Source organism: Aptenodytes patagonicus, chromosome 5, assembly GCF_965638725.1.
Source record: "Aptenodytes patagonicus chromosome 5, bAptPat1.pri.cur, whole genome shotgun sequence".
Classification (NCBI taxonomy): Eukaryota; Metazoa; Chordata; class Aves; order Sphenisciformes; family Spheniscidae; genus Aptenodytes; species Aptenodytes patagonicus.
In genome coordinates this window covers 66,728,700-66,864,531 of record NC_134953.1, presented here as the reverse complement: position 1 = coordinate 66,864,531, position 135,832 = coordinate 66,728,700, and the positions used below count along the sequence as shown (strand labels likewise).

The 135,832-nt window shown below is 48.0% G+C and overlaps 5 protein-coding genes across 9 annotated transcripts; 2 read left to right on the top strand and 3 right to left on the bottom strand.

Moving 5' to 3' along the window:
• The first annotated feature begins 8,426 nt into the window (after positions 1–8,426).
• LOC143161337 (cytochrome P450 4B1-like) lies at positions 8,427–16,839 on the top strand. The gene is made up of 12 exons (XM_076340258.1): positions 8,427–8,729; positions 9,620–9,761; positions 10,472–10,516; positions 11,195–11,322; positions 11,756–11,880; positions 11,975–12,126; positions 12,330–12,436; positions 13,258–13,448; positions 13,708–13,841; positions 14,321–14,385; positions 15,111–15,193; positions 15,912–16,839. Exons 1-12 carry the CDS (start codon positions 8,544–8,546, stop codon positions 16,078–16,080), a joined length of 1,527 nt encoding a protein of 508 aa, XP_076196373.1. The 5' UTR covers positions 8,427–8,543; the 3' UTR covers positions 16,081–16,839.
• Positions 16,840–23,626: 6,787 nt separating this feature from the next.
• Positions 23,627–30,941, bottom strand: PDZK1IP1 (PDZK1 interacting protein 1). The gene is made up of 4 exons (XM_076338230.1): positions 30,752–30,941; positions 26,824–26,932; positions 24,753–24,851; positions 23,627–24,211 (listed from the first exon to the last, which is right to left on the bottom strand). Exons 1-4 carry the CDS (start codon positions 30,822–30,824, stop codon positions 24,139–24,141), a joined length of 354 nt encoding a protein of 117 aa, XP_076194345.1. The 5' UTR covers positions 30,825–30,941; the 3' UTR covers positions 23,627–24,138.
• Positions 30,942–49,280: 18,339 nt separating this feature from the next.
• On the bottom strand, positions 49,281–59,676 carry TAL1 (TAL bHLH transcription factor 1, erythroid differentiation factor). 5 transcript variants are annotated; one of them, XM_076340253.1, is made up of 6 exons: positions 59,581–59,676; positions 58,023–58,172; positions 57,449–57,876; positions 56,262–56,690; positions 55,303–55,394; positions 49,281–50,302 (listed from the first exon to the last, which is right to left on the bottom strand). In XM_076340253.1, the coding sequence occupies exons 2-6, from the start codon at positions 58,029–58,031 to the stop codon at positions 49,884–49,886; spliced, it is 1,377 nt and encodes a 458-aa protein (XP_076196368.1). In that variant the 5' UTR covers positions 58,032–58,172; positions 59,581–59,676; the 3' UTR covers positions 49,281–49,883. The 5 variants fall into 5 exon arrangements, with proteins under 5 accessions (XP_076196368.1, XP_076196369.1, XP_076196372.1 ...); XM_076340254.1 differs by having other exon boundaries at positions 57,449–57,872; XM_076340257.1 differs by lacking the exon at positions 57,449–57,876.
• A 4,411-nt stretch (positions 59,677–64,087) lies between these two features.
• STIL (STIL centriolar assembly protein) lies at positions 64,088–86,167 on the bottom strand. Its single transcript, XM_076338047.1, has 17 exons — positions 86,069–86,167; positions 85,199–85,362; positions 83,988–84,095; positions 82,183–82,298; positions 81,886–82,073; positions 80,476–80,723; positions 79,573–79,656; positions 79,365–79,451; positions 77,565–77,712; positions 76,259–76,368; positions 75,317–75,431; positions 72,629–73,687; positions 71,101–71,266; positions 70,090–70,315; positions 67,953–68,145; positions 67,106–67,359; positions 64,088–65,201 (listed from the first exon to the last, which is right to left on the bottom strand). The coding sequence occupies exons 1-17, from the start codon at positions 86,165–86,167 to the stop codon at positions 64,373–64,375; spliced, it is 4,194 nt and encodes a 1,397-aa protein (XP_076194162.1). The 3' UTR covers positions 64,088–64,372.
• A 231-nt stretch (positions 86,168–86,398) lies between these two features.
• CMPK1 (cytidine/uridine monophosphate kinase 1) lies at positions 86,399–101,041 on the top strand. The gene is made up of 6 exons (XM_076340251.1): positions 86,399–86,621; positions 95,210–95,356; positions 96,246–96,398; positions 97,939–98,015; positions 98,096–98,192; positions 98,650–101,041. The coding sequence occupies exons 1-6, from the start codon at positions 86,547–86,549 to the stop codon at positions 98,689–98,691; spliced, it is 591 nt and encodes a 196-aa protein (XP_076196366.1). The 5' UTR covers positions 86,399–86,546; the 3' UTR covers positions 98,692–101,041.
• The last annotated feature ends 34,791 nt before the right edge of the window (positions 101,042–135,832 follow it).

The window sequence follows — 135,832 nt, the reverse complement described above, 5'->3', positions numbered from 1 at the left end:
CAAAATTATCTTGATAAATTGAAAAAGTGCTCAAGTGAATAGGATGCGAGTCCGTAAGCACAGGCACAAAGCACAAGAGCCAATGGCACAGCCATGGCACAAAACCAAGAGGGGAAATGAGTGATAGGCAGCAATCTCTCCAAAAGGTATTTTATAGATATAGATGCTCACAAAGGTAATGCGAATCAATAATATCCTGCTGTTGTAATCAAAGCAAACATCATACTTGGATACATAACGACAAATATTTCTCAAAAATTTTTCACTTGCATCTCCTTTCACTAGATGAAATGAGACAGTGTCCTTCAACCCTGTTTGGAGATTTAATTATAAAGGCAACTGCATTTACTCCAAAATGTACCTTGCCTACATATTCTAAAGTGTAAAATGAGAAAATTTTTAATCAAAATAGCTGAAGTCACTAGAAGTAAATGACATGCATCTCTGTATTGGATTCAATTTTCTTTTAAAGATAAGATTTGAAAAAAGTACCATCTAAAAAGGAGTGGATGAACCTTGGCATGCAAATGAGAAAGATTAAAGCAAGAACATCTGATGAGCAAGAGCACAAGGCTGAAATCATGATGTCCCCACTGAAAAGGAGCAGGTAAAAGGGGATCAAACTAGGGGAACTTGGCATAACAGTCCTCATGTAAATAAATGGCAGCTGCTAAATTGCGTTTAGGTAGATAGAGATTACATAGCATAAAGTACTCTCTAAGGTTTCTTAAGCCCTGACGTAGGTTGCCTGGGGAATCTGCATTTTCAGAGGTTTTAAGAGCAGATCACCATTTTTTCTGCATAATCCAAAAGCCCAAAGAAGGCAATGAATGTGGTGTAAGGCTACAGCAGGGTACCTCTGCTCTGGTTTTTGGGAGCGGACTGAATCAGGGGTGGAGGAAAGGCTGCACTGCTGCTTTCCCAGCTGGATCGTCAAACATGTGAATGTTCCTGGCCCTGGGATGGAAAAGCCAGGCTGCTCCTGCCTTCACCCTGCTCAGTCATTGTCCCCCCCGTGACTTTTAGGATTCACTAAAAATCTGACTTTTCATATCTGAAGGGGAAAAGGAAAGGTGCTCTGCAGCATTCCCATCCTCCTCTCTGTTTTTCTGCTTGTGGCTTCTTGGCACGGGAAGGGAGCGGAGCCCGGTTCCCCCTGCAGTCGCATACCCAAACCCAAAATCAGATCTGCGCACAAAGCTCTCCTTGGTGCTAACACCCTCCAAGGCCAGGAGCTAGTGTCACACTCTTCTAAATAACGCCACGCATGGCAGCCCAGCTCCCAATCTCCCCAAGCCACATGGGCCAGCACTGCATGCCAGGCCAGCCAGCCTGCATCCTGCATCCCGCATCCTGCATCCCACATCCTGCAGCCCGCATCCCATATCCTGCATCCTGCATCCCACATCCCGCATCCTGCATCATCCCACATCCTGCATCCCACATCTTCCATGGCTGCTCTGCTTTTGAACTGGAGAGCTGGGCTGAGGCTGCAACAGGGCTTCTGGGGCAACTGTGTCCCAGTGCCAGAGTGAGCCAGATCTTTCCAGAACGTAATTTCTGAGATTGCCTCCCCCCAATTACCTTTCCCCTCCTAGGTATTAGAGACATGGTAGTCACAAAAAGACCTAGTCACATGGGATGTATAACTGAGAGCAATAAAGACAGTGAAGGATGCAGAGAGGTTACCTCATTCTTTAATCCTTCCTTACTTTCTGCAGAAAGGATAATTGCAAAGATGATGAGCTGACAGTGGACCGCCTGATTCAGACCTTCAGATAACTAATTTAACAAGAATTCGTGAGAGGGGCTATGTAGGGTGCAACAGGGTAAGTCTTTGTTTTGGTTAAAAAGATCTCAGATTTTTCTCATTGCTACAGCTTGGTCTTTCAATAACAGCAGAGCAAACACACCATCTACTCACGCTGTTATTCCTTTCCCCACAGAGATTGCTGTAATAGCTGTACAGCCACATCCCAGTCACACGAAGGGTAGCCGTCCATCGCAGTCTGGTGGTGGTACTTGCTCGCACACTGCCAAGCACGACCGGAGCAGCAGAACCAGGGGCGAGAGCAGCTTGCTCACACCGCCAGGGGTGGCAGTCCCTGCACAGGACCCATGCCGCTCTCTGGGCAAACCCATTATCAGATGATACCAGCAATTTCCATCTAAACCCCACGGGGATTTTACACTGGAAGAAGCCTGTAAATTAAATAAGTATTGCAACATATTTGTAAGACATCTGTATTAAATGCTTCCAGATATAAATTCATCCTCGAGACATGTGTGATCAGATGGGATCCAGGCAGCTCACATTACTCCGCAACACTTGCTGGGCTCTTGCCGTGATTTCTTCATATATCACGTGTTTGGAGGCCTGAAACATTTTTGGGGGTTTTTTTTTTGGCATTAGAGCTACATTTCATCTGTCAGCACTAAGCACTGCAGGAACACACAGGGACAGATGGGCCTGGACTCTTCTTCCTATCCGAATAAACACAGGCACACTCAGGAAAGCAGCTGCTGCAAGGTCACGGTCTGGGGCAAAGTATCGATTTGCCACCTAAATTTCACCTGCTCAGTAAACCAGTCCTTCTGCAATGAATGTCAACAGTATGAGTTAAATCAGTGAGGAAGATCCTCTCCTTCTTCTGTTTAGGTGTCTAAATTAAGTGTAGAAATTCTCAAGACCCTGAAAGCAACTTCCACAGCCTGATGTGTCCATGGTTGTGGTACGGGATGGGAATTCTTCGGTGTAACATTTGGCTTTTTTACGTTTATGGCATGACCTGTCATGGCATACACTGCCATCATGTGGACATCCACAGCATCGAGCCAACTGTGCAGAGGCTCTTTGCAAATATTTCATGACCTTCCAAGTGTCGTTTAACACCCCACTGTAGTTTTGCCAGCCTTAGATATCCAGAAGGTCAAGCCAAGGGTCTGTTTACCCTGCCAACCTCCCCAGACCACTCTGGCTATCAGGAGACTCTTGTAGATGCTTCTTCATGCTGAGATCTTCTTTTGGAGGCTCCTTACTTCAGTCAGGATGCCTGGGAGCACAGGCCTGTAGGTTCTCCTGGTGCTAAGCAGACTGTTTCTGGCCTTGTCCCAATCCCTTACGATGATGAGACCACTGCTGTCCCCTTTCACTTTTCTCCACCTGCGGCTCTGCAGGCACTTCACTTTCTCTTTTGAACTTCCATGTTTTTTTCCCCTGCAAAAAACCCCCTGAGTTATCACCCCCAGGCTGTGCTAGAGTGTCAGACCAAATGTTCACAGCCCCTCTTGCTGTGAAATCTCTGAAATATGTGAGGAAGGCATTTCTCTCCCCTCCACCAGTGAAACAGAAAATGCAGAGGCTGGAGGCTGGATTAGGCACCCAGTTTTGCTATCACCCAAGCTCAGATTCTTGTTCCAAATCCCCATAAATGTGGGTTTAGCCACTCTGTCCCCTATGTCCCCTCCCTATAAGCTCAACACTTGACATCTCACTTGACCTTCAAGACAATCCCATATCCCCTTGGCTCCATGCTCAACAGTTGTTACTGGTTATTAAATAACTATCAGGGAGCCAGATGGGTAAAAATCCACCCTGCTCAGTAACCCATGGTCAAACCCATTGTCCAGGGACTTTGTCACCAGTGAGAATTTCTGTGTTGTTATAAAAGTTTCATCTGATGCCGTGCCAGTGATTTCACCAGCCCGGCCCCTCCACCTGTGGGTCTTGGGGGATTTCTGAGTTATTTTGTAGGTGATTGCTGAAAGGTGCCAGCTGGATCCAGATCAGATGGTCTGGTAATTGGGTAGGTGCCACAGGACACCCCAAAACAGCTCCATTGGTGTTAACCAAAGGCTCGACCCCCAGCTCTCCCTGTGTTCCTTACATGGGCCTTGTAAAGCACCCAACTATACGACAGTGCTGGATTTATGAGCATGCTGCAGGTCTTCACAGTAGGGACCCACAGTAGCAATCCCACCTTCCAATGTCCTCAGCTCCATGGAGCTCCCCTTCTCCTCCCTCCCATCCACAGTCACAGGCAAGGCCAGATGAGAGGCTAGTTGTTCATGGACTGTTTCCTAGAGGGGGGGGGGTCTCTGAAAGAGCCTAAAGACCATTTTAGAGCTGTTTGAGAGGAAAAAAAGCCTGGAGGAGGGACAGCTTTGGGGCAGAGCCCATGATGCATTGCAGGTGGGGCGTGGGGTCTCCTGTAGCATACACCACTGGAACGTAACTTCAAGGTTAATCCCAAGCATCACGGCAGACCTGTCCAAGCCCTCTCTGTGACCTCAACTGATAACAAGAGAAAGTGCACAGTAACATCACTGTCCTCACACCCTTCTCCTGCCCAATCTATTTAGGTCAACCCCACATTTTCAAGGCAGCCTGCAAAGCTCAGGCAGCCCAAAAGTGGTTCCTTGTGCTGTGCGTTCATCCTTCTCCAACTCCTCAGGTAGGCAAGAAGCCTCAGCAGGAGCCTCCTGAACAACTGCAATCCACGTGCTTCCCAGCCACCTGGCCAACCAGCCAATTGGCCAGCTGGCCAACCAGCCTGCACTGCCTCCTCTCCTGATGGGAAGCCTATTAATCATGGTACTGCAGGACAGGTGGAAGATCATAGGAAGAGCTAGATACTAGATGTGTCTCCTACACCTTCCATGGCCATGAAGTCCCTGGAGTCAGGTGCTTCTGCTCAGGAGTGTGAAGCTGTCATGGCAGATCGGGTCCCTCTTGCTCTGGCTACAGTCAAAGCCTTCCCTAAGATATGCCTCACCTGACAGACTGCAGCCTTCTGCCCCCTAAAGAACAACCTTTAACTTTCCTCTGAACTTTCGCACAGATCCAGCTGGCTTGGCATAATGAGATACACTTAGTTTCATGAAGATGGCCAAGTGTGTGAATAGTTAACGCTGTTCAGTGCCTGCCAGGGATGTTCTCCAAGGCAACACAAGGAAAGTCAGTGTGTTCTTTAAATTTTAAAATTGTTGATGGATGTGGCTCTAATGACTTACCAGGCTCTGGCCCAAAGGATGCAGCACGTCAGCAATGGTGATGGGGAGAAAGCAGGATGACAAATGCCAACCAGAGGATATAACTCCTCCTTCCTCTTCTTCCCAGTCTGAAGAACAAGAGGCACCATCTTAAACTAGGTTACAGGGGTCCAGTTCAGGGGACAGTCACGCTGGGGAGCTGAAGAAATGTGCTAGGACAGGGCTCATGCAGCCAAAGCACCTGAGTCTGAGGAGATACAAGAGATTTTCAGCTGTTGTCATTGGCTCTTTGCCATACATCTTCCTGCCATGCTAATAAAAGCCCAGTGCCATGCGGACAGCTGTAGTGTTGACTGGGTCACCTTATCCCAGCTGAGGAACTTACACAATCATTATTTCTAGGGAAATGCTGAAGAAACTTAGTGTTATAGACAACGTTGGCAGATTAGCAAAAGGGTATTTTCAGCCCAGGAACAGACTAAGAGTAGATCATAGAGTTGATGTCTTTCAAGAGAAAAGTGTGTTTCTAGAGCAGTCTTCTACTACCAGCATGAAAAAGTAGTGAACAGACCCCCTCTTCAGCCCAAACTTTAGCAGGCATCTGGACACGCATGGTAGGAGCTGGCTGTTAGCCAGCTGATGTGCCCAGTGCCTTTTGTGCTCTGAGTACCTACGATGGCAGGTGTTTCAATGTCAGCGTTCTCGTCCCATCTTAAGTGGAAATGTCCAGGCTGCCAACCTCAGGGTGCAAACCCAGAAGTGTGTGAGGAGCTCCTGAAACATCATCACTGCTGAAGCTGAAGGCCACTGTTAGAAACTGCCACTTCCAACACATCATGCCTGAGCATTTGCAAAATATCTTATCACCACCTGAGAACTAGGTGATGATGCACATGACAGAGACCATGTACCACTCTAACTAACGTCAGCGGAGGGATCGATGTTCACCCAGAAAATCCACAGCTGAACTTCCAAGAGGAGACAGAAGCAGTGGGATGCACAGTCAAACATCCCGCCAAGGGACATGCAGGTGGAGCCACCTGAACCCTCCAGGTCCCTCTGTGAACCATTCAGCTGCGAGGTCGAGTCTTTGTACAGCACTCAGCATCCTCTAGCTGTGTGGCAGGGAGTACAAATCCTCTATGTTGCAAGGACCCACAGGTAATATTGCAGTGCCTGTGTTGGAAAGAGGGTCAGGCTGAGTCTTCCTGCTCTGTGCACTAGTGTACCCGCCCATGAAGAGAAAAAAAAGCCATGCTGAATTTGGTTGTGCATTTCAGCAAGGGAACCTGCACGGATCCAAAGTAAAACCGTCCCAAATGCCCGCAGATATGGGGCTTTATACTGTGAGCTCCCAAGAAGGGTTGAGAGCTCAGAGAAGTTGCATGCGAAGATTTCAAGTGGAAAGGGAGTGGCTTTAGCAACACTTCTTGGACATGAGGAAAAATTTCTTTACTGAAAGAGTGGTTAAACATTGGAACAGGCTGCCCAGGGAGGTGGTTGAGTCACCATCCTTGGAAGTATTTAAAAGACGTGTAGATGAGGCACTTAGGGACATGGTTTAGTGGGCATGGTGGTGTTGGATTGACGGTTGGACTTGATGATCTTAGAGGTCTTTTCCAACCTTAATGATTCTATGATTCTTCTTGAGGAGTGCCATGCACCACACCTAAGCATTTCTGCAGTCTGTTGATCTTTTTCTCAAAGCGCAGGATGAGTCCAGCTTTCGCAGCTGGGCACCTTCCCGTGCTACACTCAAACTGGCACACACTGACCTTCAGCCTGTTTGCAATGAGCAACATATCACAATGGATGAGCAATATATCTACAGTCCTTCACATGAGTTTGTAGAGCCAGACAATTTAAGTCTCCCTGAGACTGAAATATAAATGGTACTGTCTGTACCTAGGGCTTTGTCTTTGTGATCATTAATTAATGAATAGGCCACAAGCCAGCTGAAGGAAAAGTTACTCACTTCACTAACTTTCAGACATTTTTGTGGAGTCAGGTAATTTCCAGACAGTGGGTCTTGTAAGATCTTTTCATATATTCTTTCTGTCTAAAAAGTTTAAATATTTTCATTGGGGCTATGCAGATTCACTTCAGCCAGCGATTTCCATGTCTCTGTTGTTATAAAAAGGATACATCTGGGCAATGAATACCAGATAAACAGTAGTTGTTTCAGTAAAATGACTCTACTAGCAGAAAACATGGGTTTCAATGGGCCATGGCATAATTTAGACTAAAAACTAAAGGAAAGTGCCCAAACATCAGCAGACCCTCGTCTCAGAGACCTGTTAAGTCGAAGAGAAATACCCACAAAATTCAGCAGCCCCTATGTAGTAGCATGTCAGACTACCAGGTTCAGCAGCTGATGACTCATTTGATCCTCATAATACCCCAACACCCAAATGGGAAATGATTTCAGCCCATCTGGGGATCCTCCTCTTTGCAATATGCCTGGAAGTCACCCACATGTAGCAGGCTTACAGCCCAAGTCCTCCACCAACCCCTCAATTCCCTCCAAGCCATTCCAGGCTTCTGCGCCTATGGGATGCGAGCCCAGGTAACCAGCAGGTCCTGCTCAGGGATTGCTAGAAGGGGTCCTACCTGGGGCTCAAACAAGCACTGCATTGGAGAGGTAAATGCAGGGATGTGGAGCCTTTTTTGGAGGATGGTGAGATGCCATGTAGACAGGGGAAGGAGGACTCACCAGGATTGTACAGGTAACATGACCTTACCATCACATCTCCCTGTCGGGTTAGACTGCCCTCAATCTTGCTGCAGCTCATTTTACTGCTCTGCTGCTCTCCCTCTCCTTGTCATATCTATTGACCATGGTAATTCTTCTGGGCAGCAGTTTTGTCTCCTGGCTTGTCTATGGTAGGAGCTCTTGGAGAACAGGGCCACAGTCCCTTGTGTGCTGGTTGGGTTATGTCCGTTCTCTTGATTTTAGTCTGGCGGTGCTGTGTGATGTTGCAGTCACTCAGAGCACTGTTTTTACAGCTGGAGGCAGCTGGATCCGTCCAGCCTGTGTGTTTGGTGGAGGTGGCCAATTTGTTCCTCACTTCATGCAGGCGGATGAACGGCTTCCGGACCTGAATTTGGCTGAGGACAGCATGGAGCTGAGCTAGAGCCTGAGCCTGGCTACCTCTTACATCCTCCCTCCTATGGCTTCATCCTCCTGGGCATGGATGACTGCGAGTGTTTCCCCTCGCTGCTGGGGTGTATGGGACTTCAAAGAAAGTAGCAAATATGTACAGGTCATTTGTTAACAAGCTGCCTCCATCCACAGGTTGCTGGAAGCAGGTCAAAGGACAAGTAGGAGAAGCAGGCAATCGGGCTGTCAGCCAAGCTGACGCATTGCTTACCATGATGTTCCTGCTGCTATAAATTGCTGCCAGCAGTGCTTTACCAGGCTCAGCTCCAGCAGAGCAGGAGGGAGAGGATTTTTACCTGCACCTAGCTCCCCATCAGGTTCAGGCGCGGGAGGAGCAGAAGAGGAGCAGGCAGGAGAAGGCAGTGTCAGGCATCCCGGATGCAGGGCCAGCATGGCATCTCTGCTAGACAACATCGTCAGAAGTTCTGCTGTCATTCTGCAGCTATCTGTGGTGCTTGGTGTCATCTTCATGCTGCTGAAGGTGGCCCAGTTCTACCAGGAGAGGAAGAAACTCATCAAAGCTTTGGAGGCATTCCCTGGTCCCCCGAAACACTGGCTCTATGGCCACAATCATCTGGTAAGGAGGGAGCTGGACTCAGTCAGGGTGGGTTTGTCCCAACAACTGTGGAAGATATCAGTCAGGATGAGAGGGTGCACTGGGTGGGGTGTGCATGTCCCCTGCTCATGTCCCTTCCTACAGGAGAGGACCTCTGCACAGGGAGTGCCAAGACTTTTGCAGGGCAGGCAGAAAGGGTGCCTGGGTATGAGATAGGCATCATTTTGGTAAAAAACAGAGCCACATTGTTTTCGTTCATGTGCTTAAACATGGAGTTAGGTGATTTCTGGGACTTTCATGAAGTTATTTAAATATGAGCAACCATAAAATGTCTCTCTTCTGCATTAAACCTTGTACCAATAAGAATCTTGCCCCCTGCAGCCACTTAAGAAGACATGGCCACAAAAGCAGGACATTTTATTGCAGCCATTTTCATCATTCTATAGTGAAGATATTTTTGCTTTCATGTTGCATGCCCACCTTGCACTGCTGAATTTAGAGAACAGGGGTGTAACAGCCTTGGTTCCCCTGGCCTGTTCACCGGGCATCCTGGCATTGCCCATCTGCTCCCAAGTGCGACACCAAGCTGCTCCGAGCCCAGGCCATCCTAACGCGGCTCAACTGCAGCCGGGCCCCAGCTAGGGACTCTCCATGGAGCTGCCTTGTGCTGCAGGGACATGGCAGCTCAGGCAGCTTTGCCACCTGTGCATGGTCCCTTTGCCATGCCCAGCATCTCCTCTACCTGCAGCATGGAAAGTCCCCCTGTGGCAAGTCCGCCCACTATCTCCTCATTTCCCAGGAGAGGATGTCTTGCATGTGCTTTCCACGAGAGGGCAAGTTTAGCCCCTGCTCTCCCAGGCACGTCTCTCTTTTTCTGCCTGCATTCAGTCCCTGGTTAACTGTCATTGCAGATAACTACAGATAAAATATTATATCAGATGGTGTCATGGGGAGAAGAATACCCCTATGCCTTTCCCAGATGGCTTGGACCAGTCCTGCCTTCTCTAGTAATCCACCATCCTGAATATGCCAAAAGCATACTTGGCCAAACTGGTAAGTCTCTATATCTGGTTTTGGGAAGTCATGTCCTTGACACTTCCCTACTGAGAAAATCATGGGAACCTTGCCTGGAGTCAGAGTCATCCTCTCTGCCGGCTTCCTTCACAGCTATTGCAATTCCTCCTTTGCTCCCCTTCGCAAACTCCCAGCCCACCTCAGGTTTCATGGAGCAGTTTGTATTCTCATGCAAAACAGTGACCACGTGCCTGTTCCTCCCAGTCCACGCTCTCCATTATTGTTGGTCTTACTGTCTTCTATAGCATCTACCACCACAATATCTGTGCTTCCCAGTAAACCCAGTAATATGGGTGAGCTGGCACAGCAATGGCTCTCAGAAGACATCTCAAGTCTCCTCCTCTGCTCCTCTGTGGAGCATGATGCCTGTGAGTGGTACTTACATGGGCATGTCCAGTAACTCCCATCCATTGTTCTCAACTTTGAGATTTGCCATGGCCATTTCTTTTCCACACATATTTTTTGTTATACCTTCTTTGGTTTTCTCAAGTCCACTGAGGTCATATTTGTAGAAGACCACTTTTAAACTCTACCTCTAGTGTTAGAGTATTTTACATATTGAAATGAGACTAATTCTACATTGTGATTTAGAGGACAAACTCTAATGTCAATTTATCTTGAATTTTCTTTTTTATTATGTTGAATTCATTAGCCATTCATACTGTTCTGGTATTTATTTTGTTTTACAGACCGCAAGTCCAATGTACCCTACAAATTCTTAGTTCCCTGGATTGGTAAGTAATTTTCTTCCATTATCCCTTTCTGCCGTGTCGCACATTTCATCGGCTTCCCTCTTCTCTTCCTTTATTTTGCTTTCTTCCGTTCTAAAACCAGAGTTTGCATATGGGAGGGTTCATTTAGGTGTGAGCATTAGAACTGGTGGTGCCCACCTAGTCGTGGAGCACATCAGATGGCTTTGCCTTGGATCACACACCCTGGCCTTCACGAAGCAACCTTCAGTTTGCTCAGGGACTGAATGCTACCATGGGTAACTGGGGTGAGACACACCAAGGACAGGGAGGTTCATGGCTTGCACACAGCTTTGAGGTAGCCCTCCAGGGTCCTGCTAACAACTGTCAGTGTGTGCTGCAAAAGGCACCCAAGTATTTAATTTAGGGCAGAAAAACCCATCTGAGAGAGCAGTGCCTCTGCCATCAAGGCTTTGGTTTCAGGGTAGATTAGGTGTGCACAGCCGGCTGCAGTGAAGGACATGCGGGCATGCTTCTCCTCCATCCAAAGAGCGCCACTGTGAACGGCCTCAGAGAGACTGGAGAAAAGGCTCCACCGCTAACTCTTCCTCCCCCCAGACCATGCACATTAGCCTGCGCTTGGCCAAAAGCAGTAGTGAGGCTGTCAGAGCCATGATCCGTGTCTGGAGGAGCTGATTGCGCCTTTGCTGATTGTGTCTCCAGGGCGGGGGCTGTTGATCTTGCATGGAACCAAATGGTTCCAGCATCGGAAGATGCTCACCCCAGCCTTTCATTACGATGTGCTGAAATCTTATGTGGCCCTGATGTCAGACTCGGTCAAAGTGATGCTGGTAAGAATCACCACTCCTGCTACTTCTACCTTTCAGCTGTGCACCAGCGAAAATAATCAGGTCTGGGAATGACTGAGGGAAAGAGACTGGATTTGGATGGTTCCTAGAGTTTCATTGAACTTTTTGGGTAGTTTTGAAGTTCTGAAATGGCTGCCCTCACCTTCCTCTGGCCATTCCACTTATTCTCTCTTTCATCTGCTTTTCAACAAAACCAACCACTGCTAGAATATCCTTTCCTAGCCCAGTAATGGTAAACCTGGAAAAAGAAATGCACAGTAAGAGTTTGATTAGATTCACAGAATATATAGTGAACTAGGGCCTCTGCTTGCAGAAAAAAAAGTAATTAGCAGTGTGGATCTGGGAAGAGGGACAGGAAAATATGACCTGATCGTAGATGGTAGTCTGTCCTTCCTTACCCCTGTCTCACCACTAGGATAAATGGGAAAAGAAGAACACAGAGAGGAAGTCAGTGGAGCTCTTTCAAGACGTCAGCTTGATGACACTAGACAGCATCATGAAATGTGCCTTCAGTTATAATACCAACTGTCAGACTCAGAGGTCGGTGCCTGAACTTTCAAATTCTGGGAAAGCAAGTGCTCCTGTTTCCGCACTCATGTTGCTAACACCAGCTTTAACCTTGGTCGCCTTACAGCAACTCAAACTATTATATCAGAGCTGTTTATGACCTGAGCTACCTCGTGAGCGATAGAATCCAGACTTTTTCTTACAAGGATGTCTTCTATGACTTGACTCGCAAAGGCCGTGACTTTCGGGATGCCTGCAAGCTGGCCCATACCCACACAGGTATTTCTCCCCCTTTCTCCCCAGCCCTGTCTCCCAGCTGAACCTCTTCCCGACTTGTATCTGGAGCAGCTTGGAGGCGGGTTGCAGCATGCACTGGCCAGAGGGTTACACATTAAACAGAGTCCAAGCTGCTGACCGAGCAGACAAGTACAAGAGGTCTCTGGAGGGGCAGGACGCATCTAACTGATCATTCTTCTATGCAGATAAGGTAGTAAAAGAAAGAAAGATGTTGCTGTCCAGTGAGAAGGAACTTGACAAGATCCTGAAGAAGAGACACCTGGATTTTCTGGACATTCTTCTTTGTACCAAGGTGAATGTTTGAAATAATTGTATCAAATATCGAAGAACATACCTGCGTGGCACCAAGGATGCATCAGCAGGGAGCTCAGCACCCCTTGCTGGAGTTTGCTGGCAACAGCTTTCACACTCCAGATTTCCTAGCCTGGGGAAAGGTGAATTGAAAGGGAACGAAAAACAAATATGTGGGATGCAGTGATTGAACATAAATAGCTCAGACAGACTTTCATCTTCCTTGTTCATTTTCATTGAGCTCATTAATAATTTAAAATAAGTGAGCTGTCAGAAACCAGAGAAGAATGAGATCTTTGGAAAGGTTACAAGGAGGCCACCTTGGCTATAGTCTTCTTAAGAGGTTTTATTTCTTACCTTCTGTAGTTTTACCTTCACAGACACCTTCAGATTCTCTGGACAGAAGCTGCCACTTGGTGTTCAGGAAGGAGATACACTCTATGCTCACTCTGTCTTTCTGGAGCCATTGCCTTCTTTTGTGTCTCAACCTGAAACAGAAGTTGTCCAAACCAAACTACTGAAAAATGTAACAGGGACCCTTGGTAGGGGATCAAATAGGGTGTCCTTCTGAAGGGCTGGGATCTGGTATCCCACCAAAGCCCAACTCTGTAGCTCTGTTGGCTGCAGAGTCAGCAATCAGTGGGTCTGGCTGTTCTCACATGTATTGGATATATTTTCTACTGGCTTACTTCCTGATGTACAGGGAGATACAAGAGACACCAAATCGGGCCCTTCTTCATGAGCATCTGGGGTTATTTTTAACCCAAAGGAGCAAGTCCAATTAATGTGCGCTTGAGAATGATATACTCTCCTCTTTGTTAGGATGCAAATGGAGTTGGGCTATCCGATGAGGACCTGCGTGCCGAGGTGGACACGTTCATGTTTGAAGGCCACGATACCACAGCCAGTGGGATCTCCTGGCTCTTGTACTGCCTGTCATTATATCCAGAGTACCAGCGACAGTGCAGGGAGGAGATCCAGGGGATCTTGGGAGACCGAGATACCATTGAGTGGTGAGCTAGGACTTCTTTTTCCTTTATTTTGAACTCTTTTCACTCATCCTGAGAAGGAAACTTCATCTACCTTATACTGCATCTGCACTGGGGCATTCTGCTTTTCACGTAGCAATGCTGGCAGCAAAGGGAGGACTAGGAGAAGGAGAAACCCCAACAGGAGACGGAAGACATGGTGGTCCAGCCCACCCAGTCCCCATCGCTGGTGTCCTCATTGCTGCCACTCAAACACAGCCTGACCCCCCCGATTTGCTTTCAGGGAGGACCTTGGGAAGATGACTTACACCACAATGTGCATCAAAGAGAGCTTGCGCCTGTTCCCACCGGTTCCTTCTGTGTCCCGATACCTCTCTAAATCTGTCACATTTTCCGATGGACGCAGCTTGCCAGCAGGTCTGTTGAGTTTGTTCATCCTTCATGCTGCTGTCCGTTACAAGTGGGGCACCCTCACTAGAGCTGCTGTGCGGAGGGGCTGGTGGGGCTTCCAGCCTCTTTTCTCTCTCCAAAGGGCTGTACAGGGCCACCACAGCTTACCATCACAGCTCTCCTGGAAGGGTGGCTGGAGAGAGTCCAAGGACATGCTCCAGGGCACTAGGGTGTTCACAGATCTCAAAGGGGACTTGCAGAGAGTTGATCCTGGCCAAGACTAAAAGTTCATCCACTGATACCAAAATGGGGCCCAGCTCTGAGGCCACTGTTTCTTCTATGTGAGGGTTTCAGGAGGTGATCTGCCTGGACAGGCTGGGCATCGTCCCTGCCAGATCTCCTGCAACAGCCCCTGCAGAGCCCAGGGAGGGAGAGCATCCCACAAACGCCTCTCCTGGGTCTTCACTCTGAGGTGTCACCAGCTTTTTCTCACTTTTCTTTTCCAGGCTGCCAGGTTGGACTGAACATATTTGCTATTCACAGGAATCGGGATGTGTGGGAAGACCCCGAGGTATTTTACCTTTATAACAAGAAGGGGAAGATGATCTCTGAGCCCAGACATCCACTCCCCTTGAACAAGGCAGCCTGTGCCTCACTGCCATGTCGGGGGTTTTTCCCCCTCTTATTCCAACAGTCCATATCTAAATGCAAAGTTAAATGAAGTTACCAAACACTCCAAAGGCTTTGAACATGACAAAGTGCTGGGAAAGGGTGTTGAATAGTCTATCTTCTTGTATGGTGACACAGAGATACTCAGACTGCTTTCAGCTGCCCTGGATAGACTTAGATCCCAGTGTGGTATGAGAAGTCCCAAGCTCTCCAAGCACTGTGTGATTTGAAGCTGATGTCTTAGAGGCTTCAAGGAAAGAAATAGCCAGGAAACCTGAAGGAGGATCTGCAGCTGCCTCTCTCCAGTGGCTCTCTGGAGAGGCAAGATCAGGCACCTCTGGACAGGAGGGAGTCTGACTTGATCATTGCTGCCACAGATGAGAAAATGCCTGCAGGCATCTTGGGCACTGTAGTGTGTGATCTGGATATCTCCAAGCGGAAGATCTGCATGGCCATCAGTGCCCTCTTCTCATCTACCTGGCTGGCTTTGCAGAGGGATGAATGTCAGCTGCAGCTCCTCTGGGGCAGCAGAGGCCGCATCCAGCCCTACCTTGGGGACTAGGGAAGAAGCTGGTGCTGCTCATGTCAGAACCAACACTGACTAAATGGCCTTTGTTGCTCCCACAGGTGTATAATCCCCTGAGGTTTTCTCCGGAGAACTCAGCACAGAGACACTCCCATGCTTTCCTGCCTTTCTCTGCTGGATCCAGGTGGGAGATCCTTCATCCCTCTCCTTCCCCGTAGGCTGCCTTGCATGGGACACCTAGCTCAGAGCCAAGCTTCTGAAGCACCCATGAGCCAAGTTGGCTTAGCCAACTCAAGCAGGCTTTCCCTAACAGGATCTCCACCATGCTCCATCAGCTCCAGAGTGTTTCCCACACCCCAAGCTCTGTGGTCACTATGAAGTTTCACACACTTTTCTCGTGGATTTGTGGAGATATTTAAATTTTCTGTTGCCTGCATTGAGAACAGGAGCTCCCTTGTTTAGGGGTAAATACCAGTGCACCTCAAAGCCAAGCTGGGCCCAAGTCTCTGCAGTTCCCATGCTGTATCAATAGACAGATGCAGGATACTGAGGTTTCAGTAACTTGCAAGAGGAGGTATTCCACACAGAGTCAAAAATAACATTTCTGAGGTGTCTGAGTTTTGAGCTGGATCCATATAGCACTCTCCAGTGAAGAAATCCTTAATTTCATATTTTTTTTCAATGCTTATTAACAAACAACAATACCCCACCGCAGAGCTGGGTGCACTTTGGTGTGGCATGAGGGGATTCCTAGATAAGCTGTGGCATCATCCTTGCAACAGCTGGAGGTCCCCCAGCACCCCAAAGGTGCTGCTTCAAGAAGCTCATGCATGGGCTGAGCCCAGCTCTGGGGCAGTCGGGGATGAAGGCTGCAGTAGGAGAATTTATCATCCTCTCCTCAGGAACTGCATCGGGCAGCAGTTTGCCATGAATGAGATGAAGGTGGCTCTGGCCCTGACCCTGCTCCGCTTCGAGCTCTGCCCCGATCCATCCAAGCCTCCCACACTGATATCGCAGATCATCCTCAGGTCCAGCAATGGGATCCACCTGCATTTGAAGAAGATTCACTGACCCTGGGGGGTACCACAGTGGGGGGCAAGCGCTTTCCCAAGGACCACCCTCCACCCAGAAGTTTAAGAGGGGGACACCAAACAGACCCACCCTGGCCACCTCGGACCTCTCCCACATTGACTGCTGCCATCCAGGGGGGCCTGCTGAGCCCCCTCGCACACACACTAAACCCAGCAGGTCCAGGTCCCATCCTTGCATGGGGAACAGCACTACTAAGGGGGTTTTGCAGCACAGCTGTGGCTCAGCCTTCACCTCCGTGGGCATCCTCCATGTCCTATGCATCTCCTCACCTCTAATCTGCCCTTGCACGCTGCCTGGCGGGACTTCTGTCACCTGCCTGTATATTTGCAGCATTACCAGTTCCCTGCTCAGGCATGGCAGTGACCAACGCCAGTGTGGTTTGCATGGGTCTAAAGCCTGGACACTGCCCGAGCATGACATCCCTCCCCTGCCTCCAGCCTGGGTGTACCAGGCAGGAGAGCTCCTCCCTGCAGCCGCACTGCATCCTCATGCACCACACTCCAAATTATTCCCCCTAATCCACCCTGCGGCTGGCGCTGTGCCCGCCATTAGGGAGACAAAGGCCAGCGGGTTTTTCTGCCCTAGCGCTGAACTTCCTTGAGCTGAGGGTGCTCAAGAGCCAGCGCAGAGACGTGTCACCAGCTAATCTGGAGAAAGCACTTATCATGCTGAAAACGTGTGATCAGCCTTGTCCTCCTCTCTGAAATGAGAATAAAGCCTTGTGGAGATGCTCCCCAAGCGTGGCTTTGGCTTCCTTCACATTTGGGGGGCCAGGGGGATACAGGATGAGTCCCAGAGGCAAGGCTGTGCCCAAGGGTGCAGGCCTGCAAGTGTTTTCTTAAGCCACAAGGGCTATTTCAGCGGGTTTGTCCCCCGTTGAGCCTGAGGAGCCTGTTTCCACCCCTCCCACACTGTGGGTCACCAAGCCCTCACCTCTGCCTCCAGGAGTTTCTGTGGTGAGAAAACGACTGAAACAATCTTGGGTCAAACAAAGCAAAACAGAATTCACCACCCCCCCCAGCAAGAACAAAATCAGCTTGCAAAAAAAAGTGCGTCCCGAGAGGGGGCACGAGTCTGTCTCAAGCCCTTTTCTGCAGAGGCTGAGAACTGACCACTCAGTACATGAGTGAGCTGCCCAAGGGGTGCAGGTGGGCACTGGCCCTGGGGCTGGGCTTGTTTTGGGGATGCAGGAACCCACTGCAGGCCCCCGCCCCAGCACCCGCCATAGTTGGGCTCCCAGGCCAAGGGGGACCTGCTGGGTGAGCTGCAGGTCCGGGGTGGGAAATGGATCACTAGGTGGCAGTGGGAGACTCAGAAAAACCCAAAGTCCTCCCTGGTCCCTGGCAAAACCCCCTGGGCTTGGCAGGGAGCATGGCCAGGCCCAGCAGGACAGCGGATGGGCCCCACCCCTGGGGGCATCCCCGTCCCATCCCCACCCTCAGCCCTGTGGGGCAGCAGAGCAGGCACCATTCTGTTGTGGTCCCCAGCACGATGGTGGTATTACCCACAGCAGAGGGAAAGCTTGCCACTGCAAGTGCCCGGGCACTCAGCAGGCATCAGGGGAAACTGAGGCATGGAGGGCTGCACACGTGCCATACCATGGTGAGAGACAAGGCTGTTTGTCCAGCTTTCACCCATGGCAATAGCATCACCAACATCGCTGCAGGCACTAACATAGCCAAACCGTGTCTGTCTGTCTGGGCAGCTCACCTCTGCTGATGGTCAGACCAGGACAGCCAAATATGAGCATCTCCACATCTGAATAAACCCTCACAGCACCCTGCTCCCCATCTCCACCGCTTGCTGCATCCTCAGTTTGAGAAACAAAATTCGTCAAGAGCTGGATCCGGACCTTCTTTTTGGCTGTTTCTGTACCTAATGGGATAGGGATGCTGTGAATAACCAACAAGGTGCAGCTTGTATTTATTTTGCAAGGCAGCTGGAGACCGAGTTCCTCTTCTCCCGACCCTCCCTTCTCACCCCCAGGAAGAGACTGGGTGCAGGTTGTGTAGATGCCAATGCCACCACCCTTGCACTGCTGGTGGATTCAGGCTGGTCTCAAAGGTCAGACTCCAGCTCTCCTCCTCCCCAGCTCCAGCACAGCGAGGCCATTGGAGGGCAGCAGTTTGATATAGCTTTACATTACTGGCCCTATTTGTCAGACATTTCAGACACCCATCGGGAACAAGCAAGCCACGTTGCAGCTCTGCTCATCCACTCTCTGGTTTGTGGTCCAAGCAACGAGCTTGGGGAGCGCTTGGCCACAAAGACCTGGCCCAGTCTTCTTGGGCATGAGTTGCAAAGGAAACCAGGTGGCACTTGAAGATGTCCCTACAGCATCTTCTGGTTTGGGCATGGGGGAATGAGACCAGGGCAGAAAAAGTTAGATCTGATGAGGACCCGCAGCTGCTGCCCATCCCTGTGTCTGTACGGTACCCTGCTTGGCCTCCTAGCCCTGTGTTTTGAGGCCATCGCCTTATTCACTGCCATGACCAAGGCTGCTCGTTTGGTTTCCAGAAGTCTTCCTGACTGTTACGAATGGCCAAACCCCAACCACTTCCAGCGGAGACCTTCCCCGGGGAAACCACTCTGGGAAATCTGCTCAGGAAAGAGAGGAGAAACTACTGCCATTTTTGATGCAAAAAATGGATCGTTATTCCAGGCAGTTCTGACAATAATCGAGGTAACCTGAGTCAAACACTTTGAAGTCCCTCCCCATTAAGAATCATGCTTAACCCTGGTTTGCAGCTTGAAGGACCAAAGCTTTTGGGGGAAGATCTTGCAGCACCTATGCATTGTGGAGTCGTAATGCAGTAGCAACCAGGAGAAAATTATTCTGCTTTTCAGCTTACCGGGTCAAACCGGGCAACCCAAACATCCCCTCACCTTCAAACACTGGCAGTTTCTGGACAGCAGCATGTTCAAGATAACCTCCTCTGCCAAGCCACCGCTAAACGGCTTTGAGAGCAGCTAAAAGCAACGCAAGGAGCCAGGCAGCACCTGGTGACACAGATCTAATCGCCTGAGCACTTGCCCCAAATGTCTCCCTGCCAGGCAGTGACATTGCTGCGATGTCTCGGCTCTCTCCCTCCATCACCATGGCTACAGCAGCCGCCAATCCATGGGCGAGTGCTTCCAGGGTACCACCAAACCCTCTCGGAGATGCTATGAGAGCCAGCCCCTTTGGCAGGGAGACACTTCAGGGACCCCGGGACAGCCCGTAGCACCAAAAATTCCCCTTTTTCTTCTTTCCCTCCTCCTTTTTATTTTCTCTTTTTTTTTTTTTTTCTTCTTTTTTTTGAAGCACAAACAATGGAGCTAAAAGGTTGGGTATCAGGCCGATAATCATGAATGACGTGTCGTTATTACACACCACACATTCATTATCTCCCACTCCAGCCATGTCACAGGCGGCTGGAGGAGGGCAGATAACGGGGTGCCTTCATGCAGATGGCTTATTATCAGGATGTTCCAGGAGGGGCTTTAAGACAGTTAGTGATGCTGTTTGCCAGTTAAAGATTAGAGACCCCAGAGAATAATTAACAATCCCAAAACCCAGTTTTTCTGCTGGATTCTTCTGCTTTCTCCCCCCTCCCCCGTCCTCTTTAATCTATTCACTCTAGCAGGTGTAATAAAGTGATAAGGACAGGCTCCAGGGATGTTTGTTTGGCTACTATGGGTGTATAAACCAACAATGGATGGTATTTTACTTCTGGCTTTCAGTGGCTTGAATCAAGACCAAAAACTTTGCAGCCCCCTTGCCCACACACAGCCACCCCTACACGCCGCGCTCACAGCTCCCACCTGGGTGGCTGGGCTCCTTCCCCGGCCCGAAGGACCGTGACGGTGGGATGGGCTCCCTTTTTGCTTCTGGAGGTCCAAATCACACCGCTTGGATGTCAAGGCGCCAAATGCCAGCACATAAACCCCAGGCTACGTTGCTTGGGGCCAGAGCTGGAGCTGGTGGTCCTTCCAGCGGCGGTTTACCTGCATACAGCAAGTCTTTAATTAAACCACCTTGGAATAACTCACATGGTAGATGTCCACCTGCCCAAGCTGCTCCAGGGTTGTGGTCACAGCTGGAACAGAAACATCTTAAACCTCCACAGCTAAAGAGCCTCAGGAGAGATTGGGGAAGCATCTGAGTAAAGGTGGCTTTCAACAAGATGCCCTGTTATCTGGGGGTCCAAGACATGAGTTGCACCCTCCTAGGCCACAAAGGAAAGCTGTGATACATCTTGTAACAAGGTGGTAATGCAAAAAGAGCACCCTGAATATCTTCTGCCCAAAAGGAGACTATCCTGTCCACAGCAGGTCCTAACCCTGAACATCTTCCTGAAGCCCAAGCTTCAGAGATACTAGCATTACGGAGTGAGGGGTAGGATGGGGTACACACGGGTGTCCTTCCCCGTCATCGGTGGGTGTGGGGTGACTTTTGGAGGACACAGTCACCCCCCATGCTGCATGGAGAGAGGTGCTGGGGAGGATTTGGCCCCCAGGCAAGTTGGCCTTTGGAGAGGTCACTGAGGCTGTTGGAGGTGCCCATCACCTGGGGGCTATCAGGTACAGCCCCGGCTCTGGAGGGCATCCCCCAGCTCACAGGGTCAACGCAGAGGGCACAAGCGCCGAAGTTGCCTTCCCGATCACGCTCATCCTGCTGCGGAGGGATGAGGCAGCATTGTGCTTTAAAGAGCATTCCCCGACCCTATCAGCAAGAGATGAGATATCCTAATTATGGCAGTACAGGCGAGAATCCAGGCCGTATCAGCCAGAACAGAAAGGTAAACAAGAAATATAACAATGGACCCTTAACACTCATTAGCTGTGTCAGATAATACCTCACTTTTCTCCCTTTGGGGCTTAAAATCTAATTAAGATTTTCCAACAATAAATTTCATTTATGCTTGCTCCTTTTTGTTCTTTTTAGGATCACACCGAGAAGCAGCCATGAGCCGGCTGCACAGCTCGCAGGAAGGTAGCCGGCTTCGCGCAGCCAGCCTCGGGTCGTGCTTGATGGATAGGTGAAACTGAGGCAGGACGGCATCACGGACTGTGTGGAGGTGAGATCCCACAGGGGAGGTAACAATGTCTCTTGCAAAAGATGTTTTCCCAAGGAAAGTGAACTCTGAAGGGGCACTGGCTGGGATGAGACCAAGCATTGAGGTTCCTGGGCTAGCCCAAAACACGCAGCAGTAAAGCCTTATCTACAACCACGGGAGGGATCCACAGGGAAAGGGACCCACCGAGCCCCCAGCCCACCTCCACTCCGAACCCACATCCAGGCACTGCTGGGGGAACAGCTTGGGCATTCATCACATATTCAGGGCGTGCACAGGGCAGGGAATAAATTCCCACTGTTACTCATTATAAGGATGCCGTTTCTAACTCCTTTTGCAACCGAGAGGTAAAAATTAATGGGTTCTCCTCCTCTCGCCACACCCCCAGCCCCCAGCCCAAGTGCTGACATGGCGGGAACGCGCAATGACTAATCCTCCTTAAACCCTGCTGAGCGAAGCATTACCGCTGAACTCCAGAGAGCTTGTTTTTTCCAAACCCACGTGACATTTGGCACCTACGAGAGAAAAGTCTGGGGAGTAGGATCGATTAGGGGCACAAGTGGGGAGGCCCAGGACCTACCCTGGGGCTGGCTCAGCCTCCAGCTGCCCAAGGGAAGGTGGTAGAAGGGAACAGCTCTATCGTGACTCTGGGGATGGCAGCCATCATGCCTCTGCACCCGAGAGCTTGACCCCTCCAACCCTTCTGCCTGCTTTCTTCTACCCCCATGCAATTTCTCAACTGGAGCTGTGATTTCTCAACGTTGAGTCTTGAGGGCATTTTTGAAATGCTTGCCTATGTGAGGCTCTTCGGGCAGATGCCTTTCAGGGTGGGTCTATTACTGGAAGGCTCCTGCTTTACTCCCAAGCCTGAATTTTTGTGTCACCACCCACTAGGGACATTGACAGCTTCACCTGCGGGAAGCATGACAGCAGCTTGCAGCAGCACGAGGGTCCAGCTCCAGCCCCCGGCTCCATCCTGGAGGGCTCCCGGCAGTGGGAAGTGGCCTGTTTTGGGCTGAGCTTCCCATCAGGACTGTTGCAGCTTCACTTTGGAGAATATCCAGCAGGTTTTGGTGGTTTAGGAAAACAGGGTGTTATGCAAGCCCCTGCCTGGGAAAAATCCTGGGCAGCACCTCCTCCAGGAAAAGCTCAGGGCTTTTAAGGTCACTGGTGAGCACAGAGGAGCAGGGGACAGCTCTTGCAGCAGGAAAGCCCATTCAGGGTTGGAACATGCAAAGCAGGACCTCTGCTAGTGAGAGGCAATGCAGTACCTCCAGCCCCAACACCCCATCTGCCTGTTTCTGGCATCACTGCCTGCAAATGGGCCTCCAAAGCACCTCCTGAGCAGAGGCCAGGGCTCCCCCCAGACCCAAACCTACTACAGCTGCTGTTTCACAGCGGGTCTAACATTTCCCCTTGCCCCAATGCTCAGCAGAAAGCAAGAGCAAGCGGTGGTTCAGGCATCCGATGTCCTCCTGCCACCTCTTCCCCCTTGCGTTTGCACAGCCCCAAGCACAGCAGAGCCCCAAAATCATCCTGCTTCCCCCAAACACAGGGGCTGCCAAAAATGCCCCTCTTATAAACCCCATCCCATCCTACCCCATCCCATCCCTCCCAGTTCTACTCCACCTGCAGCCCCGGGCTGCCCTTGATTGCAGGGCCCCTTAACCCTTTCCTCGCTGGTCAGGGGGAGGACCCTGCAAGCTGCTTGGGCAACCGATGTCCCAGGGAAGGCCAAGGCGTTACAGGTCTCTCGTTTCAATCTGCAGACGCCACGGCTTGGGAGCACTTGTTGCTCCCACAGTGGCCTGTGCACTTCCCCAGTACTGTCCTCACCACAGCAAAAGATGGACCCTGGTTAATGAACAGCCCGGCAGGAGCGGGATGCACCACAGCCAACTGCCCCAGGGAGAGCCAGCACCACCCAGAGCAGTCCCCGAGCCACATGGCAGCAATGCCAGTAAGTGATTGCCATTCCCAGCTTCCAGCCCTGGGAATGGTCCCCAGTTGGCTGTGGGTCTGCACCCTGTGGCTGGTGGGAGTCAGGGAGTGCTGCCTTTCACCCGTCAAGCAGTGCTGGGAAGTGCTGGGTTGGTGCCATGCCTCAGTTTCCCCATCTGGTAAATGGAGGGCAATGATGCTCACCTCCCCATACGGCCCTTCGTGGCCGTGGGGAGGGTCCAAACACCAAGCAAAAAAAAAATCCTCCTCCTTTTTCTCTCCACCATTGACACATAGACACATGCAAAAGTGCTCTTGGCTTCATCCAAGCAAGGAAATAAGAGATGGATCCTACCCAGGAGGGATCACAGAGGAGATAGGGGTGCTGACCCCCATCTAAACACCCTTCCCACCCCCATGCCACCTTCCCTGGTGTCCTTCCCTTCCCAACCGCCCGAAGGCTGGGAGCGCTGCAAGATGCCAGAAAGTCCTTTGGGTGATTAGCAAAAGGACCCTCTTTGCTGTCGTATGGACAACAATTCTCTTTATTGCTCACAGGGAAGATATATACAGGGGAGAATGTTTGTTCTGACATTAAAATGTGTGGTGTCGTAAAAAGGAGGGTGAAACATGGAGAAGAGAGCGGGATTTCCATCAGCAGCTTCCCAGAGGACGGCTGGGGGTGTGGGGAAGTCCCAGGCGCCTAGCGGGGACCCCTCCATGTCTGGAGCAGGTCAGCACCCCTCTGGGACTGGGGACATCAACCTCACCGACCAGGTGGGGTGACCGCTGGGCAGGAGAGGTGGCACCTCCGGGCCTCTCCTGCGGACCGATGCCCGCATGGACACCAGCCCCTGGGGCAGAAGAGCACGTCCCACACGTGGGAAGGGGAAAGATCAGGAGATGGTGGTGCCGTGGAGAGGTAGGGGAGCTGCTGCGCATGGGAGATGCTGGTGCAGAGGGTCCCTGCAAAAATGCCCATCGCGACAGTGGGAAGCAAAGTGAGAGAAGGAAGGAGGGCAGCCGGCCAGGGTGCCTGTTACATGGCGGTGGTGATCACCCTCTCCTCTGGCTCCAGGGTGTTCTCGTAGGCGTGCTGGCTCTCTTTGGACCTGTGTTGGGAGGGAGAAGCACAGCGCTGAGCTCAGCCCCAGCAAGACCAGCCTCCCTGAAGCCAGCACTGGGGCCTTGACCTTGCTGGTGCCGGCCGTGCATTGAGCGAGGGGTGAGGTGGGGAGGGCGGGAGGGGTCCCCCTGCCAGGAGGAGAGCCAAGCACAGGGTGGGAATTGCTCTAATTTCTAGCAAGGACTGTTTTGACAGTCAACATCTGCGTGGTGACCTATGGCCACTTTCTGTGGTTTCGTCTGTTTGAAACGTGATATAGCGTAAGAAAAATGTGGTGTAGCAGGTTGCAAGGTAGTGGATGGACCATGGGGCTCAGCTGCAGAGATGGGGAGAGACCAGGGAGGACAGGATACTCCCTCACCGCCTTCTCCTTAGCCCCTGGAGAGGATAAAAGCCCCAAAACCAGGTGCATGGGACATGTGAGACCCTGAGTGGGAGAGACTGCAGGTCTGCATATCTGAGCTGTCCCCAGAGGGATGGAGCAGAGCCTCGGAGCCATGGGTAGGAGGTCTGAGCAAGTCCTTCACCTGAAGTCAGCTGCAGCAGTTAGGTATCTCCCTTCGTGGCCATTGGACGTGACAGCCTCCTGCTTGTCCTCGACACGCACCACCGTCTCGACATTTTCCCTGGAGGGGGAGAAGAGAGGAGCTGAGAGAGAGCAACAGTGGGGCTGTGCCAGGCAGCAGCTCGTGACGGTGACAGTGCGGAGGAAGGGACTGCTCCAACACCATGGAGATGATAAGAGACCTGGACATGTGATCCTGGCCTCAGACACCCAGCTCAGCCCCCTTCCCAGCAGGACATGGGTGAGGAGAGACACCCTCACAAGCAGGTTTGCAGGGGCCGTGCCAAGTGCCAAGCCCTGGCTCTGGAGCTGGTACTCCCGGTGCTGGGCTGGCAGTCAGCAAGACTCATTTGTCAATATGTGGGATTGTTTTCTCCTGCTAACTGGTTTTTCCAGTCTTCTTCTATGTAATCTGTTGCAAAATAGTCCCCTACAGTCCCAGCTGACACTGAGAGAAACACCGAAGCTCTGCTGGCGCTGCAGCCCTGGAACAGGAGGGGTTCAGGTGTGAACATCTGTGTGTGCAAAACCAAGTGGCTTCCTCTCGGATGCGAGTCTGGATCGCTCGCAGAAGGAACCGTGGGGCAGGGACTGGGTGTTTGACCTCAGCTGGAGCCTAAAAGCTCAGTTCTGGAGCAATCCCATGGACCAAACAGTGCCGGGGGGGTGTTTAGCTGCGGAGGGTGGGTGCAGGTCCAACCTGTGTGCACATCCCTGCCTCCTCCAGTGCTTACCCAAGGGCAATTTCAGAGGCTTTTCCAAGGAACAGACTGGCATAAACAGGCAGTGGCTTGAGCTGATAGCTGCTGTCACAGTGACAGCGCAGAGCTGGCACCACGCCAGGCTGCCGAGCCTCGCTGATGGATCTTCTGAAGAGAGGCCAGATTAATTAAAACAAGTCGCCATCCTCCCTCAAGCCCTCCTCAGCATCCTCTGCCTCCGGGTTGGGAAGAGGCAGCCGGGCACGGGCAGAAGTGCGAAACACCATCCCTACCTCCCGCTCCGTGGGCTGGGGGCTCCTCCAGTTTGAGGACAAAGGTTCCTCTTTGGGAAACAAAGACTGCAGTTGCAAATCAGACCATATAAATATATATATACATATTGCATTATGCATTGGCCTTGAATGCATCCCAAAGGGCCCCCTTTAAGTGCATCTGGGGCAGAAGCTGACCTGCTGACCATCGGGGTACACGCCAAGTCCCCACCTCCTCGGCCTGGAGAGGCTGCAGGGATGCAGATACAAGAAGACTTCAGCATCTTTGGGTGCAAAGCCCAAAGCGCCCGTGCCGGCACAGAGGAACTGGGAACCAGGCTATAGGGCACTTTTGATCTTCATCCCCTGTTGACTTTGGGCTCAGACTCAAGATCAAGTTACTGCAACTTAGCTGGTTAGCCTGGGTCAGCTGAGCAGGAGCAGCAGTGTGTGGCTTTGTTCGGCCAGCAGCAGGCAAGAGGTAACCAGCCCCGCAGAGCCTTTTTCTGATGAATAAGGCCACCTCGTCTGCCTGTGCCATGGGCTCCGGGTGGAGAGCACTGCCACAGCTTGGTTACCTCCCTCTTCTCCCAGCTCCTCTCAGTGCCTTCTGCCAACTTGGCCCAGTCTGCTTTGCAAATGAAGCTGTTTTGGGCTTGTTTTCCCACGGATAAGGCACCTGGGAACTGCGCCCCCAAATCCATAGGAAACCAGGCTCAGGCCAGGCCCCCGAGATGCATGCCCATGTAAACCAGCCACGATGCTGCAGCTCTCCCGTCTTCCTTGCAGTAGCATCTGAGTGCTCTGTTTGGGGGTGCCCCTGCACAGGGAGCAGCAGGGACGGATGGTATATGCTTGCTCCTGGCAATAAATAACAGGGAGTGGAGACCAGGACAGCCAGAAGAGGACAGGGAGACAAGGACAGGGAGTCTTTGCTCTTCCCGCCTGGCAGCGATCACGGTGTTCACAGCCCTGGCACGGGGATGGAGGCAGCTGGAAGTGACCCGTGCAGAGGCAGCTAAGCCCAACCCAAAGCAACCCCTGGGACTCCCACACTTACACTTTCTCCTTACACCAGAACCTGTTGACCACAAAAGCAATGGCCACCAGGACCAGAAACACAACCACTGCGATGACACCCTGCGACCACGGCTGGAGGCTGCCCCGGGCTGCAGAAAAAAAGGAGGATACATGTTAGACATACATCCTTGGGCTTTATCTGCTTGGCCGAGCTTCTCCCATCCAGCTTTACCAATGTCCAGCCAACAGCTTAGTCCTGCAAAGCCGAGCAGAGTGTGTAGCTGTTAATCCAGGCAGGCTTACCTGGGTGATAGCAATGAAATAAAGTGCAATTAACAGCAGTTTCGCTGGTGTTTGCATGTGGAGCGCAGTGCCTTGCAGCTTTGGGGCCCCATATATACATACATATACATACGCAGTGGGGCACAGATGACTCTGGGATGGGGGGACAAAGGGCTGGGGGACATGGAGGGAGGATGTTTGCCCAAAGTGGCAGGGGAAGGAAGGCGGAGGGGTTTCAGCAAACTGTTTATTCTCCATCCCCAGATGCCACAGTCATCGTTCCCGGGTTATTTTCCAAATACTGCCCAGTAAAATAAGGACCCTGCGACAGGGACAGTGTAAAATTTGGTTGTCATTCTCACAGCAAACGGTTGCCGGTGTGGATTTCGGTAAAATGCACTATTCAACAAGTTTCCAGAGCAGCAAACTGATTTATGATGGGAAATTGAAGGCTGAAGCATTCAGAGCAACAGCTTCCAGCACAAAGGCCCGGCAGGGCTGGCGGGGGGCCAGGCAGCAGCAAGGGGCGACAGCGGGTGGCCAGGAGCCGGCCGTAGCATCCCCAGCCCCCCCAGGGTAGAACAGACTCACAGGTTCATTTTTCTCTAGCCAGACTTAAGCAGTGATCCAGCCACAGGTGGGAAGGCTGCGAGATGTATTCCTGGATGCAGAAGGAACTCAAGGGCAGGGCAATGAGAAGAGGAAACCTTGTCCCAGTCCTTGCTGGAACGGCTGCTCCTTGCCTCCCACCAGCTTTTGGGCAACAGAGCACTCAGACGTAGTCAAACCCATCCTTAAATGTTGTCGCATCAGCACCAAAAGGAGACCTTGCCCATGCAGACACATCCCCTTGGGATCTAATTACTATTTATTCAGGCACGGCTTTTCCTCTTTGCTGATTGAAACTCCAACCCTTGCACATAAATGAGGTCCCTCTGGGCGGGCAGATGGGACAGGTGGAGGATGCTCCCCACCAGCCTCAGACCACTTGTACCCAGCCCCTGCCACCAGCACCCGCGAGACCGAGCTGCCCCAGGACGAGTGTATTGGTATTTCAATCTGATTCAGGAGCTTTACGCTAGCTGAATACTTCATCTGTCTCACGGGAGACAAATCTCTGCTATAAACAGCAAATAATCTTTACTCGCAGCAATAAAGGTGGGCTGTGTGCTCCACATGTGCAAACCCCTCATCCGCAGCCAGCTCCACGCCAGCTCTGCTGCTGACAGCCCTCATCTCCTTCATCTGGTTTTGGGGAGGGGGACTGTCCTTTGTTAAGACCTCCAGCTCCTTGAATCCTTACTGCAAGAGGCTTTTATTTAGAAAAAAAAAAATGAAAACACAAAGCTCTTTTTTCCTCTTGGAAGTGAAATCAGCCTGGCCAGCTGATTGACGACCTGTGCCACTCCGGAAAGCAGTGGCAGCCCCGGGCAAGCGGCTGGGCGAGCAACCCCGGAACAACGGCCTTCAGCCCCCCCGCCTCCCTGCAAAGACACTTGCCATGTTTACTGCAAGGTCCCGGGGCCAAAACTCAAGTGGGAGGAATTCAGGCGGAAATCCCCTGTTGTATCAGCGTGTTTCGGCTGAAATCCCATCATATCAGCAGGCTGCTGGTGGGGGTGCTGGGGGGGGCGGTGGCAGTGAGGAAGAGCAGAGCTTGGTCCCCTCCTGCCCTACCTGATGGGCAGGAGGTCCTCTGGCCCCTGCTGCCCACCACCCCCGTAGGTGCAGCCCCGAGCACACCTATTGCCTCCAGGCTGAGCTTTGGCCTACTTTGCTTCCTCCCTCACTCTGTCCTTGGCTGTTATCTCAGCCACATTTATTTATTAGTTGTGGTTTATTTTTCCTGCCGGGGCCAGCGTTTCCAGCCTAAGCCTAGGAGGGGATGGTCAGGTCCAGCCCTCGGTGAGGTTTCTGCTGGGGTTAAGGGAGTTCAAGGTCAACCAGGGAATGAAGCCAGCAATGACTGAAATCGCCAAATTTGCATCTTGTGATCTTCAAGCAAAGGAGGCGAGAAGATAAGTGGTAGGAAACCTCCTCCGAGCAGCGGTGCTCAGGAAGTACTGTATGTTTTTGCAAGCGAAACCTCACTCAGATGTCTGTTTCCACCAGATTTCAGAGCATCCAAAGCCAAAAGGAAAAATACCAAACCAAAATCAAGCAGTTCTGGCTTTGAGAGACCATGTAGAGCCTGGCTGCAAGGGGAGATGAGGATGGTAGGGGGAACAGCAAATGCCCCCTCATCAGGCTGAAATACCCCCATGGGTGCAGGGAACTTGCGTGGGCATAAGAAAGGAGGAATGGGTACCAGGTGGAGGCAAGAGCTTGATAGCATCTTCTCGGGGAGTGAGTATGCAGATGCCAGCCCTGGGGGCCACCGCCTGGCTGGAGCCCCACCGGAGCACACCTTGCTGCCCTGCCAGGAGGGATGGCTGAAAGGATGAGTCTCGCCTGTGGAAACAGGACTGTGTTCCTGGAAAAATGCTTTACCAGGGGTGCCCCTCCTGGGACAACCTGTCCCTCGGGCTCTGCCACCTCCTCTCTGTTTCACCCCACAGCAATGATGGGTTTTTCCCTCCAGAACAAGGTCTTCTAAGTCAAACTAAGCAATGTGGAATCTGCATCCCCGGCAGACGTGTGTCCATGCATCTGCAGCTACAAATGAGACCAAGGGAAGTGCCAATGCCAATATAAGCCCTTGCACGTGTTGTAACTCTGTTTTCATACTCAACGACTGGTTTGAAGACACAGATCTGCTTTTTGATACATCTTCCCTGAATGCTTGGAAAGCATCGGCTGGCGCCTGTCTTTTCCCCTCTCTGAGGAAGCTGTGCCAGGCTCTGAATCCTCATTAAAGGCTTTTTTTTTTTCTTTCCAGGCAACAGCAAAATTTTCAATCCTGCTGACAGTGGAGACCCCAGACTGTTAAATCCTCAGCAAGTTGGTAAACAAATACAGGAAGACCGGTCAGGGCTGGGGCATCAGCAGGAGAAAGGGGGAGGGAATTTTCCAGGACTTTGGCAGCATCAGATGAGTTTTAATTACTCCTTATTATTTCTAGCGTTAGACAAGTCCTTCCATAAATTTCCTAAAAATAATGCCCTAGCCATAGGAAGTTTCTCTATTAAGCCTTTGGGAAGGGAACGGCAGGGCAATTTGCAGAGGAAAATATTTGCTCCCTCACCTCAGCAGTGATCAAAATTACAGATTAACAGGAAAACCTGCGAGCTCGGGGAGCTACCCAGCACAACGCTTGCCCGGGGATGAGAGCAAGAAGAAAGAAAAAAAAAAAAAAGCCTTAAGAAAACAGATTACTCATCTCGGTGCACAGTCCTTCCAGAGGTAAATCAGAGCTGCTTTATCTCCGTGTAAGCAGGAGAAATAAACCTTGGACGGCAGTTTCAGCCTTCAGCAAAACAGGCAGAAAGTCTCCGTGTCCCGGCTCCAGCAAGACCTCCCAGCCCACCGGACACCCACCCGCCCCCATCGCCCGCTGGTGTGAAGCCAGAGCTGAAGCTTGGGCAGGAGCTGGGTTGTTTTTTCTCTTCCTAAGAGGCCCTTTCGCAGATCTCTTGTCCCCAAAGCCACCCCACCGAGCAGCTCCTGCCTGCCTGGGGCTCGGCGCACCTTCCTGCCTCCCCCTTGCCTCAGTTTCCCCAGGAGGCCAGGCAGCTGCCTGCACTTACCTTCCTGGCAGCAGGCAGGCTCCAGCGCCAGGAGCAGCCCCAGGAGGAGGAGGAGGAGGCAGCGGGCAGGCATGGCGGCAGGGAGGGCCGTGGGCTCTCGGGGTGCAGAGGAGCAGCCGAGCACAGCTCCTCCTCACAGGGCGCTCGCTGCACTTGGGCACGCCGCCCTCCCACAGCAATGAGCGCTTGGTCAATTATCAAACACATTAACGAGGGAGGCTGATGCTCACACCTGGTTATTCAAATCCTGCTGCAGGAAGGGGTGGAAGGAGGTGCCTCTTTCTTTCTCCCGCAGAGACTGGTGGGGAATTTGGGGCACGGTGACTTGAACCTGACAGTCCCCTTAGGGCGTGGAAGGGGACTCAGGCATAAAATATTTGCATGGGCCCAGGAGGAAGAAATGACACCCAGATGGGTAAATCTCTCCCCCAGCACGGCTACAGCTCTTGGGGAACGTGGCTGAACAGGACCTGGGTGTCCCCCAAGTCCCCCTCCCCACAGCAGGAGAGCCGGGGGATCCAGCAATGTCCCAGCTCTGACATCCCTTCCCACCCCGTGGGACCTCGGGTCCTGGGGATGCGGGGAGCTGCCCACCACGGGCCCCACTCGCTTCCTTGCTTTTTTCTTTTCAGCAAATGTCATTAACAACCCAGCAAAACACATTTGTGGCTTAAAAACATCCGTTTAATAAACCAGACTCAACGCCGAGTACTGCCTCCCACCTCCAATGCCTCGTTTAATGGAGAGATTGTTAAACAGAGCAAACACAGCATTCATTTTATTGAGCCTTCAGGGCTGTTTCCAAAATTTCTTTGACACCAGAAGAGGTAGAAACCCCCAAAGACCTGCAGCAGATAGCAAGGCTGGCCCTTCACAACAGCTGTGCAGATGCTGCGGGACAGGGAAGGTTGCAGGTCCCAAGTTAAGCAGCTTCCCAGCCCGTGCCGGGTTTAGATGGCTGACAAACCCACCCCACAGGAAGAATAAAAGCTATTTGGCTTCATGGCTGTGCAACTTCAGTTACTCCCGAAGGAAATTTTAAAATTGTGAGCCAGTGGTTTCGTCGTCACTCTTCTCGTGGTGTATCATAGCATCTCCATAAGCCCAGCACCACAGGGCCACTGGGCATCTGCCTCGGCAGCATCTGCTCTCCTGGCCTCAAGGTCTGGTGGTCCCCCCACTAAGGACCCCGCCTGGGTGCCAGGTCCCCATGCGGGCACCCACAAGGGACACACACTCAGGAACGTGCAGCGCCCTCAGGAATACATATCCACCATTGCAGGATTGCCTTCCTTCATCCCTCCTCTTTCCCCTGGATCTACAATAATGTAATTTATCCTGAGAACAAGCTGGAGCTGGCTTGGGCTGTACAAGACTGAAGGCCAGTTCCCGGCTCTCTCCAAAATTCCTTTCCATGGCCAAATCCCCACCTGCAACGTGGGATAATCCCATTCCCAAATCTGCGAGTTTTTGCTTACAAACTCCTTGGGGCAGGGACTCTCCCACTGCACCCAGCAAGGAAGTGGCATGACAGGGACCTGCCCATAATGAGGCCCCATAAAAGCAATCTAATCCTGTTACAGAGAGAAAGGAATGGCTTGTGAAGAAATAAAAATGAGAGTGAACTTTGGGTTCCCCATGACTTGCTTCCACATTACCTATCTGGGAAAGCGTGCAGAGCTTGCGATCTTTGCTGCCTGCTTGTTGTTTGTCTCTTAGCAAAAGCCTGGCAAAAAAAACTAGCTGTTTAGAGCAGAAGGCTTTATCAGCAGATCAGAAGTCCTAGAGAAGCCGGTCCTGCTGCTGCCCTTGGAAAATTCAAGGTCTGAGACATCTCTCTGCTATTGCTATCCACCCCACAGTCGCGCCTGGGGCTGCAGCAGGTTGCTCACGGGGTTCCTCCTGGTCCTCCTCCACACGTACTCCAGGTGCTCTTCTCACCCCAGGGCTCTGCCCAGCCTAGCTCCAGGGACCCTGGGCTGATTTTCCAAGGATAGGGATGGCTCAAGGATCCACCCATATCCTATGGTGTCTTAGGGGTACAGGACGTGACAGACCAGACCCTGAGATGAAGGCAGGGCTGCTGTGCCTTCCAGACAGGGGTCTTGCTGTCGGCTCCCTTCTAAGTAACTCTACCATTGCACATTCCCACATTTATAAGGAATTTAAGGAAATTTAATTATTTAATCGTTCTGGGCTTGCTGATGAGGCCAGGGAATCACTCATTTGCTTATCTCAAAGCTTCCCCGTTCTCCAATGCATCTTCTTTAGCTCAGGGCAGCTATTAGGAAGGTATGTGCTATTGTGGCCGAAAGCACAGGTGGCACTTGCTTGGTTGCATATCGGCTGGATCTGGCCTGGGGGGATGAGAAATAGCAAGTCACTGTAATGGCAGCAGCCTTGTTGCAGGGGCAAAGTCAGAAATTTCGGCAAATAATTTGCCACCCAGCTCATCCTTTTGTCCTTCTGGCCATGGCTTGGGACCTGAAGAGGTGAGAAGCTCTGCGTTTCTGCTGCAGCCAGAGACAGCTCAGTTCTCTCTCAGGGACTCGTGTAAGCAGTTGCCTGTACAACAGGTCTTGCACAAAGCAGGTCTTGGAATTTCAGGATTTACACTGATATCCTCCAAAAATTGGCATTTTTTCCCCCTAACAAATATGTCGCTTTTAGCCAAAATTAACATTTGCTCAAAGCAACATTCCTGAGCCTAAAATGTGTTCCTGGGTGATACGGCTCAGAGCACAGATGCCAGTTCCTCTTCGAAAAACGTTGTGGGGCTCTGTGTTTTAATGGAGGTTATTTTTCTTTCTCCTTCACTTCCTTCCTTCCTCCCTCCTTCCTTCCATCCTTCATCCGCTCCATCTCCTCCCCCTCTCTCAGAAAAAGCCATAAAAATAAAGAAAATAGATGAGAGCAAGCCTGAACAGCCCCTAAAGAAGAGATTGTGTTTTTCCTAGGAAAAAAAAGTAATCTTGAATTTGTTACGTTTCAATAGCTGCTCCAAAAAGAAAAGGAAAAAAAAACACAAACCCAATTTTTAATTGCTTGTTTCTTTTAACATTTTCCATCAAAACCAAATATTCCTTGCTTGCCCCAGAATTCTCTCATTTCCCATCGACACTGGCTTTCAAATCTAGGCTGGGATGGATGCTGCCAGGGGAGAGGCAGGAGCTACAGCTGCTATAAAAAGGGCATTTTCTTGACCCTACGTGCCAGTGTAGATAAACGGCAACAGAAAAAGGCTTTTCATCCATCACAGCTCTGTGTCTTCACTTCCCCTCTTCAAAAATGCCTTTAAACAGCAATATATTTTCTTACTTATGTGCTGATGAAAACCTAGGTGTCAATGGTGTGGCAGTGGGGCATGGCCCCATGCCGTCCTGGGTTCAGCTGGGCCGTTTGCTCCCTTCCTGCACACACACACAGGGCCAAGAGAAAAAACACCTCTTTGCATTTTATTAGACATTTTATTAGACCATTCATGAGTCCCCCAGGGCTGATGCTAATTGCAAGCCTTGAATAAGCAGCAGGGAGAGGGGGCTGGCTTGGTGGTGGCCGGGATCCCTCCTGGACCCTCATTTGGGGAGGATGGGGATTCTCCCCTTCTCCTCCCAGGCAGCCTGGATGCAGGACACTCACTGGGAGCTGGTACCCAGCAGCCATCTGAGATGGGGCCCAGACATGGCACCAGCATCGGCCACCGGGTAGGGCCATGCTACGCCCTTCATTTTCCCTCGAGATCTGCTCAGTAGCATCACCGTGGCCCGTGCATATTTCATGGGACCCTCTGGATGATGTTTTTACACCATCTGGCTTTTGGCACAGGTCTCTGGACAATGGTCACACTGGCCACCATCTGTGCTGGGTCCCGATGGGTGATGCTGCTGCATCTAAGGGCAGCAATGGGCTCTCTCCTCTATCCAGCTGCCTGTTTGCACACAGTTGCCAGGATTTGTCCTCTCTGAGCTCCCTGCTCCTCTTTCCATGGAGTCAATAGCTGCCAGGGGTCTGACAGCACATTCACACCAGCCTCAGGTCCCACAGCATTGAGAAATTAGGCTGAGGAAACACCTACCTGATCTGTCCCACTTTGCCCTGGGCTGGGAGGAATCAAACTAAAAATCCCTGAAATGAGAAGAAAATCCACCTGCCTCTGGTCTGCCTTATTGCTGGGGGACAAGCCTGCATCCGTGATTCCCCCTCGGCTTTCCCATCTGTTCAGAGGGCATATTGCACCCCTAATCATCTCTAAGCACAGGGGAAAGTGCCGCTGCATTGCTGGAGCGGCAGACAGCCAGGATCCCAATACGTGATGCTCAGAAAGGGAGAAGGGAGCCGACTTCGCTCTGGATATTCCTCCTGCCCAGCAATATCGAATGGAATGAATAATTTACTATCCGATCATCTCTAATCTTCATCCCATAAAATCAGCAGCAAGCTGGGAGGGTTTTTGAAGCCTCCAGCTGCATTCGCTGATAAGACATGAGGCAGGAGAGATTGGAAGCCCATAAAAATGATAATCTCAGGCTTCAGTGTAACTTGGTGGAAGGGGTTTCTCCTGTCCTTTCATTAAGGATGGATTTCATTATCTTCCTTAAATAACAACAAGCCTTCACACGAGGAAACTCCCATCCAAAAACGGATTGCATCGTTGTTAGGAAATAGGATGCCAAGCAGGCAGAAAAAAAATAGCTGGAGCACAGGTTAGCACAAGGGCCAAGTCCCTGCAGAGCAAACAGCATCTGCCTTTATGGTGTGGGAGGAAAGGGGGTGATCGGGGGCAATTTCCAAATGCAGAGCAAAGCTTTAGGCATCAGGGCTCTGCCTGGGAGAGCTGGGCACCGGCACCATGCCGAGCTGCTGGCCCCAAGCCTGACCATGAGCCTGGCTGTAGAGCGAAGCCCCATCATCCTCATCCTGGACCTCCTTGGTGCAAAGAGAAACATCACGTCTCGTTTCAGTCTGGTTTAGTACAGCATTGTCCTCTCCATCCCCAAATTCAGTGAGACTGGCTATTGCCTGGGAGAAGAAAGGAAAGGAAAAAACCCAACTCATCAACCATTTCCATGTGACTCTCAACCAAGATGGCCAAGAGGAGGAGAAGGAAAGTGTTGGCTGGCTTGGTGGGGGTAGATAGTTTCAGGAAATAATTATCCCAGATGCCAGAATAGGAGAAAATTAAAAGTGTAAACTATAATCAGATGTTAAGTTGCTTTTCTTCTGCTAATTGAAATAATGTTTTCTCTGCTACCCACCACTCTACCCCTTTCAGATGCTAATCCCTATCAAACATGGACTTACAATTACAAATTCATAGGCATCTTTCCCAGGAGCAGAAATTGCTTTGCCCTGTAACCTCTAAGATGAGGTCTTAATAGGAATTCACGAGCAGTCGCTGGTAAAGCTTCATTAGCTGGAGAGAATAGACAAGGGCAAGTTGCAGTGCTCCCTAACCACTCTAGGGAAAAATTAATTTAAATTACTTTGTAAAGTAACAAGGCCAGATAATGTGTTTCTTTCTCGGATTATTGTTTTCTGACACCCTAATGCTCTCGTAGATTAGGTTGCTTTGCCTGTCTTGATGGTGGTCCATGCTAAGTTTTGGTTTATGGAGAGCAGAAGCCTTTGGAAGGAGAAACGCCAACCCCTTGGGCCAGAGATGGATGGAGACGGGGTGAGGATCTGGCTGTTTCTCGCCAGGTTGGGTTGTTCGGAGGCTGTTGGGGAGGCAGGTAGCAGCCACCTCCAGCACAACTTCAACACAGCCTGGAAGAGAAACCTGGCTATTGAAGGTGACACTTCAGTGTTTCCCTGGTTGAAAACTGGTCCAAGCCAGTGGAAGGAGTCCTGCTGATTTGGAGCAGCTCTAGATTTGCTTCCTGGAGCCCAGATCCTGAGCGATGCTGAGCCCCCTGCTCCCAAGGGCTGGACCAGCGTGGGAAGCCTCTTCCAGAAGACACCATCCCTCAGCAAAGGTACCGGTGTGGGGCTGATTCCTAACCAGCTAAAACCTAAAATGCACTAAAATATGCTAAAAACCAAGCCTGCACCCCCGGGACGGGGGCTGTGATTTCACACACCCCCTCCAGCCCTGGCCCCAAAAGGAGCTATAATTCTCTTCCCCTGGCACGAGGCTGGATGCTCTTCATGCTGGGCTTGCAATTTAGTGTGGTTTTATGGAGCTTTGCAGCGAGCCAAGCGAGGGGCCACGGGAAGATGCAGCGATAAGGGCTTGGCAGAGGGGCTGCGACTCTTCCCAGTGCCCTGGGCTCGCAGCCGGACTTCGGTGGGCGCTGCCAGCGCCTGGCGTTATTAACCTGAGACTTGTCACGCAGAACGGGCCAGTCTGGCTAAATCCTCGGGGGACGTGAGCATCATTCAACAAAGAGACAAAGAGTTCAAAGGGCCTTTCGGCAACAAACAGCACTGATCATCTCAGCTGATTAAATAGGTTCCCAACTGATCCGGGAGTCCTAGGAGACCAAACTGAAGCTGGGAAGATTTATGGGGAACTACCTGAATTGGAAAGGGAATATATTGATTTTATTCCTGGCTTCTGAAGGGGATCGCTGGTTTTTTTTCAGCGCAAAGATAGGGCTGGTGAGAGATGCATCAAGACAGGAGTAGATAGGTAGGTAGAGGGATGGATGGACAGACTCCCAACCCATCTAATAATTTTCTTGTCCCCACTTACTTGGGGGAAGATAAAAACCCCATGGCACCCAGAACTACCTTCTGTCATGCTCCCATCCAAAACTGCAACACTTCTAAATGGGATTATAATCCCCAAGGATGAGGTTTTTTGTCACCCCAGCTCCTGCAGTCGCTTGAATTTCTTTCATCCCCATCAGCAACCCATTGCCCTCCAAGCCCTGACAAATTCTGGACCACCTCTGCTGGTGACGAGCCCTGTGTTTCGACAGCTCCAAGCGCGATTAAGTGCACCCTTGAGTCCTGCTTGGCTTTGCTGTCTCGCAACAGGCAGGACCTGGCATTGCACGTTCATCAGCCTCCTGGAAAGCGGAGGAGCATCAGGGAAGGCTGTGCCCCATAAGGAGGACACCCCTGCGCGTCCCTTGGGGCAGGTAGAGAGGAGCCTGATTTCAGTAGGACCCTCCTGCTTAGCACCAAGGAAGGTACTTTCCTTCCTCTAAACCCCGCAGCCTTCCCGGGCCATAGGAAGGGTCCTGGGCAGAGCTGAGGAGCACCCTAATGCAGATCAGCCTGAGCATCCTTGAACAGTGGGGTCCAACCTGCCAGAGCCCTGCCGGCTGGCACCAGCCTTATTTATTTCCACACTCATCAGCAAAAGCAGTACGTTTTCAGGTGGCATCTCTCTCCTCTTCCTTCTCAGCACCGGAGCTTTTGCCTGGCATCCAAAGGGGAAAAAAATAATGGGGCCATCAGCAGCGAGTGAAACACATCTAATAACCTCCACTTCTTTTCAACGAGCTCCAGTTGTTGCTTTACAAGTGTACTCCAACCCCGGCAAGTGCCAAACAAAAGCTCCCCTCTCCTCCTCCGTGCCTGTTAAACAGCCTTATTATTTCACCAGTCTGCATCTGCTGGGTGGCAGTCTGCATCTGCTGGGTGGCAGCCGTGATTACCATAACACAGGGGCAGGATTTGGCCTGGCTGCTTCACCCTCGATTCTGCAACGGGCGAGAACGTTTGGCTGGTTGAAAAATAAAATGAAAAATAAAGGGGAGGAAAAAAAATCGAATGTATGAAGTCACTTTTCTGGCTGCCACCCAAGCAAACAGATGCAGGTAGCGGAGGAGATGGGAAAAATCACGTCATCTACTCTGAGCTGCTGTTCAGCAGCTTCTGTTGCTGGGGAAGGGGTGGGAGGGACATGGAAAGGTCAGAGGGATTTCATAAGTGAGTCCAAGCGGTGAAAGAAGCATTTCTCAGGGTACACTGAAGTCAGGGGAGCTTTTTGGGAACCTTAACCCATTCCTGAAGTCTTGGAGGCTGCCGGCCCCAGCAGGATGCTCCTGCAGCCGAGCTGAGTGCCGTGAGATGGGGACAGGGAGCCAGGGCTCCCACAGGAGGGAAGGGATGGATAGGAAGGGGCTGAACAACGCCGAGCCTTGCCATTGTGCCGCAGCAGCTGAGAACAAGCTGCCCTCGAATCCAGCCCTGAATAGGTTTCGAGGACAAAAGGTGAAGACCCCTGAGAGATGCTTTCGCCTGGGATTGAGGAGAAGAGGCAGTTTCCAGGACTGGGCAGGCTATTAATTAAGACTCAATAAATAGCAGGGCATTGGCATGGCCACCGGCACTCCCACCGGGAAGTTCGAGCCTTCGCAGGGTCGCCTTGCTGCTGCTGAAATCCCGGGGGACTCAGCAGCCTGCGCTCCCCTGGCAGAGCGAACAGGGAGCCAGTGAGCGCAGGCACAGAACCCATCGCCCCCACGTCCTAGGGAGCGGGGACCCACGGGGCAGCACCGAGAACTCCAGCACCTGGCTGAGCTGGGGGGAACACGAGCTGTCCCAAACTTTCTCTATGCCTTCCTACCCCAAAATACCAAACTCTGCGGGAAAATAGCTGCACTGTTCAAATGTAGTGGTTTTAACATAATGATTGTCAATCTATGGTAATCCCATGAAGATCTGGAGAGATCTTGGGTGGAAGAGGGGGAAAAAGGAGAGAAGGGGAAAGGGTGGAAGGGGGAAAGGGGAGAATAGGGCTGGGGAGGGAAGGGAAGGGAAGGGAAGGGAAGGGAAGGGAATGGAAGGGCAGGGCAAAGCGAAGCGAAGCGAAGCGAAGCGAAGCGAAGCGAAGAGAAGAGAAGAGAAGAGAAGAGAAGAGAAGAGAAGAGAAGAGAAGAGAAGAGAAGAGAAAAAAGGAAAGGAAAGGAAAGGAAAGGAAAGGAAAGGAAAGGAAAGGAAAGGAAAGGAAAGGAAAGGAAAGGAAAGGAAAGGAAAGGAAAGGAAAGGAAAGGAAAGGAAAGGAAAGGAAAGGAAAGGAAAGGAAAGGAAAGGAAAGGAAAGGAAAGGAAAGGAAAGGAAAGGAAAGGAAAGGAAAGGAAAGGAAAGGAAAGGAAAGGAAAGGAAAGGAAAGGAAAGAAAAGAAAAGAAAAGAAAAGAAAAGAAAAGAAAAGAAAAGAAAAGAAAAGAAAAGAAAAGAAAAGAAAAGAAAAGAAAAGAAAAGAAAAGAAAAGAAAAGAAAAGAAAAGAGAAAAGAAAAGAGAAGAAAAGAGAAGAAAAGAGAAGAAAAGAGAAGAAAAGAAAAGAGAAGAAAAGAGAAGAAAAGAGAAGAAAAGAGAAGAAAAGAGAAGAAAAGAGAAGAAAAGAGAAGAAAAGAGAAGAAAAGAAAAGAAAAGAGAAGAAAAGAGAAGAAGAAGAAAAGAAAAGAAAAGAAAAGAAAAGAAAAGAAAAGAAAAGAAAAGAAAAGAAAAGAAAAGAAAAGAAAAGAAAGAAAAGAAAAGAAAAGAAAAGAAAAGAAAAGAAAAGAAAAAGAAAAGAAAAGAAAAGAAAAGAAGAGAAAAGAAAAGAAGAGAAAAGAAAAGAAGAGAAAAGAAAAGAAGAGAAAAGAAAAGAGAAGAAAAGAGAAGAAAAGAGAAGAAAAGAGAAGAAAAGAGAAGAAAAGAAAAGAAAAGAAAAGAAAAGAAAAGAAAAGAAAAGAAAAGAAAAGAAAAGAAAAGAAAAGAAAAGAAGAGACGAGACGAGACGAGACGAGACGAGACAAGACAAGAAAAGAAAAGAAAAGAAAAAAGAAAAGAAAAGAAAAGAGAAGAAAAGAGAAGAAAAGAGAAGAAAAGAAAAGAGAAGAAAAGAGAAGAAAAAGAGAAGAAAAGAGAAGAAAAGAGAAGAAAAGAAAAGAAAAGAAAAGAAAAGAAAAGAAAAGAAAAGAAAAGAAAAGAAAAGAAAAGAAAAGAAAAGAAAAGAAAAGAAAAGAAAAGAAAAGAAGAAAAAGAAGAGACGAGACGAGATGAGACGAGACGAGACGAGACAAGACAAGACAAGAAAAGAAAAGAAAAGAAAAAAGAAAAGAAAAGAAAAGAGAAGAAAAGAGAAGAAAAGAAAAGAAAAGAAAAGAAAAGAAAAGAAAAGAAAAGAAAAGAAAAGAAAAGAAAAGAAAAGAAAAGAAAAGAAAAGAAAAGAAAAGAAAAGAAAAGAAAAGAAAAGAAAAGAAAAGAAAAGAAAAAGGAAAAGAAAAGGAGAAGAGCAAAAGGGAAAGGGAAAGGGAAGGGAAGAGGGGAAAGACCAGCCTTTAACACACTTTATTTGGAAAACACCAAGGAAACATTAAACCCTCTTAACAAATCCCGTTTCCTCAGACCCCGGGCCCGGCGCTGCGCTCCCGCGGGGCTGCACGGGCGCGAGGCGGGGCGAGGCCGCGGGGCGGCGCCCTCTGGCGGCCGTGGGCGACGCGGCGGGCTGCGGGCCGGCGGGGGGGCGGCGGCCGCGGCGGCGGGGGTGGCGGGCGGGCGGCGGCGGCGCCGCCGGCTCGGGCTCGGGCTCGGGCTCGGGCTCCGGCTCCGGCTCCGGCTGCTCTGCGCTGGCAGAAAGCGCTCGTGCTGCGGTCGGCTTTGATCTGCCGTTTATCTGCGACAAGGGGTTCCCCGAGACCTGTTCAAAGGAGGCGCTCCCCCGGAGGCAGCTGCCTGGGGAACGTCAGCGGCCTCATGGGCTCGGTGACAGGGCGGGGACGGGACCCCCATGTCACCCGTGTGGAACAGGCCGGCCAGGACCCTCATCAGGCCTCGGCACTGCGAGGACATCAACCGTGAGCTCCTGCTGGAGAGCGGACCCAAGCACCGCAGGGCGGTGGCGATGGCATCGCCGTCGTTGGGGCAATGTCACCATCCTTGGGGTGGTGTCACCCTTGGAGGGGACAAAACATGCTCCTGCTCACATGCCCTTCGTGCTGCCTGTCCAGGAGGCTGTTGGTGTGTGTGGCTGTAGGACTTTATCCCCAGCCCCCCATGCCTGCACGCAGCAAGATAGAGAGGGGCAGCTCGGAGCGGGGACGGAGCCAGCTGGAGGGTGGCCCCCAGGGACCGGGCAGACAGCCCTCCCGCCCAGCACCTGCCAAGATAGGAGCAACAGCCATCATCTCTGGCACACTGGGCAAGCTCAGCCATTCCTGCCACCCTAGAAAACACGCTGAGAAAAGCACCTGGTACCTTCTTGGGACGGTTTGGTGCCGCCTGACCTGGCAGAAGGTTAAAAGCAGCCTGGAGTTTGCTAGGACAAGGCAGGGAGCAGCTAGGGAGTGATTTCCGCTGATGCCACCAAAAGCAAAACCACCCTGGTGTTTTATATGGTGGTGACAACCAGCGGGGCAATGTGCAAGCAGCAGGGGACACAAATGTGTGAGCATGTCATGGGCTTGGGTGGCTTGAACACCCGTGCAGGATTGCATGTTCACATCCATCCAAATACGTGTATTTAGGACTATGTCCTCAGAGGTGCATCCACAGATGCACCCACAGGTGTGGGACGTGCAAAAATGAGTGCATGCATTTTTGAACGTGTTTGTGCACCGTCACACATGTAAGAGCACATGGCCCGTGCATCTGTGAGCAAGTCAGTGTGCACGCTTACCTGTCGTGTGCATGAGCTTGTGCATGGATGGGTGTTTGTGGGGTGTGAGTATGTTTGTGACTCCTTGTGCGCACAAGTGTCTGTGCCGATGCGTGACTGCTAACACACCTCCCGTGATCCCCCATATTGGAGCCGCAGCCAGGCTTGTTCCTTGCCTGCTCCCTGGCCCAGCATCCGCAGAGCATCGGTTCACCAACTGCATGCCCGCCAAGCCCCAACAGAGCCCTCCCGACCCCAAGCAGCAGCTTCCCACCCACAGCATTCACAGCAGCACGCTGCTAACTGGCTCCAGCTGCCCCCCCCAGGCCACCCCCTCCAGCCTCCAGCTCCCGTTTCAACACCATTCTCAGGGACGGGGCAGACCGGGTGTGCAGAGGAGCGATGCTGCGTTGCTGGATGGTTGCAAGACACATGACTGGGAGGGTGTTGGCATGTTTTATTTCGGCTTCAGCAGCGCGTGAAGGGATGTATCGCTGGTGGGGTGCAAGTGAAGTGCTCTGGAGATGGGACAGCTGCTGTAAAGCATCCCCTTGCTCACATGCCCTCCCAGGCAGCCTTGGATGGGCGGCAGGTGAGGCCACGGCTGGACCCTTTGGATATGCAGGAGGACCTTGCCTCTGGTTTTGGTGGGCTCTGGGCAAACCCTGGGGCAGCAGGATACTACCCCTGCCCCGGGGGCTGTGCTGCGGGTGGTGATGGTGGTGGAAGCAGGACAGCTGTGGGGCAGGGCTGGCCCTGCTCCCTTCCCCGGGGCTTGGCCATCTCCCCAGCTAAACCTCCGGGGCCAGACAGTCTGGCATTCCCCACCATGGATGCAGGGTGGACAGGGCACGCAGGCAGCCACGCTCTCCCAGCCACTCTCCAGGCTGTGATGCGTGGCAGCCCAGGGGATTTTGGAGTGACTCACCCCTCCAAGCCCGACTCGGGGCCCCACATCAGGGAGGACCACAGCTCTACAGCACCTCACACAAAGACCCACCACCTCTGCCTGCTGTCATAGAATCATAGAATCATAGAATCATTGAGATTGGAAAAGACCTCTAAGATCATCGAGTCCAACCATCGACCCAACACCACCATGCCCACTAAACCATGTCCCTAAGTGCCTCATCTACTCGTCTTTTAAATACCTCCAGGGATGGGGACTGTCAACCTGTTCATTGCACATGATGCAATCCAGGATGCTCTGCCACCGCTTTCCCGAATGCCCTTGGGCAAATCCCCAAGCCTCTCTCAGCCCGGTCAGCAAGTCACCTCCTCCCCTTGTTTCTAGCATCCCTTAGGCAATGTGACGCCAGCAGAAAGCTGCCTTTCATTTTGCACTGTGCACGCACCAAGGAGCATGGTACTGCCGCGGCTTTGCTGGCCTTTTTGCCATAAGCCCTTTGCTGCAGGACCCACTCCCACCTTGGCACAGCCGGGTTAAGCTGGTGCCATGTGGGATTTACCGGAGGGATGGGCAGGGAGTGAAGCCCCCGGCCCCACCGCATGCTGCCAGCCAGGCTTAGCCCCGGCACATCAAAGTGCCAGGGCAGCTTTAACCGCGCTCCAGACGCTCCCTCCCATTTCCTGCTGGATTCCCGTCTCGCTCCCTGCGCTCGCATCAGCAAAACAGAGTGTAAAAATAGAGGCCGGGCTTCACCAAAACACAATAGTAAATTGTTCCCCGGAAAGGTCACCCGGGGAGGCTGAGAATAGCTCCTAGAGCAGGGGAAAAGGAATGTCTACCAGCGGGGACAAGTTTGAAAGTGCCTGCCGGACCCCCCATGGGAGGTTTCCTGCATCCCCATCAGTGGTGTGGGTCCCCCCTCCTGAGCCCCCGAGGTCTCGGAGCATCCCCATCGTCACCCATTCACCCCCAAGCCCCCCCAAGCCGTGGCACCCTCCCAGCTGCCCCAGCACCCCATCACCAATTTTTGGGTGGAAACTGAAAAAAAAACCAGGGAGCAAGAAATGAGATGAAAGGAGAGGCAGGAGGACCGGAGAGGAAGAAAAAGGCTGGGAGGAGAAAGGGAATCCCGCTCGCTGCTCATCTCCTCGCCGCGTGTGGCAGCACGGTGTCCCCTGGGCACTGCTGGCTGGCTGCAGCCTTTGTGCGGCGGTGGGAACATCGGGGACGAGCCCCAGGACGAGGAGCATATCGAGCAGTCCCAGAGAGCCATAAATTGCTCCCTCCTGTTGTCGCTGGCCTGTAATAGCAAAGAGGCGAAGCTTTCTCATAATCTGCCAGGGTGGGAATGTTTGGGTCCTGTCGTTTCTGTGAGCATATTTAATTCAAAAATGTGGGAAAGCCCTTAATGAAGCAGGTCCTTGCGCTTGGCTTCCGTGGTGTTCCCAGGCAGGGGTGCCAGTGCAGGCTGCCCTCAACATGGCTTTGCCAGAAAGGCAGTAATTAAAACCAGATAATGAGGCTTGAAAATAAAAGCTGCCCAAATTTCGGGTGACTTTGTTTTTCTGCGTTTCTTGTTTCATTGTCTTGGACATACACATCCCTCCCACCTTCTCTTTTTTTTTTGACTCAGTTTTATCTCAATGCCACTTCCCCTCCATTCTTGCTCCCCAGTGTCATCCATGCAATGTTAAGGGGGATTTTTCTGCCACCAGAAGCCCAAAAGTCACCGGGTTCCTGCGATACGTTAGAAATGTGGATGAACAAAGTCCCTCTAAATGCACCTGCTTCAAGTTTGTGAAGAAACCGCTATTTGCCAGAAAATTTCCCACAGTAGGAGACAGACCAGAACCCCCATCATCTTGTGATGCCACCAGTGATGCCAAGAGGGGTGAGAAACGAACCCCAGCCCAGTCCCAGCTGAGGGCATTGCCACCTGTGACACATAGGCTATCACCCTCCCCCTGCGCTGATCACATCTGTGCAGTGAAACCAGGACCCTAAGGTGCTTTTCCCAACTTTCTCCTCTGTTTTGTATAAACGGAGAAGAAAATGGGTTGTTGTGGGTTTTTTTTCGCCCCGTGTATTTGAATCCACAGAGCAGTGCTCAACACCACTTGCAAAGCAGCACAGTTGTTAAAAAAAAATTACTGTTTGATGGAAAATGAATTAAATTTTCTATTGGAAGACAAGAGTGGGAAGGGCTTTCAAAAATTACTTAAAAAAGAAAAAAAAAAGGCAGAAGATGCCTGCTGCCTTCTGTGACATTTGCATCCTGGTGGCAGAACAGCGGTGAGGCCTGGAGGGCGCTGGGAGGAGGATGCTCCGCGACATGGGGCCACCAGCCACCCAGCTGGGGACAGGTCCCCAGAGCTTGTCCCAGTGCGGCAGCTCCCAGGGTGTCTCCGTCACCGGGGTCCATCAGGAGTGATGCCCGTCGGCCATCCCACTGCGGAGCAGGTGGCATCGGCACCCTTCTGGCCCTTTCTATAGAGCTATATATTAAATATGTGCAGGGAGTGGTTTGAAACCTTCACCTTGAGGATGTTCCTCCCTTTGCTGGTGGCAAAGACTGCGTGGCCATGAAGGACGTTTCAGTTTAAGAGAGAAAAAAAGCAGAAGGGGGAGGTAGGAGAATTGACCTGGCGATGGAAGGAGGCAGGGAGTGGGCTGGGAGGTGGGAGGGAGAGATAAACGGTGGGTAAGCTATCAGCTTTCGCCGGGCTGGCAGCAGGACCGGGGACAGGAGTTAAACCAGCTGCGCAGCCGTGATCGCCCGACCCCAGATAAACACCCAGCAGCCACACACTGCCCCACGCCCGCCCCACGCCTTGTCCCAGCGCCCGGGATGGAAACCAGCCCGGCCCCGGCTGCAGGGGCTTTGCTCAGCCTGGCTGGGGGTGGGGGGCCCGTGTCCCTAGCGTGGGGCTGTGCATGGACAGGACTCCCTGCACCCCACAAGCTGGAGCCTGGGAGGGGCCCCCCTTCTTTCACCCAGGGGGAAATGTCACCCAGAAACTTTAAAAGCAAGCATTGGCTGCAGGGCTGGGGGGAGGTCAGGGTTTTTTAACAGCTAAGCTTTTGGGGGATGCTTTAAAAAAGCAAGGGATGCTCTAAAGGACCCTGTTTAAGTAGATAATGACTCTGAAAATCATAGACATTAAAGACAAGAAAATACCCACGGTACCATTCCTGTTCACCTGCTCCATCTATGGGTATGGTGTTGGCCACCGTCAGCAGCATGGTGCTGTAGTTATATATCTATATGAAAAAATAATATATATATTTTATAATATATAAATATATATAAAAATAAAATATATATAAAATATATATACACATGTTCAATGGACCACTTAGCCTGTAAACACACCCTAACTAATGTTACCGGCTCAATCGTTTTTTAAAGTATTTGTGCACATGGCTGTGATAACAACTTTTTTTTTTTTAAACAAAAAAAAAGAGGAATTACTGTCATTGCCTATTAAATAGTGGCTGAACACTGCCAGGGTGTGAAGGGAAGCAGCATTGCCCCCGGTAGCCCCCCTCCCCACACCATCCCCCTCCCTGAAAGAGGGGAAAAGACCGTCAGAGCCTTTGGAGGACCTGCAAATAATGTGCTGGGGGTAACGTCGTGGCGGCTGGTAACGCTTGCCTGCGGCGGGGGGATTGCTTCATCGCCTGTCTTCCTTCCTGCTGGCCCCGCGCGGTCTTCCTCCCGCTTGCTCTCTCTGCAAAAGCCCAGCCCAGGCTGGACGGCATGAGCCAAGCAAGAAAAAAATTAGCAGATCCTTTTGCAAGGTTTTTGCTGCCTCTTTATGACTTTTGATGGGTGGGGATGGGCCACCCTGGCATCCTCGCCCCACAATGCCCAGGAATGAAATACCAAAGTAGTGATGGATCCGAGTGACGAGGTGGGAGAAAGGCAGACAGCAAGTGGAGGCTGCTTTGTAAAACTTTATTTAGAAATATTCTTGATATATTCATTATATATATATATTTATATATACACACACATTACAACAAATGTGTTTTCTAAATAGCACATCCACAGTGGGTTGAGACTCAGGGTACCAGGTCTGGTTACTTTGTTTCTGCAGAAAAAATGCAGAAATCCAAGGGGAGGGTGGCAGAGAAAGGGACAGGGCTGAAAAACCCAAAAATTGTAAGGCGGGAATTCACTCACACGGTACGACATTGCCCCAGAGTGCTGTTTCCAACAGAAACGGGGGGCGATGGTCCACACAGCAAGAGATGAAGCAGGCAGGAGGAGAGGTGGGCAGAGGAAATGTACCATTCAAATCACAATTAAAGTACAACTGTACATACCCCGGGAGACCTACGGCGCGCTCTGCTAAGGGCTACGAGCAGGCGCGCATGTGCATGGGGGTGCTGGGGGGGTGCCACCAAGGTTGTACCTTTTTCCCAACTGTTCAGCTACTGAAAAGTTAAAAAAAAAAAAACAACTTGTGGGGAATGAGGAATTTCTGAGTGTCGGTGATTTTTTCTTGCAGCAGTTTAATAAAAAGGGTCTAAAATTCCCACCCACCACACCCCGGGGTTATTTCGAACACTGAAAACCAAGAACGGCTTTACCTGTCTGACAGCATGCCCCTCCCTTCCCGGAGGGCCCCCGCCTGCCAGCCCCTGCCGCCCGCTTCTCCTACCCCTGGTGCCGGGAGCAGCCCAAACCTCTTCCTCAGCATCGTTCCATCACACGCCGGCACCTCTCCCCTGGCCCAGCCCTGCGGGTAACCCCCTTTAGTAAAAACCCCCATGCACAGTTGATCCTGACCCGGGAAGGAGTTTTCCTCCTTTTCCCCAATTTAAGATGGGGGAGGTTAGTGGTTTCGGAGGATTTGGGGTCTATGCTGGAAACCCTTGCTTGGGCTGGGACCCCTTCCCAGGCAACTAATTCTACCTAACGTGCCAACCCATGCGCCAGCCTCCCACCTATTATTTACAAAAAGGCATTAAAACCAAGTGGGGATGGAAATGACGAGGCTCTGAATTAAGCCTGGACAGGCTTGCAGACAGCTGCCCGACCAGCCCCTCTGTGTTTCCTTGTACCTCAGCACCCTTGAAAAGGAATGAGTGCGGTGGAAGATGTCCCCGCTCAAAGGACTTTATCCCTTCCAAAGGATGTTTGTGGGTGGGTATTTTTTTACTGTAGCATGGTAAAGATTTCTGTGCCTTGACATCTCTGCAGAGGGAGAGGATGGGCTTGGGGCAATCGCTCCATCAGGCATCAGGCAGTGGGTGAGAGATGGGCCTGATGCAGCGGTGATGGCATGATGTGGTCCTCAGCTCCCAGCCACCACAGCAGCAGCCTCCTGCTCCCCAGTCAGCCTGTTTCCCAAACACCCTCCTGGGGGGCGGCAGCAGGAATCAGAGGATCAGCTCAGTCGCAGACATCAATTTTGCAGCAGTCTGAGCACTCAGGAACGGAGGCTAATCCCACCGCTGCTTTTAGTGCTTCACCCCCCCAAGATTTGGAGAGGCTGTGGCCTCCTACCAGCCTCAGGCAGGTGAGGACCCTCATAACGCCGGAATAAATCCAGCGCTGTAGTCCAGCCTGTGGGCATTGGCACAGCTGAACCACCACCATTTTCACACAATAAAACCAAAAAATTCAAAGCATACCGTTAAAACCCTTTTATAACCCTATGTACATGCGCACTGTTGATGCATCATCGACTCCTTTTGCCAGTTTGTTGCTTTTTGAATTTAAAAATCCCCCAGTCTAAGGGGATGCTTCATTAGCAATTTTTTTTTTTCCACTTATCAATTCCGAAATGAATCTTCCTTGAGAGAATCTCTGGCCCTACAGAAACCGCTGGCAAAACTCTAGGAGAACACAACAGGCTTGGAGCTCACCCACTGAGCATTACCAGCAGAAAAATCAGGGACTGGGAGGGCAGCAGAAAACACCTATGTACCTTTTCGTTCAGTGGATACTGCATGACAGCGTTAAACAGAAGTAATCCCACATCATAAATACAACAACTCCAAACAATCCAAAGTTAGGTAGAAGGGAAAGGAAGAAAGCGGGGGGGGGGGAGGAAAAAAGGAGAGAAAAAGAAAAAGTCTTAATCCTTTTAATAGTTCTTTTGCTGAGGGTATTTTTTCACCTCTTTAAAAAGATACAGTCAAAAGCTCTCGGACAACAGGAACACGTGGCCCCAGCTCCTGCTCAGACCAGTTGTATGTGCCACAGGCTGGAGAAATGCTGCAGCACTGGCAGGTTTCAGCAGTCTCCAGCCCCACATGGAGCTGGAGAGCTTTGGTGGCCTCCACCGGCAGTGAAAGAGGAGTTTCATGTCTCAGCCGGACAACTGTTTAAAAAGTGACGGTGGTCAAACAGTCTGAGAACCCTCTAAATGCTGGAGAGGTGCTGGCCGTGTCTCCTTCCCCTCCGCAGAGTCACATCATGAGCAGTATGTACAATGAAGATGACTTCAATGCTTTTCTTCTTTGTACGATCACGTACCTAAATGCCAAATGTCCATCTGGTTTGGTCTTGTCCTCGGCCAACGCACCAGCCGCTCCATCCTGGGCTGGGGAGAACGGGGACCCCAAGCCCCCGGGGAAAGGCAGAGTCACAAATCCCACAGGCACAAGTTCCAGCATCCTCATGCTCGGGTCCTGCCTCCCCCCGCGGTGCTTCGGGAGCGATGCAGAAGGTCATCACCGCTGCGCGTTGCCTTCTACGGGGAGAATGGCGTGGTGCAGGCTCCGCGTGTGCTTCGAATCTAGCGTTTCATGCTCTTCCGTGAAGCTGTCCGGGCTTGCTGCTCCGTCTAAAGAACTTCCACAGCTAGAGTTAGGAGACAACATGTCCTGCAGGAGGTCTTCCTGGACTATCCCAGAGTCTTTGTTCACTTTGCCCCTTTGGTTTCCTTCTTCCTCCTGGTCATTGAGCAGCTTGGCCAGGAAGTTGATGTATTTCATAGCCAGGCGCAAAATCTCATTCTTGCTCAGTTTTTTGTCGGGCGGGTGGGTGGGGATGAGCTTGCGAAGCTCTGCAAAGGCTCCGTTGACGTTCTGCTGTCTCCACCTCTCCCGGCTATTGGTAAAAATGCGACGAACCACTTTCGTATGAGGACCTGCAATTGCAACCGTGCAGAATTAGGAGCAGCGCATAACAGGTCATTTATTACTTTGCTGAATAGGTCACCATTTCCCAAATTAACCAATTTATTTTAGTGACATCAGCATGGCAGTGAAAGAGGAGTTTCCAGCTAACTGGAAGCTAACCTGATGAGCTGGGGTAGCTGTAATTTCTGTTCAATCCAGTGGAAGGGAAAAATGGAGTTGCATCTCTTTAGATGTCTCCTTAGATGCCTATATTTACCTCTCCAAGGAGGAAAGCTTAGGCCATGACACATGTGCAGAAGGCTGCTAGATTTTTAGGGTATCTCAGCAACAAAGGTCCTATTAAAAGGTTATCTCACTAGTTGGTTTTATTTTCTATCCCAAAAGCATCTTAAGGACATACCATTGGGACAGGAAGAAATTAGCTTGAGCGGAGACTTTGACAACTCTAAGATCCAGAGATCTTCCCTGAGGTAGGCAGGAACCAGAGCTGATAAAAGACTGTAGGACTGCCACAGCCCTCTGGGTGGTTTGTATGAAATGGGGTGGCAGGATTTGCCCCATAGCAATGAGGACAGGTAGCAATGTGACCCACAGAGTGAAAGCGGTATCCTTGCTGGAAGGGTGATCACGGGTGGAGGACGAAGCAGTTTCACAGCTGACCTGAGGACCGCCTGCCCTCTCTGCACGTCAGTGCTGCAGTGCAAAGACTCCCTATCTGACACTAATTGGAGAAGGGACTCTAAATTGCTAGAGGTGTCCATTTGGCTCAGTTACATGGGAACTCCCTGTAATTTTACAACTGTATTCCTGATGGGGCATGTTACACAGGATGGATGCACGAAACACATCGATTCTCCTTTCAGATCATCAGGGTAACTCCTGTTGGCACGAGCGAGACATTATCTCGTCACTAAGAAAGACCCGAAAGCATGTCTACCTAAAAGTACTGTGCTGCAGGAGCAGCAACACCGTAAATCAGGACTCCAGGTCCTTGGGTCCATGGAAACCAGTTCATGTAAGGAGACACTACCACAAGATGCTTTTATTATTACACTCTTTCCATTCTCACCTCCAGGAGACACCAACAGTGGAAGGACACGGCGATCTCATGAAACTATGGGAGAATGACCATGGCAGAAACCCCCATAGGATGGGAAGCATCACATACAATGGAAAGCATCACAAAGTATGAAGCTGACTTGCAGATAACACATCGGTGAGTCATACCCCAAAGGACAGGCTGTGGATATTCCCATTTGCACCATCTCTCCCCTATAGCCCCACTCCGAGACGCTTGCCTAACTACTCCCTCGCAGTGGGAGCAGGTTCCTGGCCATGGTGAGCAGTTTAAGCCATAGCTCTGCCATCACCCACTGAAACCAGCATCCCGGGGGGCATTTAGACATAATTATTCTTATATAGCAAAACTCTTGTCTGCTTTGACTGTGGCAGAGCAGCCAAACAGATGTGATTTTTGAGGCATCCTAGTCAGGCTGCACCTTGACAGGTCCCACGTGGCACAACACGAGAAGAGGAATCCCACATTCCAGCTGATTAAACACCATCACACTTTCCTCCCTTCAGGGGAAACTGAGCCCCTTCGGTCTAGCACATCACACGAAATACTCCCCACCGCAGGGTTTGCAGGGAGACACACTCCCAAGCAGCCAGATTAAAGCTACCAGCTTCTCCAGCATGCGAGCAGCCATACAACTCACTTCTCCTCGCAGCGTGCTCAGGAGCAGGGAGTCATCCAAAATCACAAAGAGCCCCTGGGATAAGCTCAGGGATGTGGGAATGAGAAACTCATCTCCAACCTCTAAGATCCAGGTCTGATGCTTTAATAAAGGCAATTTTCCACTCCCAAACAGCACGTAAATGCCCTTCGTATGAATCAATGTGCAAGAGCTCATGGAAAGGGAAGGTTTCTTGTCCCTGATGCGCACAGCCCACTGTGCCATGGCATCATGGGGAAGGTGAGGGGGGACTAAGGGGACCTCAACAACACCGGGCTGCCCAGCACTGTTAGTAAGGCAGTGGAGAATGTGCTGCAACCTGCTACAGTAATACAACAGCTTCAACACTTAAATGCTCTTTCCAGACAAGACAAAGCAACCAGCCTTGAATCCAGAAGGAGACGCAGCTTAAAACCTTTTTACTCCCATAAGGGTATGAGGAAAAAAAACTTGGATACTGTTTATTTTCCAAACAAAATCTCAAGAGACTTCCAGTCTTCACAGGCTTCAAACATGTGTCTCTATTGACTGAAAGTTGCCAACTAAAAGGCAGCTATTCATAAAATTTTGAAATCCGAAAAAAGACCTGTTTGTTTTCATCCAGGGGCACCCAAACCAAGCTCCAGTATATAACACAAATTCTGACACCACTCAGATTTTTGATTCCTGCATCAACCAAATTAAACATATCTTTTAGAAAGTGTCCTGGTTTCAGCTGGGATAGAGTTAATGTTCTTCCTAGTAGCTGGTACAGTGCTGTGTTTTGGATTTAGTACCAGAATAATGTTGATAACGCACCGATGTTTTAGTTGTTGCTAAGTAGTGCTTACACTCGTCAAGGACTTTTCAGCTTCTCGTGCCCTGCCAGCGAGAAGCTGGGAGGGGGCACAGCCAGGACAGCTGACCCAAACTGGCCAAAGGGACATTCCATACCATGGGACGTCATGTTCAGTACATAAACTGGGGGGAGTTGATCAGGGGGGCAGTGACCGCTGCTCGGGAACTGGCTGGGCATCGGTCGGCAGGTGGTGAGCAATTGCATTGTGCATCACTTATTTTGTATATTCTTTTATCATTATTATTATTATTATTATTATTATCCCTTCCTTTTCTGTCCTATTAAACTGTCTTTATCTCAATCCACGAATTTTACTTTTTTTTTTCCCCGATTCTCTCCCCCATCCCATTTGGGGGCGGGGGAGTGAGCGAACGGCTGTGTGGTGTTTAGCTGCCTGCCAGGTTAAACCACAACAGAAAGAGATCAGGTTTTGGCCAAAACGTGTCAAGCAATGGAGAAATTTAAAATGCCCCATAGCTGTGTTATAATAGAAGAGATTTATTTCTCATAAAGAAACTTGTCTCATAATTAAATTCAAGCAGTCGGCTGAGAATTTCTGCCTGGATTTTGTTCCAATTGATTGACTGACGCCTTTTTTAAATTGTAATTAGAGGTCTGAGGAAAACTAGTAAAAAGATGAGCTTCCAAAGTTACAGAATATCCTTGCAGATACTTTTTTACATTTTTATATCCATTTATATCTATTTTTTAAGAAGATATTCAATGCACCAAACTTTCCCAAAAATGGATAAAAAAACAGTTGCAAAAAAACCGCCACTTGTTTCCTCACAGGGGAAACCAAACACAAAGCGCCTGGCAAGACTCTCCTGCCCTTCTGCACCTCCCGAGGGCTGAGGACCCTCGGGAGCGATGGTCTGGTGTGCCGCGGATGTCACCTGGCAGGTGTCCGTCAGAGCGACGAGCAAAGCCCGGCAGACAGCACAGATGCCTCAGCATGGGGTGCATCTCCCTACAAATTGCTCCTGTTCAGACAGCATCATCTGGTACCTATTTTTCCCCCCAAAATTCTGAGCCTAGTCTTGGAAATTCACATCAGCCAGACCCTACAGGATTGAGCCCAGTCTATACACCTGCATTACCTGGCAAGCACATATCCAAAAACTTGGTTACAACCAGATATCTCTGTAATCCTTAATATCTAATTTAATAGCAAGTTGAAAGCTTTAGTCAGACACCGTGATTTGATGGACTTTCGCCGTAGCCGCTAAGCCGCTGAATCGAAACCCAGACAAAAAGACCTTCTTGTGCTGGGGGCTGAGACAACCCCTGCCCCACGGGGCTGCGGTCTGAAAGGACCAGGCGGACGGCGGGGGGCAGAGAGTGGGGAGAGAGGGACTGATGAACGCAGATAATGCCCCGAGCCATCATTTTGTACCGTATTGTTTTAGAGCGATGTGGATTATGATTTGATCTGATTTTAGATTAGCCGGGTAGGAGGAAAGGGACAGCTAGCTAGAAGGAAGGAGAATTAATTGCCTGGCGATTGAAATACAGCGTTTGCAATTGCTAAAGAGAAAACACATTTCGGTGGATCTCATTTGTACGGGCTGTTAACTCGGCAGATAAACGTGTCAGCCTTCCACGTGCAAATTGTTCTGGCAAAACCCCCTTTGTGTGGGCAGCGCTGCCGCCCGCACGCAGCCTCCCCCAACCCGCGCCGGCTGCCCGGCAGCAGGCAGCGGGACCCTGCCCTGCCTCCTCGCTGCCTCCCTTCCTTTGAAATTATCCCGCCGGTCCGACAGGGATCCCCGCACCTGGGATCTCTGCTCGGACGCCGGGCTGTCACCCTCCACGTCTGCTCCCGGGCTCTGCCGCAAGACCAGGCACGGGATATTTCTCCACGGCGGAACGCAGCACGGTGTGGATACGTAGCGAATCAAGCCGCGGGCAAGCTGGCGAAGGGACCAGCCGCAATCCCGCTGTGACCCTGCAGACCTTAGCACAGGCTTAGCCCTTTGCTTCTAAGCGGTTTAAAGGCGGGTGGGATCTTTCTGCCCGAGGCTGGGGTCTGCGTTAGGAATGTCTCCTGGCTGAAAGGGTTTACAAACACAGCATGTCACTGCAATGGCCCTGATCCAGCCTCTGCACTTCAACAAAGACTTAAATTTAGTGGCTTCCTTCGGATTTAATCTCTAAGCAATTTGCAGAACAGGGATGTAATTAACCATACGCTGAACTGCTTTGCTGCGTGAAAGCAAATCCACCGAGCGCGCTGCTGGTCATTAGTGGGGTCAGATCTGGGCTCTGCTGCACAGAGCCTTACCGGGGGGAGCTACCCTGCCACCACAGGCATCCTATTCGCCTTTTACGATTTGGGGTTTTAATCCCAGCGTGTGGCACCGTGCAGCAACTTGCCCCCTTCAGCAGATGGGGAACCCCCCAAAGAGCCAGCGCAGGGGCGAAACGCTCTCACCGTCGGTGATCTCCATCTCGTAGGGAGAGGGTCTCCTCTTCACCCGGTTGCTGCCGTACATGGAGAAGGAGTCCGGTTCGCCGAAAAACCCGCTGCAAACGAAGGGCAGAGAGGCCGTGAGGACACACCGGCATCCCCCCGGCACGGCACGGCCCCCGCGGGGGGGAAGCGCCCGGGGCCGGTGGGAAGCCGAGCAGCTCCGTGACTTCGAGGGAGCTCACGGCTCACGAAGCCGAGCCCGGGGTCGTGCGGCGACACGACAGGCGGCCGCCCGGGGACACGCACCGGGTGACGCCAGCCCTGCGTGGGCAGGGGGACGCGAGCGGCGTGGGGCACCCAGGCTAGCGGCTCCCGGGCAAAAACCACCCCCCTCCCCGCGGCTTTCTGCCCCCCCCCCAGCCGGCCGGCACGGACGCCCACCCGGGCCGGGTCCGCACCGCAGCCTCCCCCAGGAGAGGAGATGGCAGCGGGGCGCGGGGGACTCCGTCCCCGCACACGCGGGCTGCGCTCTGCCCCTGCGAGAGCGTTTTCCGTCCCTTGCGCTTATTTGCGGGACTCATCAGAGGACAGAGAGAGCCCGGGGAGCTCCGAGGATCTAAACCAGCTCTCGACAAGTACCGCGTTTACTGGCGGACCCCTTTGCTGCACTTCAACACGGGATCACCGCCTAATATCTGCTCCGCCCAGGGCATTTCTACCGTAAATTATTTTTTTTTTCCTAGGAACGGCAGTTTTTCGTTTCGGTTTTTATTTTTTTCCCCTTTCTTCCTTTGCAAAGTTGCATGCAAACCCGCGATGACTAAGCCCCGAGCCCCGCGCGGAGGAAGGGATGCTGCTGCCGTCCCCCTCCGTCCCTCCCTCCCCCCTCCCCGGCACCGAGCCCCGCAGCCGAGCGGGGCACCCCTCGGGGAGCCGCTCCGAGGGTGCACCGCCGGGGGTGGGGTGGCGGAGACACGGACCTGTTGATGGTGGCCAACGGCTGGCCCAGGTTGTAGAGCATGGCCCTGCCGGGGGGCTGCAGCGGGAGCGCGGGGGGGCTCAGCTGCACCATGCGGGCCTCGCAGGCGGCCTCGGCGGCGCGGCACGGCTCGGCGCCCGGCGCTCTCTGCATCGCCTCCCCCGCCGCCTCCCGGCTTTTTATGTCCAGGGAGCCCCCCCGGCGCACCAGCTCGATGACGGGCACGGGGGCGGCGGGGGGCCCGGGGGAGGGCCGGCCCGCCTCCTTGGACGCCCCGTTGAGCAGCAGCTGGGGGTCCGCCGGCGCCTCCATGCCCCCGCGGCTGCTCTCCGGCTCGCTCGTGGTCTCCGCTTCCGAGTCGTGCCGCCGGGGGGGGCGGGCATCGCGGGGGTCACTGGGGGGCGGCGGGGCGGGCGGCCTGTCCATCGTCCTGCGGAGAGAGGCAGCGGTGAGGGGCGGCCCCGGCTGGGGGAGGGGGGTACCCCGCCCCGGGCACCGCCCCGACGGGGGGGGGGAGCGCTTCGGGACTCGGGCTTCGCCGGCGAGAAATGGGGGGAAAGGGGAGGAGGGCAGAGGAGGCACTAGTCACCCCAAATCAATTGGAGTTTGCCGGCGGGGCGGGCCCCGGCACCGCTGCGAGATGGGCCGGGGGTCCGCGGGGCCACGCCGCCGAGCCGTGCGGCTCTGTGACGTCATGGAGCGCCCCGGCCCTGCCGTGACGTCACGGAGCCCCGCGGAACAGTGCGGCTCTGTGACGTCGCGCAGCGCCCCGGCCCCTTACGGCGCAGGGGGCGGCCGGCCCGGACCCCCCACCCCACTCCGCAGCCGCGTAGCGGAGCCCGAGCGGCTCCCGGCGCACGGCGGTGATTTACGCCGCTACGCCCGGAGGGCCGACACCATCAAGGCGGCCGATGCAGCGAGAGGGGCTCGGCCAGCACCCGGCGCGCCGCGGCGGCTGGCTGTTAAATTACGCAGCCAAATTACGGCCGGGCGGGAGGGGGCTCAGCCCGCCCCCCCCCCCCCATTTTGAGGCATTTCTCTCCGTTTTGGGGGCCCGGCGGTGTTTGCCGCCCCGCGGAGCCAGTTCCATCGCGGCCCGGCCTGCCGGCAGCGGCCTCAGCCTGACGGGCGACCGGCTCTCTTCCCATTTTTATTTTTTATTATTATTTTTAAAACAGCGACATGTACCTGAAGCCACTTTTTTGTGGAGAGGGGGTTAAAGCAGCCCATAACGGAGTCAATCCCCCCGTGCATTCGCTACCGCAGGAAGGAGGAAGGGGCCGGGCGCTCGGCGCGGAGCAGCCCTCCATCCGCGGCCGCACACGATCATTGTCCCCCTTCTCCCATAGAACGAATTCTGTCGCGACAGGGCACCTCGCGCCGAGGGCAGGGAGCGCTATCCCGACTAGCGCCATGCCGTTTCTCCCACAACCCCCCTCGTTTGGCTTTTTCCTATAAATAAGGAGCTTCGTGGGGCAGAGAGCTGCCACACGCCGGGTCTCATCCCTATCCTTCTTACTCCTTTGCCTTGGGTAATTTTTTTTTTGTTTGTTTCTGCTGGGCTGAATCGCGAGAGAAACCCCCTTTTTTTTTTTTGGCCATATCTCACCATCTGTCTTGAAAAAAAAAAAAAACAACAACAAACCAACCACCCAACCTAAAACACGAGCTCTCTGCCTTCCCTCCAGCCCCCTCCCCGCCATCCTTCTAGAAAGAAAAATCTAATTGCCTATTCGATATTGTATAGGAAGAGATTACTCACATGTGTCATATTTAAGTAGGGACACCGCAAGTCTCTCCCGTTTCAACAAAAGCGCTCTCGGTGTCAGGCTGAATTTACTCCTCCCACCTCAAGGTACTTACGACTTTACAGAGAGGAAGGACACCCGCATCGGGATAAAACTGCTAAATCCTGGGAGGAAGAGAAGGGAGGGAAAAAAAGGAGAGGGTGGATCTCGTGGGCCCGGATTGTCAGAGATCAGCGGAGAGAGGGGTGCAAAGGAGAGGGAAGGAGGGGACGGCACCCCGGGGCGGCCCCTGTTATAGGGGGCAGCCGGCCACCCCCGGGTCCCCCCCCGCCAGCCGCCGGGCGGCTCGTCCCCGCCGCGCAGCCGGGAGCCGCCGCCTCGCACACGGGGCCACAACACACCGCGGCCACGGCCTGGCGTGGAAAAAATAAACAAATTAAAAAAAAAAGGAGTTGGGGGGGGGGGAAAGACAAAAATAAGCCCTATATTTGGCGTGAATTGGGCGGGTTTTTGGACACATTGCAAGCCCGGTCTCCCCGGGAGGAAATCCCAGACGGGGCCGGGGACAGAGTTGTTTTTCTCCCGATGGGCTCGCAAAGAGCGGCGGCGGCGTTTCTCCCACGCCCGGCTGGAAAATTTAATTCCTAAAGGGGCAAATTTAATTCCTAAAGGGGCCGGTTCCCGGCAGCGCTCCCGCCCGAGGTGCCGCGACGGCCGGGGCCGGGCCGCCGGCGGGGTGCGCCCGCTTCCCGCCCCAGCCGACGCGCGGCCCCGCTCCCCGCCGCGGGTCAACAGGAAGGCGAGAACGGTTCCCCCCCCGCCAGCAAAATCACGAAAAATAAGGTTTTCCCCTTCCTAGAAAACGAAATAATCACGATGGCGTCTCCTCCCGCTTTCGTTAAAAACGAAATACACAAACCCGCAAAAATACCCGCAGCATTTTGCCTTCATTTGGGGTGATTTCGTTTAGAAAAACTAGGGGGGTGGGGTGGGGGCAAGTAATTCCCCGTCGGCTGGTTTCTGCTCCGTAAAATCCCTTTGTTTTCCAGCCGCGGATCGACAGGAAATTTCCAGCCCAGAAACGCACCTCTCCTGCGGGCCCTTTGTAGGGAAATTGCCCCAAAGAGGAGGGGTGGGAGGGAGCGGTATATGCCCCCCCCCCCCCCTCCGCGAACAAGCGAACAGGTCCCGGCCGTCGGCCGGGCCGAGCCCCCCCGCCCCGGGAGAGGCTGGGGGAAGCCGGGCCCGGCGGGCGCTTCGCCCTCGGCTCCCCCGCGGCCGGTCCCACCCGCCTCCTCGCTGCCGCAGCCCGGGGGTCCCGGGAGGGGGGAGCGCACCCCACATTTTCAAAAGGGAAAGCGTCTTCTTCTTCTCCTCACCCACCCCGCATCAAGGAAGAAAAAAAGATTAAAACCCAACCGCAGAAAAGACGGGGTTCCCCCCCCGCCTGTCTCTTACATGGGCCAGAAGCCCCCCAAGCACCCCTCGCTGCCCCCCGACCCCCCCCCAAAACCCCAGCCCGCTGCCCCCACCGCCTCAGCCCGCTACAGGGCCGGATTCCTCTCTACTCACCATTTGCTTTTCATTGGGAAAAGTGAGTGGAGCCATTTTGTGGCCTACGCATCGCGGCTATATTTGTAGTAAGTGTTGGGTGGCTTCAGCTGGGGAGGCTCTAATTCCACATCACGTCCAGTTTCCTATTTAGTATGGAGAGCGGAACACTACTGCAATGTGGCCGAGAGAGATAAAACCCCAGCAGTGGCCCGCCTGCCCTGATAAGCTTCTAAACCCATTATTTATGAAATGATTCATTATTATTTGGCAATTTTATCGAAGGAAAGCGGAAAATTATTGCAGGGATATGCATAGGAATAACTCCGGAATGCATGCCTTCTAGCTTTTTATGTGTGTGTGCTTAGATGCTCTTAAAAAGACACTGCAAAAAAAAAAAAAAAAAAAAGAGTAATAAAAAATTGCACTGTGGCTGCCCGCATCTGAATAGCAATTCTTTATTTTAGTCCTCCTGGAGGTTATTATGCCCCTGCTTCCCCCCCCCCCTTTTTTTTTTTTTTATTAAATATGGAACACCTACTCCGTTCTTAATTAAATTTAATGAGACAAAATAAATTGTTGGAGATGCTGAGAGAGAGGGAAGGGGTGTGGGCTGCGTTGGGACGTTGGGACGAGGAGGTAAATGAAGCACATCGAGAGGAGATGTTTTGGAGGGAAGTGGCCCCATCCCCAGCCTTCCTCCCCCCACCGTGTTTTTTCGCTGAAGGGCTAAATTGGGGCGCGCTCCCTGTTTAATCTCCCGTGCCGGGGCGCGGGGAGGCCGAGCATCCCTGCCGGGCCGGGGGATGCTGGGGGACGGGCAGCCGAGCGGGTACCGAGCCGGCACCCCTCACCCTTGGGAAATTTGGGATGGGAGCGGAGGGGAGAGCTCGGCGCCGGGGCCAGGGCCGAGCCTGGAGGAGAGGGGCCTGGGGAAGGGGAGAAAAGGCCCTCGGCCGCCCCGGAGCAGTGCGGGGCAGCCAGCGGGGCTCGGGGACCGGGACCGGCTGCGCGCCCCGTCTGGGCTGGGGCTCAGCCCGGCCGCGGCGTGCTCCGGGCCCGGGGGCACGGGGACACCCCTGGCCTTCGCCAAAGCCGCCGTGCAAACGGAGCGGCTGCTGGGGGACGGGGAGGCGGGCGGGTGCGGGGGTCGGGGTGCCCTACGCGGCGCTTGCAAGGCTACGGGACGCCTCTGAAACCCTCCCCAAATTGCCAGAGGCTCCCGGCAGAAGAAGGAGGGAGAGGCGGGGGCCGCTGGAGGGTCCTGGGTCTGTTCCCCCGGACACCCACAGGCAAAGCGATCCTAAAGACAGCGGCGGGGAGCGGTTTTCGGTAGCTCGGGGGATCGACGTGCCCGGGCAGCCGAAAATCAACGAAATCGCTACCGGAGCGGGACGGGGAGGGGGGGCCCGGGGCTGAGCACCTCCCGGGACGCCCCCCGGTCCCTGCTGCGGGGCTGGGGCGAGGCTGCGGCCCCCGGCCGTGCGCGGAGCTCGGGGCGCGGGGGAGAAGCCGCGGCCCCGTCCGCCGCCGGGGCCATGCGGACCGGCCGCACCTGCCGTGCGGCCCGTGTAGCGGGGGCGGCGGGGCTGGGGGTGCGGGGGTCGCTATTGTCTCTCCGCCACCTGCGCGCCCTCCCGCAGGGGGAAATGCCGGAGCTGTTATTCTTCCTTTCACTCCTTCCCCTCAACCTCCCGCTCCGGCCGCGGCCGTGGGAGAGGTTTCCACAAGCCCTCCCCGCTCGCTCCCCCCACTCCCCGGCGCGGCTGGGGTCGGGTCCCGGCAGGCAGCAGCCCGCACGATGCCGGCAGCGTGCGTGGGGCGGCGGGGCAGGGACGGTCACGACGCGCTGGAGAGCGCGCCGTGCCTCCCGCCAGGAAACACGACCATTTTCAAGCCGGCTCCTCTAACCAACAGGAAGCGTTAAAGATAGAACAGCCGGGGCTGGGCGGGGGAGATTAGGAAGCCGAGCATCTTCTGTGCGCCGAGAGCCGCTGCGGGGCCATTCCCACCCGCGCCTGCCCCCCGTGGGGCGGGAGCCGTGGCCGTCGTCGACCCACCTCCGCCCGCACGGCTGCCCCTCGCTGTGCAACCCCACCCCGAGCCTAACGGGGACCCTGGTGTGGCAGGTAACGGGCCCCTTTCCCCGCCACCGCCCTGCCACGGGTGGGCTTCCCGGTCCTGCCGAGCAACCCGGGGCTCGCCCCCTCTCCACGCTTTTGCAAGGCGAAGAGGGAGCAAGCCCTGCAGTAGGGGCAGGGAGCACCAAAATTATACAGACTAAGGAACATCAGCGACACGCTGAGCAGGCCCAAGACCTTTTAAGCAAGCACTATGTTTCCTTTAATAAAGGATAGCTAGAAATAACAGAAGCAAAAAAGAAGAAAACCCAACAATAAAGCCTTAAACCATGCTGCCCCTCCACACGCGTCATTGCCTGAACACGCCATCGAGCCAGCGCTCGAGTTTGGTCCCCATTGCTCAGGGTTAACAAAGCCAGACCTAGCTGTCCACGCGTTTTTGACTCCAAGCTGCACTAGATGCTTCAGGAAAAAAAGCCAGGCATCTTGAAATTACTCAGCACTACGCTATGAAAGGAAAAGCCGCTTCAGGGAAGGGTGTTTTTTTGTTATTTTGGTCAAGGGAATTAATGTTTCACTTGCTCAGAAGTTGCTGTCCAGAATTGTATGATTTGTGTAACTTAATATAACACCACACCCTTGTCCTGAGCTGCGTGCAAGTAATTCGGCTTTTGTTTTCAAATCGTTTCTAGCCCTCCAGCATTTGAAGAAAGTCTTTAAAATATTAACCAATACAACTGTCATCTTCCTGTGTTTCCAGACATTTTACAATAGGAAACAAAGAACAAAACCCTACAACAATAGCTCAGAGGTATGAATTGCCTCATTCATCTCACTGGAATGTTCAAAAACATTAACTATTTTTTGACTGATTCAGCAGAAAAGGTGCTGCCGGATAATAAGCTTGTGCTTGATCCCGGGGAGATTCAGGGACTGAGAAAGGTTTTATTTTTCAGCACAAAGTAGCACCTTTCCTGAAAGGAAGCAAATATTCTTGTTGATGGAAGAGGCTGCGTGAGAAGAGAAATTCTGACACAGCTCGAAGGGAGCTGCTGCCTTCCTCTCTCTGTACTGGCTCTGAAATAGCAAATGGCTTCTTTCACCCCCGATTCTCAATCCACAAAGGCCCACGAGGGTGGTAGATGATGGAAAACACGCTCCTGTCACTGTAATAAATCAATTAGCAATTAGTGCCCACTCAAACATACCATGAACTAGCAGTGCAATCCTTTGGATTTGAACGGGAAAGGCCCGGGACTTCAGTGTGGGGTGTTTTAATCTCTACTTTAACACTCTCGGAGCAGGAAAGACAAGGTCAGCACCGTAGGCTGAACTTCTGTTGAGACAATGCCATCCCTAAACCACAGTTTGTTCAAACTCCCGTTAAAGCATGTTGATGTGCTACAGCCAGTGAGAAAACAGATGGTGCAACCGTCATTCCGCACCGTCCTCCCGTCAGGAACGGTGGGAATGGGAAGGAATTGCAGCTTCCAGCGCTGCTGTCTCGTTTCCAAGACCAAGAGGTCAGGACAGAGGTGCGTTACACCACAGCCACACTCGCCGAGCCGTGTCCTCAGACGTACTCAAAGGCGGGCAGAGCTGTCACAGCCAGCACTGGCCCCCTGGGGTTTCCAGCACCTGTGGGGTTACTACGTAACTGACAACACATAGTAACCACAAAAACACCTACTACAGCTAAAAATTCAACAAAAGTCAAAGTCTTAACAAAAATGGAATTGTTAAACATTAAATAACTGAATTCAACTTGTGGAATGTTATCACAGGGTTATTGAAAAGGGCTGTTTCATTAACAGACCGTAGCGCTTGCTGACAGAATACTTGTATGCTAATACAGAACAAAGTAAATCCATTATTTTTGCGTACCCCCACCACCCAGTATCGGAATTCTTGAAGAGTGCAGTAGCACGTGACATCCTCACACTTCCAGTTAGCCATTCTAAACAATGTCTGGGAAGCGGCTTATGTCTTAAATAAAGGCTACATCAGACAATTGAAGATTTTTTTTTTAATGGAACCTTTGACCTTTATGAGCAATATGTACTTCTTAAATAAATAGAAAACATTCATTCAGGAAAAAAAAAATATCACAAAAGTTTTAAAAGTGCTAGTTTTTCCAATTTCCTTCCAAGATTTCATGATACAGAGAGTTACATGTGCCATTTTGGCTGAATTCAAAATAATTTTATGCAAAGTAAAGCCACGGTTATACTTCCCTTCCTACCAGACCCCCCCCAGTAATCCAACCAAATTTCAGCAAATTTCTAGAAGTTAGTGCTTTATCTCTGTTACCCCTGCTCTGCCACACACAGTATCGATGGCTCACAGTTGACACAAACATATAAAAGTCAGTGTTTTTAAAAAAAAAAATAAAAAAAAATCAGCAGAAGAACATTTAAATAAGCATCGCTGTTAAAAGTATATTAAGAGTACATCTCGGGCTCAAGTTGATTCACCTTTTAGATACTTTAAAAATCACAGCTAACTGTAAACAAAAGTGCACACATACTTCAGTGCTGATCAGCACCGACTCGACCAGGCATTTAGAGGTGGCTGTCCCCAACCTGGGCTGAAAACTCAGTTCTGCAAGTTTTACGTTGCTACAACAGAGTGGCCTCTTCAAAGATAGCTTAATCCTTGGTTTCCTGTAGTCTTTTACAGAGAGGTCCCTCTCAGATTGGAAAACAGTGGTTGCCAGCCATCTCGGGGGATGTTCAGAACAACTTTGGCAACTGCCTGAGTTGTTTCACATCAAGAATGGTGCCAACAGAATTCATGCTGTTCGACTGGTTTAATGTTTCAAGGGCCGGAGCGTGCAGATTTCCAGGGAAGACCTGAATATCTCCTTCATCTTTCCTGCCAGGTTGTTCAGTGAATTCAACTCTCCCAGGAAACAATTTGGTTTTTGATTTTAAATCCTTTAAAATCTGAACTGAGTTTCCATCTGCTTGATCTGCTCTGGGAGGCAAAATTTCATTTGTAATATTTCTCAATACAGGGCTGTTTAATTCTGGTGGAGAAGCATTAGTAGTCAACTCTCTGCTGTGACTTTTTAGATGAATGGGAAGTCTTCCATCAGTTCTTTTGGATAATTCAGTCCAGTGGTTGAAGCCATCCAACACAGGGGTACAGTTTTTGTCCAGCATGCTTTCGCTTTTGACAGTGCCAGAACTGCCATCTTGAACCTGCAGTTCCTCTTCATCTTCACTACTGTCATTGCCCTGTATCAGTCCGTATCGCTTCATGTACTTCTTGGTTGCAAAAGACATATTGTTTGGTGAAATTAAGCTAAGACCCACCATGCTCTTATCCATATTTGTATGCAACAGATCTTGGAAAGAGAAATCTGCAGGAGGATTTTGGCCTGAGCGACTGAAAGAAAGTCGAGATAACTGATTTTCACTGAGATACTTGAGTGCTATAGCGTTTGCTTCCATGCTCAGATCAACAACATTAGGAGTTAAGCCACACATGCTGACATTGGCAAATGACATATAATTTAGTCCGGGAACCACTGCTTCAGGATTTATGCACGCTAAGATGCTGAAAAAAAAGCATCAAAAAGTCAGGTTAGTGTTACAGGAGAAGTACACATTTTACAATATAATCTGGTAATTTCATTTTGCTTGCTGTACCCATTTCCTCTCCCTTCTGAACACCACAGCTCCATCAGGCTGCTCAGTGCTGAGATCGTACATTCTGCACATACTAAAAAGCAGCTCTCCAGCTATTCACACCAACAGCATCCAAATACTGTGTTAAAGAGAATTGATGGTATTCCCTTCTGATTCAATACTAATCACAACCCTTGTATGAAGGAGAACTGGCCTCTAGCAGGTTTCAGAGCTGGTTTTGTTTCTAAAGCAGGTTTGAGCTCTTGGTCTATTCTCACCAGTGAATGTGACATTATATGCTTCTGGCCCTAAGACTCTAGATGCTGCCATCCAATCCAAAATTTCTATCTAGATAGAAGATACAAGCCCAATGACAGAGACCAAGAACATCTCCCCTTCCCCAATACATGCCAATTCCAGGATTTTTACAGGAACTCTGACATAGTATCTGTTTCCAGAAGCCTACAAGGTTCTAGTTTTTGAAGGCATCCTTCAGTAAGGGAAATGTTCATTTGTTCTGTTGCTTGGTACACCAATTTCTTGTATACATTAGGTGTTTAGTTTAAAGACTGAAAGGACAAGCTCTTGTACACTGGTAGTGGTTATAAACCAGTGCATTTAGTACATGTGTCATATACTAGTTCATAAACCCAAACTCCTCATGTTGAGAGTTAAGGGTCTTCCTATTTCACTGAGCACACATTCTGAAGTTTGCTTAGGGAGAGTAAACTCCTGGCTCAGATGAACAACCACTAATTATGCTATGGAGTTGCACTGTTGTTTCCTTCTCTATTGAGCTATAGACCATTTCTCAGAATTGTTTATCAGTCATGAAAGTGGCAGAAGGAAGAATCTCACCCCGCTCCCCAAGTCTGAAGAAAAAAACCCAAGAATTCCAGTTTTGTCTTACGGGTTCACTTATTAGCATATTATTGACATTAAAATAACACTGACAGACTCTCCAGCCAGGAAGGTAGCCCAGAAATTCCAGAAAAATGCCTGATGAAATTCAAGTGAAAAGGAGAGAAAAGAGCTTAGAAACTGCATGACTGGAAATGGTTTTTGATACATAGCTGAAGAGGAGATTAATTAGGAGATGGTTAGATTTTTTTGTTTACCTAACAGTTATATACTGGTATCAAGAAGACAATAAGGATGAAAGTGAAGCTGTACCAGGCAGCCAGCCTATGCCTAAGCAGCTACATAAGTAAATTCCTGTGCCTCAAACACCTTCTCCAGAAATTACTTCTGCTCCTTCTTCTGTTTCATCAAGGCTGCTTCCCCCCCCAGCCACTGCAGCCTCCCTGTTTCAAGTCAAAGCACTCACAACAACAAGCGATTAGGACAGAACCAGTTTTGATTATATATCAGAGCCACAATAACAATTTCACTTATACTGGTGAAGTGCAAGACAAGGGTTAAGAAGCAGTGACAAAATATATAGCTGCTTAACGTTCAGCCTCCTAAGCCCAGTGTTTTTCTGGAATACTTTGACATAGCCCAAAGGATTGAAGTAACTCAAGCAGCTTCATTATTGTTCTAGGGAATTGTGTGCTACTGCACACACACTATTTTAAGAATCACCAGATGCTCTAACAGCTAGAGCTACTTGTGTTATATTTAAATAATCTGAGTTTTGCTAGCAGAGCTCTCTTAAACCTATCTGAAATACCCATAACATAAGCCAGTGTTTCATCTTTGCAGAAAATGTGGATCAAGTTGCCAAACAAATCCCCAGTAGCAGTGAACACAGTCCCTTCTCTTTGCTCATTGAGCCAATCTTCGTTTTTGGTTGGATCTACAAATCACTACTCAAAACAACCAGTATTTTACCTGGCATTCTCCACTTTGTGTGTATTTTTCTTCATTTTGCCAGGCGAGTCAATTGTCACTCCAAGACTCTTCAGTTGTTTGAGTGTAGCACTAATCACACTCTCTTTATCCACCGCTCCTGTGCCAGTCTCTGAAGCCATTTCTGTTGTATCATCAATATTCTGATACTCAGGACCATCATCATTAACAAATGCTGCTTTAACAGGCAAGTGATCTTTCTCTTCCGAGGATTTTAAGAGGTGGTTTACTTGGCCCTACGAGGAGAGACCACATGGACAAAAACATCGTAACATGCAGGAGTTCTCAAAAACCAAAATCCTGGTTTATTCTTATGCAACTTAAAAATACAACTACATGGGTTAACAGCTTATTCTGACAAACAAGCCAAATTCGGATTCAGTTCAGATGGAATCACGTAAACTCACAGCAGTGTAGTCAAACACTGGAATATCTTACATTTCAAGCTTTCTGTAAGAGTCTGTTCTGAATTTAAACACATCACATACTGTTACTCTTCAAGATTCAGGTTCTGCCCTTTAAGGGACTTGAAGGTAAAATGCCATGCCATTTTAAAGGGCACTAATTGGGGAAGTTATCAACTGACTTTATCTTTTAACTAAAGAATTACTATTTATTAGGCAGCAGACAGTACTCCATGTATGCATGGAAGAGTGAAGTACAGAATAACCACTTAAAAAAAGATGAAGAACCACAACTTGAAACTTGAACAACGTGAACTTGAAAGCCACACGCAATTTTCATTCATGCCAATACCACATCAAAACTTCAGCAGTGCGCTGTTTTGACTGTTGCATTCAGTGCAGAATATCAAATTTAAATGAATTACCAGTAAGTCCTGGTAAAGCTTCTGATCCTCTGATGGATGCCGAGGCAGCAACGAGGCGGGTGGCTCTGAGTTTTGCTCACTTGTTGCTACCACATGGTTGCTGGCTCCCTCTGTTGGTTCTTTCTGTAAAGACACGCTAATACTTTCTTCCAAGGATGAACTGCGAGCAAGTGCTTGGGAAACGTTTCCATTTCTGAAAGAGAACGCCGAGATAGCTAGATATTTCCTTGAAATGGAAAGCACAAAGTATCACTACGGGTACCTTATCTTTACACAAACACCAGAAGAGGAGAAAAATCGAGTACTGCAAACAGATCCTAACATTTCTTGGTTTGTCTTCTGCTGGAGGCTTTGCTCCTTTCTGCAGTCATTTTCTTTCAAAAGTCGTTTGAGGACTGAGGAAATACACCCCACAATGTGAAACTACAACAGCCTGACTAGTTTTTCAAAAGATCATTTGAAAATGTCAATGGCTTCTCTGGACTAGTCAAAACTCAGTGATACTTAACCTTCAAGCAGATAAAATTAAAGTTATTAACAATTTGGAGTTTTATTTTCAGCATTTTTATGCACACTTAAAAGCCTTTAAGAGTAATGTATCTTCCATATGTTCTGAAACATGACTTATTCAAAAAGCCGTTTTTACCAAGGTGAGTAATTGATAATGAGATTCCTGTGGTAGTTTAAAAACACTTAAAAACTTCTCAGGGACACTGTTACAAGTACACACATACACAACGCACACTGAGTATCATTAACTGAGAACAAACACCTAGTTGAAATATTTCTCAATAGCAGATATGAAAGAGGAACCATAATCTATCCTGAAGTTTCCAGATAAAAAAGGTAAATATTCTAGAATGAGTTACAATGCGATGCTCTGCATCCCCTTCAGCTAGCTGGTGTGTGCATCACATAAACCTTTTGAGACCAGACATATCAATAGTACTATCATCCCGAGGCGATCCTTAAGTGACCCTCCTCCCACTTCCTGTTCCTCCTCAGGAGACAAGCGTAAGATAAGGGAATTTCAGAACTCAACTGATCAATTGCCTGTGTTGAAAGCGATAAGATTTAAATCACGTGACATACTAGATAGTCAATGTAGGTTATCAGTTACTGTTACACTAGCAATTATTCACCATTCCCCAAAATGTTCCCCTTTTCCTCAGAGAAATCTGAGTGATGCTCTACATTCTTACTATAAGATACTTATACAGCTATTTTACAGGTTTATGAATCCAAGTTGAAGAGAACCTTAAGATGGCATCTCTCTAGAATACAATGTTCAAAAGACTGATTTGAATCAGTAACATTTATGGTAGCAGTATATGTTTGCAGATAATACTTTAATCAAGGACTATGAATATTTAAGTTACAGCTTAATTATCATCATCTTTCCCAATACAATTGTTTTAGAAACCTAATTTAACTGGAAGGGTATTTCCCCCTCCTTTGGCTTTTTATACGTAGAGGACGTTAGATCATTAGAAGTGCTAAATTGTTGAGCTATTCCTTGTGTAAGAATAACATCCATATAGATAATTAAAAATATTTTTAAAACCACTTCCTAAATTAGTCTGAGATTAGTCATTGCACTATAAAGAATCGGAGCTTAAAACCAATCAAATTAACAGCAGTGAAGTTGGTACCTGCATTCGCTACACACACAGTAATTAGGTGTAAAACAGAAATTCAGGGAACAGTCATGTAATCATAAACCCCTCATCCGAAGTCCCTCAGAATTGAAAAGGTTCTGAATGCTGACAGGGAAAAGCCACTGTAGGAAAACAACTGACTACAACAGCATCCCCTTTCTCCCTCAGGATTTAAGGTAAGAAAGGGAATGCTGCCAGCACTGTACATGCTTTTCCAAGTTAAAGGCTTTTGCCATCAGCTGCTGCTGATAGGTAGGCTAGCTAAACGTGCACGACTGATAAATGCAGACTCTAAAGGCAACTGTGTTTTGGTGAGCTGTACAATTCAAAGCATAATTAAAAAACAAAGAAGGGAAAGAACACCACAACTGAAGTCAGGTGACTATTTATAATGCCTGAAAAAAATAATCATGAAAGTAGTAACTTATGAAAGGCAGTTCAGCTTATTATGTGAACGCAAAATATTTCTGGTTACTTACTGGAGAGTGTTCTGATTAGTTCCTTCTTCCACAAGATGAATACTGTCTACGAAGCTGGGCATGTCAACCACCTTTAAGGAAGAAGCAATACTTGTATTACTTGCATCTTGTTCAGCATTAATTGAGATGCTTATGTCTTCCTTAGAAATCTCTTCATCCTCTTTTTTCCCTTGCGGTATGGAGTTGTCTTGTTTTTCTGAGGCTGTACTCCAAAATAAGCTAGCACCTAGAAGAGAATTAGAGATTTACCCATTTAAGGAAAGTCATTACTATCTTCTGAGACTCTTTGGCTTTATAAAGCTAGAGGAATCATTTCCTCACATTCAGGTTTTGTTTTTTTTTTCTTCACCATTTTAAAAGTGATTTAGGGTTTAGAACAGCTAAGAGTTGCCAAAACATCATTCAAGTCCTAGTTTCTTCCAAAGCATACTTGATGAAAATAAATGGTTGTATCAAAGCATTTTAATGCATTGACCTTGAGCCAGTTTGAAAATTTCCTCCAGACTAACCACAGTATTTCCATGGATTTAACAGGAACCAATACATTAATATGTAACTTTACAGACACAGCTGCATAACTTGCTAAAATTAAAGCAAATACAGTCTCCTCTCCATGCATGTAAATGCATGACTTACCAAAAACCATCAACAATATATTTAATAGAACACCAGATGGGATAGAAGCTATTACTTTTAAAAACAGTGTATTAATTAAAAAAGAAAAGTGGATTTTTTCTTTCAATAGGCACAATTTAAAATAGAAGACATTGCTAAAACAATTGGAAAAATAATTCTTCCAGTGACAGCAATCACTGCCATTGCAGCCCAAAGACAAAAGTAGCTCCAGCCTCAACTTGCAAATAACACCTAGAGAACTTAACTGGTGTTTGTATCTGGTGCATGTTTGCATACGTTCAGCATTTCTGCAAAACATTCCCTCCATGCCCAAACAAATCACAGAAACATCCAGAAAAAGTGATGCCAGTCTATTTTTAAAGAATAAAGTGTTACCTGTGCTGACAGCAATGCTCACACTTTTCCTCATGTGTGAACCTGGTGAGGACTGTGTTTCCATAGAAACAAGGTCCCCTTGCTTCTCAGGCTGCAGAGCACGGCTAGCTGCAGCTGGTTCAGAGGAACAAGCCTGACGAGCCTGTGCTTCCAATAAGCGTTGGATCTGTAACAGAAAGTTACAATTTGTACAATAAAATATAAAGTATAATAGGCAAAAGCAAATTACTAAATTGGGCTCCTCTAAGGTCTGGATTCAAATCCAGGCTGCATTGCCACAGAAGTCTGATAACCTTCCAGTTCTCAGCAGCGCATGCAGCATAAATCAGAACATCAATTTTGACGCTGGCAGAGCTAGCCAAGAAGAGGTTTTAAACACGCTGGCAGAACTACACCAAGGCAACTTGCGTAAAGCCTATTTGCACTAACTTGTTGGAAGTATTCTCTGTCCCTTTCATTCATATACAAAGCCTATTACCGACTTACCAGCCAAGCATTTATATGCCAACTGTCCCTACACCATGCTAAACCAACTTCGTATTAATTACAAAACTAAGCACTTATAATTATAAAATTAAGGTTGCCCAGGCAATCTTCACTCTAGTATTTGCATCCACCCTGTTCACCAATTAGTTCACAGCTCCATGGAGAAATACCATAACAGGGAAGTCTGCATTGATACAGTAAGGAGGGGTTTCCCTCCCTCATGCACAACCCATGCTTTGAGAGCTTGATTTTACATACAGCAGCTATATCTAAAGCATATTTCAGTTGCAATTTTCTGGTTTAAGCAAAAATGTATGTATTGTGAGCAACTGTACCAGCTTTCCTATTCCTATCATTCGTCACCAGCAGCAAAATTTAAACTCTGGCTCTTCAGCCCCAAATCATATCCTGCAAAAAACAGGGCCAGCAGTGTAACTCAAGAGGTCGATATTTTGAAGAAACGTAACCTGGTATCGAAACAGAACTTAGGGAGACCAGCAAAGCCCAATTTTTCAGCCCAGCAACAAACACCTGATGAATCCTGCCAGTCTGCTGCAAACAGACAACTGAAGTTTTCTAAGCAACAGCCTCAATAGCTCAGGAAGCTGCAGGCTTGAAGGTGGACAAAGCAACACACGAGAATATTCTATGCTTCACCTGTACGCTTACGTTAATTCCAAAGCCAAAAGCCTATGCAGTAAATTTTTTTACATAGACAAGCATATATATAGGAAAGCATTTATATAGAAGGCATAACGGTTTGCATTACAAAACAGTCTGCTAAAAGGGAAACCTTCATGTTATGGAAATACGATAAAAATAAATGCAAATTTAATTAGGAAAGAGTAAAATAGTTTTATTTTAAGGGACAACAATTAGCAGAGCTAATCAGGACCCCCCTCCATCCCCAAAGTGCAGCTGGTATGACAGACTCTCTTGTTCCAACAAGGATAGACAACAGTTAAATTAATTCCTTTGGCAGGGAAACGATCAAAGCATAATCACTAAGAGGGCAGAGGAGAAAGCTGCCATTTCCACAAACCTGAGCTTGAAGTAATTTGAGTTGTCTATCTTGTTCTGTAAGAACCCGGTAGGCATCTGGAGATAATCCCATCATTCCATTATCTGATCCCGCTTTAGAAGCGGGCATGTGCAGGCACGGTGAGTGGGCTGCACAAAACTGCGGACTAGAGGGGCTTGCACTTGAAGGCAGTCTTACTCCAGGCAATAAGCTATTGTCGAGAGAACAATTCCCCATTTTTCCATGATATCCCATGCTTATAGGGCTGCTTGTGTTATATCCTGGATTACAGCAAATATTTGGACAAATGATATTTTGATGGAGCACTGGACATGGATTCTGTTGAGCCATCTCCATTTGGATTTCCACTCCATGTTTGGGGCTCATTTTACCCATTCCTTGCCATGAGTTTATTGGATTATATTGGACAGAAGCAGGACACTGACAGTTGCACGCACTGGCTGGACAGCAAGGTGGCACTTGAAGTGGCACCTGCAGTTCTGGTGGTCTTCTGCAGCTCTGTGGTGAAAAAGCAGAGTTGTAGAGGACTGGCTGCGTAACAGCAGGAAGCTGCTTGGAACTGGATATTGAGGTTCTTCTAATTGGAGGCTCTCCCCGCTGTGCAACTCCATCGGAATTTAATACAAGTCTTTCTGATGGCTTTCTGGGGTGATCCACAGATGTATCCGGGGAAGGCCCACTACAAGGGGTTGAAGGAGAAGAAGATCCGGAACTTTTTCTTGATTGAGGGCAAGCTTTCTTGCAGGGCAACTGTTGCTGTAGTAGAGCTTGCTTTTCTCTGGAAGGCCTTGAAGTCAGAATTTTCTGGTTTAAATGGTTTGGTAATTGCCTCAAAGAAGGATCTCCCATATTCACAGAAAAGTTTTGCTTGTCTTCAGAGTGCTGGGTGGGGTAATATGTAGATCCCAAGCACCATTTCTTTTTAATAGGCTGATGTAGCGCTGAGGGTAGACTTTTAGCATTTGAACTCCCCATAGGCTTAGACAATTGTCCTGATTCTGTGAAACTCCCATCCAAAACAAGTGACAGTTCAGGAACTGAAGGAAAGATCCTGGTAACCTGAAGGGACAATTACACAAGCAAGTTTAAGACCATTTTAAGATATCATCTTTCCGCTCTTCACATGCAGAATTTCAAAGAAAATGTTTTCATTTAAAATCAGTACATGACCGTTACCAGCTCCAAACTAACGACACATTGAATACTTTTCTAAAGATTGGAGAATCCAGACACAGAAAAAGCAGCAAGATCTCTAGGATCATTCTTAGAAGACAAAATTGCTTTCATATGGCATAATAGCCATGTCTACCAAATGAATGCTTCATGTCATCCTGGAGCGCATTTCAGAGTATGGACCTTTCCCCTTCAAGAAGTGGGCTACACGTTCCCTCTTGCTATTCTTAGACCCAGTAGACAGGTGCAACAGAACATATTTTATAATCCACAACTGTCACATCCTTCTAGACCTATGCTGTATGAGGTCTGCTATTTCATCATATTTATATATGCTTCAGTAAAAAAGGACAGACCAGCAGATCTTTATTTCATTTACCCAGAAATACACAAGAAAGTTTGTTGCCTCTATCTTTGCCTCAGACACCACAGCTCTTCCATTTAATGGTAGCAAGGTTCCCAAAATAGAACTTACTATCTCTGTTCCCAAATCCTAGCATGTACAGGAATCAAAGAGAAGTGGGCCCATGTGAACCTCATGAGGTTTAACAAGGCCAAGCGCAAGGTCCTGCACCTGGGTCAAGGTAACCCCCAGTATCAATACAGGCTGGGGGATGAAGGGATTGAGAGCAGCCCTGCCGAGGAGGACTTGGGGATACTGGTGGATGAAAAGCTGGACATGAGCCAGCAATGTGTGCTCGCAGCCCAGAAGGCCAATCATATCCTGCGCTGCATCAAAAGAAGCGTGGCCAGCAGGTCGAGGGAGGGGATTCTGCCCCTCTACTCTGCTCCGGTCAGACCCCACCTGGAGTACTGCGTCCAGCTCTGGAGCCCTCGGCATAAGACATGGACCTGTTGGAGCGGGTCCAGAGGAGGGTCACAAAAATGATCAGGGGGATGGAACATCTCTCCTATGAAGAAAGGCTGAGAGAGTTGGGGTTGTTCAGCCTGGAGAAGAGAAGGCTTTGGGGAGACCTTATTGCAGCCTATCAGTGCTTAAAGGGGGCTTATAAAAAAAGATGGCGGCAAACTCTTTAGCAGGGCCTGTTGCGACAGGACAAGGGGGAATGGCTTTAAACTAAAGGGGGGTAGATTTAGACTAGATCTAAGGAAGACATTTTTTATGCTGAGGGTGGTGAAGCACTGGCACAGGTTGCCCAGAGAGGTGGTAGATGCCCCATCCCTGGAAACATTCAAGGTCAGGTTGGATGGGGCTCTGAGCAACCTGATCTGGTTGAAGATGTCCCTGCCCACGGCAGGGGGATTGGACTAGATGACGTTTAGAGGTCCCTTCCAACCCAAACTATTCTATGATTCTATAAAGTGTCTATAATCCTGGAAAAAAGGCAGGTTAACTACAGCAGGAGTTGGGACTCTTGGTCCATTTCTTCAGTTCTATTTTCCCCTGTTAACACTTTGAGACAGAAGCTTTATCCTCTCCAGCCCCCTTACAATGAGTTTTGCTGCTCTAAGTGTCACATCTGAGATGCCTAGAACAATTATTTACTCAGTTACCTGTTGACTCACTGGGTGAGGACTTGGAATTGGTCTGGGGGATAAATCCTCATCTTCTACACCGGAGTCATGATCGCTTGCTGACAACTTGCTGGGTGAACAGCCTAGGGGAGGACTAAAACCAACATAAATCAAGCTAAAAATGTTTGCTTGTCAGATTTGGCAGCAGTAACATGAATCTTCATGTTTTTCACTGTGCCATCTACAGTGCAATATCAGCATCATTTTTTCAAGAAGCAGTTGCTATACATCTCCTCCCTGGTTAGCTAGGGAGTTCACACAGCAAACAGCTCTAAGATCAAACAGTGCAAATACAAATACTGCTTTTGGGCAAAAAGATACTAACCTTCCCTCCCCACACCCTCAGACACACACACACCTTTTAAGTGACATTCTAACAGCAAAGCACTGATGTATATTAGAAAGATAGGGAGTGCTACAATAAAGATTGTAATGTCGTTTAAAGGGAAATAAAGGCCATCTTATAGTCATAGATAAAAATTTGATAGATAAGTCAGGTTCTTGAAAATCCCTAAGTTTCAACCTATCCAGGTCTCGCAGCTCTGAAGTCGGAAGGAAAAAGGAATTTTTACCAACTTAAGTAGATTTCAATTAGAGATTTGCTTCAAAGGACAGATCTCACAGAAAGCCTAATACAGTGAACTAAGCTCCATCAGTAAGGAAGCCTTTTTAGAAACATCCACTGTATGAATTACAACCACCAATATCAAGAGTAGAACTACGAGTAGTTTCTCTCGGAATATGGTCAGCTTGACCATCTTACTTGAATATTAACTCTAGGAATAAACAACAGCACATATACAGATTTTAATGCGAGATCACTGTATGCACAGCTAAACTGACACCTGGCACAGCAGAGGTCAAAAATCCTCATCCAATAAATACTTCATTTTGTGTATAAATGACATCTGAAAGATTTACCTTCTGATAGGAAGTTTCTTGCAAACTCTGCTGAAGAATTCAGTTTCTGCATTTTGGTTTTCTGCACTCAACTCAAACTGGATGGGGCTCTTCTCTGAAGGTTCAACATTCTGGAATGAAGTTTTCTGTATTTGTGAAGCATGAAACTTTCAACTTTTAATCACTGAGGTACTACTTCCAAAGAAACAGTTTTAAGGACATTCATATCTGATTATTTACTGCTTGTCCTCTACTTTCAATTCTCAATTCTTTCACCACTACAAGGAGGCAGGCTTCGCTTCCTGTTTAACACTGTTCCCCCTGGTACTCTAAAGTAGTTGGCCTAATTATAGCCATGAGCAGATGCTTCCTTGCTGTAACTGCTTAGATACTCTTCCACAAGCCTTCACCACTATAGGAAACAGCAACTGTTCCTATACTGTTTCACACACCACAGCTGGGCAAGTCCTGGAGACAACAGAAGTGAGCCTCTGTTAAGAGGCTTGTTATCTTCAGAAAGCTAAGCTGTACCTAGACTACAGGTGGAAGGCAGCCCTGAACAGGGAAATTTAATTAGAAAGAGAACAGAGTAAACAGCAGAGGAGACACATTACACTAGCTGCTTCTCTGCCAGAGCATAGGAGCATTTATCAAGCAGATTAACAATTCAACTTCAGGTTCTGTACAAGCCTAGGAAAATACATAAGGAACTGAGATTTCCTAGAATTTCCTCAAACCTTATTAGTAATCTCCCAGACATTGTATCATCAAATTCTTCCAAAGAGTTACTTTGGACAAAGATAAAATTGCTCCTGCTTTGTTACTGTGGCACAGCAAGAGATCTGCAGATTAGTAACCACTGAATTCCCTTTTGCGTTCAACTTCAAGCAAAGCACAAATACCTAGCTTTGCTCTCAGAAAGCACCGATGTGCATCACCCATAGCAGTTGTTAGATGTGTCCAGCGTGCACATAGCATACCAGATTAACAAATGCTATAGGAAATCGGAATCTCTGCTCATAAAACTAAAAGGTCACTAGTAAGAAGGAGCACTAACCAAGTCCAACACAGCACACTGCATTTTAAAAGACAGATTCTTAATGCTATTATAAAGGTGAGCAGTTGCTGACTTTGGAGGTCATCTCTCAATTTGAGAGACAAACTGAATTTACAGTAATCACTGTAAAAAGGTAGCTTTATAGAGCTACATCATTTTCAAACACTGCAGTTCCATTTGGGTCACATTATAGTGACTCTTTCTTTAAGTACTTACACTAAAAGTAAAATTTTAAAGTACCACGATGCAGTTGGAAACCAAGCCACTTACTTTGAAGAGGTGCACTGTTTCATTGCAAGTCAAGATCTGAAACCCTAGTTCAGTCTGTCCACTGCATGGAACGCACTCATAAAACTCTGGTTCCTTGTGTGTCAATGAATAAAGCACAATAAGAAAACTCCCAGATTCCGAAAAAACCCTAAAATAGAAAAAACCACAACTTAAAAAAAACTTAAGAAACAGGAAGAAGGCCCTTAGTTTCTCAATATGCTGAGCAAACTATCACACAGTTTAGCAAACTGTGAATCACTGCATTTTGAGTGGTACTGAGCTATAGATAGAGCAGATGAACACCTGACTGATGCCACATGCAAGAATCAAAGCAAAGTAGAGAAATAGAGGAATAATTTGTCTACTTTCTAGTTCAAAAGGATCACTTAGTACACTTTAAGTGAATTCCTGGAAGACTTCAATCATAGCATAGAAGAAGGCATCTGTAAAAATGATATTGTGATTTTTTTTTTTTATAATTCAATTGAAGATGTATTATAAAGCATTTAGTGTTTCAGTTATCCCTAAACATTCCAAAACTCTCATTAGCAAACAGATTTTTTCTGAAGAAAAATTATATCGAAGTTTTCTCCTACAGGTTGAGAACAGTGAGTAACAACAGTCAACATTTAACACAAAAGATCAAGGATAATGAAAATAACATGCATTTCCAGGAAAAGGTAGTACTACTTTCAGAACAATTTTTCTTTTTATAGCACTTGTAATACGCTTGTTTGGGGGGTGAAGTGGTGTTTGTGAATGCATTTTTCAAGCACCTTGTTCCTACTGCTTTCTCTATCACATATTATTTAAAGAAAAAACACACAACTTTAAAGTTATACTTACAACTTAAGAATTAAAAATATATGATGCATAGATAGAGCGGTTAGTCTGCAGAGGTTAATTCCGTTTGCATGGTTCATCAAATCTGCCTAATCCACTTCCAAGATGGAATCAGTGAAAGTTAATGAGAGTCAAGCATCTAACTTGCCTATCTAACAATCTAATTGGGCTCTTATCTGTATTTGGGCATATTTAAATTGTTAAGGGAAAAAAGTCTATTCTGTAATTACAGACATCTGTTCACCAAATGTGGTTTTATTTCATAATTTAAAAGCAAGTGTGGTCGAGCAGAAGAAATTCTTATGCATACAGCATATTTTAGAGTTTCATTTACCTGAAGAGCAGTTTTAAACTATGAACACCTGAACTCCCTCCCAGCTTCCATATAAATAGAACTTAGCAAATGTTACAAGTGAAAAGATGTAGAGAATGAAAAGTGATTCTCTACTAACATCACAATGAAAAAAAAATCAGAATGCAAAACCTATAAAAACAGAATATTTAGCAGGAAGTCATAACAAGACACTATTAGCTGCAAATCAATATGCTTCAATATGTTGGTCAGATACAACAAGGGAGAAAGCTTATGTCAAAGAAAACACCAATAAGAAAAGTTCAAAAACAAAAACAAAACTCCATCACTGTTTAAACTAGTTTCCTGCTTGCTGCTTCTTATTTAAACTAAAATGCAGTGACCTTAATGATATTAATGTTTACCCTCTTCTGTCTTTGAGATATCAGCCCAGCTTTCTAACACTTCAGTCACAGAAAATTTGTGAGGCAGAAGTCAAAACCAGAAAGAACAATTAAAACAGACAGCCTTACCTCCTATATAATATATAAATCACAGAATTCCCTCAAATATCTTTGAACAGAGCCCACGTTGCCATGCATTTCTGTGGAATACATTTTTAGGCAGCCAATAGCTTCTATGTTTTATAGATAAAAGTGACTTGCCTTTCTTGAATTGAAGAACTGAATAAATATCGCAAGCAACAGGCCCAGACTTGAGGACTACAGATGTGAGTAACTCCACTCAGCCAACTAGAAGTAAGAAGAAATATCCAATTAGAGACAGTTCCATTACCAAGTTTCCACAAATGTAATTCCTCAAATACATCTCAAATCAATGTGTGTATTAATCTGTACAGAGCCAAACACTTACACTCCAACTAATGGCAGAGCATAAGCCTTGGGATCAGACTCGAGCAGCAAAAGCAATTTTCGTGTCTGGTCCATAGTAAGGTAGCTGAAAGAAAGCAGAAGTCAGGATTTTTTTTAGTATTTTGGAAGGCAGTCTTTCAGAAAAAATCCTGAAGAGAGAAATACAAGTTTAGAAAATACTGTAAGAAAAAAGTTCAGGGGGGGGGGTGGGGTGGTGGGGTGGAATCAAAACCATTCTTCCTCCACACTTACAGCAACTCCTCAGCTTTCCATCAATTCCCTGTGTATCAAAGAATTACCAAGGACAAAATTTGCTTAGCATTACGGTATTCACAAAAAATCCAGAAGTGCAAGTCATGTTAAATTTGAAGGGTAACTTTCAGAGACATTCACAAGGTCTCTCTCCAAATAAAATGACATTCAGTCACTTCAAATTATTTCCCTGATCCATCCTTAGTTCACCCTACTAAATTAGTTATCAGTCAGAATGACGATTCCCCCAATACCATCTTATAAACACGATTAACAGAAAAAGCTTTGGTTCACATTCATCTGATTTTCATTCTAGGGCAAGCACTGATATTGTTTAAAGAGCTGGATGCTGTTTATATCTATTATGTTAACTAGAGGTGTGTCCCCCTGCCCCAGTAGGAAGATCCTTCTACTGAATTCAAAAGCAAGAAGAACTCCTACTGAACCAGTGAAGATTTTTGCCCCACCCCATTTCCTGTTTCTTGTTTATAACATTTTAAATTTTTCCAAGTCCAAGAAGTTACGTTATTTTTATGACAGTTATTTTACTAAAAAGCAAAGCACTGGTTGAGATCTCGCCTACCTACCTGCTTTAGGAAATGCAACAAACTGCCAGGCAACTTTGATAGCTTTAGCATCACCCTTTACTCACCCACATTTGTAAGTTCCTTGAACTTGTGCAATATTCATAGGACCGTTCAAATTTCTTGCTAGGGCTGTGGGAATAATTGGGACAGACTTCACGGGGGTGTATTCCAAGATATTTGCTACAGTAATAGAAGCCCAGTGAAAATTAAAATGTAGATTATCCAGGTTTTCTGTGAAAACAATGTGAGCTCTAACAGTGAGCAGTTTAGGAAGATCCAGTGATTCTTTACTGCACAGACTGTGCTGTAGACCCTAGAATTAGGGAAAAGAGCAAAAAGTTAGATACACTAAATTGTCTTCGTATGACTACCATGATTCAAGTTCTATTACACCAGGAACTCAAATCATTCATCGTAGCTACTATTGCAGTAGGCACTGTATAAAAAGCTGTTAACCCAGGTCTCCAAAGCTCATGGCTATACTGAATATAATGAATAATGTAAAATACACTTGAAATTATGCTATGCATATCTTAGCACTGTTTTATGATGTATTAAAAAACCTGGGGTTACTTAACTTATAAAAATTATATATAAATTTAATTAAAATGAAAATTAATTATAAAATTAATAATATATATTTTATATATAAAAATATATAAAATTAAATTAATAAAATTAAATTAATAAAATTTATATTAAAATTAATAAAAATTCATAAATAATAAATTATATAATTAAATTAAGTAATAATAATTAATAAATAATAAATTGTATAAAAATTAATAAAATAACAGGCAACTAGAAGGCTCAAGGTGATCTATCAAAGTTTTCTTACTTGCATTCAAGAAATTTGTATTTTAACATCTGGATGTACCGTCATGAGAAAGTTTAGATGTGAAGTAAGCATTATTTGTATTATAAAATACACACAACAACTACAGGCAAACGTTTACAGGAATGGAAGGTGTATTGACTAGATTTTATGTCTACAGCAGAGCACAAAAGCAACAGGCACACATTTCAGCTATAACTACTAACCTACATAGACTTCACATGCTTTCTTGCAAGTCACTTGCCTAGCAATACTGCAACTCATTCATGATAGATTTGAAATAAAAAGCTGTTTTTTCTTGTTTAAGTATGTTTGCTGCAATCACTGTTGTCTTGCTGGTTTTGGCAGTCAGATCAGCTGAAAAACTTTGGTCAGACAGCAAGATTTTAGTCCAAGATTAAAGACTCTGATCCTTAAACATCTGTGAAGACTAACTGTTTTTAATAGTTTCCGATACACTTTCCAATGACACTCGAGCAGCTCATTTCACATAACCAACTAAATAGTCTTGCTTCAGCCACACCTTTGCTGTGTTTGAAATTGATGGTGGTTGGAAGTCAAGCCCTGTGCATAGTCCAGTCTCCTGCCTAGAAAACAGTTCATTATTTAAGAGACCCAAAAATTGCCAAGAGCCGCCTACCTTGAAAGCCAAGCTGATATCTTCAGCACTGTGCACTACAATGTTGTCTGAAAAAGGTCCCCAGGCATTGATTGTACACGGAATCAAAAAGTCTCCAGGAAGAGGCGCAGATGGAATTTTGCCTGATCCACCAGCAACTTCTCGACCAGGATCAAAGCGGTCTATTGTTAGTGTTATGCCTTCCCCAGCTTTAAAATAAATAAATAAAGTCAGAGTCCAAGAGCAACAACTCAGGCTCCTTGATAACAGCTTACTCAACCAACCAGTATTGTCTGTCTACCTGATGTTTAAAGTTACCTTCATCTACTGCAAGAGTCCCAAGCAAAAAACAGGAAAATAATTTCTTTTCATTCTGCTTAGCATGGCGATAGGCAAGTCGCAAAGTTTTCTCCATCATAGATAACTTTGGGTTTCTAAAGAGACAATAAGCAAGTTTGAGACCCAAATTATTTTTAAAGCTTTTTTTAAAAAGTATTTATTATATTGCAATAGCTTCCACATTTTTTTTTTAGTCCTTTAAAAAGAAAACATACAGAAACAGCCCAAAACACTAAACAACAAAAAAGTAAGAATTAACAACATTCTATAAAATGTCAATGGAATTTTAGTTCCTGTTCTGTGCATCACCCCAACTATTCGTATTCAAGAAAGCCATATTTTAACTGGAGCAGCTCCACAGAATGCTCTGTACGATCATCTCAACAAGAATATTTTGGCTTGACTAGTCCAGCAAACCAACATCAGAGGGGAAATAATTTTTCCTATGGAGAATAAATAGCAAGGAGAGAGAAGAGCTTTTTTTCTATGGAGAATAAGTAACAAGCAGAGGGAAAAGCTTTTTCATCTGAAGGGCAACATTGTCACAAGAACTAGAGATGAACACAAGTGAATTATTTTAATAGAAGGTGGAAAAAGTTAGAAACACTAAGACCAAAACACAGAGCCTCTAAAAAGTCTCCTAAGTTTAAAGAGTAGAATAGTCCAAAAAGCTTAACTAATTTTGATGTGGTGTCCTCTCATTTTAGCACAATATTTAGTGTGGATGCTTAAAACAGCAGCAGATTTGGCTCAGTGACACAGGAATGCAAATATGGAGAAAGATTAGGTAATTATAAAATCACTATTTAGTAAAAAAGAGTTAGTAAATTTGGAATCTAGGGCAGTAAATACATCAACATTATTTTAGCTTGAGATAGCTTATCTGATTTTGACTTGGAAAGAGATCAAAGTAGAAAGTAAAGCTACTTGTTTATGTGAATGCTATGATGACAGCTCATATCCTACCTGCTCAAGATTAACTAAGTGATGGGTCTCCATAAAAATAAAAGTAATTTATTTTAAACTTTGTTAAAACTTGGAGGTTTTAATATTAACTCAAAGAACATTAAGTGGCAAGTAAAAGCGGAGGCCCCTCTGACCTGTAGGTAAGGGCTGTCCACCCTTATAAAGCACATATATGCATATACTTGCTCATATACTTGCTTTAATAACTACAGTAAGATTTTTGTAACATCTATATAAAAATTACCCATTTAAGTAATACGGATCAATTTTTACCCTCCATTTGTTTTACAAGCCAGGTTTGGAATATCCTGCCCTAGAAATTCACAAGTGCTTCAAATTTGCCCCTAGACTCATTCTAAACAAAAAAACCATCAGAACTTTTGGCATTTTAATCCAGATTCCTTAAGCAAGCAAAATGCTTAGTTTTAAGGTTTACTTGAAGCACGCTATCTGTATCCAGTTTGTCAAAAACATTTTTTTTTCTCTGTAAATATTTAGAGACAAGGAAAAACACCTTAAAGAACACTACAAACATGCAGCTACTTTCGCACCTTTCCATACGGGAAGGAAACTGAAAGAAATTGTAAGTTACTTTAGACTGAGGCACCTCCAACCCACTTGACTGCATTACACCACAGAAAGGGAAACTCTCAAGTCTTTCCAATGAAAATCCCTATATACTTATAATGAACACACCGGTCGTTTCTTTTTCCTTTGTGCCTCGTCATACACTAGACTCAAAAGCTAAAATAAGGCTTTGAATCATATAATTCTTAATTTATTTTAACCTTTAGCTGCTTAAAAAAGGTTACTCATACCTGTAATAGGTAATATGTGAGCCAATGCCATCACCCATAGGAACTGGGTCCCAAAGTGCACACTTTGACAGAGGGAAACTGAAAGGGACCATCCTTTCGGGAACAAATCTGGGAAGATCACAGAGATAAGAAAGGAAAATGGATTAAGCGTAGTACTTTCAAACAGCATTTATAAGAAGGAACAGAGGCATAACACTGCAAGAAAAACAACAAACAGGATACATAAGCTGTTGGTACTTTTTTGGTTTCAAGTTCAGGCCAATGAAGCAGAAACTTTGTCCTATGAAGTTGTCAAGGATATGAACCACAAAGTCAACACAAAACTTTAATTTTCCACCTGACAGTTCCTTCATGTAATCATGGAAGATGTGTAGGCTGAAATATAAGTTTGCAGATAAAGCTCAAGAAAAAGCTGCTCTGGATATATTGTAGGAAAGGAAAATATTATCAGTCGTTAGAAACTCCCACGGCACACAGAAAATCTTGATTTCGCAAACTTTAACATTAGATCAGCTTCCAAAAGCCCTGTTTTAGTCACCACTTAAAGTCAGCACTCAATCCACTTAAGCTTTGAAGACTTCTGAAATAAAGCCTTGGCTTAACTCAAATATAGTGCAAAATTTGCAATCAGACTTCAAAGAGGCCTGAAGAAATTAGTATGTAATTATGTAAACTTATTTACACAAGCAGGATTACATTTTTTTAAGAGTTGCCTAAACCAAGTATAGTAAGTAAAATACAAAACATTTGACAGTCCACATCATTTGGCAAATATCTCAACACTTCTTAACAAATAAACAAGAACTTCCTTTGTAGGTATTTGAAGCGTCAAACTTTGCCAAGGTGCTTTCTTTGCATTTCCTCAAGTTCCCACGAAAGAGCTTTCTCTATTTTTAAGGCGGCCCTCTAAGCAACTCGCCTACCTCTCATGTTTCCAGCGACAGTTAATCGATTCCCGTTAAGAGCTAAACGCCCACCAAAGTAAGTCCTAACTTAGGCTTGTAAAAGGGGAAGCTTTTTTAAAGCCCCACTGTTTTCACTAGTTTTTGGCAAGCACGGATCAGAAACACCCCCCTAGCTCTTTATAACCAGAGCCGCGCTCGCAGAGCGGCACCGGGCCCAGCGTGTGCCCCGAAGGGCTGGGGGCGATGCGCCACCGGAAGGGCACGGCGGACCTTCCCAGGGCGGTTTCCCCGACGCGGAGCGGGTACCTCAGATCCAGGCCAGGCAGAACAGGGTCCACGCGGGGCGTCCGCAGCTCTGCCCCCTCCTCTCCCTGCCGCGGGGCGCCGGAACGGGGCAGCGCCCAGGCGCGGGGCTTGCCCTTAACAGCCCCTCCCTCAGCCAGGCGCCGGAGGGGGCCTGCCAGCGTCCCCTGAGGGAGGAGGGAAGCGGCCAGTGACACCCCCTCCCCAAGGCCCAACTACCACCGCACTCCCTACAGGGAGGCACCAGGAACCGCCTCGCCTCCCGCCGCTGCGTCCGCGGCAGGACCCGTCCTGTCCCGCCCCGCTCCGGCGCCTTCCTCAGCCCACGACCGACCCTTCGTTCCCCGCCGCCAACAGCCGCCGGCCAATCAGAAGGCACAGCCGGCCGTGCTCCCGCCCCCACTGCCCACTCCGACCCAATAGACGCGCGGTGGGGAACGGTTCGCTCGACCAATCAAAGCGCACCCCGGGGAACCAACCGCCAGCGCGCGCGCAGGGGATTTAAAAACGCCAGCGGCCTAATAAACGGTCAGCGGGAGGGCGGGGAATGCGCAGGCGCAGTGCGGCGCGGCGGGGTTGCCATGGCAGCGCGGGGCGCCGCCGCCTTCGGGTGTAGGCATCGCCGGGCCGGGCCGGGCCGTGTCGGAAAGGACCGTTGGCGGCTGACGTGGGTTTCAAAATAAACCGACGCAGCCGTCCCGCCTGCCCGGTCCTGCCGGAGCGCCGCTCCGGCCTCGGCCTCTCCCAGCCGGGCGTCCCGGGGCGTGAGCCACCCAGAGCGCCCGCGGCTCAGTTAGGGCCTGCACCCGGGCACACGGCTTGTGACAACCGTCGGGGCTCGGTGGCTGGTCGGGAGTGCGGCGTGTCCCTCACCGAGGCGCCCCCCCCACCAGCGGTACGGCCCGGCCGCTTCGCCCCGATCCCAGCGGTCACACGCCGCTCAGGGCGAGTGTCCACCGGAGGACGGTGCATTGCACGTTGCACACCGGACTGGGAGGAGAGCGCACTGCAGGCTGCACAGCGGCTGGCAGGACGGCGCACGGCGGACCTGAGGGCGGCCGCAGTGCGCGGTGCGCACCGGACGGGAGAGCCGCCGCTGCCGGCCCTGCGCGCACGTGCCCGCCCCGCCCTACCCCGCCCCTCCCGGTCGGCGCGCGCCGCCGGGAACCCGGAAGCACTTTCCCTCGGCGGGGACAACTCAGCAGCGGGTGCGCGGCGGCGGTTCTGCCTCAGTCCTATCACTAGCCCCGGCCTCGGTGCCCGCCGCTCCCCGTCCGCTCCACGGCCGCCCCCTGGCCGCCCCCCCGCCGCCGCTGTCCTGCTGCTGCTCCGCCGCCGCCTCCTTCTCCTCATGAAGCCCGTCGTCGTCTTTGTCCTCGGCGGGCCCGGGGCGGGCAAGGGGACGCAGTGCGCTCGCATCGTGGAGGTGAGGGCAGCGGACCCGCTGCCGGGGGGGGTACGGGACTACGCGTCCCGGCGTGCTGCGGGGCTCCGGCTGCTGGGGGCTCTGCGGGCGCGGGGCACGCTGGGAGTTGTAGGCCCCCCCCCCCCCGGTGGGGTCCGTGACTCTCGTTGCGGTGGTCGCTTGGGGGAGCGTGTCCCCCTTCGCCCGGCGGCGGGCCCCGCATCTCCCTTGCGGTCTGGGCTCTTGTCTAGCCTCGATCCACCCCCCGCCCCTTGGAGGCGATAAAATAAAAATAACCGACCCACATCTTCCCGTTAACCGGTGAAGTGGTGGGGGCAGCCCCCGCTCCAGCCCTCCCGCTCATCCTCCAGCCCCTGTCAGGCGGCCTTGCCAGGGGCCGGCCTTTTTCCTTCTGCCTTTTCTTCCCTCAGCCGCCCCCCCCGGGATCCCACTCTGGTGGGTCTGCCTGCGCTGGCACCCACCCTGGGCAGCGGGACACCCGCTCGGGGCTTGGAGGCCACCCCAGCGTGGCGGCAGGGCTTCAGGCGGTAGCACCGGTCGCCCGCTGCACCTTGGCGGAGGGGCAGGACGGCGGCCTTGGGGAAGATCCTGAGTGCCTGGGAGGTGGTGCGTTGCCAGGCCGGTCTTGCAGCCCGGCCCGCCTGGGTGGCTCTGTACACGTCTGCGTGGCCACGTAGCTGATCCGCAGGGCTGCCACCCACACCCCTCGGGCTGCCGGTTTTGTGGCCTGGGAGTGGAGGCGAGATGGTTTACAGTGATTGGCAATACATTGACTTCAAATGTGCGGAATCGAGATCCGTGTCCTCTGAAGCCTGTCCCGTAAACGTAAGAGCTGGTACAGTAGACATTGCAGGGTGTTGGCTTGCTGACCCGGCCATCTCTGTAAGTTGTGAAAGTAAAATGTTAAAAATAGGACTAAAATTTTGTTCTATGACAGAATATGATAGAGGTCAAAGGATGTCCTGACCCCATAGATGGTTAATCTTGTTCTCTCTTTTCAAAGAGTCTAAAACTGACAGTATAGGTTGAGAAGACTTTCTGCTATTTTTTTCACATTTTCAGTTTTCCAAATACATTTTTACAGCCATTTGAAATAGAACAACTATCTAAGAAAGAACGGTGAATGCTACATGGTGTAGTACTGTCCTTTTAAAAACTGAAAAACCCAGGGATAATTGCATTGTATTCAGGTGGATAATTGCAGAAGTAGTTAAGGCTGAATCCTTCTGAATGTGTGTATGTTGGATTTGAAACAGCTTTTTTTTTCTTTTTTTTTTTTCTGAGCAGTTGTTATTTATTTTTCTTATTGAAAGCCATGTAGGATCAAAGTTTATCCATACCTGCACTGAAAGAAATGACTAAGAACTGTAGCAATGCCCATGTTTCTGAAACTATTGGCGGAAAAAAACCCCGCAACTCCTAGCACAGGCACATTTTGTGTGTCGTCTGTTCTGGTGATGCCCTGGCAGTGCTGTTACAGTTTAGCCACACTGCCATTATATCCCAATTCTCCGTGTTGTATAATGAAGTTATGCAAATTTGGTCGAGACTGAAAAATGCCGTTACAACTTTAGTTCTGAAGGATTTTAACCTCAAATTACAGACTCTCATTCAAACCGGCTTATTCATTAAATTAAATTGTGGGATGAAAGGTTCACGGTGCTCATAAAGCCTTTTTGGTAAGGTCAAATTCTGCCCCTGGCACATAGCAAACAAATGAGCTTAAACTGTAGGGGAATCTTGTAGGCTGTCATTAATGGTTTTCACCAAACCATTAATGTAGCCTCAGGGCTGAAGTACCTTGTGTGGCGGCTGGCCTGTGTTTAGAAATATAAATGCCTTTGGCTTGATAGGCTAATCTAATTGGATAAAGACCACTTTATTAGGAGGAGTTCAAATGAGTCATTGCTACTCAAATTGTATTTGCAGCTAAAAATGAAAGAAGAAAGTTAACTTTGCTTGTACTGTATTTATTTTTTTCCTAAGCCTGGAAAAGGAAGTCCAAATACTAATAAATGTAAATTTGCTTTAATTCTGCTAATCCTGTTCACTGCATGGAAAGAAGTTAATTGAAGTCAGTGGGCTGACAGTAGAAAGCACTCGGACCCGCTGACTGAAATGGATGGCTTTCCTGCTTGCTTGGACACCTCTACAGGAGCCACTGGCTAAACTTTGAGGGAGAGAGGGTCTGAGGTAGCTGAAGGGAGAATTGGACTGATGCAAGCCTGCTGGAAAATGTTAGAAGAACGGGACATGAGCAGAGAAGTGTGGATGAAACGCAGCAGAAGTACTGGAGAGCAGCACCTTTTTTAGGCACACATCCTTGGCCTGGCCCCTGGCAGCCCCCCAGAGAGCCCTGGTGCAGGCAGTTGAATAGCCTGTATGCAGTCAATGCTCGCCTTTAGGCGAAAGGTGTATTTTTGTTCAGATTTTAAACCCTGTTGGCAGCTTGCCACAGAGAAAAGGGGCTGTAGCTGAGTAATAATAAATCTCATTCATCCTTGTGGTAAATGGACTGAATAATATTAGTTTACATTTGGAATGCATCTGACCCAGTATCTTGCTGTAAATTTGAAGTTTGTGCTGAACAAAAAGTCAGTATGAGCTATAAATATTTCTCAGTTGCTATTCATAGTAGAGATTTGGGACGGAGCACATCACATGTAGAAGTTGTTTCACTTTGCTGAGGTGAGATCTTGTATGATTTTAGCATTAAACGATTTTATTAACAAACCAAGGGTAGCTGTGTTTTGTAGAGTAAAGGGGGTATTACGTACTACCTGGGAACAATTTCTCAAAGAAGTGTTGTAATTGTCTTGCTGGCTATGCTTTACATTCCCAGAAAAGGGACATGGCTATCACATGTTGTAGGCGAAATACGTATTTGTTAAGTACTAGCCTAAATCATAACTGCTCAATATGTGTGTGCTGGAGTCCCTTATTCTGGAGAAGGCATGTATTCCTGCCAAATTTGGACCAAAAGGGAGAAATGATTTGAGGGAAGAAGACGCAATAACAAGCGGAAATGGGTATTGACACAGTGTATGAAAGGGAACAGCAGGTGAGCGATTAGGTTTCTTTATCTTCGCAGATAAGGTTGGAGGAGACGGCTGAAGCAGGCTGGTTTTCTCTGATACAGAGGGAAGACTCGTGTACGTTCCACAAACTTGCAGAATTGTCACTGAAATGCAAATGCAGCAGAACTGCTGTTCTGGACCACTTCCTCCTACTTAGGAAGGGATGAAGCAGAATTCCCTCTTAAGTTCTTATCCTCTCCCTTCCAGCTCTGCAGATTAACTCCTGAAACCTTCCACAGCTCTGTTAGGTGGAGCTTGCCATCATCTGGGACTGTTGCGTAGCTGTCGTGTGAGGCAGAATATTTGAGCAGGTAGTTGAATGATGTCATTTGAATGCAGGTTCTTGCAATAACCTTCATGCTTTCCACAGTCTTTGTATCTTCTGTGACTGAGATTATTATTATGTGTGTAGGACAAAATGAATGTGTTTTATTGCTGACTTCTGAACTTTGCTTATAAAATGGTAAAGTCAAGGAAAAAAATGCGTTCTCCAAATCTGCACAAAATATGCTTTCACGTGCTTAAATTTTAAATCCTTACAACCTTTGCCTGAAATGCAAAGCTCTCTGGTTGGTGGGAAAAATGACAACTAAATAATTTGCCTTTATTTCAAGCAAGATTTGAGTTGTATTTTTTTGTTTGTTTGTTTTGGCAAGGTGATTCTGTAGGGATTTGGGGTATGCAAGACATCCCTCTCTGTATACCTAAAATATAATTCACCTCCACCACAGCCCTATCCTGTATGTTTGTGGTTAAATCTAAAATTAATTCCACAAGGTGGGATGCTGAGCCTTCTCCTTTTATAAGAGCGTAAGTTAATATCCAAATGGAAAAAGTTGTTAAGTTGCTTTGAGATATATGATAAGGAGATTCCCTAGGGTGAAGAAAACAATGCAAAGAAGAACTCATTGTATCAGAAACACTCCCCTGAAAGTAGCAGTGGATTTAGGTTTTGCTGTCGTGTGTTAATTGTCTTCTGGGAGTCCACTGAGAGGCAGCGTTAACTTCCTTGAAATAAAAACGTTTTTAAAATTGTTTGCTTTAAACGCAACTTCTGAAATCTCTTTGAAGAGTGCCAAGTATTAGTATTCTACTTAGCCTTAAGTTCTCATCGGTCTTTTGTTTTTTGGAATATAAGTTTATATTTCTGAACTTTGGAGCTTTTTTTAAAAACATGGTGAGTTTAAATCTACCCCCTGAAGATTTATCCCTATATGCTTCTATTTTGCAGAACACTGGGCATTGAATTTTGGACTTTTCCAAACATACTGGCTGCTTTTTATTGAGCTCAGCATTCATGAAGCACTGGGGTGCTCTGTTTGCCCCCCCTTCACTGGGCATACTGTCAGTGGGATCTCCTTTGTGCATTTTGTTTCGTTAATGTGGTTTTTTGTTTGTTTTTCCTCCCCCAGAGGCAAGAACATATTTTAAACTAAGAAAATGTCTTCAATTTTTTTTTTATTGGAATAAGCAGACAGAAGGTCTATTACTGCATTATAGTTTATACCCCAAAGTTTTAATTCCATGTGCTAATTGCTAATAGGACAGACAAAAGCTTTTTAGGTTAAAAAAAAATACGAAGGCTGCAGGCTTTACATGGCTCTATTTATTTTGACTAGTTCTTGAGTGGTGTATGTAGCAAATTTCAGTTGTTCAGTAAGGTTGACCAAGATATGACGGGTCAGAACTAGAGCAATAAAAGTCTGTATTTTATTTGTTTAGATCTTAAGCTCTGTGACTTTCATTTTCAGAGTAACAATGATAAGCCAAGATAGGAGTCAAGGTCAAAGTAGTAATTTGTGTTTCTCTTGCTTTTTCTTGGCTTCTGCTCACTTAAGGAAGTCTCAAGCTGTGTGTTTAGTGGAGAGATGTGTTGCTGGACCACACAGGGCTAAATCAGAAATAAACCTTGTGCCCCTCGAAAGCTGGCTGTGCAAGGAGTCCCAGCAGCAGCAGCTGCTGCCCACCGCTGATCCTTTCTTGCTGCCTCGAGAAGATTGCTAGGGCAGACTCCGCCTTGCTCAAGTGTGACAGATATGACTCATGTATTTTCAGTTGTATTCATCTATTTATTGTATTTACTGAAAACAAAGCATGTTCTGTCTGCGGAGTGGAAGTTGCAAATCCTGGCTGACAGAAGAAAGCTAGAAGTGGCTATGGGAGCGGGGAGAGAAGGGCATCCCAAGGAGGCTGCAGTCTCGGGTTGCAATTTGGAGATGTGGAGCGTACAGCTTGCACGTCCCAGTTTGTCCTGCTGAAAGGGGACTGATTTACCAGGCCACTGTGAGACAAACAAGCAAGCGATGTTTTGCTCTGCTCCATACAGTACTGCTAAGCGCTGTTCTGAGTAACACCTCTATGGTGGGATTGATGGAAACTTGAACTTGCCTTTCTATGTCACTGTGATTTATTTTTTTTTTTTTACTTTTTTTCCTAAAGCAAAGGAGGAAGATGTTTACAGTGGTGCCTAAGACAGCTGATTTTTATCTTTTTCATTCACAGTTAATTTTTGTAAGAGATTTGGATTATGGTTCTCCAACTATAAAAATAGTTTTAAAAATAACAAGAACTTGTGTAATAGTAACTTACTGATTTAAGCTTTTTTTCTTCTTATAGAGCAGCACGCCAGTCTGCTAGCATAGCAGAAAACATTATCTCTGAAATAAGTTTTAGAATAGTTAATTCTATATTTTCTTTCTTCTTCTCTGTAATCTAAAAATCTGTCCAGATTTTAGGTGCTTGGCATCCAAGTATTTGGAAATTTTTTTTAACCTAGTTTCTATTTCAAGTCTTCCTTTCGGTCTGACATTGAGTCTAGCATATATGCATCCTTCAAGAACTGGAGAAACTGCTTTTTCACTGTTTGGCAGCCACAGTCCTGCTCCCTTTCTGATTTTGGAGGAGAAGAATTAGGCAGTAGTTGCAACAAGTCACGTTCCGGGGATTGCATCAAGATGTACTTGGCACTGCTGAAAAGTCGTGCTGGCACAATGCAACCCTTGACAAGGCACGAGAGTGTTTTGCCCTGGGTTTTGTGCGGTTACATCACAGTTTCTTTTGCGACCTCTTGGGGATGTGACGATTTTCTCCAATTCAGGACGCTTGCTGAGGGTTTATCTCACCTAAGATGAAAGAAAACTGCCCTGTACACATTGATTAAAACTGGCAAGAGTAGCGTGAGCACCGCATCTCTGAGGCCTTCTGCGTATGGAGCAGCAGCCAAGTCTTTCTCCGTGCTTGTTTGCATTGTTTAAACCCACATGTTTTCTTTGGCTCTTGACTCAGTACAATTAACAAATAGATGCTTTGCCCCTGAAGGAGAGGTTTGTTTTTCTTATTGCCTGGTTAATCCATTCTGAAGGTTACTCTAGAATACAATTTACTATTATCTAAAACAAGTCTATTTATACAACAGCACTTTAAAACACTTCTATCTTTTACTTTCCTGTTCAGCTGTTAAAAACTATTTTAGTGTGCTGTTGCAAAAGACAGAGAATTCCAAAAATTGTCTGACTCGATTTCATTTTCATGCATGAAAAGGGAAATGCCAAGGAAAACTAAATGGTTTGGTAATCCTCTAAAACCGAAGGGATTATATTTTCCTCCTGTTTTCTCCTTTGTAGAAATTTGATGTTAAAAATATCATCATTCTTTAACTTTAGCAAGAAGAACTACATGTTAATTTAGGGTTCAGCAGAGTAAGGTTTCTTGCTTATAAGGAAAGATTTATTCTGGTTTGCGGATTCTGTAGCTCATAGTTAATATTTAGATTTGCGATTAAAAAGGCATATCCAAATGCAATGCACATTAAAGCAGGAGTACAGTGAGCTTATAGAGGATGTCTGTAGAGCTTTTTCTTCACAGTTATTTAGAGCAAAATTTTGCTTCCTTTTTTTTGCCAGCTGTGTAGAATTTTGACGATTTAGGTAATTATATCCCTTGTTAAATTATGACTATGGCAGAACTAACTTTCCACGCTTTTGTGGGTGAAATTGGAAAGCGACTGAAATGTTTTAAAAGTCACTTAGTGAGTTGTGTAATATTTCTGTTGTACTTGGTCCAGTAGCCAAGTCCTTAAATCCCAAGTTCACAGCCTTAAAAAGTGTGTAGTCACATTATTATGCTGCTCAGACACCTTTTTTTGAAATTTGCTTTGGATGTTGCTGCAGCCAAACTGATAACCCTGAAGTTTTTTGCTGCTGCTTTTGTTTTGTGTAGAAACTTTAGCATGAGTATGTATAGGTATACTGTGTTTTGGATGTATAGCTAGCTTAGGTAATCACCAAGGAGATGTCTTTATTGCCTGCTTTTATGGACTGTATTTGGTCAAGGAGCATAGTCCACTTGGTTAGTTTTCTTGTGATGTTAAATGAGCTGAGAAAATGATTGTTTTGTGCTCTGAAATTTCCTGTATAACAATGCATTTCTCTTTGGTAAGAGTGTATTTGTATGTTTGCACTAGGTGTCTGTTTATGATGGTAAATGCCTGAGAAATTCAAGTGAAATAATTTTCATTGGTATTTTGCATTAGCATTAGATGTAGTTTGAGGTGAAAGAAAAGTGTAATGGTGTTTGCTGTTTTCCTGCATACTGGTAACAAATGGATAGATTTGGACCCGATCCCTCTGGTCTCTTTCTGTTTACTGTATCTGGCGTGACATAGGGTGGCACCAGTGTAGCTGTTTACCTTCATCTGCCACATCATCGTTACGAGAAGGCACTAGTCTTCCCCAAGGGCTGCCCTCCAAGTTTGTCATGTTCATCCCAGGGAAGGAGATAGCAGGGGCAGGCACACAGGGCTGGGTTTGGAGGAGTGCATGTGCAGGACTCTTTGTGTAGCTGCAGTGTTAGATGCAGAGTTATAAGTGATTTGAACAAGGTAGAGGAGGGAGTTGGTGCCAGAACCACAACGGGAACGTAAGGATTTCTGACTCGTGCTCCAAAGGACCTGGAATCACCTCATGTGCTTTTCTTTAAGTAGGTAATTAGATAAAATTACAAACCTGTTGCCTAAACATAAGCAAGGAAAGGCACTATCTCAACTTTTTCACTTTGTAAATCAAGACTTGACCCAGTAACTGATAACTGCCTACAATTTTTAAGTAGTTGAACTGTTAGGATGGGGTATAGCTTGTATCTAATTTGGTGATTGTTAAATGTCTCATTGCACAGTGTAACATTTCAGGAAGCACTTTGGGGACTTTGAGACAGTCTCACTTCCAAACATGACAAAAATTACCTTTGAAAACAGTACACGAATGCCTGACCAAAGCCCTGTTGAGCATTTTACCCAAGAATCTCTCTACTGCTGTGCTTTCTGTGCATAGAGAGTATGCTGTATTGTCAGATTACACACTGAAGATGGAATAGATCCGTCACTAGCAAGATGCTATTCCCTGTATTTTTCTATTGTAAGGCAAAGATAAATGTGGTTGACACCATTGACTGATGTTAACTTTGCACGTGTACTAATTCGAGGGAGTCTATGCCTGTTTGTTTTGCACATTTCAGAAATACGGCTACACGCACCTTTCTGCTGGTGACCTCCTTCGAGATGAACGAAAAAGGCCGGGCTCACAGTATGGAGAACTCATTGAGAACTACATTAAGGAGGGGGAAATTGTACCTGTTGAAATAACAATCAGCTTGCTGAAGAGGGTAAGGAAAGGGCCATTTCTTTCCTTGCTGGCTTACTTTTGCAGACTAAGCAACAAAGCAGTGGCCGTATTCTGGAAGAATTGCCTTTTCTCTGGTGTGAGTAGTATGAAATGGCAGACATGTAGGTGCACATCGTGTACTGGGCTTCTCTTAGCTATTAGTCGTGTTTCTTTCTGGCTGGTTGGAGAGCAGTAGGTGATGGCCTCTGATACCTGGGGATCTGTGAGAATGGATTATTTTACTTTATTTTTTTGGTAGTTCTAGGGAAATCAGTGAAACTCTGTATTTCTTATTTCCCTTAACTAGCTTTTGGACCTCTTGGTCAACTCGATCATATTTGACTGGAGGGTAGAGGCCTTAAAGGTACCAAGTTTCTGTAAGTTTTATCAAAACAGATAGCCGGGTGAAGGAGAAGAGCACCTGCCAATGTTCCTGTGGAAGGAAAAGCTCCAGCCTTTATCCTTATTAGATGTCCAGGAAAACAACCAGAGTATCTCCTTTAAGACAGAAGAGGCTTCTGTTGCTCGTGGTGCTAAATTTATCTGGAGTTTTTCCATTAGAATTAACTCTAGATCAGGGATGTTTTGGGATCTTATTGTGTAACAGCACTTTCCAGTATCTTGTAGAAAATCAACTTTAAAGCTAGGATTGTGTGTTATGAGATTTTGAGCTTTATGAAATAGTGAATTCAGTTTGAAAGACGACTATTGGTGCATCAGTGAATTAATTAGCATGCATTGAAGGTGAAACAAAAATACATTTTTTAAATCTGCAATAATCCCAAGATAAATGCTTCTCAACTTACCATGTCAACATTTTGGGGGTAATTTAATAAGTAGATAAATGGTTGTATGTGCAGGAGATTATGAATTGAATTCTCTTTTATCAGGCTATGGATCAAACGATGGCTGCCAATTCCCAGAAGAACAAGTTCTTGATTGATGGATTTCCCAGGAATGAAGATAATCTTCAGGGCTGGAATAAGACTATGGATGGAAAGGCGGATGTTTCTTTTGTTCTCTTTTTTGATTGTGACAATGAGGTAATGAAGTGTGTTATTCTGTAACTTCCTTTCTTGCTATATTGTGAGAATCATTCAAGAAGAACAATAAAACTCTGTCAGATAGTGAATGGACTAGCGTAAGAGTAGAAAGAAAACTTGGTCTGTGAGTTTCAAGGAGTTTTTGGCAACTTGTTTTTGCAGACGAAAAACTGCATGTTTTTGAAATAGCAGGCAGCTAATTGCACTTGGTATAATCATGTGCGAATAAATTACATTGAAAAAGTACTTCAGGCAACTGCATTTTTAAGGAAAATTTATAAAAACTTTAAATATGTTATACAAAATTAGTTGGTTAATTTTCAGAAAAACATTACTCTGTTTACTCTTAGTAACTGTTGTTTAGTCCAGAATGAACGTGATAGCAATGTCTGCTTTAATTCTAAAGTGCTGGCAGCAGCAGTCTTTATTTTCATAGTTATGAGCTGTGCTATAGGATAGCCAGTAATCAACATTTTATTCAGCAAGTCATTAGATTACAAGGGCGTTTTGACAGTGATACATTATATTCATTTAACAAGTGCCATGATAAACTGTCTTTTTAATATGTCAGTGCCCTTGAGGCATAAAAACTGATAGGAGAATCCCAGCACCTTAAGCTGACTTTCTTCCTTTTATCCTTTTCCCCAATTTCCTGAGAAATCTTGTTACTTTTTCTTTACTTAATTGCAATTATTTTCTAATCTCAAAGAACAAGTGAGGGGTTATTTTTTTCTATTTAAAAACTTAAATAAGATTAAATGAATTTTTTCACTTGGTGGGGTGTTAATTTTGGGGTTCTATTTTTTTTTTTTTTTTACTAGATCTGAAAATAGACAACAATGCCTACATGATCTTCTGGATTTTTTTTTTACTATGGGTGTACTTTGTAGGAAAAAATAATTTTTAACCATTGTCCTCTTGCACGAGTAGGATAAAGTATTCATTAAGTGTACATGTGTCAGCATTGCTTACTTAACTTTATGTTTCAAAACTTAGTTCATTGGGCAGCTTTTAGCTATGGTTAGTTCTTCAGTTTTTACTTAGATTTTGATTTTTAAGTCTTTGTTATAGCAATGTCAAGTAAGAACATTTTAACTTACAATAACTTTGTAGCCTTACAAAATTCTTGGGAGAACATACAGTGACTTTCCTTCAGTGCAGGCATATATTAGTAGTCTAATTTGACATGCTGCTTTTCAGAAAGTCTGAACGCATCCTTGAAAATCAGGTAATTTTTTTCTGTAAATGTCTCAGGTTGGAGACCCAGTCAAACCACAGAGCTTCATGTTGCTTTTACTTCCACTGACCCCAATCCTATTTTAAGAGCCCTCATTTTAATAAACTGATGGAGTGTAAAGCTATCTTCCTTTTTCTCTGGAAGAATCTAACTTTCCATGTGAGTTCTGGTTACATCTACCAGGTCTGGACAGTATGTTGTGTGTCAGGCCTATTTAGATTTTCAGGATTTTTGTTTTGTTCCTGCTTTCCAGATAGCACCTTGTGTTCTTGGTTCTGATCATCCTTTTGATGTTTTTTGTAGATATGTATTGGCCGCTGTCTTGAAAGGGGCAAGAGCAGTGGTAGGAGTGATGATAATCGGGAGAGTCTGGAAAAGAGGTACTATCTTCAAAACTTTTCCGTTCCCTTCTGTTTATATTTTATTACGTAATGCTTTTTTCCCCTGTGCTTCCTCCTAGAATTCATACATATCTGCAGTCTACTAAGCCTATAATAGATTTGTATGAGAGAATGGGAAAAGTCAGAAAAGTGGATGCCTCTAAATCTGTTGATGAAGTAAGTATATAAGCCAAAAAACCATGGGGATGGCAGTGGCAGGGTACATATTTTTGGCATTCTTCTGAGATGTGTGTATATGTTGTTAGTGTGCTAATTTGGCACTGATGTGTATTACTGAGGGAGACTCTTGAAGAACTGATTAAGATGTGAATAACTTTAAGAAATCAATTAGTTCTGCTTGAACATGAGCTGGACTAAACACATTTTCAGTGTTTGTGTTTAACAGTGTCTTGTGTTTTTCACTTTCATGAGCTTTTGCTTTTCTGAAGTAGTATTGCTGTTCTGTCTCACTTTCCCAGAGTTGATGCCAATTTCACTATTAAAGAATTATTGTGAAGGTTCTAAGAAAAAACTATATATTTTTTAAAATACTGTCAATTGCGTGTGCTGGTTTAATTTGAAGTAACTGTTTGACTAACACTTCATAAAATTAATATTCTTCTCTCTCTTTCAGGTTTTTGAAAAAGTTGTACAAATTTTTGACAAAGAAGGCTAATTCCCAGCTTGAAAGTTCATTTAAACTTGTGCTTGAATCTTGCTTGAATAGCTGCTACTGCAGTCCACTCTTTGTAATTGTTTTAAAAGATTTTTTTTATTGTTTTTCACATATCTAATGATGATTGAAAAAGCAGTTAATTACAAATGGATCTGTTTTTTAAATAGGAAATCATTTCTTGTGGCTATAATATACAAATTTCAGGGTTCTCCATTAGTACAAGTTCAGTTACTCACCTGGCAAAACCACAGTTAAAACATCTCTCTAAAGAGACTATTTTTTCTGTCACAGTTCTGTGCCTATCATGGGCAGCCCTTCTTATTCCTTATTGCCATACACTTTTTTTTTTTTAAAGGATCAACTAAACAGCAGCATTAAGCAATGAGGGACCCATGTGCCCTTGTTTGTTTTTCGGACACTTGGACCAAATTTAGCAGATATTTTTTCAGAGTATAGTTTTGTCATGATGTTCCCTGTTATCCCCAAACCTGAATTCTGTAAGTCAAGCTACAGTTAGTATGAGAATCTGTTTTAGCAGTTCTCACAAAACTATTTAATATGCTGTTCAGTGATAGACATACAAAGTACTTTATGGGAAGTGGTGCTTTCTTATGACTTTGGACATAAACTGTCTTGTAAGTTCTTGAGTACCTGGATGACATGGCCCTGGGCTTTACCTTGTCTTCATTTGCAAAAGGTTAAGAATACAATTTCAAAGTCAGGTCAGTATTTCCACATTCATTTATTTTAAATGGTAGTTATATTCTCAATTACAGCATGGTCTTCACAAGATGGCAAAACTCTTAAATAGTATACAATAAGCAAAATCTTCTTACAGTTCTGTCTTTTGTAACAAGTGGAAGGGATTTTCTGTATTATTATTGTTACTATTATTATTATTATTATTATTATTGAAATACTGTGTTACTGAATGCTTTAAGGTTTGTTACCTGGGGAAATATTTTTATGGTTAAACTAGTGAATTTGTTTCCCTAAAATTGTATAATTTTAATAGCTGTTTGTTTTGAAAAGATTGTAAATTATTGCACTTTTGTTATGATGTGGTCAGCTGAGGGGAAGACACCTGCAGAAAAAAGTTCCATTCCCTTAAACAAATTGGGTCCTGCTTCATCACGTTCTCTTGAATTAGCCAAGTACAGTCAGCAGCAATAGTTGGGATAATAGTTGAAACAAACCGGTTTAAATGTTTGCACAGATGTGGTGTAATTCTGTCTTTTGTTTAAAGTAACCTTCTCTCTCCCCTATATAGTATGCATAGGTCTGTGGGGGCCCAACTGTGCATTCCTTGCATGCCCTAAGCTTTCACTGAAGAAGGCTCCAGAAGGCTTGAAGATGAGTGTTTTAACTAATTTTAGTGATGAAGTTGTTCTTCCTACATTAACTGACACTGTAATTGGTTTGTGATATGCTAATAGATGTCGCAAATTACGGGGAATGGAAATTTGGACATCTTGGGGTTCAGCTTTTCTTTATTGATGACTCTCTCTATTTAGGAAAAGTTTTAAATTAAGCCTAGCTTCTAGTTAAAGTCAGATGTGTTGGTCCTCATCCTACAACCTGATCTGTGCAGGCAGATTTTTATTTGCTTAAATTCTCATCTCGTTGAGGTTCTTGAGGCTGCTGGACTGGGGAAGAGATGGGTACGGAAACGAAGGGTAAACTACAGTATCTTTTCCAATATGGTAGGAGTTCAAACAATGGACTGAGCACAAATAGCTGTTTACTACTGCAGAATACATGGACCACGACTACTTTTGTGAGTGTGGGAGGCTAATACTTTTGCTTTGTGAATTTCCCTTTAAGAAAAAAAAAATCATGGAATTTAATTCTTATTGTATAAGTATGCTGACATAGGGATAGGATCCAGCGAAACTGCATGTTTTGATATGAAGGTTAGAATCAGGGTTTTTCCAAAGAGACTTCAAACAGGATTCTTTAATTGGAGAGATTTAATTATCTTTTGTTTCTAAGTTACTGGTTTTTACAAGTTCTGTTCAGAATAGAGTATCTGTTTTCTCTCATCATACACTTTTCTGTGTATTTAAGTGCTGAAACAAAGAAAAAAACCCTTTGGAGCAAGTTTTTAGAAAAAAAACAATGTTTTGGCAATATTGAATTTGGAGTGGATTGTAATGTGTCTGTGCAAAGACTAGATCTTTTTGTCATTTTATTTATTGAAGATGCCATTAAATGTGTTACCAATTCTTTCAAGTTGGACTTCTGATTGAAACAAAGATTAAAGGCAGTATGCCAATGTGTTGTGTCCGTTTAGCAGCAAAACTGTACAAAGAATTTGAGGAGATCTAATAAACTTTGTTCTGTGGCTTAATATGAGTGCTTGGCTTACAGTTATCTGTCACAAGGGATATTTTTCATATATATCTATATAAAGTGTGTATTTATTAGTGTTATATACCTTGTGGGGCTGCATACGCACAGGTATGTGTATAAAAGCTCAGTTTTCACCATCGAAACTGAAGTCCTGAAGACCCTGTTAGGCACAGGACAAGATGAGGCAAATGCCTGTGGAATTGGTGCCTTTTCTTGGTTATATAGGTTTATCAAATTACTCTATTCGTATAGTTGTGCAGTGATAATTCAATCTGAAAGAAAGGGGACTTGAAGTGGACTAGGAAACACAAACCTATTGCGCAGCTGCTGTTGGAGATGCTTTTTGTCTTGATTTCTCATGCCTGCTTGCTCAATCACCAGCTGATTCCTGAACACCATTCTGCTGCTTTGCAGCACGTGCCTACGTGCTGTACTTGAGACTGTGTTCTTAAATGAGGTTGGCACAGCATAATATTCTTTACAAAAGAAACTGAGAGATTGCCAGGCTTATTTTAAAATAAGTCTTCACATTTTGTGTAAAGGTTTGTCACAAAATGGGTTGTTTATTCACGTGTAGGTTTCCAGTAAACAACATGTTGGACTTGAAACCTTACTCTGGAAAGATTTGCGGAGCTGGCCTGAAAGGGATGAGAAAACCAGGGTATTTTCCAGCAGTGGTAGGTATCTTTCTGCTGGTAAAACTACATAGACAAACTTTTGCTGAAACTTCACCCTGAGGTTGTAGTGTCTCCTCGGGGACTGACTGACAGGGTCAGTCAGTCAGTACCATGAGACATGAAGCTTGCCCCAAAGCAGGCTTCCCACTCCCGCAAGTGGGAGACTTGAACAGAAAACCCCTGCCCAAAAGATGCCAATTTGATGGAGCGGGGGCAGGTGGAGAAGACCGTAAGCATGCCGTTGAGGACTGCCTCAGTGTAAGATATTCCCCAGTAGCAACATTTGTCCTTAATAAGAAGAGATGGTTCATGAGGGAGTTCCAAGGTCTTGTGCAAAATGCTGTGTCTTACAACAGTGGGGACATCTGTGTGCCGCTGCCCAGGCTGAACTGGGGAGAATGGGAGAGTTAAATGGAAAAAAAACCTCAGTTCAGGCTGGAGCTGCCAACTGTTGTTACCGGTTGGCAGTTTCTAGCTGCCAGCATTTAGGAAAGTTGCAGCTTAGGGGATTACTTTTCTGCTTAGTTTGAAGTTCAATACCAGTTCGGTCCCTGTTGTGATACAGATGTCTCTGAAAGCTATGATCTGTGACTACTCAGCTGGCCGCCTGCCCGGGGGGGCCAACACTTGGCCCCTTGGCATGACCAGGTTATTTCTTCAAGACGCGGTGCAGCAGGACTTGGAGACTGGGCACCTGGGGCTGTGCGCTTGCCACAGTCCAAAGATCCCGGGGTTAATAGTGAAAACTGCAAGATGATGCAAAGAGGCTTCAGCTAATCAGGTAACAAAGGAGACCGTAACAAAAATCTTAAAGACTTTTGGTTTCATATAGCAGCAATTCTCCACTCTTGTGATCTGCAGACCTTTATAAATCTTCCAGTGGAGATAGGGGGGCATAGACGAATTTAATCTTGCTGCTCTCTGCTATTTTTCAAGGATTGCTTAGTTTAAGATGGTGGTTTTCAGCCTGTGGTCTGTAGAGTATTTCTGTTGGTAACAATAGGCATCTTTATTGAGTCTTCTAATCTGCTCAGCTGATGTATTCTCTGTCCTCTTTGCTTTATGCCTTTTCCTTACCTTTCTGAATTGCAGATGCTCTTTGGGATGGGGAAGGGGGTGCTCTTACCAATCTCTATGTGCCTTGCAAAAGAAACAAAGTCTTCAAATACCTTCAGCTGGAGCAATCAGAACCTGTTTCTGCCAATGAGCTTGGTACATAATCTGTTACAAAACTGATGTAAAGCACATTGTGCTTTTCTTTTTTTCAACTACAGAAAATCTTGGTGTAGTACCTCTGCTCTTTTCTCCTGTGAGAGTGAGATCAGATGTTTCTGTCTTGCTTCAGCACAGTGCTTAGCAGCAATTGCATGAAAAAAACCTCCTCAATCACTAGATGTTAAACTAGCAATGACCTGTTATGCTTCAGTGGAAGCAAGTGAGATGATTGAGGAGGGGAGAAAAGACGCTTAAAGAAGCTCAGTCAGTTCTACTTCACTAGTCAGACTTCAGCTTTAGATACATATCTGTTCCACACAGCAGCAATGCTTGTATTTAGTCTAGCTATTTCATGATTATGCTGTATAGAAATTCACGCAAAAGCTCTCCCTCTGCCACCTTGAATTCCAGGGGTTGTGGAGACAGGAATTTGTCTTCAGGGTAAAGCTGTAGAAGCTAAACGGAGCAGGATGAAGACAAATCAAGCCGTGCTTGTGAAGAATGAGATGCACAGCTTATTTCACTATGGGCAGCAATGCCAGGCTATTTTGTCATCCTGGTTTTTAACTGCATTCAGACAGCAAAGCAGAAATTTTCTCTTCCCCCTCAAATGTTTGGCAGAAAGCTTGCTTTTGTCTAAAATGCTTCTTAAGCACTGTGTGAACCATTCAGTCCTAAACCAAATACCAGTTTGAGTTGTGCTTTTTCTTTCTAATTTGCAAATAGGAGGGTTTGGTTTAGTTTCTTGTAATAGCCACTGCAGCGAGACAACTCTTGGAAAATACAAGGCGCCGTCCCAAAAGATATTATCATCTGCTTTATTCTGGAGGGCGTTTTAGCACAATGCAGTTTCTTCGTGGTAAGAAATGGCAAAGATGGCTGTGCGACTACCGAAGTGTAACGATATGTGGATGGTACGTGGAAATGGTATCTTGTACAACTCTTGTGCTCAGCACCCACTTTTATTTAGTGCCATGAGACATGAAAAGAGATTTTAGGATAGATTCTCAATTGGGTCAAGTCTTGGGAGTGAAGCTTAATCTATCGTGGAGGTCTTCAGGGACTATCAGGATCTATCAAGGTATTTGGAAGATGTAGTATGTGGTGGTCCTCTTTCCTGACTGAGCACAGAGCTATGTCTTTAGGTTGCTGTTTGGGGTGTTACTGCTGTTGTCGTCTTAAACCAGAACCAGCTGAAGTCCCCAGCTGTGGTCACCACGTATCCTGAGGTCCATGTTATGTTCTAACCCAAATACTCTGTCCTTGTCTGAATACCTCCTCTGGTTTCATTTGAATATGAAGGAAATCATCAGTGCCTTTATTTCAGGCGTCAGACTGGCAGTCCAAAGTTAAGCTGCTGCGCCACCTCATACCCCGCACACACAAACTTCTGTGCAAGGGAGATGCTCTCTGGGAGCTGTAGTGGCTTCCTTCCTTCCATTTTCCTTTCCAGGCCATGCATCCTGGATGGACAAGGTTTCTCAAGGTATAGTAGTATCTCCCTACCCCAAGAGGGGAGATGGTAGCCGGGCCATGGGAGAAGCCCTTGGGCATAGAAGACAACAATGGCGTGAAACATCCTGGATGCATTTTTCAAATGAAAGTATAATCAGCAGCCACATTTTTGCTGGGTAATCAAAATGTCTGTGGAAAATAGAAACAGGGATAATTTTACCATGTTCTTTCTAATTTAAAATTTTCTGTGGAAAGAAAGTGCATTTGACCACTTCCTTGTGACAGAGCTCAGGATTTTAAGTGCTGTTCCTGAAGCAAGCATTGCATTTGGCTTACCATGTGCGACTTCTTGTGAAGCTTCCCTGGGCTCTTGGATGCTGTTCTTGCCAGTGAGAGCAGATTGCTTCCAGCAATAAACATCCCACAAAATTATGTATGTTCTTTAAGAAAAGTACCAAGATTTTCTGCTAATTGCAAAAATACATAATGGATGCCTTCAGCATCTGTTATTTATTCTCTAACCAGCTTTCATCCAAAAGTAACCTTTAAACAAACATTAAGATTGGGTAGGGTAACTGTTCCAATGTGTCACACACATCTACACCCTCCGGTTTAATTATGTTTGAAACACATGCTTATAGTTGACTTCTAGTGAGAGGGAGAAGTTGTTTATAACTCTAGCTCGGAGACGTTCACAACCTGGAGAAGACGATGCTCGGTGCCAGAGCTGAAAGCGTGTCTCGGGCGTTTAGCTGTGCTCTTTTTGGGAGCCAAAGCCCAGCAGAGAGACGATTTTGCTCACGCGACAATTGCTTCAGTCTACCACAAGGAGGGGTGCAAGGCTCGCAGAGAGGAGGATGCAGCCTGAAAGTGTCATTCATAGGCTGTACAGTATTTCCCGTATTGTGAAAGACCTGGTTTTTAATAAAAAAGCCTGCTTTTTTTTAATGGTGTTGCTTTAAAAAAAAAAAAATCCCCATAAAGAAACAGATATTTTTGGATGGATTTTTTTGTTGCACTGAGATCTGCTATATTGGTAACTTGGCAACAGTGAATGTCATGCTTTTTTGTCAGTTTATTTAATTGCATCTAATGAGAACAACTAGACAGGGCCAACTTAATTATTGTGGCTGTTCTGTGCCACTACATTCGTGATAGGTTTGTCATTCCCATCCTGAACCAACTAGGCAACTTTCCAAGATTGGCTTGGGTGAGAGCTTTCCATTAGCAAAGGAGTCGCATACCTGGTACCACGGCGGAGAAGTATTCCTGGTGTCTCTCCACCCCAGGGTGCCTCAGAAGTGAGATCTGTCACTGGGCTGGCAGAGGGAGCACTAAATGTGAAGCTGCTGGGAAAAGCTGAGTGGTAAGCACCCGATTCCCTTTCACAGGGGAATTTTAGAGGGAAACGACTGTAGCTACACAAAAACCTGAATTGTTTTGTCTGTTGATTGATGTTTTTTGACAAAATCTCCTAGTTGCCCTTCCATCTTATTATTCCTTCCAAAGGATTCTGATGGAAAAGCATGGGCTAGTTTACTCCTTCAGCCACGGCTGTGCAGATGCTACCTGGGCATCTTTCAGCAGTAACAGCCCCGTGCTTCCCAAAAGGACCTCAGAGTAGGGGAATGGGAAGAGGGAGGATGGGGTTGGCATCTTGGCTGGTGGAGGGCAGAGAAGAGGAGTCTGGAGATGCCGGCAGGGTTACATTGACAAATCCTTGTGCTGGGGCATGGCCAGTAATTCTGAGCATGGGGCACGAGCAGGACCAGTACCGGCAGCAGTCCCCTACGTAGACTCAGTGTCTTCTGCTATTCCAGTGACATATGGGTCTTGTGTCACTTCACTGGCAGACAGCAGAGCAGCACTGTTGGGGACCGAGCGCTAATGACTTTGCAGCCCCTTTGCGGTAGATCTCCTATTCCTCTAGGCTTAGATGCGTTCCCATTTTCTAAGCAACTGTCCTGGTTTCGGCAGGGATAGAGTTGGTTTCCTTCCTAGTAGCTGGTACAGTGCTGTGTTTTGGATTTAGGGTGAGAACAATGTTGATAACACACCGATGTTTTAGTTGTTGCTAGGTAGTGCTTACACTAGTCAAGGACTTTTCAGCTTCCCATGCTCTACCAACTGAGAAGGCTGGAGGTACACAAGAAGCTGAGAGGGGGCACAGCCAGGACAGCTGACCCAAACTGGCCAAAGGGATATTCCATACCATGTGACGTCATGCTCAGTATATAAAGCTGGGGGAAGAAGAAGGAAGGGGGGGGACGTATGGAGTGATGGCGTTTGTCTTCCCAAGTAACCGTTACGCGTGATGGAGCCCTGCTTTCCTGGAGATGGCTGAACACCTGCCTGCCGGTGGGAGGTAGTGAATGAATTCCTTGTTTTGCTTTGCTTGTGTGCGTGGCTTTTGCTTTGCCTATTGAGCTGTCTTTATCTCAACCCACGAGTTTTTCTCACTTTTGCCCTTCCGATTCTCTCCCCCATCCCACCGGGGGGGAGTGAGCGAGCGGCTGCGTGGTGCTCAGTTGCCGACTGAGATTAAACCACGACAGCAACCCATCTTACAGATGGGGAGGTTAATGCTCAAAGGGACTCTCAAACTCAGCAGAAGCACAGCCCAAATGAGTGGCAAAAGGAGAAACAGCCTTTGCTTGCAAAGAGCAGCTGCTCAGATTTGACCAAACTAGCTCCTAACTCAGTGCAGTTAAACAGGACAACGTGCCTTAGGAAGGACAGGCTTACTGTGGTTTAGGAGAATTCACTGCATCAGTTCAATGAGTTGAGAGTCATTTACCCCCAAAGTTATTCCAGGTGTTTAGGTCAGGATGTTAAAGAAGTTCTGCTGTTTGTTCAAAGTATTGAGAGGAGGTATTTTTTCAGGGAAACTCATCAGTGCAATTTTTTAGGGCACCTGCTCATGATGGTAGAGAAGTGCCTCAAGAGCAGGTTAACATAGTTACGGGCAGAGTCTGAGAACCAAAACCAGTTTGGGAGTCCGGTCCTCCTTGAAGGATGTGAAATCTCTCAGCAGTCGCATCCAACCTGCTAACGTCCATCTCCACTGCAGAATAAAAGACTAGATAGTTACGCTTCAGATAACGTGTTTTTAAAGGTTAAGAAGAACATCAGTTAATTAAAATGATAAGGCACAAGTGACCTTAATAATAATAAAAGCGATAACCTTCATTTTGAAAATTAGTGAAAAAATGGCTCATCCATTAACTGACACTGTGATAGGGATTAGTCTGGAGAAGGGAGATTTTGAGTCCCTTTGGGAGAGCAGGTGGGTTTCTGCTGTCTGAGTAGGCACAGGGTCACCACAGCAGCTAACGACAGGAGGCATATGAAGAGCTTTAATTAGCTTGGTTGTTATTCTTACATCATGAGCAATTCATTAACTCCTGCCTTATCTACTCTGATGTCCCCTCTCTGAACTGCACAGTCCCATAAAAATATGAGCTCTGGGGATAAAGGATAAAAGTGGGAAGAGAAGAGCCCCCACAAACAGCCAAGGAGATGCCAAAGGGCACAGAAATGGGTAAAGCCTTTGGCAAATAGCCACATGTGACAGTCCTTGGTACAAACGCAGAGTAACCCTGATGACTAATTGGTCTAATTGGTTCCAGCAGCGAACCCAGCCCAGATGGGTGAGGACAGGCACTTGCTAACCAGGCTCCTGCTAGTCCCCAGACGTTAGTGCAGGATTGCCGACTGGAGCCCAGGACCTCACGCCCAGGAAAGGAAGCGGTGGTCCTGCAGCCCCTGCGCCAGGGAAGGAGCAGGGGTGAGAGCTCTGGGTTTAGTTATTACTGCATTGGTTTGCTTAGGGGCAAAGTTGCTGGCTCCTTTGGACTGTCTGAGAGGGGCTGGGCTGGGCTGTGCCGTGCTGGGGGTGTTTTTGAGCAGTGCCAAAGACATATGGCTGAGTAGCTTCCTTGTATTTCATTAGGTGTCACTGAAGGCAGAGTGGGGACCTGAGCACAAAACCTTGGGTTCCCTTGGGCAGAGGTCTCCATTTGGCGCAGTTCTTTCCTGCGCTGCTGGTCCCTTTTTCCATGAGTAAATGCCCCAAAGCTCCCAAGCTGCTGAGGAGTTTGATGTTACTCCAGGGGACTTTGGTGCCCCAAAACCTGTGTAACTGGAAAGCCTGCCAGGCACTTAGAGCATGAAATTCGGTTAGAAATCGTCTGAAGCTTGTATTTTTTTTTTCTTTACTTTCTGATTTCCCTTTTTTTGGTTTGTTTCTTTCTGTCCCATAACCACAAGGAGTAGGAAAGTTATTTTTCCTTTTTAAAGCAGACTCAGATGTCTGTATCATCTCCTGGAGCTTCATTTAAAGGAAAAAAAAAAATCCTGCCCAATTCCCTCGAACTCCAGTATTGCAAGCCTTAAGGAAGCATTGCTGACTAAACTTAAACTGAGAAAATGAGCAAAGGATGAGAAGTGAAAGAGAAATGCCAATGGTTAAATGAGTTGCTAGACACCTGCAGCGAGTCAGTGAACCTCGCTTGCTGGAGGGGCTGCCTTGGTTTATCAGGCTGGTGGCAAGCTCTGCCTGCCAGGGCTCAGCCCTGCCTGCATATCAGCACGTGTCCTGCTGAGAGGCCGGGATACTTGGTCTTTTTTCTGCCTAGTTTTAAGTCAGAGCAAGCTCTAAGTAATGGGCAAGTGAGCTGCAGGAGTAAACCCTGTCCCCTCCTCTGCAGGGCTCTGCACACATGATGGAGGTGAGACGGAAAGACCATGAACCCATATTGTCCCCTGCCGGCAGCAGCACCAGCCCTGCTCTCTGTCTCATGTGCAGGTGATGCCATTATGGCTTTTCTGCCTCAAAAAGGTGTTTTTAACACCTGAGGCAGGTGACAGAAATGAGAAGTGTTTGCCACAGTGCTGAGCTGCTGCTGTGGACGTGCTGGCTCTGCTCCCTGCTGCTGCTGTGCCCAGCCATGGGGCCAGACCCTCCTTTCCCCAGCAAACTCACAATCCCAGGCTTGATCCATGGTGTTTTTAAACCTGTGATGGTGCGAGCAGAGGAAATGGGCTGTTTGTGTGCTTAAAATTGCCTGTCCATGGGTACATGGAGGTGGAAAGGAGGGGTTGTGCTGCTGCGGACTGCTGCGGGAGGAGAGGCTGTGTCAGCCTGATCCCCCTGTAGGACATGTACATGGGGGACAGGACACCAGTGGGGTGGCAGTACTGGGCTGTGTGTTGTAGGGGTGAGAGCCTGTCTGGGGGATGGGTTCATCAGGTGGGCATCCATGGGGACGTGGGACCCCTGTCTGGGCTCTGCACACCTGGATTTCCCCCCTCCCTGCACATCTAGACACTGGTGGTCCCCAAAACCCGCCCCTTTAGGGGTGACACTACCGGCATCCCATAAGGTCTCCAGGGGTAAAGCCACCACCAGCAGAGTGAAAAAGCCTTTCTGAAGGTAAATAAAGCCCCAAGCTGTCCTATTATTTTAAAAGGAGCTGCCTCTCATGTGTGACCTTGGGGTGTGTGTTGATGGGTACCTGCCGCAAGGGTTTAGTTTGAATCCAAATCCCCTCTCCCTCTGCCTTTCTCCCCTGAAATGGGAGCTGTCATCGTGCTGCTCAATCTTTTAAGTCGGCCTGAATGCCGGTTGTCTCTCTTCTTTAATAAAAAGAAGTTGTCTCTGGGACACTGCATGAGGTGGTTGCTCTGTTTTAAGGTGTGCTCTTGCTCACTCTTTAGTATTTGCCTGGTGTCCTCTGCCTTGTGACTCTGGTGAAGGTGTGTTCCTGATGAAAGGTTTATTTTAGTGAAAGTGGGGGAGATGGCAGGGCCTGCAGGTCTGTGAATAGACCTGCTGATAAGGCCATTGTGGTCTCTTAAAATGGGCATCCATTGGTTGGGAGGGGAGGAACCATGGGCAGCCGGGATGGCTGTAGGTCCCCCTTGCTCTGCAGGCAAGAGGAGCCCCTGAGGTCACCCCTTGCCTCCTGGGCGAGAGCATGACTGTGGGCTGGATGAGGGTGAAGCAGGTGGAAATTGGGCTCTTGCTGCTCTCTGATAGAAAACACAACCGTGAAACTGCTTGAAATACCCATCATAAGTAACAGAAACCCACCAGCAGCTGCCAGCAAGATGTTGGGGATGGAACAGCAGTGGGATGTTTGCTGCTGAGCCCTGGCTGGAGAGCATCAGGCTGGTCTGATGGGGAGACATATATCTCAGGTGAGACATGATCCCTCTGCCAGGGATGAAATAAGCTCTCACAACAGGTACTTTTCCCTGCTGACCTGTGGTCTTCTCCCTTTTTGGGCCCAGATCACAGCCTACTTGATGGGGACATTTTTAAGCAAGTCAATCAAAGGGCGGTGGTGGAGAAGAGAAGGCAAACAGGAAGGGCACAGTGGAAGGGCAAGTTTCAGAGTGACCTGATGCCGGGGTAGGGACACGAGTCACTGGAGCGTGTGCGAAATGAATGTCTCCAGCAGTGACATGGTCAGTCTCTTGGTGAACATGAGGAGGGGGGAACCGTCTGGCTCCACGACAATACCTGGCGACTTGCGTAGAGGAAGAGCCCTGGCACCAACCGGTGCATGAGGCTGATAAGAGGTGATCCGCGCAGGTCATTCAGAAAATCTGGTTTGCTGGCCCCAGGGGGACATAATTGCCTGGGCCTGATGTTATCTGGGAGGCTGTGCATCAAGGAGCAGGCAGCGAAACAGGCAGGCAAACAGGAGCCTCTAGCTCAGTCAAGCCCTGGGGTCCCAAGGAGGGGTAGTGCCTAGTGGGAGAGGGGATGTGCTTCGCCAGTGCTGGAGAGGGGTGCGAGGGATTGGAGGAGAGCTGGTGTGAGGCTGAGCACTGGCTTGGCTGAGTCTGGTTTAAGCTGACTCAACTTTAGTTATGTCCTCTCTGATGCTGGGTGAGATAGTTTTCAGACCTGTTTCTAAGCACATTGTTTTAATGTGGTTGGTACTTGAGTCTCCCTCCCCAAGAATGAAATTTCAGCAAAATCTGTAATTTTTAAGAAAAGTTTCAGTTTTTATCCATATGCGCACCTTTGAAACTAGAGATCAACATGGTACGGATCCTGGCTGGGCGAAGGTGAGGGCTCTGGACATCACTGTGCGGTGAGGTGGTCCCAAATCCCACAAGATCCCCAAATGTGCATCTCTGTGGGAGTTAGGCATCCAGCTCCTGATGAGTTGAGCTGAAGTGACTTTCCCAAGGGTTCTGGGGCACAAAAGATAGAGGAACCCAAATCTCCCAGCCAACGTTAAACTACCAAAGCATCTTGTCTCCCTCTTTAGTCTACCTTAACAGGCAACAAACTCATGGTACCTATTAGCATAAAACCTTGTTCATATTGGTTGGTTTAACACTGAAATTAGTGTATTTCTAGGGTAATCACAAAAATGCATTCATTTATTATTATTTTCAATGATGTTCTTATTTTGAGATGGCAACGTCATGAATAGAAGGGACCTGCTGAATAAACAGCCATTGCCTTTCTTTGTGAAGAGATTATGTTTTGTTGTGCTTGCAGAAACGACTTCTGCTGCCATGTGTTGCCCTTTAAAAGCAAAAGAACAATAAATAAGCAACAAAAAGCATCTCACTTATATACGGTGCCTATTTGGAAGGAAAAATCAGGTTTGGTATTGTGTGCATCGTTCAATTTATTTTATATTAATTTGATCTATTTTTTTTTTTTTTTCCAGTGCAGCCTGATTAGTTCCACATGTTTTCCCCCAAGGTTTGGACAGTAAAACTGCTTGTCTGAGTCATCAACTAGATAAATAATTGGCAACTTCAAGGGTCCATCTCCTAAATCATTCCACAGTTGCTTGTGGCCCTAAAAGAGCTTGGTTGCTTGTGCATTTGAGTCAGCTGTAAAGTCTAATCTGGGCTTTCACTGGCCCCGGGAGACCAACAAACTGTCGATTACGGAGCCTCACATCGGCTTGTCTTGGCACATCTGCTGGAAGAACACAGTGAGCCACTGGGGAACGTGCGGTCGGGGCTGGTATTTATAGCCAGGGCGGTGGAGCCTTCCTGAAATGGGCACCTGGGGGTGCACACCTGGCACCCAAACGGCCCCTCCTGCAAGGAGCTGGTGCAATCCCCTGTGTGGAGGCGGTGGGGCTTGTCCTTCCTGGTGGGTATCCTGAACCCACGGCTTGGGAGGTGCTGACCTGCCATGCAGGGATGCCTGGGGATGCCACGCTGGCCTCTGTGATTTAACAGGCTGATCCTGAAATGGGCCATCCCAACATCTTTATCTTCCCCAAATACAGCTATCGGTCCTGGGTCCAGCTGGCCTAAATATAACCCCCACTCGTGGGTCCTGCAGAATAGCCCACGTGGTGGGAAACGAGAAGCACAGCCACATGGGCTGCATGAATATGGCTCTGTACAGCCCCTTCTTTGCCGAGGTCCAGCCACGTGTGAGTATTGGGAGATTTGAGATGGACATGTACCTGTTTCTTCATACGTGGTGGTTGTCTGGTTTCTGAGAGAGACGAATCCCTCTACTTGAATAAGAGAGATGTTGGACTTCAGCTTTTCTGTCCCAGTGGGTTATTTCTGTCTTGGCTTATTTTTTAGGGATGCCACTTGGGTCTTGTGGAGATCAGATCCAAAGTGTAACCCCACCATGGTTGGAGAAGTCGTACTGCTGTCCTGGGAATGTAAGAGGAGCTGAACTGGATGCTCCCTTGCCTGGCTATGTTGGTTGTTTGGGGTTTTTTTGTGGGATGGAGGGTATGATTACAGTTTAAATTGCAAGAAGATGCCAAAAGCAGGATGAGAGACAGCTCAGCGGCGATCTCTGAGCTTAAGGAAAAATAATGTAAATCTGGAACAGACCCATCGTCTTCAGAGCCAGCTCCAGGCTTCTCAGCAGAAGAGGCACAGCTTCTGCTGTGCTGGAAAAATAAAGCAGCCCAAATGCCTCTCGTGAGAGGTCCTGGCCCCTTGGTTTGTATCAGGTATGTTTGGAGCAAGCCTGGTGCCTCGAGAGGGATGCCACTGAGCCCCAAGGAGGTCACTGGGGGTGGTGGGCATGGGGGGAGCCGAGCCCTCCCCTCCTTTTGATGGCATCAAGGAGTTAAAGGTAAGTGAAGTTGAAGAAGAATGAATGGATTATGCTTTGCTGGAAAAAAAGGTCATGTAAACACACTGCAATGTGTGACAGTGACACCCGTGAATGTTAAATCAGTTCATTGAGTTAAAGCTGAGCAAATTGGTGTGCTTTTGTGTACATGTCCCCAGTACGATTTGAGCTACCTTGGCTTTTGTGGTGGCAATTTTGGACATGGGCATCCAAAGCCCACTCAAGGTCCTCGTTTGACTGGTGCCTGGTATGGACGCTGGATGCAGACACTGCTGACAGCATGGACACCAGCTCAGCTGGGGAGGTGACTGAGATCTTGTGGTGGTGCTAAGCAGGAACCATAGCGTAGTCTTCCTGTTTAATGCCTCCATTATCCCAATTAATACAATGATGAGAAACTCGATGGGTACCTTCCTGCAGGGACTAACCCCTGGTCTGCCTTTGGTCCTCTCCATGCTTCCTCTGTTTTCACAGGGAGATAATTGTTTGTGCAGCTGAGCGCTTTATTTTGGTAGGCCTTGCTCTCATTTTTCTTAACAAGATTTTGCTGCTTGAGGAATGGTTTCCAAAGAGAGAACACTGTCCATGTACAGCGTGTACAGTGGGGTGTCAGCACGGGGCTGGGGAGGGAGCTTCACCCCAATCCTGGGGGTGTCTGGGGGCTCCCAAGAGCTCATCAGCCATTCTGTGCAAGGGGGAAGGAGCTGAGCCAGCCCCTTTGCTGATGGATATTTCCCATGCAAATGGTTAACTCCCCTGTCCAGCCAACTCAGAGGGACCCACCAGGTCTCATTCTCTTCCCTAACTGTCTTGTACTTAATAGAGGCTTTCTTCCCTCTCCCTGCCCTGTTAACATTTGGATTTGGGTCTAGGTCTAGCTTTTGCAGAGAACAGCTTTCTCCTCCATGGCTGCTCAGCCCCTTCTCCTCTTTCTCTTCCAGCCCAGGAAGGACTGGGCTGGTTCCTGATCTCCCTGTGGGGCTAGAGGGTCCCTCCATGTGCAGTGAATATTTGGTAGCGGAGAAGGGTAAAAAGAAGCAGAGGATTGGAAGAAGCATTTCAGCAGTCAATGCAACTGGCTGAGTTGAATTACGTGTTAAAGTTTGCCAGTGTTGAGTTTGTCAGTGTGTTGAGTATTTTGTGCCATTATAAGATATTAGGAGTCCCAATGCAGATTTTCTATATTTTGTTTGTCGAGATTTGTGTGTTTTTCTTGTAAAACGAAAACTCGCCCGGCAATTTGCTGCATACGTTTATGCTTTTTTTTAATGTAAAGTGGAAACAAGCATCTGAAATCATTCTTCTCCTTCTGACAGCAACATCTGTAAAACCTTAACGCTGGAAGGAGGCAGGAACCAAGAGATTTATAACCCCCCGCTGAAATATTGGAACGACCTTATTTCCCGGCAATTAGCTTTGCTCAAAACATTTTTGTTTCCTATTAGAAGCAATCTACTAACATTTACATTGATGTGTTTAATAGTTGCTGGCCATCTCTGAATTCAAGCAGGCAAGGCAGGAGGAGAGGGGAGGAACATGCTTTGTAAACTGTGGGAGCGCTTGTGTTGTGTCGTGTGTTGTGTTTGTTGGTAGTGGTGAAAACATCCATCGTGCTATGCTCCAGAACAGGGAATGACATCTTTTGGGAAAGGGAAGAGAACTGGTGTTTCACAAAAGCTTTTCTACCACTGCAGTGTACCAGGACTAGCTCCAGTGCCTTTGCTGGAGAGTGTATCTTGATTCAGCTGAAACTCATGAAGAGTGGAGAGGTGAGGGGAGAAGGTGGAGCGGCACCTACACATAAGCTGCTGTAGGAATGAGTAAGAGCTCTGATGGTCAAGTGGTGATGAGTTATGCTAAGGAGTGGGTGGCTGGGTGGATCATTCCCCTTCTTCAGTGGATGCAGTGATCTCCAGCAGAGCAAGAAGCTGGTGACAGCAGCTCCTGAGACCTCTCTGGGGCAGTCTGGGAGAGTGAGTTTCTCACAGCCCTCAGCAAGAAGTGGATTTTTGGTTAGGTGGCTGGGTTGGGGTTTTTTTGGGGTTGGTTTTTTTTTTTTTTGGATGTTGAGAGCGTGATGTAATGGGATGAAACTGAGAATCAGATATTTTAGGCTGAGTTGCCACGTAGGGAAAGGTTAATGTCTGAATGCATTGATAGCCTGGGTTGGAAGCAGCAGCGAATGTTGCAACAGTATTGTCTTGTAGGAGCAGAAGAAAGAAATGCATATTTTCTCCTTGGCTTTGAGATCAGGAATATAAATGTTGTATCTAGATAAGGTCCTGAGTGGATTTGAAAAAGATTAATGGTTTAATTGTTGAAAAAACACAGTTCAACAGGGATGTTGAAACGAAGTTGAACTTGAAATATTGGGGATGTTTAAGGACAGTGTCTTGTTTCTTTGTTTTGAAACTATTAATGTGCCTTGAAAATTGAAAAAACAAAAAAAAATGACATTTTTGGATATTGTTAACTGGCTGTGGGATGTCCCTGTGACGGACAGCATGGAGCAGAAGCTTCCTGGGGAAACGCTGTAGCCCTGCAAGTGATGGATGGTCACCCTTGGCATTCTACAGGGTTTTGTTGTCTATTTGCTTTCTGGAGGTTTCTTTCACCATGAGATATCATTTTGGAAGTTTGCTCCAGGATGGGCAGCAGATGGTGTCAACTCAATTTTGTTTAAGTCGTAGATGATTCACTGACTTTGGCTGAAAATGAGCTTTTCCTGGCCCAACTGCTCTTCCAGCTATGCCACAGTTCCCCATCCCCTATGCTGTGCAGTTGCAACTGTTTTATAAGGCTGAGCGGTTAGCTGGATAACCAAATAGCCCAGGTTAAAAACTAATCCCTTTTGGAGGTGCGGCAGTGAACTGTAGCATGGAGCTGCAGGTATCAAGGATGGCAATTTCTTAATGTGGTTTTGCCTTGGGAGCCAAGGCTTTATATAGTTATACATGAATATTCAGCCACTCAGATGATCTGTCCCCATAAATCATCCCTGTGGCTGAGATGCTTTCCTCAGTCATGTACGCACTGAAATAGCCACTTACTAGCAAAACCTAGAGATGCACTGCAGGTGAAAAGGGTCTTTTGACAACCTTGGAGAGCAAAGATTTGTGCCCCAAAGAGGCAATGGTTACCTGCCCTCTCTACTGCCCTGGGGACACTGGGTGGGTTCTCTGTGGGGTTTGGGGCACCTCTGCTGAATCTGCCAGGGGGGAGGGGGGGGGGGCGTGGAGGTTGATAGATCTCTTTGAGGCATCGCAGCAAAGTCCACCTGGTCCATTAGTTTCCATAGATGGCTGGAGCATGGCAACACAAGCTGAGGACTGGGACACCAAGCCTGCACCAGTGTGTGGAGACACTAGAGGCAGAGATAAATGCGCCTCTCCTGCTCTTTGCCACAAGCTCGCTGCAACGCCTGCTGCGGAGGGAGGGTGCTGCTGTCAGTCGTCAGCCTGTCTCACTCCAGGCATTCCTGGCACAAGTCTCTTCAGGTTTGCCTCTTTGTGCACAGTCTGATAATTCCTCCTTCGAGGAGCTTATTTTCTTTTTCTTTCTGAGGGGCCGGGGCAGCTCCCTGCTCCCCATCCTTCCCTCCTGACGCACAGGCTGAAAAATTCCCCTCCTCTTCATCTGCAGGCAGGGTCCCTGGCACATGCCTTGGGCTGCCCTGGATGGTCCCTGGCCAGGCAACCCCCTGCACCAGCAGAAACACCACATCCAAGCACCGGCAGGAGCAATGCTGTGGCTGAACACCAAGGGAGAGGAGGAGGAGGGCTGTTAAGGCACAATGTTGGTTCCCCCAAAAAGGGATAAACTGGCCATGGATCAACTTATGCTGCTTTTAGCAGCAGAAGGTGAAGTGCTGAAGCCAGTTAACGTAGGAGCTGGTGGGAGGCAAAAGCTCAAGGGAGTTTTATGGTGGAGGTTGGTGCATTTCTGAAAGGGCTGAGCTGCCCTAAGAGGCTCTTTAATATATCTCTCCCTGTGGACTTAATTCCACAGTATCCACCCCAGACATATTACCTCCCTCCTTAAACAGTGTTGTGGTTAGAGGAGCACCATGGAGGCCTTTTTCATGAGGACCACGTCTGTACATTCCCTTTCATCCCCCAGACTGTGAATGTTATCCCTGTGATGTGCTGCTGGTATCGCAAGGGCAGTGGGAGGACCAAGCTAAGGTTGGACCGGACTCTGGAGAGATGTTTGGTTTGGTCCTTGTTCCCAGAGCATCGTCTGGTCACAAGTGATGTGTAGCTGGGAGAAAGGACACAGAGAGGCAAACTGGTCCCTGCGCTTAAATAGCTGGTGGGATTTGGGGAAGACAATGCGTTCGTTTCACATGTGGTGCCAAGAATTCATCCCATGCAAAGCTGTTTTGCTCACAGCTGGCCCGGGACAGCTTCCACATATCTGCCTTGAGATGGAGGGTGCCCTGCCTCACTCCCCGTCCGCTGGACAAAGAGGCTTTTCAGCAGTAGATTGTTCTGGTGGAGATATCATAATTCAAGCGTATATTTTAACTGAAGGATGTTGCTCTTTGCTTTTGGGGGTTCTTTTGTGCCAGAATCTGTCACACTGTGTGGGAACGTCCCCTTTCTCTTTTCTTGAAGGGCAGGTTTCTTTTCACCTCCCAGCTGCAGGCAGGCTCAGCACACAGATTTATTCAGGGCCAGGGATGTGTGTGTGCACGTGGTTTGTTTTTTAGTGGGTTTTTTGTGTGTGTTTTTGTTGTTGAAAGAACAATGTTGTGGCGGCTGACAGCTAATCCTAAATTTGGGATACCTGACATCGTAATGAGAAAACAAACCTTCCTGCACTTAAAATGAGTGACAGACCAGGTTTGGCCCCAGCAACCTTCAGAACTGGTTTGACCTTGCAACCAGACCTCCTGGGCTGACTGACAGATTTTTACAGCCGCATTAGAGCTGAGCTGACCTTGTTTATCTGGGGATTCACCTGGGAGACAGCAGACATGTCCAGGGATATTAAGTCTCAAGCTGAAAATGTTTGCTCAGGTATTAGGGGGAGAGTTAATTTAGACTGAATACCTCCTATGTGGCACCAGCCACTGCTCTGAGGGACAATGTGCCCCTTGGCCGATGACAGTTGGTTTAGACTTTCTTTAGAAATTGGAGTCTCCTTCGAGTGGAGCCGCGCAGAGTCCTTCAACTTACTCTGAATTTCCCTTCACATTTAATATTTTGGGGGGATTGGTAAAAAAGAGCCCAGGTGAAGGTGCTGGTTAGTCTCCTTGCAGAGGGGTCTTGCTGCTGGCACCAGGAGAAGTGTGTTGGACCGGGTGGATTCACTTTTGTTATTCACTTTTATTCACAGCCAACATGTGCCCCAAGCAGCAGTGTGGCTGGTGACCCCTTTCCCTGATATCCACTGAACCCTTCCTTTCCGTGCAGGGGGACTTGCTTCCCCTGCCACAGTGACTCAGGAGAGGGCTGGGGACCAGCAGTTCTTCTCCTTCCCTTGTGTGGACCCAGAACGAGAGGACCAAGCTCCAGTGCTGCCCTCCTCCCACACCCTGAGGATGGGCAAAAAGGGGCACCCAGCAGCCGGTGCTCGCCCTGTCTGCCCCTATCCACACAGCCAAGAGCATCCAAGGGATGCTGCCTGAAGCCTGATCCCCTCCAATGTCACCTGGGGAACTAAGTCATATCAGCAGAATAATTTCATCTGCTGTGCAGGTGGTTGCAAACTCTGATTTACACCAGCATGCACATGCCCTGGGCAGGTGGTACAGCCCTCCTGCAGCATCTCTGGGCTCTGGGGGAGACAATTCTGGATGCAGGGAGACCTTGGGATTTTATTTTTTAAATTCTTTCTTTGGGCTTGCAGATAACTAACAGCCCTCCATATGTGTATGACCGCATGGGTGGTCCTGGCAGCATCCTGTTCCCAGGGAGGACTGAGTATTGCTGTTCCCCAGGGTCAGGCAGGTACCTTTGCTGCTGGTCTTCCCCAGGTTTTCCTCAGCTGCTCTTTGTGTTGAATTTGTGCTGATTCCTCTGAAAAGCTCCTTTTTCTCCACTGCGACCATAATCACTTTTCAGGAGTGAAGGTTTCACGTGCGGGGATCCCACACGCAGGTGTTTGGTCTCTGCTGGATGGGGTTGGGCTCACAGGAGAAAGGCAGAGGGTGACTTAGGGGAAACCTGGAGCAGATTCTCGGTGACAATGCGGATGTCCATGGTGTGACATCCTTCACAGGTGGAAGCCTTTCCATAGTGTTGATGGAAAGATGTCACGTAGTTAATTCCTTCCCATTCTCCCTGCTGGCATTCCCTGGTATCACCCCCTTCATCGCATCTGCTCAGGTTTTGCCCCTGCGCTCCCTCTCCCCTCACATGTGTCCATTTGGAAAAGTTGGGGTAATTGTTAGCTCTCTGTACTGCTCACTTTCACCCTGGCACTGGATTTTTGGGCCCCAGCCAAGGTGGGAAGCTGAAATGCCCAGCTGGTGCAGAAAAGACAACCTTGTTAGGATCCTCACAGAAGCGGGAGAAGGCAAAATGTCCAGGGAGGGAAGCCTGAAAGCAGCTTTCTCTGCAGTTCGTGGAGGCATGGCACGGGATGTCCCGTTCTGCTTTTCTTTGACTGTCTCACACTTTCATGGAAATTTTGAGACCAGATGGGACAATTTGAAATCCCTCATTATAGGCTTGATGTAATGCCAGCCAGGCAATTTCATTCAAATATCACGTTGTTCTTAAGGATGAAGTTAGCTGCTGCTCTGCAAAGGGACAACCAGCAGCCAGCCACCGAGTGTCCTGCCTAGGACGCAGCACGAGAGCTGTGTCCCTTTCCCCTGCATCACTTCTGTCTAGCTCGGGGTCTAGGGTCTCTGAGGAGCCTCTCCTGGGCTGCACAAAGACCCTTTCCTGAGGTCTCTGATGCCCACATGGTCACAGACACTGCCCAGATAGAGGAGAGAGGAAGGCACAGATGAAAAGCTCCCAGGGATGCATCGCCTCCTTCTCCCACAACTGGAGAAACAGCAAAAGGCTCATTGGGTTATGCAAGCGCCCCAAATCCTGAATATTTGTTTCTCTTCCTGACCTCACCCTGCTTTTCTTTCCTCTGTGTCGGGGTCCGGCAGGTCTTTAAAGGCAGTAAGTTCCCAAGGGCAGGAAAAGCCCTTCGTACCAACCGAGGAAGGATGCTCATGCTATGTTTCTACACCTCCCTCCTGGGAGCTGGTGGGAAACATAAGCGGAAAGTGCCCTCTGGACATGTGGATCCTCAGCACAGCGTGGGCACTGCTGTCAGTCCCTCCTGAGCTGGTCCACCCTTGGTAATGAGCCCAGCAAAGAGGGGAAGTGTTGAAGCAGTTTGGCCTGGAGGGCTGGAAATGCGGCTGCTGCAGCAGCGTGAAGCCTCCCTGTGCTGGGGAAGGCTGGGATCCTGCTGCTGAGCTATTTATTTAAGAAAAAAAATATTATCATTTCAGGCGTTGGCAGCGTGGGGTGTATCGGCCATTGTATCAAAGATGTGGTTTTAATGCACTTTCCTCTGCTTAAATGTTATTTGCCTTCTCCTTCAGGCAATTGAATTTAAGAAAACTCTGGTTGCCCAGGTTTTGTTGAACAAATTGGCCCCTCCACACACAATTCCCAGGAGGAGCCAGCTCTGCAGAAACTCTGGGAGCTGTCACTTCAGTGCATGACTGGGACGGGCTGAACGGATTACCCAGCTCTGCATCGTCTGCTCTTTTATCTGTCTCAAAGCGATGGGAAGCCAGGAATAACCCCCCGGGGTTCCTCTGAGCCCGGCGGTTTCTGGAGCCCAGGGTCAGATGACTGTTATTGTAGCTAAAGGTGTTTAACCCCAATTGATTTTGACAAGCCCTATTAGCAGATCCCCCAATTACTTATCGGGTTTTGAGAGGAACGTTGTCAATTTAAGGCTGGATGCTCTAACCCGAGCACTGCTGACAGGACGCAAAGGGTACCAAATCTGCTTCTGCAAGAGTCGATGGTAAAACTCCTCATCACTCTTCAGGGGCAAATTCTGACCCTTCCCCAGGGCCCAGCAGCTCTGAAGGGTGTCAGAGTCAGCCCCAGAGAGCAATGGGCTGGAATGAGACGTATGAAGCCTCCCACTCTGCAAAGCACCGAGCATCCTTGGAGCAGCCCTGGGTTGGGCTTAAAGCCCAAGTGACTTGTTTGCAGGGCAGCTGCCTGCATCCTGACACTGGGAAACGGTGAAGGAGCCATGGGACCTGGTACAAAGCATAGGAGAGTCCAAGTCCCTGGAAAACTGCCCAGAACAGGCTGAGGGTTGTTCCTGCTCCCCTTCAAAACTGATCTGTTCCCCAGCTGGGTCCCAGCTGGTGGAGAAGGGAGCCAAGGGCATCTGGTACCAGTGGCTAACAGTGGTGGCTGCAGGAGGAAAGGGAGATTGCTCTGCATCTTTGCATGCTCAAAACAATATTTATCACCCATGGGGTTGAATTTAAAGCCCCAAAGCCCTGCAGGCTGGAGCTGCTGCTGGGCAGACAGAGAAACTGCATGGAGACTTGTGTCTGCAAGAAATATCAAGCGATGAGCTCTGAGGCTCACATCCCAAAGACAGCTGAGATCATTTGGACGTGAATGGGAGTTATGTGCCCAAGTAATCTCAGAGGATCTGAGCATAACAGCATTGCTGAATTTTTTAATTATTTTTTTAATAATGCAGCAACGGGGAAATAAAAGCATCATCTAAGGAAGGAAATCACTGCATTGTTCTAATATTTTAATGAAGTGCTGTGCTGTATTGCTGTGTGGGTCAGATGTAGGTGTTTGTAGGTGGCAGGCAGCAGCCTGCTTGTCACCCGTGCTGGGGCAGGGAAATGTGGCTGTTATGCATGCAAATACAGTTTAGCCTGAAAATTGCTTTTGGGCAGCAAAAAAACCAGCCTCTTGGAAGCGCTGCAAGTTTAACACTTGCTTTTGCATCTTGGTTGCTTAGGGAGAGCAGTCACCCATTCGGGGAAAACAAACAGCCATCATCACCTGGTTGGCTGGGGGCTCACGCGGGTTTTACTCGAGCCCAGCGAGTGACTGGAGCTGCTGTGAGACTACACCGAGTCCTCTGGGAGGTTTTGTAATAAACACCTTGTAAAATGCAAATATTTGAATAACGACGTTCACAAGTAATGTGGCAGGCTGAGGAACAACTGCTCATGTTTTTTGCTGGTGGTTTGAAACTTAAGGATGAACTTAAGGATTTTCCAGAGACAAAAGCATTGAATACACTGTTTACAACAAATATACTCATCCCTCAGTTAGTGGACAAGTTTATGAGCCATTTATTTAAAAGAGAAGAGATCCTAGTTAATCAGCAGTCTATTTATTGTCTCTTAATCATTTGACAGCAATTCATAACTGTGCCTGGTCTTCTGTTATGGGCACAATTGCATTAAGTGTGCTTGTTCCCCATGTACTATCTCGGAAATTAATTTTCACTTTGAAAACTGCTCATATTCCTCCAAATAAAGGATCATATTTAAACGGAAAATATTTTTTTCAGATGACTGTTTTTGAAAGAACCAGTTCCTTGCCCTGTTTTGGGTTATTAAAGTTTTTTGGGTTTTTTTGTAGGCGTTTTTAGCTCAGCCTCCAGAAAGTTGGGCAACGGAAGTAACTGCTGTAGGTGTTGGAAAGCGCTTGGGGGCGACTTTGGTGATCAATGTCCTGTGTAACCTTGGTCAAGTCACTGAACGCCTAACGGTAAGGAGGCCCTTTACGCTGATTTTTTGGGGGTTATTAGTTATATGACAACATGTCTCTGGTCTCTCTGCCTGTCTGTGGGGTGCAAATAAAGGCTGAAGGAGCTGCGTTGCTCCCAGCCCCACCAGCCTGCTCTGTGCTCTGCTGGGCTCCAAGCCTGAACGAAGGGACTGGATGGTTTCATCTTCATACTGGAGCTCACTGACCTCCAGCACAGGAGATATCATGCCCTGACCTGCTCGGCTCACATCGTGCTTTTCACCCAGAGATCCCAAACCACAGAGGTGCTTGCGTCCCTCCATGAGTGCAGAAGTCGCTCCTCCTTCTCCAGGCACTTGGCTGACCTCAGGACTCTTGATTTACAGCCATGTGAGTGCAAGGAGAATGGGGTTTTGCCTACACCCCCTGCCAAGCAGGCAGCAGAGAGCTGAGGCAGTGGCGTGGCCAGGGAGCCGTTTATGGGGTGCTCAGTAACATCCCATCAACTTCTCAGGGGCTCAGCTTGAATCAGGCCATTAAAGTGACCTGCAAAGCTTTGTCTTAAGTGTTATCTCTTCTCCCACCAACTGCAATATTCAGGGAATGCTGATATTGATGAGAAAACTTCTGGCGATGGCTGGGGCAGAAACAAATTTCTTTCCCACTAGGGAAATGTCATCTGTGAAATTTCACGGACGGACAGTCCCCCCGTTCGCTAAACACCCCCTTCCCCTGGCTTTTTTTTTTTTATTATTTTATTATTATTATTTTTTGTGTGTGTAATTGCGTGTCAGACCAAGTGCACTCAGAATGTGAGCAGGGTCTGATACAAGGAGGGTGAAATGAGATAATCCATGTTTTCATCATCCATAGGCCTCTCTTTTCACGGGCCGTGGGCCGTACTTTATTAGGCTGAGCAGCTCTGGGCCTGCAAGAAAGAGGAGCCCTTTCTCATCCCGATGAGAATAGTGCAGTGAATGGATTCCAAGTGTTTACTCAGCATTTGTCTCGTGGTTTATCAAAGGAATGAGGAGGAGGTGCCGACAGACCTTTTGTCCCGCTGATGTGTTATGACAATGTTCCATGAATATGCAGAATGGCAGAAGGGATTAGAGCCAGTACAATTCCCCTCCGGCACTTTTTTTTCCTTTTTTTCTTTTTTTTTTTTTTTTTGCCTGGGATGTTCAGGGGTTTAAGAGTGACCTGCTCACAGTCAGGGCACTAAACATCAGATTTTCCTGCAGATAGGGGTGTAAAAATCCCACAGTTGTCCAAAGCTGTTAGCATCTGACTTGAAGGTTGGGCTGTCTTAGTCACTAGCTGCTCTTTATGAAATTTTGGCTGGCAGGAACTGCCTGGCTGAAAGCTTTGTGTTTTAGGAGACGTGGAGATATTGGGGCATAATTAAAACTTGAGTCAATCAGTGACACGTGAAGCCCAGGCCAGTGGTGATGTGACCACTGCTCTCTGGTCTGCTACTGTTGGTGCAGGCTGGCAGTGGTACCTTGCCGTGTTTTTTCTGTTGCTTCCCAGAGTCCTGGTGCAGGAGTTTAAGTGTGATTCAGTAAACGGTGCTGACATCAGGCACGGATGCTCTTCATGCTCTGTGTGCCATTTTGGATGGACAGGTTAATGAGTTAACCCTTGCAAGACACCTCTGAGGCAGGTGATGAACGTTATCTCTGTTTTCAATATGGGGAGACTGCAGTAGGATGGTGAGAGCAGGTACATCACTCCACACCACCAGAGCACTGGGCATAAATCCAACCTTTCCTCTTGTGTTTCTGACCCTTCATCCCCAAGTTACTCTGCTGAGCAATGGTCAGCAGCTATCAACCCATTATCAAGGCTGGTAATGCGTTTCTTCTATGTAGTTGAGCCAAGATGTCCCACCTGAGAAATTACCCTCCATTGGTTTCCTACACCCCAAGAATCTTTTCTGTCCTGCTCCCCAAATGGTCTGTGGGGGAGCTCCCCAGATACATAAGGGGAATTATGACTTTGTGTCCTGGTTGGGTCTTACGGTGGGAAGAAGGGTGTTGGACATGCTCAGCACTGGTCTGATTCTGCTCCTGTCCAAGTCAACAGATCAAAGCGCTGCTGAGAGCTGATAAATCCACCTGAAATCTTCCCCACCCCAACCAGAAAGATGAAACTAGCCTGTTCCACCCTTGCTGCATATGAGTAAACTGTTTGTCGAGGGCCTTTCCGGCATGTCCTGCCTTTCTGTTCACGATTTTGGTTGCTCTGTGGAGGATCTGGAGAACATTTGGTCTGGGTCAGATGAGAGGTGGGACATAGTCTGCTCTCATCAAGCCCATGGAAATCACCCTGGCTGTGATGACCACAGCATCTGCTGTGGGGACATCCAGAGAAGGCAGCCGCAAGAGGGGGGAAATTACCGTCAGCTCCTCCTTTGCAGGGACGTTTGTGCAGCGATGTTCTGAAGGTGGCCAAGGGAGACCAGGTAGCATGGGGCTGCTCTGCTCCTGCCCCCATGGCATATGTGGTGTGCAGGGCTCTGGTCTGGATCCTGCAGAGAGCATCCCATGGCAGGCTTAGCCTGGGGCCGCCGTTGCCACTGGTTTTCCCCAGAATGGGTAGGAATGGGGGCGTTTCTTCCCAAGCACCAGCCTGAATGAGGCCTGTGAGCCCCTCTGGGACATCGAGTCTCTGTTTGCAGAACGAGGCACTTGCTGAGCGTGGGGTTGCCCAATTTGTAATTTGAGTGTATGTAGGGGAAACAGTGAAGAAAGAGGCAGAGCCTCCTTGCAAGTCCTGTCACTGGCTGTGCGGAGGTACCGCCTGCTACGTAGCATGCCTATTCTGCTTGTTTAAGTCCCTCTCCACCCGCCCAGGGAACACAAGCAATAATTAGGTTAATGAATTTTGATACAGTTATCCCAAGCCCAGCTCTTGGCTGGTGGCCCCATGAGAGCAGTTGGCAATGGCTTCTGCTGACGGACGGCGCGTGCTGCGATTTGCTCCCCGGAGAGGTTCTCAGTCAGTCTTGGCTTTGGTGAAGAAGTGACTTCCTATCTCCAGAGGCCAAGGACTGTTGCTCAGCCGGTGCTGACATCCCCTCTGTGGGGTCTGCTCAGCACTGCGATGTGTTCCTGGCAGCTGATGATGGGGGACCCGAAGGACCTCAGGCTTGGTGCTTAGGCCAGCCAAATTCTTGAGACTGGCTTAAAAAGAAAAAGAGCATTTTTCCCCATCTGCCTGCTTTCACCACAATCAGCAACACTGGATCTTTCTTTGCCCTCTGGGGGTGTGCATGAAGGATCACGGTTTTCACATTGTCCTTTGCAATCAGGACTCCTCAGCTGTGTTGTAAGGAAAAAAAACCAATGGGAATAAATCCTTCCCACTCTGACAAACCTGCGATGAAAACACAAGGGTTGGCAGCCCTGGAAAGGAGGCCAACCTCGGTCCCACAGGATGCTTACAGCACAGACACCTGACTGTTGAAAAGCCCTTCCATCCTCCTTTGCTCATCTTTTATCCTCTGGGATTTTGTTGACTGCTGGAGGCTGCGTCTGGCCCCCTTTTCCTTAGGGGAGACTAAGCAGTGGAAGCCCATGGCAGCAGTCAGCCTCTGGATTTTGTGGCTCTACAAGGCAAAGCCATTAGGACCTGTTCGCAACCAGCTAAATCTGTGGTGGAAGTTGCTGAAATCTCCGGTGGGTGCCAGCATGCTGCTGGCTGCTTGCCGGGGCTCCTCTTAACCCCTTCAGCCCTGCGGTTAAGTATGTATCTCAAATATCTCGGTGTTGATGTGCTGTTCATCTGGTACTCAAGACAGTTCTTTTGGCTTCCACTCTGCCTGAACATGTTTGTGCCTCTTAGGAGTGCTTTATGTTGCTGTTGATTTTTTTTTTCTTTAAAAACTCTATGGCAGGATGCAACTGCCCAGTTCTCATTGGTTTGGATGGGAGCTGCGTTCCTAAATTGCTCTTACAAACCTCTCCCAGACTCTTTATGCGGGAAAAATGATGACTAGATCCTGACTTTCTTCTTTTTTGACCCACGCCCAGGCTTGCTCCAGGTTTCCTGTGGGTCTCCCCCTGCCTCAGTTTCCCTCCCTGTGTGGTGGGGGACAAGCTGCTCATTTTTGATCTTTTAGGTCTTTGAAGATATGCCATGCCTACTAAGAGAGACACAAGGCAGGAAAATTTGTGCAAAGTTTGTGCGCTCCAAGTTTAGTGGAAAGAAAATGGGTAACATTCAATCATTTGAGCATCCTCCAAAGAAGAGTAAGTAGTACAGCAAACTGACCAAGAAAGGGGAAGGGAGCAGTTGGTGCTCAAGTTTTGCCTCCTGACTTCTCCTGTGCCTGCAGAAATCTGTATCAGGACTGCCCCTGTTACCTCCTGGATACCTTCAACTGCTGTTTTCTAGTTGATGATTTCATGCCATTTCGAAGGGGGTTTCTTCCTATAGCACTAAGGGACCCCACCTCCCTCCCAGCCTGGCTCCCATCACGAAGCTCTGCTGAAGTATTTCATTCAACATTTTTTCTGCAAGAACAAAACATCCTCTTGGTCATCCCTGGGGGAGAAATCCCTCCTTTCCCCTGGCACTTCAGCATCTCGGGTCTCAGCTGGCCTGCCATGCTTCACAGACAGCCTTTTTGCTGCTGACCCCTCTCCTCTCAAGCCCATCAGATGGAGCAGGCAGAGGAAAAGGTGGTGAGACAAATACAGAAGCTCTGGCTGCAGTGGAAAAAGAAGGTTCTTGTGCTGTTTCACCATGGGTTTTTCATTCAGGAAACTCCACCACAGAGTCCATTATTTGCCCATTCCTATTCAAAAGCTAAATTATGAATGTTCAGAGGAAACTTAACCTGTATGGTTAAGCCATCAGCTCCATCCTACAGAGTCATGGTAAAAATGTGTTTCATGCAAACAAAAACTAAACGCATGAAATACATGCAGTGTAATTCAAACAATATGATGTATGTGGGGAAAAGCTTCCAGAGACACTAATTAGATGCGTCTGCAAAGTCAACAGGAGTATGTTTCTTGGTTCCATCAGAGAGTATTTGAACTCTGGTCCTGATTATGCCACTAGCTTGCTGCTTTACTCCAGATGAGTCAGTCCTTTATACTCCACTTGCTATCCCCATTTAGAAATGGGCAAAATAATTTCTCACCTTTCCCCAAAGGCGTATTGTATTGGACGTTTTTAAAGAAGGGTGCTTGATGCTGACATCGTGTGGTGTCTGCTCCATGCTCACGGGCCCTCCTTGATGCTGAGATGTGGGGTGGGCTGAGCTCTCTTCCATGCTCAGCTGGTGGGGGAGGTCAATGTCCTGTTTTGCACCTATCCTGTTGGGTAACCAGGATCCAAGCCAGATTTCAAGTCCAAATCCATCTCCCTCATTGTTTATACTCAAGGTGACATGACCGGATGGAGTTGGCCTTATGGCCAACCTTCTAGATGAACTCTGAGACCTCTTCAGCCTGCTATGTTATCAAAAACTGCAGTTCCTCTCGAGCATCGTATTGACCCTTCTGGTCCAGGCTACAATGTGGTTTCAAGCTGGAAACATGAACAGAGAAGAGGCAGGACCGGGAGTGGGGGTGCTTCGGACCTCTCTCAAGTCCACCCCTGTGTGGACCAGCGGGGTTTCCTGCCACAAGATGAGCAAATCAGTGATAGTCATAGTGCCTGGAGTGAGGACTGTGAGCAGGGAAAATGAGTTGCAGGACAGCCGTGGGAGCTGCAGGCACAAAGACAAAAAGCCAACAGAAAGAGGTGTGAGAGGGGCTTGGAGCCCCAGCAGAGGCCAGGGTCCCCATAGCTCACACTGCTTGGAGGGGCTGGGGAGATGCAAGTGCTGCTTTTGTGGGAACCAGCCTCCCTAGGTCATAGAGCTGGCCCAAATATACTGCTGACTGGCATCAACTGTTTCTCATCCAAACAGCAGCAATTCAGCAAAGCCCACATCTTGACTAGCCAGGATGCAGCTGGGGTACCACTGCAGAAACAGAAGTGATGTGGTGTGGTCCTCCAGAACAGCTACTTCAGGGCAAGCGATGATGGATGAACCCCAGATGCTCTCCTCAGGCACTCCGCTCTGACAGAAACCACCCAGAACCTGGGTGCTGGTACCAGCTGCCTAGCTGCATCAAACACTGCTGTGATATGGAGATTCTCATCTCAGCTGAAGGACCCCGGTGTCCACAGCACTTCAGAAGTGGCAGGTGGAAAGGAATTAACTGAATCTCTGTGGATCCCCAAAATAAAGACTTGTCTGGGTTGATTCTCCCAGCCCCAAGTAACACCAGGCAGGGATGGTTTTGGCTAGGAGGAATGTGAGACAAACACTGTGATTCATACTTGTCCAGTCTGATTTGAGTCTGAATCATCTCTCTTGCCTTCTCACGAGGAAATGATGTGATGAACACTGGCCTGTCATGGCTGGAGACCCTTTTCCTGCGCCACATGCACTTTGAAGTCATTGAATGACATTTTAGTTATTGGTCATTTGTGTAGTGGTCTCAAAGGCAGATAAGGTCTTCACAACCTTAGACAAGTTGCCTCCTTTCCAGACAACAAGCTTCTCCACCAACACAGGCATGTGGCGAGATGTTCTCATTTTGGGCAGAAGGGCTGGGCAATGGCCAGGCCACCCCCTCTACGTCTGGGAAACTTGAAGGTAGGTATTTTGCTCCTGGACTTGCCTCTTCTCTTGCCAGGCTTTAGGATGCCCAGCAGAGGCGTTGTGCTTGGCTGCCAGCCCCTGGCTCCCCATCAGTGCTGTGGGCCTTGGAGACCCCTCTCCAGGCTAGTAAGTGAGCATGTGCACTGGGTGGGAGGATCTCTGCTCTTCTTCCCCCCCTGATCACCATCGCTATCTCGTGCCTTCACCTCTGCACCCTGGCTGGGACGCTCTCCCCACTCCCAGCCCTGCTCCATCCCCACCATCTCAGGAAACCCGATGTCTTACCCAGCCTCCATCCACCTGGTCCCACCAGATCGTGGGGTGCTCCATACCTCCTGCTGAGGTTCGCGCTCTGTCTGCACTACCAGGAGGGGATTGACAGAGGTGCCTGGCTAGGCTGGGGGGATTAAAGAGCCTTTGTTTCAAAGGCATTTTAAGCAGTGAGAAAAAAACAACCTGCCAGCCCAGCTGCAGGCAGATAGGGCTGAAGGTACAAGACGGAGGGAAATTTTCCATGACAGAGGTGTGCTCCTGGCCTAAGGGGAGGGAAAAGGCTGTTATGGTTGGAGTGAATGAAATCACTGCTGGCAGAAGCATTAAACAGAGGAAAAAGAGAGCGGGTAGTGAGCTAGCAAGGTGGGATTTTAACCGTCTGCCTGGGCTTGCAACTAATTGGTCTGGTAGTTGTAAGAGAGTAACAAATGGTCAAGGAAGAGGGAACATTTTGCAGTGAAGTCCTTGCCTGGGAGCCCTGGTGTGCAGCATCTGGGGCACGTGGGCATCAGTTCCTCGATTTCATTGAAAAACGCAGGCCTCGGCAGGTTTGGGGGGGCTAGCTGGAGCTGTGGTATAGACAGGGTCTGTGCAGCAGAAATGCCTCTCATGTGGCAGGTAGCAAGCATTGGGGCAGAGGCAGGGCTTCCCAGCGTGGGGAGGGCTTGGGCTTACGTGTGGGGTCAGGGAGAAGGAAATAGTGTGGGCAGTGCACAAAACGCTCCTGCTTCATTGCCTGTGTCCAGGCTGTTTTCCTGCCTGTTCCTGTCCCATTCTCATGCTCCTCAAATGGATTTGCAAAGGCTTCTCCCGTGGACATGGCTGCCTATTTATACAGTGAAAGCATCAAAATTTCTGAGGAGCAGCCATGAACGAGCCTTGTAGAATGACCCTGCAGGGCACTGAGCTTTAACCACCTACCTCGCATCCTGTGAACAAAACCTGGGAAACCTGGCCAGTGTCCATCAGCGTTTTATTGGGAAGGGACAATTTTTAAGGAGAATCAGAGGTAAGGAAATAGTAATAATAATAATAATAGGAATAATAGGAAAGCAGGAGACCAAGTTTTCTTGTGAAGGTTTGCTATTACAGGGGTTGTCCTCAGTAATTTTGTGTGATGGTTTCTTCTGGTTGCTGCATAGCCTGAATCCTTCCAGGACAGAAGGATGGTCAGAGGACAGTCAAAGCTGTGCCCTGCTCAGAGCAGCATGTTTGTAGGGCATGCTCACCAAGAGATGTTTTTTGGACCTGTGCTGTGGTTGTATCACAATGATCATAACAGCCCCTTTGGGTTTCTACAGTATTTAATATTGCTTTATAAAAACAAATACTTAAATGTTCCTTACTAACCCCGTGCATGACCCATGCTTTGCTCTTCTCAGTGTGTTGAAGCCACCAGGCAGGACAGATGAGCCACCACGGAGAGGGACCAGCTCAGCCTGGCCCTTGTGCTTGGCCTTTTCTTAGGCTTGGCTTTTGGCCATGAGGTACGGACCTGGGGCAGGAATTCTGGGGGGTTTTTTGTTCCAGAAAAATGGAAAATTAAATATTTATTGACCCCAAATATTGAGGTTTGTCTTGAACAAAAAAAGCACCAAAGTTTATAGAAGCCAAGTCTCCAAAACTCCAAACCAAATTTTGCCCCTGAATCATGGTTTTCAATTGTTCAAGTCCCTTAGAATCTTTTTTGTTTTCTTTCAAGTTTAAACCAATAGATGCTTCTGTTAAGAATATTATTTTTGGTAAACAGACAACAAAAAAGGAAGGTTTTTTTTTTTCTCCCATCCCCTTTCTTTCCATAGGGATAAATGAAAACTTCTCAAGTTTTACATCAAAATTAATTTGGGGAAGAAAATCTTGACTGGTTGTAGTGGGAAAAAAAAACTTCCCTACAAAGGTGAAAAATAGTTTGCAAGGTTCTTTCTTTAGGAATTTTTCCCTGATGTTCCCCAGTTTGGTAAATGCTTTACCTATACGTTTTGTGAAGAAATGGTTTTGCCTAGACCTTGCTGCACGATTTCCTACAAATACATTAGTGACTCAAAGAGTTAGTTCTCAGGAAGAATTTATTTGCTTTGGTTATCTGCTTCCTGCGTCTTGAAGAAATGGAATAGCTCAGGAAGGGTGTTTAATTGTGGCTCCTTTGACCCCAGGCTGTCATTGCCCGGTGTCCTGGGCCGGTTTTTGCATGGCTGCTGATTCCTGTAGCTGAGCAGCGTGGTGCCCCGACTCCTGCACGTGTGCTAGTTGTGGTTACAAGCCACAGGGTCGACCCTCCGGGTCTCCTGTTTTGTTCTTGTTGCTGTTCTCCATCACACGTTCCTTCTCGGAGAGGTGGCATCCCATGAAGGAAGTCTCCCAGGAGGAAAGGATTTCCCCCTGCTCCCCCTAGCTGTAGTCGCCTCATCCTAATGTACGGAGCCCTCATGTGAGTGATGTGATTCACCTTCTGGTGGCGAAGCCTTCCCATCACACAGAGTAACTGTGGTGGGAGGGTCTCTCAAGCTTCTTCTGAGGGTCTCCATCTGGGAGTTTGGAGCATGGATGGATTCAGATAGGGATGCGCTGAAGGTGGGAATGGGCCCGACTGCTGTGGTACTCATGCAGCTTTCAGCCAAGGAAGTCCACAAATGTTTGGTTGTTAGTAAGTGATAGGGTATTTCAGGGCCATGCTAAAAGCACCATCAGCAGGTCATGTATCATCGAAGCATCCCCCAGAGGCTATTGCTGGCTTCGAGGCTGGAGGATGCTTTGGACTGCTCACTGCGGCAGTCCTTGGGAGAGGAACCGGAGAGGTCCTCGCTCCCAAGGCCCCCACCCCCTCTTCTTCCTTGCACATCCCAGAGGTGGCTGAGATACAGATGACTCTGCTTCACGGCTAAGGGGAGGGCTCTGCAAACAGGGGTGCTCCAAACGCAGCTCTCCCCAGTGCAGCTATCTAGGCTGCTTTTTCACTTAAGATAGGGCAAAACCACTGGTTTCTCAGCATGGCCACATTAAAGAACATGAACATCCCACCAGTTACACCCATACCACATGCGGTTTAGCAGAAGATTGCTTTGTTTTGGGGCAAGCAAATGCATGTTTTTCTAACCCACGTGGTTGCAAAGAGCAGCTTGGAGATGTGGCCTGGGTACCACTGATGCAACACCTGCCTGGGCGCACAGGGTGCTTGAAACAGTAGCTCTCTGAGGTGCAATGGCAGCCCTGTTCCTCTGCGATGAAGCAAGTTCACCCATGCTGTAAAGCGATTTGTGCATGCGACATTTCTAAAGGAGGCTGCAGCTCTAGTGCAAAATGGTTCAGGGGCTGGAGGTAAAAGAGTGGTTGAAATTGCTCTGCGTACTCAATTAGGATGAACTGATGCAGAAGGCAGCAGATGCTGGCAAAACTTACACATACTTATTAACTGTGATTTATTCCCTCCTCATCACCTCGTTTTAAAGAGAGACCCAGACTGCATTTGTTTGGTAGCCGTCTTTTATTATCATCTTCCACCTTTTTATAAAAGATCTGGGGCAGGAAGAGTACCCTGAGTGATAAAGCATATGTGGGAATCGGAGTCTGTCTGTTTTGGCTTTCCTTATTCAACGGTAAAACACAGTTTATTTCCTGCCTGTGTGCTCCTGCCCGCCTCCATCCTGCTGTTTTATCTGTCTGTCAAAATTAGTTTGACATCTGGGTCCTAACCCGGTAAAGTTAAGAGCAATTTGAATGGTCCCGTCAGCTTTAAAGTAAATACTCACCAGCTGGAGTCTCAGCCAGCCCACAGCCTGAGATGGGGCCAGGGCTTCTCCCACCGTGTGTAAAATGACGCGAGATGAGGGCCTCGGACTATTAACACTTCACACAGTTGGGTCTTCATACCCTGTTGTCCAGATGAGATGTCTCTTCCTTTGCTAGATGTGATCTTAGGTGCAGCAGCTCCAGACCCAGCCACACTGTTGGGTTTTCATTTCCAACTCCTTTTCTGATGTTTAGACCAATAAAAAAAGGAGAAAGTGAGTAATAAGCAAGGGCTGTTTGATATGACTGAATGAGAAAAGCTGTTCCTCCTTCGCACCCCATAACCCTTTTCCCTCTCAAACCCATTCTTGCTAGATCAGAATACATTAAAATCCTTGCATCGACACGAAAATCTCACCAGCTGATGTCTGCAGAGCTGAAGGTTTCCATCTCCCCCAGGGGGGTATTTTTCTTTGTGCATCCTGGAGTGATCTTTCGTGACTCCCTTCTTGGGCATCTGTCCTGCCGTGCTCTCCAGTGACTGGAAAAGTCAGATCCTCTGACTGAAATTAACTGGCCGCATTCAGATACTCGCTCAATTTAAGTGCACGTTCTGGGAGAAATATGAATCTTCCATCCTTTTTCCCTCAGCTCTCCCAAGGTGAATTAATGGTCCCCGCCGTGCCCTTGATTTGCTTTTCTCCTTCTGTGGAGGAAGGCACCTTTCTCTAAGGCTGCATTTCACACTTTCTCACCTGCTTTCTGTCCTCCAGCTAGCATCTACATCTACATCAACCAATGGGGTTGTTATCCCCATTTGGCAGAAGGGAAACTGAGGCAGTTCACCCCAACACCAGCTTGTCTGTGGCAGATCAGGACTGGACCTGACACGGCTCTGTTAGACCCACGCTTCCCTGCCTGAGCCCTGAAGGGAGCAGAAGAAGAGCCACAAATGTCAGCAGGAAAAATAAAGTGACAATAAAAACACATACAGACACAAACAGGGGAATGAGTGATGGTGGGAAATAACCTGGTTGGTGAATTTTTACTTGGACTGTAGAATAAAACCACAAGGAAATGCTTAAAGGAAAGGGCTAAAGAATCTTCTCCAAATGCTGGGTGGCTTTTAAGTTTAAAAAGGAAAGGAGGAGGATGATACGACGTGGTCGAGATCACCTACTTGCCTCTGTGGAAAAAGGCTTTTGTCTCGCTCTGCTATTGGAAATACTTTCAACCAAATTACAAAGTTGAAAGCTGTGATTTTTACTCTGCTGCGGGATATGGGGAGGGATCTGCCACTGCTTTAATAGCGTAGATGTTTCCATCTGTCTTCTCAGGACATGGACATCTAGCTACATATAAAGCTGTGATCTGGCTATAAAAGTCCCCCCCAGCTTGTCCAGCCCACCCTGATGCAGCGGCTCCCTTACCTGCTCCAGGCCAGGCTCTCCATGGGCGGGCATCTATCTGGCTTAGAGGTGATGCTCAGCAGCAATGGGTGAGGACGGTGTGAAAGCCCATGGCTTTTTTGGTGCAAATAAAGCAGCCAGCAACCCCCCAGCTCTGGTATCAGCATATGCCATGGATGGGGGGCTGTGGTTCTGCCCAGCCAGCTCTGGAGCGCAGGATGAGGTTTTCCTGAAGAGGTTTTCCCTGAAACCCAGCAGGGCTTTCCGAGTCCAGTGTCTTCCTTCAGCTTCAGCCATGGGCTCAGCCCCTCTGCAGTGATAGAGAGACCCCTGCTTCCCCTGTCTGCCCCCGAAATGCCATCCCTGTCCCGCATCCCTTGCCCACCCCGCGGGAGGTATCTGCGGGCAGCCCCGAGCTCTGCAGCCCATTTTCCTTTCTCCCAGGGGAAAAGAAAAAAACCTTTCCCCAGGATTTCCTTACCCAGGAGGTCTCACCAGGCTGCAAAGTAACTAAACCGAGGGGCTTGGTTTCGGGGAGAAACCCCCGGCTGTTGCCACCACTGCAT

Bases quoted from the DNA above. Each gene is read 5' to 3' on its own strand.
- LOC143161337 (XM_076340258.1), top strand. From the start codon at position 8,544: ATGGCATCTCTGCTAGACAACATCGTCAGAAGTTCTGCTGTCATTCTG. The intron at 11,881-11,974 runs GTCGGTGCCTGA...GTCGCCTTACAG, and splicing joins ACCAACTGTCAGACTCAGAG to CAACTCAAACTATTATATCA. The intron at 15,194-15,911 runs GTGGGAGATCCT...TCCTCTCCTCAG, and splicing joins CCTTTCTCTGCTGGATCCAG to GAACTGCATCGGGCAGCAGT.
- PDZK1IP1 (XM_076338230.1), bottom strand. From the start codon at position 30,824: ATGCCTGCCCGCTGCCTCCTCCTCCTCCTCCTGGGGCTGCTCCTGGCG. The intron at 26,933-30,751 runs GTAAGTGCAGGC...TTTTTTCTGCAG, and splicing joins GCCTGCCTGCTGCCAGGAAG to CCCGGGGCAGCCTCCAGCCG. The intron at 24,212-24,752 runs GTGAAGGACTTG...CTCCCAACACAG, and splicing joins ACTGCTGCAGCTGACTTCAG to GTCCAAAGAGAGCCAGCACG.
- TAL1 (XM_076340252.1), bottom strand. From the start codon at position 57,963: ATGGCGGGGAGGGGGCTGGAGGGAAGGCAGAGAGCTCGTGTTTTAGGT. The intron at 56,691-57,448 runs GTACATGTCGCT...CTCTCTCCGCAG, and splicing joins CCACAAAAAAGTGGCTTCAG to GACGATGGACAGGCCGCCCG. The intron at 55,395-56,261 runs GTCCGTGTCTCC...CTTCGTTTGCAG, and splicing joins CCGTTGGCCACCATCAACAG to CGGGTTTTTCGGCGAACCGG.
- STIL (XM_076338047.1), bottom strand. From the start codon at position 86,167: ATGCACCGTCCTCCGGTGGACACTCGCCCTGAGCGGCGTGTGACCGCT. The intron at 79,657-80,475 runs GTGAGTAAAGGG...GCTTTCTTTCAG, and splicing joins CAAGGAACTTACAAATGTGG to CTACCTTACTATGGACCAGA. The intron at 71,267-72,628 runs GTTTGTGGAAAT...TTTCTGTTACAG, and splicing joins TCAAATTACTTCAAGCTCAG to ATCCAACGCTTATTGGAAGC.
- CMPK1 (XM_076340251.1), top strand. From the start codon at position 86,547: ATGAAGCCCGTCGTCGTCTTTGTCCTCGGCGGGCCCGGGGCGGGCAAG. The intron at 95,357-96,245 runs GTAAGGAAAGGG...CTCTTTTATCAG, and splicing joins CAATCAGCTTGCTGAAGAGG to GCTATGGATCAAACGATGGC. The intron at 96,399-97,938 runs GTAATGAAGTGT...TGTTTTTTGTAG, and splicing joins TTTTTGATTGTGACAATGAG to ATATGTATTGGCCGCTGTCT.